Source organism: Anabas testudineus, chromosome 5, assembly GCF_900324465.2.
Source record: "Anabas testudineus chromosome 5, fAnaTes1.2, whole genome shotgun sequence".
Lineage (NCBI taxonomy): Eukaryota > Metazoa > Chordata > Actinopteri > Anabantiformes > Anabantidae > Anabas > Anabas testudineus.
The window spans coordinates 21998625-22137515 of record NC_046614.1 but is presented as its reverse complement, the minus strand read 5'-3'; the positions used below and the strand labels follow the sequence as shown (position 1 = coordinate 22137515).

The following is a 138891-nucleotide window of genomic DNA, read 5'->3' as shown; positions in this document are numbered from 1 at the left end:
CACGCCTGTCTGGACAGGGGGACTGGGCCCTCCAGGTGCTGCCACTTTGGTCTGGGGCTTCCCACAAGCTGGCACAGGTGCCAGTCTGATGGGGGGCTACCACAACCCTGCAGGTCAGGGAAACAGCAGGTACAGAGGGGGGCAACGAGGAGGGGGCTTTAACGGGATGTAGAGAGCAAGTTTATGTACATCAGCTGACCAGCCCAGGTAACCTGCTCCAGTAACCTCCACACACCTGTTAAAGATTAATTACCAAACTAATTACTAACCAGGGCGTCCAGAGTCTGACTGCACCTAGATCTCAAATAACCAACGACGCTCTGAAGAAAGCAGGAAGTGAGAACAGTCTGCATGCAGCTCCCAAACTCAGGGTGTTGTCTAAACCTGAACCACAACCGTCCTGGATCATTATCTCCCTCAGTCACGCGGGTTTGTTAAATTGGTTAAATGAAAAATGATGAAATGTTCAGAGCAGTTTTGTTGCTTTTGTTATTGACATTTTTGCTTTTGATAGTTCCAGTAGAAATACTGTCAGAGAGAGGGAGAGAGAGAGAGAGAGAGAGAGAGGAGAACATGATTTACTTTGACACTTTGACAAAAAATGTCTTCTGCTAATTTAATTACAAATGATATAAAATCCAAACACTCCAAGGTTTCAAGCGATTAATAATTTATGGCTCTAGAAGCGACTAGTAGATGATGTTTTTTATTTACTTTGCATCACCAGATGTTGATGTGTTTTCCCACCTTTTTAATGAAGGAGAATAAACATCATTTATTCTCCCGTGATGTCTCTGTATTGTCAACATTTCTCTTTAGTCGATCATATAAATGTCTCTGTGACTGAAGTGTCCAGGATAATAATCATCCAGGACTGGATCAGGGCCGAGCCATATAACTTGTTTTCACCTCTGAAAGCCTCAGAAGTTTCTGATTTCTGATCATCTATGTGAATAGATGGTAACTTTTGTAGTAGTGTGCAGACTGTGAACCTGCTCACACTCTGCTCTTTATGACCTCCACCTGTTGGTGTGTTAGTACTGAGTAACACATAAAACACTGGAGAAAAGGCCATACCTCACAGTTTGGACTAGTCTGTGAGAGATTCAGTCTCTTTCCAAAGTTTAATCACTTCTAACTCAGACTAATACCCGTCATGTACGTAAGTCCGCTTTTGAAAGAGCTTTTCAAATCTGCTGGTTCTGTCTAAACGAGTGTTCGGAGGTCTTATCAGGTCCAGCTGACTTTTTGTTAAACCTTTTTTGTTTCTGTGACTAAAATGTTATCAGCCTCTAGCTGAATCTGAGTTCCTCACTTTCTTGAATGCACCACCACCTCAGCGGTTTCTGACTGAAGGCGTGTCCAGCACTTTGAGGACGTTTTTCTACCGTGAGGAGACCTGAGCTGCTTATCTGGTCCTCTTTGCATCATAGAGAAGACTTGGATCCACACTGATCTGAAATTAGAAGCTAAGGAGATGTGAGAACTTTAAAACTGTAAATGAATAAAAGGGTCAGACTGCCTCACACGTCTTCCAGAGGACACTTATGTCTTGTAAAATAGTTCTATGTACCTTTGTACTGAATGTTTGGTTTGTTGTCCTGGAGCTGTTTGTTCAGTTGTTGTTGTATGTAGAAAGTGTAAAAGACTGGTTTTAACTTAAAAATCTTTTTATATTGTTTTTGTTTTGTTTGTTTTTTACATGATTTGTATTAAAATTGCCTGCGACACCAGCGAATTTGACTCGAGATTTTTCCACTGACCTGCACCCTAGACCTCAACAGTAACGAGGTCATGGTACAAGCAGCTCACAGTGGGCATGAAACGTTTATCATATAACGGCCGATTCGAATTTAGTGTTAACATAGTTTGCAAGTTGGAGTTCAGTTCACAACTCTCGTCTTCAGTCTGCATCAAAAATACGCCAAGCTTCAACAGTCCTGAAAGATATTTCAGATGTTCATATCTTGCAAACTGTCCACACGAGATAAAAAAAATAATTTAAAATGTTTATTATCTTCTCAGAGGTCCACTAAAAATAATTTTAGCAAAATGACATTTTCCAAATCAGCTTCTATTTGTCTGTTTCCTCTCTGTGAAGTACAGTTTTGAGGTACTTCTACTCAAGTAAACTACAGATCAGAGGAAAACGATGTACTTTTGTTCCACAAAAGTTACTAATTACTTTTTACAGCCTTAGATTCTTATAAAAATGCTGATGCATCTTTTCTGGATTAACCTACAGTCACTAGGTGGTTAAAATCAGCTTCACCTTTACTGACTGCTGTTTTTGTTCTTCAGGTAGGTAGTTAAGGTAACAACACTTTTTAGTGATCATTTTCACAAACAGCATCAAATTCAGTTTTGTTTTTTATGTTTTACAACCCTATGACCCTAAAACAGGAAGTGACCCGAATCGGCTTCATCCATCCGTCTTCTCCCACTTCTCTGACGTCGCGTCCTGAGGCTTCTCTCCAGAGCGACGTTTTCCAGCTGCTGTGTCTGAAAACACCTGAAGACAGAAGATGGTTTTCTAAACCCTTCAACCAGGTCAGTTAATACTTCATATGAAAAATTACCACAAAGATGAGATGAGAAGTTATGTTGAACATCAGAGAATTTTAGTCTGATAAATGCAGATTTCGTATCATTTCATTGAAATGTTGAATAAAACAAAGAAATACAAATCTAAGCTATAATAAACAAACATTAAACAAGAAGTGTTTCAACATCAACTGGATGAAATTCAGTACAGTTTATTTATTACAGTTAAAATAAATTAAAAACACATTGAAACTGAAAAAAATCACACAAACATAAAAGGAAACAAGCCCCTCGACCAGCAGGAAGCTGAAGAAACAAAACATAATATTTTAATTCATTTAAATAGGTCGACTGCTTCTGCTTCCAGTGTGATACTTTCTAATCTTCAAGAAGGAAACAAACTAAACGTAATACCTGTTTGGTACGGTGTCATTCTTTAAGAAAGTGCATTAAAAAGTGAATTTTAAAATACAACCCTGACATAAAAAACATGTTGCTCATCCATTTACATTCAGTTCATGAGCTGGAGAAAACATGAGCAGTAGTTAGTTTGAAAAGGAGCCGCGAGGTAGAAACGATGAATCAGGTTTATAGAAAATACGAGATGTTTAAAAGCTCAGTCAAGTGCTGATGTTGAGTTTTGTCCACATTCATCTCCAGGTTTTAAACTGGTGGGATGTGTTTTTATCTGTGCGGTTCTATTAATGTAACTGGATGTTCACTGGATGAAACTGTTGCTGACACATTTCCCAAACATCAAGTCTGAACAGAGTTAAAGAGGTCATATTATAGGTGATTCTGGGGGGGCTCTGCAGAAATACTATAGATTCCATTTATTTTTTATGATGGACCTTTATGCTGTAGCTCTTCTGACTTGTAGTTTCAGAATTGGATCCAAAATATGACAAAGCCAACAAAGGAAACTACTTTACTGTTACCAACTGCTCTGCTAGTTTGTATGCAACAAATCATTATAGTAGGAAAACCATTACATCTGCAGCACTACTGAAGTCGACAGTAAACTAATCAATAGGTTGTAAAACCATCATCATGGAGTCAAGACTGTTTCTGTACCAAAAAAAAACTGTATGAACAGATGTTTACATTTTCTTCTCCACACAACATGTGACCGCTCTCTAAACACACAATGAACGGCTAAAACTAAGCACCAAAGCCGATGGCTCCAGGGAAAGTCTTGTGACAGTCGACAAAGACCTGAGTTTTTTAAAGTTGATGTTCAAGTCTGAACTTGTCTAACCAGGTCTGTGGGTTCGGAGCGATACACCCAAAGAGACAGAAACAATCCCTCAGGATCCTCGTGTCCAGCACCCTCGCCACGGCAACAAGCATCACCACAACCAACTGACCCCAAGGAGGAGCCCCCCCCGTCTCCTCAAGCCCAGTCCGCCTCCCATCACCCTCGCCCTTCCAGTTGCCCATCCTGAGCCTACCCTCCTCCCTCCCCCTCACAATGCCCATCACCTGACCCCAGCCCTGCCCTTCACCTCCAATGTGCCCCCCAACCCATCTCCAGAGCCCAGTCTCCAGCGATCACAATCCCTCGGCCTGTCCCCCCGTGTTCCAGGTCCTCAGAACCGCTCCCCTCCCAGTGCCCATCTCAAAGCCCGTCGCCACTTCTCCTTCCCAATAGCGACGATCGCTCTCCCCCTGCCCCCTTCCCATTTGCCAGTCCCCGAAGCCTATGAGCTCAACACTTAACAAGACAACAGTGGTGCTAACGAGGAGCGGTTAGCTCCACAGTCTCCAGGGAGTTCTAGTAACATCTGACCTCTGCCAGCCTGATTTTTGATTTTAGATCTAATTGGTGTGTTTGTTTCAAGTTTGTCAGGCATGTACAGTTGAGATATTGACCATTGTACTATTTCCACTCTTAATGTAAAGATCAGGCAAAATGTATTCCCTGTCGTGTTTATTAAAACCAGCACTCACAGAAAGTAGACTTAACTGGAAGGTCTGTGATTTTTGGCCTCGAAATGATGAACGTTAATAAGCTGAGTATTTAATTAAGCTCACTTATTTGGCCACATGTTGCATTCTGGAATATGAAAATTTTAAAAATAATGCGAAGTTGAGACTTTTTATGCTTTAGTCAGTTCGTAAGAGAATACGCTGTTACACGTCCCGCTCTACAATTACGTTGAACGCCTTGAGCTTGATTACAGAATGCAGCTCAGTGGCATCGACGATTTAATAAGCTTCTGTAAGGGGTAACACTATGGACGCTGTAGTGGGCCAATCTATGTGTGAAAGTGAGGTGTTGTGCTCGCCTGAACCACAGTTGACAAAGTGGGGGGGGGGGGGGCTCCATGAATCCTGAACATTGTCATCTTGGACATATTCAGGTCCTTGTCAGCAAGGGAATAAAAATCATTGATTGAATAACTGGTCATTCAGTATATTCAGGTAGGTACGCTAACTTAGTTAAATCGAGGTGGTGACGTTTTTTCGTTTTGGACCGTGCAAGTGTATTCCCCCTGTCTGACTTGGTCTTGTCCTGCTGCCAGTGTCCATGGACAGAAAAGGGAAAACATCGAAGAATGACGAGCCATGTGTTTCCTTCCTGCAGCTCCAGAGAGGAAGACGTGCCCCTCACCACCAGACCCTGACGAGGGAGGAGAATGCTTTGGGTGAACGAGGGTTGGTGAAGGATGTACAACAGAGATTTGCGGAAGTTAAACCAAGTGAAATTCAAAGATGTTAATCAAAATAGGAAGCCAGTGGTAGCCACGATACACAGGTAGCCAGTGAAAGGAACAAAAGGGACAAGCAAGGAGCTGGCCAGGTGATCAATGTGTTTCCTTCATCTTATCCCTCTCTCCTGCGTTTTTCTGTCAGAGATATAGAACACATCGTGGACAAACCATCTAGATAGACGACTTCTCTTCAGAGATACAACTCCGTCTGCAGGAGCAGATTGTTCATGAACAGCTTCCCCCACAGTCCCCTCACTCCACCTCAAACACGAAAACCTGAACTTCCACACTGCATCCAAACACACTCAATATCACAGTTTTCAACAGTATGTGGTCTTTCTATACAACCCCTGTCCTCCGGTCCATGACTACGTTCACTCATAAAGGACCAGCAGTAACAGCATGCTAACAGAGTTTAGAGATGGCCGAGTCGGCAATGCTGACAACCACCGAGACGGAAGCCGATGCCACGTTGGCGAGCCTGTTAGTGCTTTTGTGCCGGTATTGCGGCAGGTAAGGCGACAACAGCGAAGACGAGGTTCTGCAGCAGTGAACGCACGACTGAAGAGGTCAGCGCTTCGGGGAGTCCAGTCTCCTGAGGCTACAAACCAGCAGGATCCCCCACTTCTCACCCACTTTTCTGTTTCCTACTCTGTTCAGGTTCCGCCTGCAGCACTGCCCAACACCATCCGCCTCAGATCAGCAAGTCCCTGCGTCCTCAGTGCAAACAAACCACAGCAAGCACCGTTAGAGATCATAGGACAGTTGACTCAGATGTCCAGACAAACACAGGACACAGCCCATAAGGACTGGTGGAGAAACGGGGAGCATTAACTAAGCGTCAAACTGTGACAGGACTTTTTGCTGGGATTTGGTGGCACTTTTCTAAGCAATTAGCAGAGCCGGTCTCCAGCTCGTCTCTGTGTCGGTTTTCTGGGACTGGCCTGAGGCCACGCTCCCCCACCTACGACCTGATCTCCCTGAGCAGTCAGCTGCAGCAGAAGTGTTTCAGCAACCTGGTGGAGATCCAAAGACGTCAAGAGAAACTCTCTGCTGTTCTACCCTGCCACCACACATAGCCGAGGACCAGTTCTATCAAGATGTAAAGTACATCATGGGCTAATAATAATAATATTATATTATTCAAATTATTATTAATAGTAGTATTAGTATGACAGGCCGCAATGCCCCATGTCATCCACATGCAACATTTTGTATTTGTGTGTGTGTGTCTTTTATTTTGTAGCAACACCTGTTGAACAGGGGAACACGAGCAGGATCCTGTGGCTGGTTTGAACAAGAAAACTCTGAAAACAGACTGCTGGTCATAATTAAGACAAGACATGCGGGACACATTCACAGGTGCTTTTCTTGATAGTTTGAAGAACTAGTCTGTTCCTCTGTGTCTTGACTACCAGTCTTTAGATTTGTTTGTTCATAACTGTGTCTATGCAGGTTAACTACTCGACATCCCATGTTGTTCGTGTTTTGTCAGCCTAATCTGGACTTTACTGTGGATTGAGAGCTGACAGTGGTCTGTTTATAGCAGCTCTTTCTTTGTGCTGCTGAGTGGTCTCACTACCTGTTGTGTCATTACTTCTTATTTGCCCGAAGTTACAGTTTGTCTGCAACTGTCGGTGCCAGATAGCTTCATTCAACGTCACAAACCATGTCCATTAGAGGTGGCGCCACTGTCCCTCCACAGTGGGGTGGAGGTGAGACCCTGCCAGATGTTTAGACTAAGGGCCGTGACCCCTCGGGACGGGCATTAACAACTCATCTCGGTAATATGTGGCCGATCAGCCCAGTATAAAGTCTGTATTAAGTGTGTAGAAAATGAGAGGCAACGACCCATTGAAGAGGTGTCTCCCCCGGCTGATAAGCTTTTTTTGTGCAAAACACCCTCCTGTTGAGCACACCACTGTCCTGGAGAGAATCCCTCAGATCAAAACCGTCCCATGTCTTAAAATACTTGTATTGTGAACGAAGCAGTTTTATTCACCCGGGCTATTGCTGGCACTGCAGAATTATAATCTGTAATTTTTAAATTAAATTGAAGTAACCACAGTCAATGTGGAAACTATTTATTATTGCTAATGCTTAATAACTATTTTTTTTCTCATTAGCATCTAGGGGCAGATCTTTATTTAAATAGGCAACTTGTGACTATGTGCGAGATTTGTTTACGTGTTAGTGTGCAAATCCCTTCAGATCCCGCCTTGGTGTCCCCTCTGAAGCGCCACCCCTCTGTGTTTGTTTGGGAATCGATACCCTGACGACAGCAGGAAACAGCTACATCGAGCTCTTTGTATCTGGAGGCTGTATCAGATCATCTCGAGGAGTGAGTCCGCAGCCCAGACTTCATCACTCATGTAAATGCCAGAATTTTGCATCCAGAGGAACCAGACTTGTGTTTAAACCAGGTAATAGAACTGTTTTGACACTACACAGTCCTACAGAAAAATATTGAGAACCTATTTTTTCAGGAAATAAAATTAAATAAATATTGCATGAAGCTAGAAATGTTTTGGAATATTTCTTAGTCTGTGTTGTTAAATGAGACCAGTGGCCTGACTGATTGCGATTTAACTGTGGTGCTGACTAATGAGAATGTCACCATGCAGATCGACTAGGTGCACGGCTGATGTTCCTATCAGCATAGTTCTCCAGAAGTGTTTGGAAGTGGAAGGTCCACTGCAAAACCCACCAAGAAATTAAAAGAACACCGGGACGGATGTGTCTGCGTTTGGTTATACCCTACAGGATATATGGTTAATACCTATATAAGTTACAGCCCTACTTTTAATTTCTATCCTTAGAAGTCGACTTTGTTTTTTGATAGATTGTTTCTCTCGATACATATCGTATTCAATTATAATAAGTGTATTAGCGTCTCTACGATATAGCCTTTGTCAGCAACAGCCTTCTCCTTCAGACCCTCGGCATTTGTATGTAAAATTCCCGACAGTATGGATGAGGTAATATTATGCCCATAAATGGGAGATTGGTTTAGTTTCTGTTGTACTTTCAGTATTGTTAGCTTCTGGTTTATCGGTTGCAGAGGCATAAAAGTGTAATCATCCTTTGTTGTTATACAGAAACGACACCTGTGCCACTTGTTACTTAAGATGCTACAACATACCTGCGCTTGAGTCCAGATCAGATGGGATTCAGACTTTGCCTGGAAGTACGACAGATGAGCTCTGAAGTACAGACAGGAAGATCTTTTATGTGCCCTGTGGTATGTTTGTGTGGATGTTAGGTTCAGGAGAGATGCAGCCAACCTACTGGATGTAATGGGTCAGCCTTAAGAAAGCGGCAGATAGTTGAGTTCCTCCAATCTCACTGCGACATGATGAACAGCACTCGCCTGACCTGAACTGTCTGATTGAGCGCCAGGGCCGAGACACACAGTACCGTCACACAACTGTTCCTGACTGGTATTGTCAGAAGTACGTAGAGTCCAGGTTGCTGAGCCGCTACCATGGACCTCAATCATCACCTAATTAAGCTGCTAAACTTAATTGATCACTGAACTGTGTTGTTTCTTCTTTTATCAGAGGGCAAAACGGTTCGAGAAGCTAGCTCCTATTCCGATAGCGGCTTCCATTGTGCTGGGATTGAGAAATTCTGCACGACGTCACCAGACTTGGTTTGTTACCATACATCAAGGACAAGCAGCATCATGGACCGACCTTCTGGCCCAAAAGGGCAGTTGAGAAAAGACATTTGGCTGAACACTCTAGCAATGGGAGCTCTTAGGCTCACCCACAAAAATAGCCTTACCTACCCATTTAAATAGTGGAAGCTTTCTCTGGCTCGTGATGGTACAGAATCATACAACTCACATAGAAGCCACTTGTCGTGTTTGTGCATTGACTTTTGCCCCTCTAGCTGCACTAACCCTGAATCCTACGTTGAACCGTCACAGAGTGCAACGTTAAGTAAGCTGGGAATCAGCAACCGTTGTTTAACAGTAAAGGAATCAAGCTTCCTCTGATGTGTTTGAAACTAGCAGGTTGGAAAGGCCGTGGGGGCTAGCCGTCATCTTTCATTCATATAATTCTTTGGTCTTTGATTATATTTCCAAAGTTACTGGACTGCCCACTTGTATCTGCACATATGTTTCTTTCTTGTCAAATCTTGTGCCTCCTGTTACTGTCTCCATGTCGGTGGTTTCTCTCCTCTTGTTGTTTAATGACGGCTCTCCTCGTTCTCAGGTCTCGGCAGGCAGCTGAGTCACAGTGATCTGGTAGGGCCTCTGAAACGCTCTCCGTCTATCTTCCCAGAAACAAATACAACCCCTGTCTCCTGCGACCACCTCACAGCCTGGATCAAGACTTCCCTCTCTCCCCATCTGCTGACCAGCTTGTCCCAGACGACTCTTGTAAGGAGTCGTCACAACATTCAAACACAGGACTATATACGAGTGCTGCGACAGGCCATCTCACAGTTCCGGGCTGAGCGTCAAGGCGCAGAAAGAAGCAGAAACAGCTGTTAGACTCCCAAGTGGATGGAGCGTCAACCCCCGCCTTCAAAATCTACTTTCAATTCTGTTGGGGTGGGGTAGTGGTTCTCGTCACGCCCTCCCCCCACACCTTAGTTCAGGAGGTCCCAATGAAGTCAGCCAGCTCACTCCGGGCAGGAAAGCAGTGGCAGCCACTCTGGAGCTGGAATTCATCACACGCAGCGCTTCAGCCAGAACTAGGGGACCAGGAGAGAAGGGAGGACAGAGGGCGCTTCCTACTAGCAAGACAAGAGGAAGCAGGAGGGGGAGGAGCAGAGACTGGAGATCAGAGAGGTGGTACGCCTGTAAAAGTGGTGGGGTTTGTTTGAGAGGACTCTGGCACAAGCATTAGGGAGACATCTCCTCCTTTTTCCAATCGAACACAGCTGGAGTGACTGGACCAGTAACCAACCAGACTCAATCAACCGCGACGGAACAGAGAAAGTAGATCACATGGAGAACCAGCATTTCCCGCACACTGTAAATCAGGGTGCAGCCGCCCGCCAGTACTCCACCGTCCTATAGGGGGCACGATCAATGTTGTAAAGTAAGCTATGTTGTTTGTCTTCAGTTTAGTTTAAAAGCTCGTGGGCGGACGTGTTTCCCTTTCACTCCGTGAAACAAACTCTGAACTTAGTGAGCATTAATATTCTGTAATGTGGTTGGTGCAGGTAGAGTGTTCTGCTCTTCAGCAGTAGCTCAGGATCAAGGTGTCAGTCCCATACAAAAAAAGGTCTTTATCTGAAAAAATGCAGCTTGACAAGAGCGTGGGATTGAGAAAGTCGGTCAGAAACTGTCTGATCAGAAAAAGAAGTCAACCAGTGATAAACGTGTGTGTTTTCTTCCTCAGAGACCACAATTCAGGTCAGGAACAGCTAAGAACCAGAGGGAGCACCACCTGGAACAGCAACAGCCAGCAGCACCACGCTCAATGGTTGCATCAACCCACGTAAAGATCAGGATGACAACCCAAATCGTGCTCTGCCCCGACTGCCAACCAAGGCTCAACAACAAACAACACGTGCAGCACTCAACAACCAGCATCAGCATCGCCCGCCGAGACTTTCACATCCTCAGCAGCCACCGCAGCAGCAGGGAGGACAGTGGCAGGAGCAGAAGTCAGGACCAAACAGGAGAAGCAGCAAAAGGGCAGCACAGGGTCAGGCAAGGCAGGGAGGCAGGCAAGTAAGGATTCAGTTGGTGCAAAGGGTGCATGCAGGCAGGGGGATAAACATGGCATTCAGCAACACTAATTAATTGGGTTGCAAAAGATAAAATGCCAAGGCAGGTGGGGGGGGGCGTCGCATCCTGCAGCCCCCACATCTGCTCGACGCCCCAGCCAGCCCTTCCTCCTCGTGCCACAGCTGGTTCACCCTGACTACCCTGGGAGGATAATGAGCATCCTTTCCCCACGCCTGTCTGGGACGTGTTACTGGGCCCTCCCAGTGCTGCCACTTGGTCTGGGGCTTCCCACAAGCTGGCACAGGTGCCAGTCTGATGGGGGGCCTACCACAACCCTGCAGGTCGGGAAACAGCAGTACAGAGGGGGGCAAACGAGGAGGGGTCTTTACGGGTGTAGAGAGCAAGTTTATGTACATCAGCTGACCGCCCAGGTAAACTGCTCCAGTACCTCCCGACAACCTGTAAAGTTAATTACCGAAACTATGACTAACCAGGGCGTCCAGAAGTCTGACTGACCCTCGAGAATCTCAATAACCAACGACATCTGAAGAAGCAGGAAGTGAGAACAGTCTGCATGCAGCTCCCAAACTCAAACTCAGGGTGTTGTCAAACCTGAACACACAACCGTCCTGGGATCATTTATCTCCTCAGTCACGCAGGGGGCGCGGGTTTTTGTTAAATTGGTTAAATGGAAAAATTGAATGAAAGGGTCAGAGCAGTTTTGTTGCTTTTTGTTATTGACATTTTTGCTTTTGATAGTTCCAGTAGAATACGGTCAGAGAGAGGGAGAGAGAGAGAGAGGAGAGAGAGGAGAACATGATTTCTTTGACCTTTGACAAAAAAATGTCTTCTGCTAATTTTATTACAATGATATAAAATCCAAACACTCCCAAGTTTTGCAAAGCGATTAATATTAATGCTCTAGAAGCGACTAGTAGATGATGTTTTTTTATTCTTGGCATCACCAGATGTTGATGTGTTTCCCCACCGTTTTAATGAAGGAGAAGAAACAGCATTTATTCCCCGTGATGTCTCTGGTATTGGCAACATTCTCTTTAGAGTCGGATCATATAAATGTCTCTGTGACTCTGAAGTGTCCAGGATAAGATCATCCGGACTGGAATCAGGCAGAGCCATAATAACTTGTTTTCGACCTCTGAAAGCCTCAGAAGTTTCTGATTTCTGACACTATGGTGAATAGATGGTAAAACTTTTGTAGTAGTGTGAAGACTGTGAACCGCCACACTCGTCTCTTTATGACCTCCAACCTGTTGGGGTGTTAGTACTGAGTAACACAGAAAACACTGGAGAAAGGCCATACGCACAGTTTGGACTAGTCTGTGAGAATTCAGTCTCTTTCCAAAAGTTTAATCACTTCGACTCAACGAATACCCTCATGTAACGTAAGTCCGCTTTTGAAGAGCTTTTCAATCGGCTGGTTCTGTCTAAACCGAGTGTTCGGAGGTCTTATCATTCCAGCTGACTTTTTGTTAACCCTTTTGGTTTCTGTGAACACTCAAAAGGTGAAAGCTGACATCTGTATCACTATGACTACCACTTCAAAGCATAAAGATTTGGTTAAAGGCTTCTGTCAAATTATATGTGAATATTAAGTTCTCCATAGTGAAATCACATATGTGTTATTTTGTTTAGATGCAGCAGCTGATAGACCTTGTTTTGACGTGTAAGAGGAATGCAGAAAATGAGGTGAGGAGGGAAGAAGGAGATGGATGGCTTAAGACACCAGGGAGGAAGAGGAGGCTGGAACAGGAGACGGCAGAGAGGACTCTGAAATACCTGAAGGCATCACAAGAACCTGGAAGACATGACAAGATTCCAGGTGAGAAGACATGAATTTGTCTTAAAACAAAAATTTTTATGTCAGAATAACTTTTAATAAATGACTCAAGCTGAAAGTTAAATTAGGGATCATATGGTCTTTGCATAAAAATGACTCAAAACATTACTGAAACTGTATTCTTAGTTCCTTCTCCACAGCAGTTGTCACAGCTAAATTTAAGACAGAACAGGAGCATCTGGAGGAAAAGATGTCATCTCACATAGCCTGTTGCCATAGAAATTGGTGAAGAGTTGTGATAACATCAAGGACAATTAGAAAAAAAATTAACAGCTTAAAGAACAAATCATGTGGATTCATACAATTATAATATTATATTATATAATTAGTGAATATTATTCTACATTGATTGATCATGCATGTTGCTAATTTTCTGACTTATTTCATAAAATGTATTTATTTATTTTGTCTAAACTTTTTGTGAATTAGATTTTCCTCTGGGTCATTAAATCTAAAAACATCAACATTTTCTTTTACACTGTCAAAGCTATTGTGCATCTTATATGATTGGTGTGCTGTTTACTGATATGTTTTACTTCTGCTTTTTATTTTTAGTTGAAGGAAGCCAGGTCTCTGCCCCTTCCGACTCTCTTGCATCTTTGATTGGCTCAGTGGGTTTGAAGGACATTGATCTGAGTGAAGATGGATCCGATCTAGCTGCCAGACTCCTCAGCCTGCTGACAGGTGACTGGCTGAGAGGGGGCAGCTGTGGATCAGCTGATTAAGCAGTTGACTCCCAGTTCCTTGCCCCTGCACAAGACCCTGAACTCTTGGCTCTTAAATATAGCTGCCTGTCCACTGGGAATAATAATATATTATTATATTATTATTATTATTATTATTATTATTATTATTATTATTATATTATTATTATTATTATTATTATTACTACTACTACTAAAATAAGTGCTTCATTTTGATGCCAAACAAATATTTGAAGTCAAGTGTTACTATTGTTCTCACAGGCCTTAGCCAGGCTGCCCGTGGAACAGCCAGTCAGAGCCCGAGTGAGGGACAAGAAGATGGACAGAGGGAGATGTCTCCGTTTGATAAGCTGGCCACCAAACTGGGCCTGCCCACTAACTGTGACATCGACTTAAGAAAGCAGGAGGAGTTGGAGGTAACGGACGAATATTTGTGTTTGGACGACATTTTAATTTGCTTCTTGTTTGAGTGCTGGTGGTCAAAATCCCAAGTCATCCTGTGTAAAAAGGTATTAAAAAATATGTGAAGAATCTATATGGCTTCAACTTGTTACTGAGACTAAGGAGATGCAAAGAATCCATTTTGAAATCATATACAGTCAACATCTAGAGTTGACAGTGCTGATTATCATTACATGTTGTTATAAAAATAGATTTAATCTTGATCTCCACTTCAGTTCCTTTTTTTTTTCTTATACTCACAAATTGTTTATGTAAAAAACTTGCTCTTGGTTCACGAAGTGTGTGGCCTTGTGTGTGTTTAGGAACAAACAGCAGGCAGCATGAGTAGTTTAGAGGGATTCAGTCCCAGCTCCCACAGCGGTGAGACAAATCACCATGGAGCAGTACGGGGTGGAGGAGGAAGAGCAGGACCGGGGAGGAGAACAGGAGGATACGAAGAGGAGGGGGAAGAAGAGTGGCAGATCCCATGGGTCCTCATCCCTATAACAGGTCTGTCTGTCCAGTCAGCATGTACATAACAAAGGCAGAACATATCCATTATTATTGAGGTATTTTATGTGAACAATCTGACAGAGACATCAACACTAGTCTGCATCTGTCCTGTGCATAAATACTGTACACACTCTATTCTACTTTATCATTCAAGGTGAATTCAGATATGATGTTTTACTGTATTGTTTGAATGGTAGTCTGAATAAAAACAGAGAGGAGGATCTGTGAAGTAAGAAAGCAAGTAAACAGAGCAGATACACAATAGTATGTTTCACACAGTTTAAGGATGAACATCATCCTTTTACATCAGGACACAGGATCACAAATTGCATTATGGTACTTAGCAGATAAGTAAGACACCAAGCCTTTATTTCCTGTCCTTGATCCCACAAGGAATTATACAATATGATGCAACAGCTGAAAGAGAAAATGCAATGATGCTGAAACTTCAGTCATGAAAAATTAAAGTTGATGTTCAAGTCTGAACTCTGTCTACAGGTCTGTGTTCGGAGCGATACACCCACAGAGACAGAACATCCCTCAGGATCCTCGTTTCCAGCACCTCGCCACGGCAACAAGCATCACCACAACAACTGAAACCCCCAGGAGGAGCCCCACCCCGTCTCCTCAGCCCAGTCCGCCTCCCTCCCCCTCTCCCTTCCAGTGCCCATCCCCTGAGCCTAGCCCTCCTCCCTCCCCCTCACAATGCCCCATCACCTGACCCCAGCCCTTCCCCTTCACCCTCCCAATGCCCATCTCCAGAGCCCAGTCTCCCAGCTTCACCATCTCGGTGCCTGTCCCCCGGTTTCCAGTCCTCAGACCTCTCCCTCCCAGTGCCCATCTCCACAGCCCAGTCCTCCAACTTCTCCTTCCCAATGCCCGTCTCCCCCTTCCCCTTCCATTGCCAGTCCCCGAAGCCTAATGAGCTCAACGCACTTAACAAGGACCACAGTGGTGCTAACGAGGAGCGGTTAGCTCCCACAGTCTCCAGGGAGTTCTCAGGTAACCTCTGCCAGCCTGAGTTGATTTTAGATCTAATTGGTGTGTTTGTTTCAAGTTTCAGGCTGTACAGTTTAGATATTGACCATTTTACTATTTCCAACTCTTAATGTGAAAGTCAGGCAAAATGTATTCCCTGTCATTGTTTATTAAAAACCAGCAGCTCACAGAAAGTAGACTTGAAGCTTGAAGGTCTGTGATTTTTGGCCTCTAATGAAGAACTTTAATAATCTGAGTATTTAAATTAAGCTCACTTAATTTGCCACATGTTGCATCTGAATATAAAATTTTAAAAATAATGCAGAAGTTGAGACTTTTTATGTCTTTAGTCAGTTTCGTAAGATAATACGCTGTCCGTCCGCTCTAAACATTACGTTGAACTGCCTTTAGCTTTGATTACAGAATGCATTCTCAGTGGCATCGATTTAATAAGCTTCTGTAATGTTAACACTTATGGACTCTGTAGTGGCCAATCTATGTGTGAAAGTGAGGTGTTGTGCTCCCTGAACCACAGTTGACAAATGGAGCTCCATGAATCCTGACATTGTCATCTTGGACATATTCATGTCCGTGTCATCAGGGAATAAAAATCAATTGATTGAATAACCTGGTCATTCAGTATATTCAGGTAGTCAGCTCACTTAGTTAAATCGAGGTGGTGACTTTTTTTTCGTTTTGGACGTGCAGTGTATTTCCCCTGTCTGACTTGGTCTGTGTCCTGCTGCAGTGTCCATGGACAGAAAAGGGAAACCTCAGAAGAATGAAGAGCCATGTGTTCCTGCAGCTCCAGAGAGGAAGACGTGCCCCTCACCACCAGACCCTGAACGAGGGAAGGAGAATGCTTTGGGTGAACCAGGGTTGGTGAAGGATGTAACACAGAACTTTTGCGGAAGTTTAAAACCAAGTGAAGATTCAAAAGATGTTAATCAAAATAGGAAGCAGGTGGTAGCCACGATACACAAGGTAGCCAGTGAAAAGGAACAAAAGGGGACAAGCAAAGGAGCTGGCAGGTGAATCTGTGTTTCCTTCATCTGTATCCTCTCCTCCTGCTTTTTCTGTCAGAGATATAGACAGCATCGTGGACAAACATCTAGACGACTTCTCTTCAGAGATACAACTCCTTCTGCAGGAGCAGAGTGTTCATTACAGCTTCCCACAGTCCCCACACTCCACCTCAAACACAGAAACCACTGAACTTCAACACGTGCATCCACACAACTCAATATCACAGTTTTCACAGTATGTGTCTTTCTACAACCCCTGTCCTCCGGTCCAGGACTACGTTCACTCACTAAAGACCAGCATTAACAGCATGCTAACAGAGTTTGAGAGATGGCCGAGTCGCAATGCTGACACCAGCCAGACTGAAGCCGATGCCACGTTGGCGAGCACTGTTAGTGCTTTTGTGGCCGGTATTCGAGCAGGTAATGCTACAACAGACGAAGACGAGGTTTCTGCGAGCAGTGAACTCACGACTGCAGATGTCAGCGCTTCGGGGAGTCAGTCTCCTGATGCTACAAACAGCAGGAATCCCCCAACTTCTCACGCCACTTTATCTGTTCCTACCTCTGTATCAGGTTCCGCCTGCAGCACTGCCCAACCCCATCCGCCTCATATCAAGTCCCTGCAGTCTCAGTGGCAACCACAGCAAAGCCACACTTTAGAGATCAATAGGACAGTGACTCAGAATGTCAGACAAACACAGGACAACAGCACCATCAGGACTGGTGTAGAAACTGGGAGCATTACTGCAGCGTCAAACTGTGACAGGACTTTGCTGGGATTTGGTGTCACTTCTAAGCACTTAGCAGAGCCGGTCTCCAGCTCGGTCTCTGTGTCTGTTTCTGGGACTGGCTTAGGCCACGCTCCCCCACCTACAGACCTGAGCTCCCTGATCAGTCAGCTGCAGCCAGAAGTGTTCAGCAACCTGGTGGAGATCATCAAAGACGTCAAGAGAAACTCTCTGCTGTTCTACCTCCACCACACAGAGCCAGAGGACCAGTTCTATCAAGATGTCAAAGTAACATCATGGGCATAATAATAATAATAATTATTATTATTCACATTATTATTAATAGTAGTATTAGTATTACAGGCCTCAATGCCCATTTCATCCACATGCAACATTTTGTATTTGTGTGTGTGTGTGCTTTTATTTTGTAGCAACACCTGTTGAAGCAGGGGAACACCGAGCAGGATCCTGTGGCTTTTTTGAACCAAGAAAACTCTGAAAACAGACTGCTGGTCATCATTAAGAACAAAGACATAGCGGGACACATTCACAAGGTGCTTCTTGATAAGTTGAAGAACTAGTTCTGTTCCTCTGTGTCTTGACTACCAGTCTTTAGTATTTGTTTGTTCATACTGTGATCTATGCAGGTTAACTACTCTGACATCCCATGTTGTTCAGTGTTTGTCAGCCCTAATCTGACTTTACTGTGGATGAGAGCTGACAGTGTCTTTTTTATAGCATCTCTTCTTTGTGCTGCTGAGTTGGTCTTCACTACCTGTTGTGTCATTACTTCTATTTGCCGAAGTTACAGTTGTCTGCAACTGTCGGTGCCAGATAGCTTTCACCGTCACAAACCATGTAACATTAGAGGTGGCGCCAACTGTCTCACAGTGGGTGGAGGTGAGACCCTGCCAGATGTTTAGACTAATTGACGTGAGCCCCTCGGGACGGGCATTAACCAGTCATCTCTGTATATGTGCAGATCAGCCCAGTATAGTCTGTAGTAAGTGTGGTAGAAAATGAGAGCACTACCAACATTGAAGAGGTGTCTCCCCCTAGCTGATAAAGCTGTTTTGTGCAAAACACCTCCTGTGAGCAGCACCACTGTCCCTGGAGAGAATCCCTCAGATCAAACACGTCCCATGTCTTAAAATACTGTTATTGTGAACGAAGCAGTTTATTCACCAGGGCATGAAATCTGCTGGCACTGCAGAATTATATCTGTATTTTTAAATTAAATTTAAGTAACCACAGTCAAATGTGGAACTATTTATTATTGCTAATGCTTAATACTATTTTTTTTCTCATTAGCATCTATTGCAGATGCATTTATTTAAATAGGCAACTTGTGACTAATGTGCGAGATTTGTTTACGTGTTCGTGTGCAAATCCTTCAGATCCCAGGCTTGGTGTCTCTGAAGCGACACCCCTCTGTGGTGTTTGTGGGAATCGATACCCTGGACGACATCAGGAACAACAGCTACATCGAGCTCTTTGTATCTGGAGGCTGTATCATCTCGGATGAGTTAGTCCTCAGTCCAGACTTCATCACTCATGGTATGCCAGAAATTTGCATCCAGAGGAACCAAAGACTTGTTTTTAAACCATTGTAATAGAACTTTTTACACTTACACAAGTCCTACAAGAGAAATATTGAGAAACCTATTTTCAGGAAATAAAATTAAATAAATATTTGCATGAGCTAGAAATGTTTTGGGAATATTTGCATTAGTCTTGTTGTAAATGAGACCAGTGCCTGACTGATTGCGGATTTAACTGTGTGCTGACTAATGAGATGTCACCCTGCAGATCGACTAGGTGCACTGCTGATGTTCCTGGATCAGCATAGTTCTCCAGAGAGTGTTTGGAAGTGGAAGGTCCACTGCAAAACCCACAAGAAATTAAAAGAACAAGCCAGGTACTGATGCTGTCTGCAGTGTGTTATACCCTACATGATAATATGTTTAATACCTTATAAGTTACAGCCCTACTTTTATTTCTAATCCTTAGAAGTCTACTTTGTTTTTGATAGATTGTTCTCTCGATACATATCGTATCAATATATAAGTGTATTAGCTTCTTCTACGATATAGCCTTTGTCAGCAACAGCCTTCTCCTTCAGACCCTCGTCATTTTTATGTTAAAATTCCCGACAGTATGTATGTAATATTTGCCATAAATGGGAGATTGTTTTAGTTTCTGTTGTACTTTCAGTAATTTTAGCTCTGGTTATCGTTGTGCAGAGGCATAAAAGTGTAATCACTCCTTGTTTTTAATACAGAAACGACACCTGTGCCACTTGTTACTTAAGATGCTACAACATCCTGCAGCTTGAGTCCAGATCAGATGGATTCTTACTTTGCCTGGAAGTACTGACAGAGTGAGCTCTGAAGTACAGACAGGAAGATCTTTTAATGTGCCTGTGTATGTTTGTTTGGATGTTAGGTTCAGGAGAGATGCAGCCAACCTACTGGATGTACTGTCAGCCTATCAGAAGCGGCAGATAGTTGAGTTCCTCCCATATCATCACTGCGACATGATGAACCAGCACTCGCCTGACCTGAACTGTCTGATTGAGCTCCAGGGCCGATACACACAGTACCGTCACACACTGTTCCTGACTGGTATGTGTCAGCAGTACGTAGAGTCCAGGTTGCTGATCGCTACCATGGACTCAATCATCACCTAATTAGCTGCTAAACTTAATTGATCACATGAACTGTTGTTTCTTTTAATCAGAGCAACGGTTCGAGAAGCTCGCTGCCTATTCCGATAGCGGCTTCATTGTGGCTGGGATTGAAGAAATTCTGCACGACTTCACCAGACTGGTTGGTTACCATGACATCAAGGACAAGCAGCCAATCATGGACGACCTTCTGGCACCCAAAGGTCAGTTGAGAAAGACATTTGTCTGAACATCTCTAGCAATTTGAGGAGCTCTTAGCTCACCCAAACAAAAATAGCCTTACCCATTTAAATAGTGGAAGCTTTCTCTGGCTCAGTGATGGTACAGAATCATAAACTCACAGTAGAGCCACTTGTCGTGTTGTTGCATTGACTTTGCCCCTCTAGCTGCCACTACACCTGAATCCTAACTTTGACCGTCACAGGATTGCACGTTAATATAAGCTGGGAATCAGCACCGTTGTTTAACAGTAAAGGAATCAAGCTTTCCTCTGATGTGTGTTAAACTAGCAGGTTTGAAAGGCGTGGGGGCTAGCCGTCATCTTTCATATAATTCTTGTGGTCTTTGAATTATATTTCCTCAAAGTTACTGTGACTGCCACTTTATTCCACATATTTTTCTTTCTTGTCAAATCCTTGTGCCTCTGTTACTGTCTCCATGTCTGTGGTTTCTCTCTTGTTGTTTAATGACTGCTCTCCTCTGTTCTCAGGTCTCGGCAGGCAGCTGAGTCACAGTGACTCTGTGTCGGGCTCTGAACGCTCTCCTTCTATCTTCCCAGAACACATCCATCCCCTGTCCTCCTGCGACCAGCCTCAACAGCCTGGCTCCAGACTCCCCTCTCTCCCCCATCTCTCTGACCAGCTTGTCCCAGACGACTCTTGTAAGGAGTCGTCACAACATTCAAACACAGACTACGAAGTGCTGCGACAGGCCATCTCACAGTTCCGGGCTGAGCGTCAGGCGCAGAAAGAGCAGAAACAGCTGTTAGACTCCCAAGTGGATTGTAGCATCAACCCCCTCCTTCAAAATCTACTTTCAAATTCTGTTGGGGTGGGTAGTGGTCTCGTCACGCCCCCTTTAGTTCAGGGAGGTCCCAATGAGTCAGCCCAGCTCACTCCTGGCAGGAAAGCAGTGGCAGCCACTCTGGAGCTGATTCACTCAGCGCTTCAGCCAGAACTAGGGGACCAGGAGAGAAGGGAGGACAGAGTGACGCCTCCTACTCAGAGACAGAGGAAAGCAGGAGGGGGAGGAGCAGAGACTGGAGATCAGAGAGGTGGTACGCCTGTAAAAGTGGTGGGGTTGTTGAGAGGAAGCTCTGGCACCAGCATTAGGGAGACATCTCCTCCTTTTTCCAATCAGAACACAGCTGTAGTGACTGGACCAAGTAACCAACCAGACTCAACCAGCGACGGAACAGAGAAAGTAGATCCACATGGAGAACCAGCATTTCCCAACACTGTAAATCATGGTGCAGCCGCCTCCAGTACCTCCACCTGTCCTATAGGGGGCGACAGATCAAGGTTGGTAAAGTAAGCTATGTTGTTTGTCTTCAGTTTAGTTAAAAGGCTCGTGGGCGGACGTGTTTCCCTTTCACTCTGAAACAAACTCTGAACTTAGTGAGCATTAATATTCTGTATGTGGTTGGTGCAGGTAGAGTGTGTCTGCATCTTCAGCAGGTAGCTCAGGATCAAAGGTGTCAGTCATACAAAACAAGTCTTTATCTGAACAAATGCAGCTTTACAAGAGCGTTTGGATTGATAAGTCTGTCAGAAACTGTCTGATCAGAAAAAGAAGTCAACCAGATGATAAACGTGTGTGTTTTCTCCTCAGAGACACACATTCAGGTCAGGAACAGCCTAAGAAACCAGAGGGAGCACCACCTGGAAACAGCACAGCCAGCAGCACCACGCTCACTGGTTGCATCACCACGGTAACAGATCAGGATGACAACCCAAATCGTGCTCTGCCCCGACTGCAACAGGCTCAACAACAACAACACGTGCAGCACATCAACAACCAGCATCAGCATCTCCCGCCGAGACTTTCACATCCTCAGCATCCACCGCAGCAGCAGTGGGGCGTCGGCATCCTGCAGCCCCCACATCTGGCTCGACTCCCCAGCCAGCCCTTCTCCTCGGGCCACATGCTGGGGCCCCTGACTACCCTGGGAGGAATAAGGAGCATCCTGGGCCCCACGCCTGTCTGGACAGGGGGACTGGGCCCTCCAGGTGCTGCCACTTTGGTCTGGGGCTTCCCACAAGCTGGCACAGGTGCCAGTCTGATGGGGGGCTACCACAACCCTGCAGGTCAGGGAAACAGCAGGTACAGAGGGGGGCAACGAGGAGGGGGCTTTAACGGGATGTAGAGAGCAAGTTTATGTACATCAGCTGACCAGCCCAGGTAACCTGCTCCAGTAACCTCCACACACCTGTTAAAGATTAATTACCAAACTAATTACTAACCAGGGCGTCCAGAGTCTGACTGCACCCTAGATCTCAAATAACCAACGACGCTCTGAAGAAAGCAGGAAGTGAGAACAGTCTGCATGCAGCTCCCAAACTCAGGGTGTTGTCTAAACCTGAACCACAACCGTCCTGGATCATTATCTCCCTCAGTCACGCGGGTTTGTTAAATTGGTTAAATGAAAAATGATGAAATGTTCAGAGCAGTTTTGTTGCTTTTGTTATTGACATTTTTGCTTTTGATAGTTCCAGTAGAAATACTGTCAGAGAGAGGGAGAGAGAGAGAGAGAGAGAGAGAGGAGAACATGATTTACTTTGACACTTTGACAAAAAATGTCTTCTGCTAATTTAATTACAAATGATATAAAATCCAAACACTCCAAGGTTTCAAGCGATTAATAATTTATGGCTCTAGAAGCGACTAGTAGATGATGTTTTTTATTTACTTTGCATCACCAGATGTTGATGTGTTTTCCCACCTTTTTAATGAAGGAGAATAAACATCATTTATTCTCCCGTGATGTCTCTGTATTGTCAACATTTCTCTTTAGTCGATCATATAAATGTCTCTGTGACTGAAGTGTCCAGGATAATAATCATCCAGGACTGGATCAGGGCCGAGCCATATAACTTGTTTTCACCTCTGAAAGCCTCAGAAGTTTCTGATTTCTGATCATCTATGTGAATAGATGGTAACTTTTGTAGTAGTGTGCAGACTGTGAACCTGCTCACACTCTGCTCTTTATGACCTCCACCTGTTGGTGTGTTAGTACTGAGTAACACATAAAACACTGGAGAAAAGGCCATACCTCACAGTTTGGACTAGTCTGTGAGAGATTCAGTCTCTTTCCAAAGTTTAATCACTTCTAACTCAGACTAATACCCGTCATGTACGTAAGTCCGCTTTTGAAAGAGCTTTTCAAATCTGCTGGTTCTGTCTAAACGAGTGTTCGGAGGTCTTATCAGTTCCAGCTGACTTTTTGTTAAACCTGTTTTGTTTCTGTGACTAAAATGTTATCAGCCTCTAGCTGAATCTGAGTTCCTCACTTTCTTGAATGCACCACCACCTCAGCGGTTTCTGACTGAAGGCGTGTCCAGCACTTTGAGGACGTTTTCTACCGTGAGGAGACCTGAGCTGCTTATCTGTCCTCTTTGCATCATAGAGAAGACTTGGATCCACACTGGATCTGAAATTAGAAGCTAAGGAGATGTGAGAACTTTAAAACTGTAAATGAATAAAAGGGTCAGACTGCCTCACACGTCTTCCAGAGGACACTTATGTCTTGTAAAATAGTTCTATGTACCTTTGTACTGAATGTTTGGTTTGTTGTCCTGGGAGCTGTTTGTTCAGTTGTTGTTGTATGTAGAAAGTGTAAAAGACTGGTTTTAACTTAAAAATCTTTTTTATATTGTTTTTGTTTGTTTGTTTTTTACATGATTTGTATTAAAATTGCCTGCGACACCAGCGAATTTGACTCGAGATTTTTCCACTGACTGCACCCTAGACCTCAACAGTAACGAGGTCATGGTACAAGCAGCTCACAGTGGGCATGAAACGTTTATCATATAACGGCCGATTCGAATTTAGTGTTAACATAGTTTGCAAGTTGGAGTTCAGTTCACAACTCTCGTCTTCAGTCTGCATCAAAAATACGCCAAGCTTCAACAGTCCTGAAAGATATTTCAGATGTTCATATCTTGCAAACTGTCCACACGAGATAAAAAAAATAATTTAAAATGTTTATTATCTTCTCAGAGGTCCACTAAAAATAATTTTAGCAAAATGACATTTTCCAAATCAGCTTCTATTTGTCTGTTTCCTCTCTGTGAAGTACAGTTTTGAGGTACTTCTACTCAAGTAAACTACAGATCAGAGGAAAACGATGTACTTTTGTTCCACAAAAGTTACTAATTACTTTTTACAGCCTTAGATTCTTATAAAAATGCTGATGCATCTTTTCTGGATTAACCTACAGTCACTAGGTGGTTAAAATCAGCTTCACCTTTACTGACTGCTGTTTTTGTTCTTCAGGTAGGTAGTTAAGGTAACAACACTTTTTAGTGATCATTTTCACAAACAGCATCAAATTCAGTTTTGTTTTTTATGTTTTACAACCCTATGACCCTAAAACAGGAAGTGACCCGAATCGGCTTCATCCATCCGTCTTCTCCCACTTCTCTGACGTCGCGTCCTGAGGCTTCTCTCCAGAGCGACGTTTTCCAGCTGCTGTGTCTGAAAACACCTGAAGACAGAAGATGGTTTTCTAAACCCTTCAACCAGGTCAGTTAATACTTCATATGAAAAATTACCACAAAGATGAGATGAGAAGTTATGTTGAACATCAGAGAATTTTAGTCTGATAAATGCAGATTTCGTATCATTTCATTGAAATGTTGAATAAAACAAAGAAATACAAATCTAAGCTATAATAAACAAACATTAAACAAGAAGTGTTTCAACATCAACTGGATGAAATTCAGTACAGTTTATTTATTACAGTTAAAATAAATTAAAAACACATTGAAACTGAAAAAAATCACACAAACATAAAAGGAAACAAGCCCCTCGACCAGCAGGAAGCTGAAGAAACAAAACATAATATTTTAATTCATTTAAATAGGTCGACTGCTTCTGCTTCCAGTGTGATACTTTCTAATCTTCAAGAAGGAAACAAACTAAACGTAATACCTGTTTGGTACGGTGTCATTCTTTAAGAAAGTGCATTAAAAAGTGAATTTTAAAATACAACCCTGACATAAAAAACATGTTGCTCATCCATTTACATTCAGTTCATGAGCTGGAGAAAACATGAGCAGTAGTTAGTTTGAAAAGGAGCCGCGAGGTAGAAACGATGAATCAGGTTTATAGAAAATACGAGATGTTTAAAAGCTCAGTCAAGTGCTGATGTTGAGTTTTGTCCACATTCATCTCCAGGTTTTAAACTGGTGGGATGTGTTTTTATCTGTGCGGTTCTATTAATGTAACTGGATGTTCACTGGATGAAACTGTTGCTGACACATTTCCCAAACATCAAGTCTGAACAGAGTTAAAGAGGTCATATTATAGGTGATTCTGGGTGGGGCTCTGCAGAAATACTATAGATTCCATTTATTTTTTTATGATGGACCTTTATGCTGTAGCTCTTCTGACTTGTAGTTTCAGAATTGGATCCAAAATATGACAAAGCCAACAAAGGAAACTACTTTACTGTTACCAACTGCTCTGCTAGTTTGTATGCAACAAATCATTATAGTAGGAAAACCATTACATCTGCAGCACTACTGAAGTCGACAGTAAACTAATCAATAGGTTGTAAAACCATCATCATGGAGTCAAGACTGTTTCTGTACCAAAAAAAAACTGTATGAACAGATGTTTACATTTTCTTCTCCACACAACATGTGACCGCTCTCTAAACACACAATGAACGGCTAAAACTAAGCACCAAAGCCGATGGCTCCAGGGAAAGTCTTGTGACAGTCGACAAAGACCTGAGTTTTTGTTTTGATCCGACTTCTTCTAGAATTTTGTTTTCAAATCTTCTGTTTCTTCATATTTAAGTAAAATGTAAACATAAAGGTTTTCAAGTCTGTCTTAAAAATCAAAGTCAGGTGCCCTTATGACGACTGAAACAGGTTTTGTTGGCTGTAAACCCTTCTCCTGGTACAAGATCCAGAAGATGTGATGGGGACAAACTACACAAACCTCCATCTGTGCCAAAGTGTATTAAAATGTCCCTGGCACTAAAACAATATGTTGATACACTGAATAGAACAAGGACTCGTACCCTTTAGGAACAGAGGAAGTTTACAGTTTAAACCCCAAGCAGACTTGAAACCTCAATCCTTCGCTCCTGCATGTTGTGGCACATTAAACATCCAGATCCAGAGTGTTGGATGACCGAATGAGATGTCGTGGTTCCTCAGAGAACACAGTCTGAGGTCACATGCGGTGTGTGGCAGAGGACGGCCGGAGCTCGTTGTCATGGCGCTTCAGCAGAGGATTCAGGTCCGTCTCCAACTCTTTCTGCTTCTGTAATAAACCCTGAAAACACAAAAACACAGGTTTGTACACCTACACTTGTTAAATATTAAAGTCTGGGTTTAGTCGGCCCCTCGTCAATTAAGTAGATTAAAGCATCTTGTTAGCGTGTGTTGTGTTACCTGCCGTAGCTGAGCCAGGCCTCTCAGGATCTCCTGCTGTCGGTGGGTGTGGGTGTTACGAAGCAGTTCCGGGTGGAGGAGGGCGTCTCGATGAGAGGGAGCAGGAACAGACGCTGAGCTCTTAGGAGGATCTTCTGACAAAGACAAAGTAAGTTTAAATACAGCAGACCTTAGTGGCAACTCAGGCAGCAACAAGCGATCATTTTATTATCCATTGATTTGTGTATTTACTAATATAACCTGGAGAAAATCATGACATTTTAAATTTGGTTGTTTTTATCCAATGAACCGACCAAAAATCAGGATTTTCCAATAACTTTCCAGGAAGTAAGGCGCACTTTATGGACAACTGGTCATGTGAAATAAAACTTAATTATTCTCAGTCTTAGGAATTTCAGATGGATATAAATCTCTTCATGAACAATATTTACTTTTACTACTACCCCATTAACTGTGTATGCTTTTCATGGAAAATGTCTTAGTAAAAATCCCACAAATATAAATATATAAAATCAAATACAATGTTTAGGATATGACAAGAAACTTTTCCAGGATATTATCTAGAAAATAAAGGACCTGTAAAATGAAGCATTACCATCACTAATAAATATGAACGGTTCATTCTGTGCCTCCTTTTTATCACATCACCCTCTTATTTGTAGAACAGAGACTATATGTAATGATCTCTGACCTGTGTATGTGTCAGGTAGGGGGGTGTCAGCAGGCTCCAGTGGGTCCAGGTTGAAGACTTCGTCAGTGCGGACATAGGGAATGAACTCCAGGACTGAAGGAGAAGGACTGGAGGCCTGACGACTTTGCACTCTGTGTCTGACGGCAGGGACAGGAGGAGAGCGGCCCCTGAGGAAATGTGTTAATTAAAGTCACCACTTCATCTTAAATATCAATTCCAATTTTATTTATACATCAATTATAATAAAACTTACAACATCCTCTGTCTTTACACATTTTAAATTGAACAAATCTCCCCATCTTATAAAATAAAAAAGAGCCACAGGAGAAATCGCTTCTCCAGGACAGATAGACAAGCAAAGTTTTGTTTTGTCTGACAGAATCGTATATTATCTTAACCTTCCAGGACGAACCTCTTCCTCTGTCAGCTTTATTTATTTTAAGGTGTTCTTTTGGAGTCGGGGGTTTACTGTAATGAGAACTGCTCACCTTTCAGTGTGGACGGCTGCAGAGATGTTCTGTCCATTGGAGACACACTCCACCTGAAAAGTCAACTGTCATTAACACACATCCACCAAAAGCTTCAGGGACATAAATCATCACCTGAAAGCAGAGAGAAGAATTCAGTGGTACCTTCCTGTTGGGACTGGTTCTCGTCTGTGTGGGGTTGGAGCAGAGACGTGGCTCCTGGTTCTGAGGAGCAGGCTCAGTCCTGGACAGACAGGCCCTCTCCTGCAAGGCGAGGAGCTCCGCCTGCCTCTTCAGTCGACTCTCCTGTCTGTTCCTCTGCAGAGAAGCAGGGTAACGCTCGGAGGCTGGAACAAACCGACGGCTGGGTCTGAAAAGGTTGAGTTCTTTAAACCCTGAAGAACTAAAGAGTAATTTAACCTGAAATATACCAGACTGTTAAAGTGTAACTACATTAATCTAAATGTTTCTACCTCTGTGTGTTCCACTCTGGTCTCCTCTTGTCTCTCCTGCTCCTGTCTGTCCTGGCAAACGCCTCGTATGGGTCTCCTCCTCCTCCTCCTCCTACTTGCAGGCAGATGTTCTCCTTGCCTGTTGTCATTGCTCGGCTCCTGCTGTGTGGAGGAGCGGGCGTCCGGTACTGTGCAGAGACACCTTCTGAGGGGGCTGCTTCTACACAGAGAGAGGAGGAAAATAAGCTTGAATATAGTAATAGAAATATAGAAATCTGTCAGTAATGTTTATTGTACTCTGTTTTATAAAAATCATGCAGCAGCAGTAGCTATAAAAGTAATATGAGGTAGTGATAGATCAAGTACCTGTCTGTACAGCGGTGTCTTTGTATATGACCGCATCCTCCAAACACTCACCCTGTCTTGTAACTGCTGAACACACACACACACACACACACACACACACACACACACACACACACACACACTCAGGATAAATGATATAAAAACACCGTCTCTTTACAGCAATTTAAGAGTGTTTTATGTTAAAGAGTAAGGTATGTAAGCATGTATGAAATGCATTGACAACTATGAAAAGGTTTGTCCTGCAGAAAGACTCTGCTGCATCTCTACCATCTCAACATGGTACTGGCCAATCACAAGACCCTTTTAGGGGAACTACAGCAGGTTCAATTCATTCATGGTTCTGACAACGTTGCTCCTATTTAACAAATCTACTTTTTAATAAATACACTCGTACCCAGAGGAGAACGCAGCGTTAACAGAACCAGCTGAGGAGAATCAGTGTTAGGCTCAGTGAAGTCAGATAACTCCATGATCAAGTTGAAATCACTTGGTCAGTAAAGCACAGTAAACCAAGGGGTACTGGGGTCAGCTTTGCAGTAATATTGCAGTAGGCGCTACTCACCACCGGGCTCTAGTGTCTCCTGTAATCTTTCCACACTGTGAACTTTCTTTGACAGCTCTGCCTGATGTTTCGTCTGCTCCTGGGGGACAAACACATACAGTCAAACACCAATACAACAGAAACTACAGACAGAACTGTATTTTGCTCACATACTGTACATGACACATAAAAATAGTTCGATGCCATGTGGAAATATCGTGCAGTGTGTACCTGTTGCTCCCCGACCTTTTGCCGTTCCCTCAGTGAGTCCAGCTCGTACTGTCTCTGCAGCATCTCCCTCTCCAGTGACACCCTCCTCTCATCCTCTTCTTCCTCCTCTCTCCTCCTTGCCTCCTCCTGCTCCCTCTGCCGCCGCCGCTCCTCCACCTGTGCCTCAATCGCTCGCTGGAACCATACAGGAGGAGAGACAGTAAAAGTTTAAAGGAAGCTAAAGCGATAAAACCTTAGTGTCCCTCCACCTTGTCCTCATCCTCCTCCTACCTGCTGCTCCAGCTGTTTGAGCCGTCTCCTCTCTCTCTCCTCTATCTGGGTGGGGTCCAGCAGGGCAGTCATAGTCCTCACATAGCTGAATAAAGGAAAACAAAGAATAATAAACATTTACTTTCATTACAATAAAAACAACTTTAACATAATTGTTCAACAGACATTTCCTCAAAAACTGTTTGGTCCAGACTCCAACAAGAAACTGCAGAAGTGAGATGCTAAACAGCCACATGATTTCTGATCTGACTGCTCTGAGAGTGACCGCACTGTCAGAGATCAGATATGAATCAGGCCATGAAATTGGTCCAGATCTTATTAAAAAATGGTTTGTTTGATTTGCACTTCTGAGAAAAAAAAGACACATCAGTCACTTTAGCCTTTTCAGCTGTACAGTGGCCACAGCCAGGGTTAGGGTTAGGGTTACCATGACCCTAACCCGGCCATGAAGCCGTTGATCCATTCATACCTGGCTTTGTTCTGGTACCCGCTGGTTATATCCACACTGACTGCTCCAACGCTCTCTGCGCCACAGCTACTTGTGTCCCAGACCAGGGACAGGCTGGAAGAGGGCTCCCACTCCCCCCGCTCAGAGCCATTAGATGGAGCAGGAGGTGGAGCTGACGGAGCTGACGGAGCCACAGTCTGGACAGGAGGTCTCCTCTGCAGGGAGTCAAAGTGTGTGGCCCAGAGCTCGTGGTCTTCCGTCTGCAGACACCAACACGTTCAAAAACAGTAAAGCCACAAACATAAAAGACAGACCATCACAGAGTAGAATCATTAACCTCAGTTAATCTGTTTCTGTTTGGTTTCTACTCTGTTTCTGCTGCACTGGTCTGGTTTTTATAAAAAAGACTCAAGATTCTTATTAGGTTTCTACTTTGTGACTACTACCTGCTGGGTTTCTATTCTGTCTCTGTTATACCTGTCTGATATCTACTATGTTGCTGTATGTGTTTCTACTGTGTTTCCATTGCACCTGTCTGGTTTTTACTCCATCTCTGCAGTACCTGTAGGGTTTATACAATCTCTTTATTTCTCTGTGTCAGCTGCACCATTCCTGTACCTATCTCTACTCAACTCTATTTCTTCTGTACTTGGATTCTACTCTGTGTCTATTGTAACTGTCTGGCTTCTACTGTTTTTACTGCACCTGGCTCTGTAGCAGTTTCTCTCGTCTCCTGCGCTCGGTCATCTCCTCCCTCTGTCGGTCCAGTTCGTCCAGCCAGCGTCTCCTCTGCTCCTCTCTCCTCTCCACACTCAGCACCTCCTCCATCGGCATGACGTCCTACAGACAAATCACAGTTCACACAATAACTTTAATGACTTTAAAAAGCATTTTTTAAATGTTATAATGTGGATTTTCATGAAGCACTTTGCATGATTCATGTGCAAAATTATTTATTATTATTATTATTATTATTATTATTATTATTATTATTATTATTATTATTTTCCCGAATTGTTTGTTACAAGCTGCTGTGTATAGATATGCTGCCCCATAAAACAACAAACTTTAATAACAGGTCAGTTTTACCCCAAGTTTGAGGCTGGATTTGATGGCTGCAGGTTGTTCTCTGTGGCTGATGGAGCTCTGGACTGATAACACACTGTCCCTGTCTTCCTCAGCCTGAGATAAACACACAGAAATATATGAAATATTAGAATATTGCATAAAAAAGAAGTGGGTTTCCAAGCTTTGTCAACATTTAATAAATCTGTAAAATGTTATATTAAAAAAAACATAAATAATACAAATTCAAAGCATTTCAATCAGTATGAGATGAACACACTTACTGTACGTTTACAGATGTATTATTTATATAACAGGTGAAACTATCAGCACCTCAGTTCAGTTTGTTGTCAGAGGTGTTTGGTTCTTGAATGTAAATAAAACTGCGGTCGTCTCATATGCTGTAAAATGTCTTGAAGTACATTTGTGATTTGTGAAACTGGGCTGATATATATATATTTATTTGTCCCCACCTACACACAAAGTGAAACTAAATAAATAAAAATAAGTGGTGAAATATGTGTCATACCTGGAGCCTGCCAGGGGCTGAACGCTGCTGCTGTTTCAATGCCACTTGCTCATCTAACACAGAGACACACACTTGTCAGAACTAATTAATAAAACCATACTAAACCAATGTTTTATTCAGCTGTATGTTCTGATAGTTTTTAAATCAATAATTTAGGGTATTAAATGTCTAACTAATGCAGTGAGACTTTTCACAGTTTTACACTCTGCTAAAAATTGGACAAAAACACACAGAGCTGGAGAAACGGTCAGAATGTCTGTGGGTTTGTTATTATACAGTAATAACTCAAGTTTTAAAATGGATGCGTGTGTGTTTACCTAGCTCTCTCCTCCACTGTGCCCTTTTGGCATCGATTGCTGCTCTGCTGTCCGACTGCTCCTCCAGCCAGCTGAACAAACATCCAGACAACCTGGACAATAGCAACAACATTCTGTTTTTAACCACTATTTTAGAAATACTGATTTGCACACTATGATCCTTAATTTGATCTGACCTGACTAGTACTGCTGGCATGTCCTGAATTGTAGAATCACTTATTGTGTAAGTACCTATTAAAGAATAACTTTTAGATCCCTGTACATTAGATGTTGTCGTCTTTATCCTGAAGACCTCTCTTCGACCAGCAGAATAAACATCATATTCAAACGTCTGCTGGGGGGAGTTCCTCACCTATTGTCTTTATCCTGTGAGCTTCTAGTTGTGTCAGTTACCCCTCCTTCTCCTTCATTCTTTATGTCTTCTCCTCCTCCGCTGTCTTCCTGCTTCGTGTGTCCTCCTCTTCCATTCACTGAGGAGCAGGATTTTGAGTGTGTTTGAAAACATTAGAGTTGGATTGGATTATACTGATAAGAAGTATATTGTCACAAATGGGTACAAGTAATAAATTGACTAATTGCTTCTCAGAAGCATGCCTTATTTATATTTTTATTTTTGAGTATTTTGCTACTGTTGACTCAGTTTGTCCAGGATTTCCCTGTTTACTCATGCCACTATCATTGTTAAGACCATCCCTACACACACCTTCAGTTCTGTGGTTCTCTAAAAGGTGATGGCCATTGTTGGAGGTCTCCACAGTGTTGAGGATCTGCTGGAGTTGCTCACTTGTCAGACACACCACGCTGTCCTTCGATCCTGTGTTCCCACTGGCCAGTGTGTCCTTTCGGCTACCTAGTGTCATAACTTTCTGAGGCTGTCCTGTTTTCTTGTTGGATCTCAGGGCACCACCAGCAGAACTGTGTTTATGTCCCTCTGACTTCACCTTTAGCACACCCACACACAGAGAAAGAGCAGGTGAATGTGCATTAGAAGAATGAAGGGTCAAGAGTGAAGCAAACAAATAAGACGGAGTATGACGCTTACCTTGGCCACAGCTTTGACATCGCCTCCTTTGATCTCATTTGTTTTGGATGATGTCAGATTAGTGCTCCTCTCTGCAGTCTTGGCGGTATTGGAGGTGAAAGAAGTAGCTGCTCCTTCAACCTTGCTCCTGCCTGCTCTGTGCCTCGCTGCCTGGTGACGGACTGGACGCTCCTCTTCAACTTCTTCCACATAGGAAGGCTGTCTGGAGCTAAGGATGTTAGCCGCTCTGGGCCTGAAGGACGGCTGCTGAGAATTAAACTAGATTAGCTAAAACTATAAAAAGTATAACTATGCAACTATAGAGTTGTGCTGTTTACTGCAATATGTCATCAAAGTGGATTCACCGGTGCAGTTGTATAAAAATGTAAAGATCGGGCTAAAAAAATATTCTTACCTTTTTTGGATTCTTCTCCACACCTGCAGTGGAAAAATATATGACATATTTCCTGTTAGAATGCGTGAACCTTACAGCTCTTAAACTATTAGTCATCAGTCCTATCCTAATAAATTTACCATTTTAGCATAGACCATATGCAAACAACTTGGGGGTTGATTAGGATCTAATCAGAAGACCAGATACATGAGTGAATGTTCCATGGAAACTAACAATCATAAAAGCTGAAATGTCTCACCATGACTGAGTAAAATCAGCTTGGGTTTTCCATTTTCAAGTTCAAACAGCAGGCCATCTCTGTTCACAAAAACAGGAGATATCAAGCTTAACAACAAAAACACAATAGCATAAAAGAGTTGACTAGAACAACTACTGTATTGTGTACTGTCTGTAAAGCGCCAGCTCCTGTTTCCAAAGTGTTTTTTGATTGTCATAGTGCACACAGCCTGTAGTATTTGTTTTAATTGTGGGACAATGATGAGCTAAACTGAACAGACAGGTCTGAGGGTTACTGTATCCTGTAAGTTAGAGACTAGTTAAGAATAGAGTGTCACTGTTGGAATATATATTAATTTAAAATATCTCAGTCTGTTCGGCCTCTGGTATAACACCAAAACTTTTTCTTATTTTCAGATGAGCAGATACACATACAAATAGTATTTTAAGTATATTCCTGTCCACCTCAGTCATACTGTTATTAACACGCCACACTTTCACCATAAAGTTTAACAGCATAGCACAGGTTCATTTTGTTTCACAGTTCTACGTCTTTATTAGAGCCCTGACGTGTAATTTATTGTTCTTTTTTTTTCTCTTGTGGACCAATTACAACGAGACTAGATTACAGAAAGCAACGATGCTGCATCAAAGCTACAACACGTTGTCTATGAAGCTACATGCTTCTTATTTGTGTTATCTGAACTGTGTATGTACGACAAATCATGTTGCATGTTTTGGTAAAAGCTTTTTGTGGAATTTGCAAAGGTTGGCTGCGAACAACACGATACTGCCCGTCTAAGTAATTTCACTGCGACACATTCGGACAATAAGATGTTAGCCTAGCTAGCTAATGTTAATTTGAAAATAAAAAGACTCACCCGAGATTCATACCGACAGGAGATGTTTACCGAGACTGCCGCGCGTTTACTGAAAACTTTATAAAAACTCAAAATACAAGGTTACTGTAGATTATGTAATTTAATAAAGGTGTTTATTGTCCCGTTGTTTTTTGGATTTGCCGAACTGCAAGACACGCCACTTCCTGGATGTCATGTTGTGTACGTTGGTTGCTGACAACGACCAAGAAAAGCGTGAATGATTGGCTGATTCTTTCCTCGATCTAAAAGTAACAGCCAATCAGCGTCTTCGTTTGGACGTTTACGTTAGAATGTGTTGCATTTAAGGTGACTGGGAATTTAATAAAACGATAGGCACAATAATCTAAAGTATAACATATACGCAAATACCTGTTTGCTTATCACTCCTACCACCAGTACTGCTAATACTTACAGTACAATCATAACTCACATAGAGATTAGCCGAGTGCAAATACAAATTTATTATCATATACAAAGCCTATCAATTATGTATTTAACATTTCACACAGCGTGTGAAGACTTAAAGGCAACCTCTAGCTCTGAATATAAACTATAAGATAATAGAGCTATAAATAAATAGAAACATGTACTACTTTGAAACAAAAAGGTGCCTACAATAGGATCATTTTCATTCACACTGTATGCATCATTTTGTAATCGTTTTTTCTGACATTAAGAAAATGTCTGTAGGAGGTACGGTTAAATAACTCATGTATTTTCTCCTGTGATGGATTAATAATACCATACCATGGCATTTGTCTGTATTAATTACTTGAAAAACACAAAAAAGTAATTTGGTTTAAAAATAAATACCAAGTGAGTTCATTCTAAACTAAAATAAAACAAGATTTTTAAACAGAGTTCCTCTTAAAGGTCTAGCTATCAATACTTCAAAGATGGTAGTCAGTTGTGATTAATGTAATGTAATTAATGATGTGTGATTAATCAAATTATATAAATCCAAATGATATGGAGTAAGCTGGGCTTTTGGGGCCCCTGGCTGTCTGGGTCTTATGTGAATACAACACAGCAGTGGTGGAAAGTAAATAAGTACATTTAATCAAGTACTACTTAAGTACAGTGTCGAGGCACTTCAATTTTACTTGCGTATTTTGCTACCACACTGTAATTGTATTCTACTCCACTACATTTATTTGACTTCTTTAGTTACTAGTTATTTAATACATGTAGTTTCCCAGTGCAAAATAAAATAAGCTTATTAAATACAAGCGTGTTGCTACAACCCTAAACTGAAGTCTGAGAATTTAGAGACACTGTGAATTTCCACATTTCCATCTGCTTAAACCTTATTAACAGGGAGCATGTGAAACAAATCAGGACAAGATGATATATAATAGTTATCTTTTAAAGCATTAATACTTGGGCACAGATTTGAGAGTGTACTTCTGAAGTACCTTTTAAGGTAAGCACTTGTATTTTTACTTAAGTATTTACCTCTGACACCTGTAAATATGAGCAAACATGTGGTCAAGTCGCTGAAACGTGGATGACAGTGTCCAAGCTGGAGGAGGAGCAGCTGCCTGCTGAAGGTCCGGCCGCGGCCTGTAGGTGGCGTCAAAGCGCCGCAGTCGTGCTAATGAAGGGTAAAAGCCAAACAGGCTGCGTTAGCTTCACTGTAATGACGTTAGCATCCTGGATGTTTTTTTCCACCGTTAATGAGTTTGGATACCGGGGAGCCGACATCCACGAAGCTCTCCGGTCGCTGAAGCACATCCACTGTGACCTCGGCGGAGACAGCTCGGTGCCCGCCCGATGATCCTGAAGGTTTGTTGTTACCGTGACAGCTCGGTGCCTCTAACCGGAGAGACTGCGTAACGTCCAACCGTGATGTGGTAGCTAGTTAGCTAGCTACCGTTACCACGCAAAGCTACATTAACGGTGGATTACGGAAGAGTCAAACAGTGTCTTCAGTCGGGACACAGATCGGCAGTTAGCTAAACAATAGTTTTAAAGCGATATGTTTTATTTTTATTCAAATCTGATTCAAATTAAGTCTAGCTAGTTAGCGTGTTGTCAGGCTAAGGTCAAGGAGCTGGCCAGTCTGACAGCTAACGCTAACTAATATGGTACCCGGGAGTCTATAAATGTGTTATAAGATTGTAAGTCCTACTACTTCTATTTAAGCAGCACTGGTTGTGATCGAGTGAACGCTGGAAGCTGGGCTGCTGTTTTTAAGATTAAGAGGTTTGCACGTAAAACTTTGATTGGCTTAACTCGGTGTAAATATAAGTAAGGTCTTAATGGAGGTGGATGCACCGTGGATTGATGTGCTACCAAGTGAAATGTACGGTGACAGGTGATCAGTGTTGTTACCACTGAAGGACAGGTTGACAGTGGAGCCTTGGGTTTGATAGCTTCAGTTGCACTGGGTGTGATGGTGACCATGCTGCTGGTCGTGTTTATTTGTTGTCATAGCCCCAGTTTGTGCCTTTATCTCTTTTTTTAAGCCTCATAACTCCTGGTCCACCTGTATATATACTTATTGTATGCTCTGCACAAAATCTAGCCTATGCTCACGTTGCAGATCTGTTTAATAATACAGACAAATGTGACAGCTGAAGATGACACATCCCTACTAAATGTGCAAAGTATAAATCAGCAGTGAAAGGGTTTATTATCCATTCAATTTAGCTATGATAGCTATGAGCAGAGCCGCTGCCAATGTATAAGCAAGAAATTAGTGTTCTTTCAGCTCCATCAAATTAGCTGCATACTTTTAAATTTGAGACTGTGCCTCTAAGAAGTGCTTTCTAATTTTTTAGATTACAGCACACTCCAAAAATCTTATGAATCGTGCAGTGGGCAGTATTTGTCAAAGACATGGTAAAGGCTCAAATAAAACACTCTTGACACAGCAGATTCAGTGGAAAGCACTTTAAGGTTTAATTACTTTATACAGACTAATACAGGTTCTGAGAAGCCAGAATCATTGTCGGGATCTGGTTTGGGTCAAAAACAGGCTAGCAGTGTAAAAAACAGTCTAAGAGGGCGGGGTATCATTAGGTGATCATGATACCCCATCATGAATCAAAGCTAACTAGCAGAGATCAAATAGATCAGACAGATAAACTGGGTAACAAACAGCTGGAAAGTTATAACACTAAGCACAGTAGACCGAAGGCAAAAGGTTAGAGTGAATAGGCTGGTATAAATACTACAGGGGTGTAATCAGGGGAATGCCTAGCAGGTGCACGGTACGGTGAAGCTTGGACAAGTGATATGACTAGTTCAAATTAGGACAGGGTCTGAACTGGTCTAATAACAAACAGCTGCACAAAACAACAGTGTGAGAATATGCATCTCACAACTCGACAGACACATAATGGTCTCACAGAATATGGTGCTTTGCCAAAGATTAAGCTAGTAGTAGTAGCAGTAATATTAAGTACTTAAAATCTGTGTAAAAAAATGCTAAATCCCTATTTATGCAAAACTAATTTCATTCTAAAATATATACGTACTGTAGTAAAACACAGGGACCTGTCTACTTTCACTTTTGCTACTATATATATATTTCAAGGTGAATTTTGAATGCAGGGCCTTTACTTGGAAGTGTGCTGTACTTCTTAAACTTCTGGTAAATACAATAAACAGACTACCATTCATTTTACACTCATACAATATTGGATTGATGATAATTTAGCCTCTATCAATGCCAAAAAATGCAAAATGCTAAAAAAGAATTGCTGATGATGAAGTCACAGTTAAAAGGTTTATTACTCTCTATCTACCTGACTTATCTGAGCTTCAGTTGTGTCCATGCTCAAATGTTTGAGACTCGTAATTTCTTCTGCATATAAAATGCTGGCATTCTCTGCAGCATCTCATACCATCCATACACAAACATGACAACTGGAAATGACATATATTCCCACTAAATCAGCCTGAGATTTGCCAAAATTAAAAATGTTTTGCTATCAGTTCCAGTGCTCTCCATAATGTTTAAGTCGGAGACTCATCAGGCCTGTCAGAGCATTACCAGAGAACACACCCATGAACTAAAGATGTCTATGAATCACAGACTTGAAGCAGTCACTGCACACAAACAATATACAACAAAGGAGTAAACATGGCTGCTTTCATTTACATAACATTTCTGTGTACTAAACATTATGGAGCCTTGAAATGGGAGGATGCTGTAATAAACACTTCTGTAGTTTCAAAATGTATAAAAATACCCATAACAAAAACCTGGATATGGATGTGCATTTTAGCCACATTAATTAAACTCTCTGATTGTGGAGTACAGTGGCAGATGAATAAATGACAAGTCTTTGTTCTAAACATTATGGAGAGCACTGTATATTTGGCTACATCAGTATTTACAATTATAAAACTTTATACATGTACAAAATGGGCAAGAAGAAAAGAAGGTAATTTCCAGTTACCTAAACTGGAAAACATAGTCACAACATAAGTAATCATCTAAAGATGTTTGTTACTGTGCTGAGGTCTGAATTATATTTGCATCCACGCGGTAAAATAGTGTTTTGAGGATTCTGGATCTCACTTCAGGACAACGGTTAGTGCTGTTCAACAACTTTCTCAATATTAAAGTACAAAAGTATAGTTATTTGCTTCCCTCACAGCCAGAAATTCAACCATTCAAACATAGTTGTGGAAATTAAAGATACTAAATGTACCCTTTTTGAATATTATTTAGTAGAAATATGCCCCAAAACATATCTTATTGCTGAAAGCTTCTGTCTGATTTTTTTATTGTCATTTAATAATGACTAATACCTGAAGGATATTGTGGAGTGTGGTGAGTGTAGCATAGAGTAGCAGAGCGGAGCGGAGCAGGGAGTGGAAGGATCGGCCAGAGAACAGTTGACTGATGTGGAGTCACATGCTAGTGCCAGATTAAGTTGCATATTGTAGCTTTAAGTTGCTGAAATAAGTTAATTAAAAATAATCAGTTCTTGGTTGTGTTTTATTGGTAAGTCTAGTGACTTGAATGATCTGTGTGGAACTGAACATACAGATCTGGGTTTTTGTGATCAGGCCTCTGAGAGTGTTGCTGTTGTTTGAAACGAAACCATGACAAACAACTGACTGAGTGTGTCAAACAGGGTTCGAACCTGAGCTCATTATCCCATATCAACGTCAGCAACTCTGGTGTTTGTGTGTGGAAACAAGTGTTGTCTGACATGTTTTGAGACATGAATTTGACAGTTTTGACATCAGGTGTTGACAGCACATGTTATGTCCCCGCTTTAATTTTTTTTCTTTAGTGGAAAGTTACAGACACTATAACAACCATGTGTAATTAGTACCAGTAACTATCAATGTGTAGATTTAATATCATTAATAAAGACAGAAACCTATTTGGCAAGTTTATTACTCCTCAAAGATAAACAGTTCGTTTTGCATCCAACCCAAATGCTAAACACCTACATTTATTGTAAATTATTCATCAGTTTATCAGTTTTGTATTTCTGATAATTACTGAGTTTATTTTATTGGCCAACCCTGTAAGCGATCGTATACAGATACAGTATTAGTATCTGTACTCCTATGTAATGTTATAAAGATGTACCCTTACAGTTATATATAACAACAACAATATTTATTATAATTATTTAGAATTTGGATTTCAGCATCGGTGCCAGTGTTGATGCTGTGTTTTAGCAGATATGTTGAGGTAAATCTTATTTGCATTTTAATTTCATCTCCACTGTTACACTCAAGGGATATTTCTGTATTTTCTGTTTCTTTCTGTCCAGCACAGCTGCATGATTCATTTCTTGCCTGTGGACAAACCTAAGTCTGGCGTCTGTTGTGAAATGAGCATATACTGTCACCAAATTATAAACTATAAATTAAAAAACAGATGCGTGATGAAGTTCTGTCCACTTGCTGAAGTATAATTTAGCACTCAGACAAGATAATTTGGCCTTTTCTAGGTGACTAACCAGCATCTGGAGCATTTCCACTCTAAACATCGAGTACTTGTTTCATTCTAAAGCGGCGACTTGGGAAAATCTTGCATGTGCTCTTGGAGCGAATTGGGTTTTCTTGAGCTATTGGAAACCATGAAAAGCATTTTTTCCTTCATTTTGGAGATTTTATAGATGGAACAACTCTATTAATTTTCAAATAATCAATAAATAAAATAATCGTTAGTTACAGTCTGGTACAGGGTGAACACATTAGAAAAGTATTCAAACTGCTGCTTTAACCAAAATCGTCAGATTTGATTTAAATGTTCCTCTTTGACATTAAGGTCATATCAGCTGACTGACATGTTGGGAGTCGTGGTGGTTGTGATGACTCCAGACTTTCAGTCTTGTGGTGAGAAAGGAGCCCAGATGGCAGACACGTGTGGTCTTGGTGGTTGTTTTGACTGATTTGGGCTCTTGTCTCACCCAGACGATTGTTGATAGGACGAATTGTTCGTGTGTGTGTGTCTGTGTGACTCAGCAGCTGTTGAGTTCTATCAGGGGACGTGGACAGCAGCTGTGTGTGTGTTTTTATGTTTTTCCCAGTCGTAGTTTGTGATTTTTGAGCCTGACAGATGTGTTTGGGGTTTGTCTCCCATGAGGCTGCATGATACAGCAAAGGAGGAAGGACCTCTTTTCCTTTTAAACATTTAAATCTTCTTCAAAGAGTAGATACATATTAAAGTATAGTTTTACCCATCCATCAGTTCAAAATCCAGTCCAGATTTAAAAGTCATATTAATAAACAATTGTAGTTCATATCATCTCTACTTACTTTCATACTTAGACCATAGAACTTGGTTTGAATTCATTTCATTCAGTATTTAAGAAAAATGCAACCTCTTGCAGAAAGTATTTCATTTTAAGATCTGCTCAGTCTACTGAGCAAATTCATTGGCAACTAATTTGAACAACTCATCATTTAAATACATTTTGAGGAAATGTCCCCCCCCCAAAAAAATTTAATAGCTTTGTTTGCAGCTTTGTGGTTTTCTGAAATGTGATCTGATCTTCACACACACACCAAAATTGATGAACTGATGAAACAAGGCTGTTTTGGTTGCAGCAGTATACATTGTGGTTCAATTAGGGACTGTTGCCATTATTTTTCCACCATCACTCTCTATTCAATGTTTATGTTCAGTAAAGACATGACTGAAGATTGTGACTCTGTTTTAGCAGCTAAGAAATATTGTGTTTGCAGATATTTTTAACTTTGGTAAAGATCAGATCACATTTTATGACCAGTTCATGCAGGAAAAACTTTTTCTTGCAACTTTAATTTCAGTTGATCAAAGATATTATTTTGGACTTCTTATGTTAATTTTTCACAATTTTACAGACTAAACAACTACTTAGTCAAGTTGACAATAGAAATAATTACTTGCACGCTTTTCTTCACGACCTTTTATTTTTACATTTCTCTACTACCTATTTTCTGTCCTTCCTTTCGTCCCCTTCTTGTCCAGTATCATCTGTTCCACTGAAGTGTGGATCTATGTTTTCTTCTACTTCACCTGGACCATGCTTGAAACTTATGTTGTTGTTTGTGAGTGTGTGAGTGTGTGATCCCAGGATAATCTTGTGTGTCAACAGTGGTTACCTCCTCCATTTAGCATCTTTTAGCCTGGTTATGCAACGGTTCACTAATGTACTAACTCACACAGAAAAGCTGCTGAGTTAGGCCTTTGTAATGAGGAATGATGATGATGATGATGATTATGATGATGATGACTACGTGTTGCCTCTTGCCCCTGGTTATATATTGAATTTGAGGATTTAAGCACAATGCTGACAGTGACAGCACAAGGTAAAGATTATAGATAGAGAACAATACCACCAAGAGATCAAGGCACAGTGTTGCAGTGGTAAATAACAACTGAATAAATCTAAGTAAGAAATAGTTAAATCTAGACTGAGTTGTTAGACTGGAGGGTGTATCTTTGGTCTAGAGTTTTCAAAAGTAGTTTGAAACCATCTCTCTGATCCGCCCGATTTTGGCACTGCGTTTTATGCGATGTAATTACTGACGTTTGTTATGTCTTGACATCGGTTGTTTTACTTTCTTAAACAACTTTTTTTTTTTCTTTTTGCAGAATGATCCCACTAAAGTTTGCTGGGTGTGTTTTGACTGTTGTCTGTTCTGTTGAGAGGTTTGTTAGCTTACGCTGGACATTTCTCATTAGTTTGATGTTTCATTGACTAAAATATTAATTTATACAAGAAAAATAATTGATATTAATATAATTCAAAAGACTTTTGCTTTGACGTCATGTCTTTATTGGACAGCTTGACCAGAGTGATGAGAAACATAGGGAGGGAGCGTTTAAACCTGGGGTTAACATTTTTGTCTTGACAAACCAAAGGTGTTTTGAACACCAACTAAACTGTCTGATGTAGTCCAAGCACTGTTTCGGGAAAAGTCTTTGTTGACTTAGTTTTTTTCTGATGTTAACTCAGACTGCAGTAAGTACCTGCAGCTCTTAACCTCGCCACTTCACTGTGTAACTAAAATAAATAAACTAAAATAGAGACAAAGTGGTCGGGGGCAGTTGAATGCAGTCTGACTGCAGCAGGTAACAGCTGAAGCCAAGAGATGATGATATAAGAAGTGAGACAAAAACATATGATAATAATCTTAAATGAAGGGTTTCCAAAAAATCCAATAAAGATTTAGAAGTAGTTACCTCTTGTTTTTTTAATTTAGGATTATTTTGTTTAAAAACAAGTTATGATTAGGGTCATTTTTCTGTTTTCATGCCCTCTTAGGGTCTTTGGGCTTCTGCAGGATGTTCTCAGAGTCCTCTGACAAACCAGTGGGAGACAGTGTCCCACAGAAATCACAAATGTGCAGCTGACCCTCGGTAAACTCTTAGTGTTGAACACAGATTCAACACAGAGCCAAACTACACACTCTTAAATATTCCTGGAAGTCCTTAATTGGCTCTGTCTGTGACTTAACGAAGGAAAGCAGAATTCCCTCACACACACACACACACACACACACACACACACACACACACACACACACACAGAGTCAGTCAGTCGGAATTAGCAGCTAAATCAGCCTGTCAGTGTCGTGAAGCAGTCGTGAGACCGCAGCTTTGTCCCAGAGATGGCTGATGATGTAAGATATGCTCACTCAGATCCTTTAAGCTGATTGGCTGATTGCTCGGGTTATTCAGCACAACTGGCAGGACACAGAAGGGCGATTGGAGATTGTTTTGTTTGTCTGTTTATTTCTATCGTGAACTCCTTCTCTAGTTCCAGTCAAACTGCCCTTACAGCTGATAGACACAGTGCACTGTATGCTTATCACAATCGTATGATTTATAACATCACTGTGTACTTACTCATGCCTTCACACCTGCCTTCTTTGCACTTCTGGTTTTTTGATTGTTTGTCACACAGAAAAGCAGACAAATTGAATATCTAACCCTCTAGTATAGTTTAAAGGTGTTTTTCACAGTTTTAAGTTTTAAGGACGTTTGTCAATAATCTGCAGATTCATTAACGATGAAAATTATCATTAATTACATGCACAAAACAGCTACCAGTTATACAAGGACTGTAAAACAACTTGCATGTGTAATATAATGTTTTTAGATGCAGTGTGATTTACACTTTCCGAGGTTGTTATTATCTCATGTCCATCAAGCAAACCTCCCATGCACATGCTTCCTGTACTAGTTAGACAAAAGGAACCATTTTTAATCTGAATTTCTCTGGTACTAATGCCCTTTGATAAACACTGAATGTATTTTAAACATGTTGGTGTCTTTAAATCAAGTCTACATTTTGTACACCCACTTGTCCACCCTCCTCCACAATCACTCGTATTCCAACTTTATAAAATGATATACTACGTCCTGCTGGGCTACGGAATATAGACATACGTCAGCCTTACTGGTCCTTTCAGCAGACCTATGGTTTTTCTACAGCTGCACAAATCACATGTCCAGCTGTGTGTGAGTGTGAATATCTGATATGAAAATAAGTTTTAATGTTTATTAGTAAGCTCACAGATTACTGAATCCTAATTACTGATGAAAAAGGAATGATTAAAACAAAACATATGAAACTTAAAATATCACCTATTCAGAACAGGAAGTTGATATTGATTAATCATCTCTCGTCCCATACTGAATATGTATTTCTGATTAACAAATTGCCTTTTTGGGAGCGTTTGTTCAGTTTGCGAGCTCTCTGTTGTGGAGATTGGTACAATGTGTTGGGATGTGCACACAAGCAGTAGTCAGTATAACAGTGTATTAAATGACAATTTGAAAATGCAATGTGTTGACAGTGTGAAAGTGATCGCTCAAACAGTGAATACAGAGAACAGCGCAGAGCTTCATAAAGATTTTCAGCTTATTGTTTAACTGGGCCATCTGTACATTGACTGTTCTTCTGAGGTTGTTTTTATTATTCAGCTCCTAGAGAAAAAACAGCAGACAGACACAGTTAGCAGGGCACAGACCTCACAGAGACAGTGGACGTGTCTATATTGTGTGTGCATGCTCGTCACGGATGATCAGGGTTATTTCACTGATCCCAGAACAGGACAGATGTGGCCTGATGTTTACTGTTTGTTTCTAACTTTAGAATTCATTGCTCATGGGAAACACTGTTTATGTTCTGTCTAAGTGTGTGTGTGTGTGTGTGTGTGTATATACATGATGCCATCTGCATCTGGGGCTCATGCTTGGTCAAACTTGGATCATGACTTGAGATTGGTTGTTGGATTTCTATCGTGGCTGAATATGTGCACTGTGCTGTGAGCAGTCGTGACCTGAGCCTGTGATGTGGGCCCAGTGCGAGTGTGTTTTTGTACAACAGGAACTGTGTAGTTATAGGCATTTCTTACCTTGATGACATGTTGGAGGTTTGTGGTTTTCAAGGTTTTTACGTAAGCATCTGGTGCTGGCAGGTCCTTATTTGAGTAGTTCACTTGTAGATTTTCTGTGCTTTTATCTTTTCCTATGAAGTGTTTACTAGACAAACACAGAAAAATGTCAGAAAACATCCAAATTAATTAGAGAATTAACATTCAACCAGCAGTAAGTTGTCAACTTCAATGACAAAAGTCACAATAAAATGTTCCACTGGTATAAACACAAAAGTCACAATAAAACTTTCCACTGGTACAACTGATAAACACTTGAAATTGATACTGGGCACTAAATATTTAAAATCTTCATGGTGGTTATAAACAAGGTTGTAAAGCAGCATGCTTTGGCTCTGTGAGGCAATTTATCTGTTCATGTTATTTGACATACAGTATTGTTGCTGCTTAGTCCACATTTCCTTATTGGAATACATTGCATTCAGTTGTCTATCCATACTTAGTTTCTCAAGTAGTCGATCATTTAAAAAACTATTTTTTTTAAATGTAAGCATTTTATCATATACAGAGCATTGGATGATGAATTAGGTGGCAGACATCACATAATTATTATTATTACTAAATACATAAAGCAATGAATCCACCCAGCTTCATTAGCCGTTTTTATACATTATGAGAGCCTCCCAAATTTCCCACATTAACACGTTGATCAAACGAACAGTAGCTGCTGAAGATGTCATTTCATACACACCATTTTATAGTCAAGCACTCCAGCTCACCTGAAATAATCAGCACTTAATTTTTAGACATATACTGTTTATATAAATATGAATAAATGGGTGGGTGGGTCTGTACGTCCACAGTATAGAGACTGTTTGGTGGCTTGGCTCTTACTTTGAGCCAACATCAGGATATCATCAGCTAGCGTTGTGCGTCACTACAGCCCTGACACTAACCAGATGAAGCCTTCAAAAGCACACATACACTAGCTGTGATATCTTTAATGGGTCTTCCTCTCTCTTCCAATCACCATCATCATCCTCTTCATTTATTTCTACCAGTCTCATATCTTTTCTCATCCCACTGTATGGTCTTGTCTGGAGGCAGGCAATGATGAGTCATTTAGGGGGAAGCTTTAAGGTGGATGATGGGGCAGAAGGATTGGGAGGGTGGTAGTAGGAGGAGGAGTTGAGCTAAACCATATCATCTTTTTTTATTCAGGAACCTTCAGTCAACTAATTTGGACGGTTTTGTTGAGTTGACCATCATCTCTTGCGTACATGGAATAATTAACCTCAAATAAATATTTACATCATCTTCAAAATTCACACGATTTTAGAAACGAGCTCTATTACATTTGTGTATTATCTGTATCTGTTTGATGTGGTAATTGGAAAAAAAATCTGGTGTTGTTGTCTATTGAAAATGTCTCCAGTGTCATTATTTCAAATGCTAATCCCTTGTAATAGTGGTTTGTATATTAGATGTTACTCAGCAACAGATACGCTTTGATTTCAGTGTATTTGTTGAAATGTGCTTATTGGAAAATTCATATTAAAGCACAACATATCCTCCCAGGTTACTGGTGATGGTTGATAGCTCTCTTTTCATGCATAGTCATATTCCAGATTGTTTAGGTTCCCAATTGAGAAAATGTTTGTTTTCTTACTATTTTAAGTCCACCTTATCCTGCTCATTGAGCTACATAGAGCTGTGTGTGTGCGTGTGTGTGTGTGAGAGAGAGAAACAGTCTGTGTGGAAGCAAATGTGCTGAAACAGTTGATGTCAACTGTGGCGACATGCCCAGAAAACCGTGTGTGTGTGTTATTTTTAAAAAAGCGACAAACTTGCCTGGTTCAGAATCTGTTTAATTTTAAATGTAGTTCTGTGCTGAATGATCAAATACTGTAACATAATGTATCACACTGTTCGTTCAGTCGTGGTTTCTTACACTAAGTAGTAATTTACTGTACTCTGAAATCTATTCATCTCACTTTAGATGCAAATTCAATTATTAAATGTGCACGTTTCCTTCCCTTTCTTTACAGGAAGTGGTGACCCTGCCTATCTGACACCCTGCTTCTCCTGCCTTCCCCCCAACTCTGCTCCCCCATCCCCTGTACTGTTTGGGTCTCTGTACTGCCAGCGGTGGATTGGAGCACTCTAATAGAAGGCTTTGCGAGGTGGTTTTTCGGTCTGGCGCCGCCTCCCCCAGCGGCCGGCGTGCGCTCCCAGCAGCCCGTGGTGCCCTGTGCCCCCCCCTCCCCGTCACTGCACACCAGAGCCCATGCCCAGGGTAAGACCAGAGCCATGATGATGTACAGCTCTGTGCAAAGGTTTTAGGCACTAAAAAGTAAAGAGAGGATGCTTTCAGAAAAATGCAGTTAATACATATTTTTTATGACGTCATTCAAAGTGCTGTAAACAGAAAAGACTAAATCAGATCAGTGCATGGTTTAACCACACATTACAGTACTCTTCTGTTCACTTGCACACAGTTTTCCATGTGTTCGGCAGGTAGATTGTTTCAAGCATCCTGGAGAACTTCTCTTGTGGATTGGATGTGGAGTTTACTTTAAATTTCTGTCTAATGTGTCTAATCTACAAGGTACTGTGTACCCTACGTAAAAATAAATTTGTAGATTTAATGCAGAAACACAAAACAAACTTAAGATTGAGTTAAATCTTAATCTTAAACATCTTCTGTCTCTTCACGTAATCCCAGATTGATGAGTGATGTTGCTCTGTGTGGGCCAAACCGCTTGTTCTTCCTTTCTAGTTCTTCTTGTCCCTCAAAATACTTCTTTACTACCCTTTGAGGTTTGAGGTTGTTGTAATGCCTCAGAACGAATGTGGCACCAGTCAGACGCCTCCCTGATAGTTGGGAATCAAAACATCTGAAGTACCTCTGCACAGCCCTGTATTACAGTGGCGAATCTGCAGATGTTGTTTTGTTTGACTATTTGGGCGACTTGATACATTTAATAACTGTTCCATTACTTTTGAAAACAGAATAATTTTAAAATATGATATCAACAGTACCATTATAGAAACCAGAGTATTGTATCAACGACAGCACTAACACATTTTAAACAGCAGAGCTGCTGCCTGAACAGAGCTGTGCACCGGCTCCACTGTGAAGCAGAAACTCCAGTCCAGAGGCGTTGTCGTTGTCGCCGTCTTGTTAAATCATCCTCTCCTGTGTAGGAGGAGGTGCGGTGCGTCCGCCAGGAGCCATGTGCCTCCCTCACACCCTCAACATGGACAGCAAGCTGCAGGGGACGGGGCCGGGGGGAGGGGGTTCACTTCGACCGCGAGGAGGAGTTCCACTGGAGCCCTTCATACACCAGGTGGGTTTTTCAATGTTAATTTTAAGAAGCGTTTTCATTTTGTTATTCTGGAAACTGAGTTTTCAAAGCTGGTAGCACTTTAATTACTGCAGTTATTGGTCGTGTGTAAACATTTAATTAGGGTTCATTTAACCATAAATCTATAACACATGATGAAAACTGTGATACTGTATCATTATTGACATAATTTAAATATTGCTTACGTCTATACTGCTGTGTGTTACGGTTTGAACCATTTAGTAGGTTTTTCCCAAATCTACCTCAAGAACTGAATTTGTGTTAATGTTTCAAAAGACCTCTCTAGATTTTTCATGGATATCTGAGTGCATGTGTGTTTGTGTTCGTAGGTGGGGGGTCACACCAGTATGATGCGTTATGATGACCACACAGTATGTAAGCCTCTGATCAGCAGAGAACAGCGCTTCTACGAGTCTTTGCCTCCAGAGATGAAGGAGTTCACTCCTGAGTATAAAGGTCAGTTTCAATCTAGTTGACTCAGTGATGTTTTATTATTTGTTTAGCTGGATTTGTGGATTTGTTGGTGAACTCCCAGTATCAGCCCCTCCCAACTCTCTTTGTCTTCATAATCACATGGGTTTGTATGTCTGTGTTCAGGCTTGTTCTTTTTTAGGTGGTATTACATTAATCATGCTCGTACCTGTAGTCTGAAGGTGATTTTATTGGGGATTTTTATTCCACCACAACATGAACTTAACAGGTGATAAATGTCAAGTCAGTTTTTTTTAAGCAGCAGCTTTCATACACAATGGCAATGCAAAATGATTCACATGGGCATTAAAAGAGGTTAACCAGTATGGTAAGATTAAATCAACATCATTTAACTTCACAAAATGTCAAATGGGAAGTTTGCCTCAGTGGAGCTGATCCACAACAACACTTTGTGTCCTTAGACTCGTGAATCAGTATAAGATATAACTCCCATAAAAACTTTAATAGTAAAAAAAAAAACATACTGAACATCAGCTGATGATGACAAAGAGTTTGATGTATTTGTGATTAAAAAATTGCCTCTTTAGGAGCATTTGTTCAGTTTGCGAGCTCTCTGTTGTTGAGATTGTTGCAGCTGACGTAGCTTACAATGTGTTGGGATGTGCACACGAGCAGTAGACAATATAACAGTCTATTAAATGACAATGTGAAAATGCTCTGTGATGACAGTGTGAAAGTGGTCTCTCAAATACAGAAATACATGTATTCAATACAGAGAACTGTGCAGAGCTTCATAAAGATTTTCAGCTCATTGTTTAACTGTACATTGATTGTTGTTATGATGTTTTTATTATTCAGCTCCTAAAGAAAAACAGCAGACAGACACAGTTAGCAGCTAGCTGGTGAAGCTAAACCAGGTATTTTGCTTTAGGAGTTGGTAGGTTCAGGAGTGGTTTCTTATAGTCATGTGATGATAGAAATTCATATAGATATGTTTTTCAAATAACAAACATGAGATATGAAAAATATACTTTTTAACTTAAAATTGTGTGTTTTGTGTTTAAATAACTTATTTTCAACAAAGTAGACACTTTTACACACTGTGCAGCCCTAAATAAATAAATGACAACAACTGCACTAATATTTAATGAAGATGTATGTTGGCTGAGAACCGGCAAAAACACAGACTGACCTCTGAGTTGTAAGAATTGATATTGCATTTTCAAATAGAAATCATAGTTAATTGAAATATCTTGTTTTTTTTCCCCCTAATGTCAGAGTTGTCTTCACAACTTTGCAGCTGTCTTGTTGTGGCCAGTTCACCACAACCACAGAGCAAGATTACAGATGAGTCTGCTCCCGGTAAATCCATCTAATTTGACAGAGCCGCACAGTAATTACACATAAGCACAGAACAATACATTATAAAAGCTGCCTAAAGTCATAATAGCTAAAAACACACCCTGGCTACGTTTATTATCTTAAGACAGATGATATAGAGCTGCACAAACTATTCCACTTACAGGACATTGGATCTTTACTTGATTTATTTTTATCATGTAATTTATTGACGAAATGCTTTGAATAGAAGCAACTCATGAAAAACGTGTCACCTACTGCTGGACTGAATTGTTTAGACTGAACTGTTGTATTGAATATGACATTTTTCTGTGTGTTACAAGTGTCAAATTCCAAAGTTGCTCATACAGTATTTAGAGAGTTGGTCAGTAAAAACACTGGAAACTGTTTCTTTATGAATTTGTCACATACATAATGTGGAACATTTACTATTTATTTAGGATTCCTGCACAGCAGCTCACAATCTTGTTCACCTGTACAGCTTTACACATCCACCTTTTCAGCTTTTAACAGTGTAAGAAGAAGGAAATAGTGGAGGGATCTGTTCATTTTAAAACCGACTAATGATTCCAACTCACAATAACAGGAGGAGAGTATGTGATGATGATCTTTTATCAGACAAAGTATCTACACACGGTTCTGTATTTCCCATGATTATAAACGAGTGTACAAATGAGATTAGCCTCTCCGCTATAGCAGAAGAAACAAAAATGATTTTTATCTTTTATGTGCATCATTCACATCTTCAGAATAGTTTCTCCATCAGACAACTAAATCTCTAAGACCATTATAATAAATTACCCTGTGCTAATTTACAGTATATTCTGAAGTGTACTTTGAATATTTGAAAATTATTTTAAATGTTTTTTTACAGCTTCTTATTCTATTATTGTTACGTATCATATTATTGACACTTATCACATTTTTACATTTCACACTGTAAACCTTCCCCTCATGCATCGTTTCATCTCATGTTATATAAAGTTAAGTTAAAAAGTTAAAAACTGCCTCTTTCACATGAACATACTTGTAGCCAGGTAGGAAACCCAGGCTGCACAGAGCTTGTTGATAACCTGCTTCATGATGCCGATTATCCAGGATGGTCAATGTTAGGCTGTTAGGATGTAAAGCCAGATCATTCTCAAAACTCTCTCTACTTTACATTTGGTGGTGGAGGACAGTCAGGTAGAATAGAAGGAAAGAAGTACGGATGTTTAATGGAAGTGAAGTGATTTAGCAGCTCTGCTTCTCATCACCAGACACTGTAGCTGTTTCCACTTGACAGCCAGTATAAACAGACGCACAACTCTCTATACACATGTATGACATATTTAGCATTTTAATAAATGATGTAAGAGCGGAGACAATGACAAAAATGAAGAGATATTTTGATTGTGGAAATCCCTGGTGTAACTAACAACATTAAGGATGACTCTCATCTGTTTGTCTTTTGTCTTGTTTTGTTTTTGTTCTTTGTGCTTCTGAGTCACAACAGTGAGCTGCACTGAAATACACCTCATTAGTTTCATCTGTCTGTGATGTTTAAATGTCTCCAAAATGAGAAAAGTCTGGCGGGAAAACACTACAAGACATGAGCTGTGTCCCCATTCAATACCACATGCTGACGATACAAAATTTCAAAATAAAATGTTATTTCTGCTACTGAACTCATAACTGCAAAATAGCAGATGATGGTGAGTAAGCTCTGGAAAGACAGAGAAGCAAGTGTTAAATCTCCTGTAGACCCACAGTGCACCCCCACACGTGAATTCACTCCCTATGTGCGATTATTAGTATTGTAAGGAGTGTGTGGGTGAGCTTAGACTGCACTGAATAGACATTTCCTTTACTGGTTCTGTTGCACCTGTCAGGGTGGGGCAGCATTTTTTAAACATTATATAATCCCAACACCTCAACATGAACCACAGCGAAACACCAATCATGCAGAAGATGTGAAAACACCACTGAGGGTCTTTTAAAGTTATGCTTTATTTGGCAACTTCCTGGTGGTTAGACACTAAAGGAAAGTCATTCCTGCTCATTGAGCAGCTGCCTTGTCAGAAATACATCTGAAGAGCAACTGAGGTATCTGTGTGCATAATGTGAGTAGTTTTCCACACAAAGTAGGGCACAGTAATGGCTGCTCTCTCATTACACTGCTCCGAAAACATCAAAAGCAATCAGACAATGGAAAAAGTACATTCGTTCACACCATGTCATAATCCTATTTTTGCCAATAAAATTTTTTTTCTTTTAAATGTCATCGACAAACTTATTCAGACATTTACTTTATTACTTTATGGAAGCTTCAAGTCTTCCTGGGGGAGTCTCTGCAAGTTTCTTACACCTTGATGTGGACAGTTTATCGTATTCTTCTTGGCAGACCCTCTCAAGCTGGGGACTGCCATCTTCAGGTCTCTCTACACATGTTCTCTGGCATTTTAGTCTGGCTCTGGCTTCTTATACAAAATTCACCACTATGTGGAACTCCAGACTGATGAAACTAAAACGTTTCACCTCATGGCATTTTGCTTTGAATGTTTTGTCCCTGACTTAGCTTTTCTGTTTGCTTTGTAACTCAGTTGTGAGTTGCTTAGGATAGAAGTGTCTGACACTAAAGGACAATCAGATACTTGTCCTAAAGCCACTGACATGTTGACAGATGAACCATCAGTCTGGTGACTATGTTGAGAACCCTCCCTTAGCATGATCCCGCCATCATGTTTCAACATTGCCAATGTATTAGCAGGTGATGAGCCGTGCCTGGTGTTAGTTTTGGAGTTCTGCCCTAATATTTCGATTTTGTCCCACCAGACCAGAAAATCTTTTTGCACATGCTTCCAGCCCTTTAAATGCCACATGGGCTCCAAGTGGGCTCTCTTCTGCCTTTTACTCTGGAGTGCTTCTCTCTGACCACTCTACCGTAAAGGCCTAATTGAGTGTTGCCAAGATGGCCGTTCTTCCAAGGTTAACTGAATTTACCACAGGTGGACTCCAATCAAGATCCAGGAACATCGCAAGGATAATTACATTAAACAGGATGATAATTCACAATGGCTCATAGGGTATAATTCAGTAAAAAATTAAAAACACATTTTCACTTTATGGATTATTGAGTGTATATTAGTGAAAAGACATGCTGATTTTACCCTTTTTAAAAAAGTGAAGGTACTCTGTACTAAAGCCACAGATTTCCAGTAGAGTGACCTGCAGTTACCTGCAGTATGTCTGTATTCCTACCTGTCCACCCTGCTGGTATTGTGGGTCCCAGTGCCATGACAACAACAGTATATAAAGCGTCTATATTTAGCCCTGGATCTGTGCCCACTACCATTGTCCGGCTGATTAAATAACAGCACACAGACAGACAGCTGCCCAGGGGCGACTTTCTGAATCTGTCAAGGTTGTTTCATCCAGAAACGGTTTGACATTATCGAATTGAATTTCTCCTTGTGTTGTGGGTGTGGAGGTGGTGAAGAAGTTCAGCTTCTTCAGTAGACTGTGTGCTCACTCTGTGTTGTTTATGGTGAGAACTGACTGAGTTGATGTTTGGAGAGAGATGAACCAAATAGATGTGAGAATACAGTAATTAGACCTGATTCAAACTGATGAACAGACGATGTAATGAGAGAGAACAGCAGCATTGGCTGCAACATAATACCCCACCAATGAAAGAGCAATTGGTGGGACACATTTATCTCCTTTGATGCAGAATTTGCACAATAGCAAACCTGATTAGCCTGAACATACTAAAACTAACCTCTGCTGTTTCACATGGAGCAAACATTACGTCTGTGTGTTTTAGAAGATCTGTTTCTCTGTCTGTCTGTAATATGTCTGATATTTCTAAACCTCCCGTCCGATTCACTTTGTCCTTTCAGGTGTGGTGCTGGTTTGTTTCGAGGGCGACTCTGATGGCTACATCAACCTGGTGGCCTACCCCTACGTGGAGAGCAACATGGAGGGAGGAACAACAGAGCACGAGGAGCGTGAACCACCCGAGAGGGAGCAGCCAAGGAGGAAACACTCCCGCCGCAGCCTCCATCGCTCCTCCTCCTCTGACCACAAGGAGGATCGGCCTGACAGGCGGGAGGCTCATGACACGGACAACTCTGATAAGTAAGAATTTTTAAAGGTAGAAACTTGTTTCTCTGGAAGAAATCTGAATAAAATAGAGAAATGTCAGTGTTGGTCTGCCTCTGTGGTTCAGATATCTCAGATTTTAATTAATCTAAATTGTGAAAAGCTTTTTATCTGTGTTTTATCACATTTATTACTTTGGGCTGTTGACTTCAGAGTCCAGCATTCAGACTCCTGTGAATAAAAAAATGATAATATATTAATTAATTATAAATTATATGGCTGGCAGGTGTAGTGGTAAGATCCTTACTCTTGTACTTGTATCTCACTGGTAAGTTGCTTTGGATAAAAGTGTCAAATTACTAAATTTAATGTAAATTTAAGCATCTTCTCTCCTTTTCCATCCAGTGTTGCAGAGCTGAAGAGTCCCAGGCTCGACACAAAAATCCACTCAGATGTTCCCTTCCAGATGTTGGACTGGAACAGCGGTGTGACATCAGAGAAGATCAGTCACAACCCCTGGAGCCTCCGCTGCCACAAACAGCAGCTCAGCCGCATGAGGTCTGAGTCCAAGGACCGCAAACTCTTCAGTATCCTTCCTCAGTCAGTCACATTCCCAGTTTTCACTTTACTTCCTGGGTAGTATGACATCTGCCCTGGAGTTTTGTTAGTCATGTTTATGTACTCAGAACACGCTTTACTAACTTTATATTATGTTACCATGGCAACATGGAAAAGGAGGTGTGGTTTTCATGCAGTTATTAGCATTAACATGAAAACCACTCATTCTGAGGAGGGCTGTTACAGACAGGGATAGAAGGGGGCTGTGGTTCATCATCTTTGTATATTTTATGTGTATATGTCGCACATACTGGTTAGAACCCCAGGGAAACAATTTGTATTACTGAAAAGATAATATGGGACCTTTAAACCAGCTGAAAATCTTAAATCAAGTTTTTAAAACTATTTCCATCCACAAAAAAAGAAGGTGGGATGCGATTTAAAACTCTGGGAAAATAAGTCAAAAATGCCATGTCACTGAACTTGAACAAATTTAATAATAATAATTATAATAATGACATAGTTTATTAATCCCCTTGGGGAAATTGTTGTTTGGACAGCTGCACTAGATGACGGTGCTAATGTGGGGTTTCGGTGTCTTGTCTAAAGAAACTTTGACATGTAGCCAGGAGGAACCGAGAGTCGAACCACTGACTCTGGGGTTTAAAGATAGACACAGCTCCACCAACTGAGCTACATTAGCAGCATAAATTATGTAAATACATACATTCAGCATATACAGAGTAACTGTTTCTGTAACTGTTCAGTAGTGCAGTACAGAACAGGTACGGTAAGAGGTACTGATCATAAGTGTGCGTGAGTGTGTGAGGCAGTGTTGGAGATGTCTGAGGTTATCAGGTTAAAGGTTGTGTTTTGATCTTCAACTTCAAAGATTTTAGACTCCAGCTGCCTGGAAAACACAGCTGAGGAAAGAGAATAATCAACACACGCACTCTGTTCTGAACATGGTCTATCTGTCTTTTGTCCAAACAGATTGAACAGGGCCCCTGTCAGTTCTGATTGTCAGGGAAGGCTCTCCATATTAGCTCTACAGACATTGGTACAGATTATTAAAGCTACCAGAGTCCAGCGATCATCATTGAGGGTGACAGGGTTTTCTTTTTTAGATCTTCAGAGGGAATCAAGTATTTAATTTCTACTGGAGGTAAAAAAAAAAAACCCTGTAACTCCTGAAGAGTAACAGACAGTAGAAAAAGGAAGGGGTGTTTTATATGTGACATAAAATATAGTAATAATATGACAAATGGAAGAATAGCAGCTTAACTGTTAGTATTTAACAGTCTTTTAAAGATTATATAAAGGAAAAAATCCAGGAAGCTGTGTTCCCCTGTTAACCTGACTTGGGTTTCCTTTACAATGACACAATGAAATATCTACCTTATTGTTTTTGGAATTTCAAACAATTAAAGAGGAAAATGTGCAAAAGGCTGAATTCAGTAAAAAAGTTCTGTTCCTTAAGGGGTTCTTACAGTATAAATGTGGGTCAACAAAACAATTAAAGTCAGTACAATTAAACAGCACCACAAACTATATCTACATCCATTGTGGCCTCACTGTACAGCTGAATAAACACTTCTCTGAAACAGATTCAACAAAACCTTTCATGAAGTGTGGATCTATTGCAGGGCTGCTAAATAGACTGCAATAGATTTAGCTGTGTGTACTCTACCCAATAAACTTTCAACTCTTTTCCGTACATTAGCATTTTTTGGCTGAAACAATACATTTCCTGTAGACATGTAACATTAAAAGTGTTACAGCAGCTCAGAGAAAACCCTTTGCTTTGTTCCGTGGCAAGATTTTAATGTGAAACACAGGCTGTGTTGAAATCTGACAATTTACTATGGGTTGAAAAAATTTATTTTGTATCAGCAGTCCATTTCTTTTCTACAGCTTCACTTAGGTTTGTGTACATTGTGTTCTTTGTGAATTCGTAAATCAAAATTCCGTTAATGTAGCATAAGAAATAATTAAATGAGGAATAATGTATGGAATATAAACTCTCATAAGGACAACTTAACATTTTTGCTCCTTAACGTCAGCGTTTTAACCAGAGTTCCTGTTGTTGGAGAATGTGGTTCACCACTTCTCTTACCCCTGCATCCTGGACCTGAAGATGGGCACCAGACAGCACGGCGATGACGCATCTGAGGAGAAGGCGGCCAGACAGATGAAGAAATGTGAACTGAGCACTTCAGCAACACTGGGAGTCAGAGTGTGTGGCATGCAGGTAAAATGATGACTCCTGCTGAATACCACAGAGTTTCAGTCTCTGATGGCTCAGCATGATTCGTCTTCTTTTCCCATCAAGTTTTATATGTACACTGGCAAAGCCGCTGGTGTCCAGCATTCATATACCCACCAAGAATTAAGAGGCAGTCAGCAGCCGTCCCACTCTACCAGCAAACATGATGATTGCCTGATTCCTAATGTATTTTTAGAAAAATGTCCACCCACTTCTTAAAAATAATTGTTGCGTTGATCTGGATTCTTCTCCTCTGATTCTAACTAGATTTTATTTTGGAAATCCTCTCTGCAGGTGTACCAGCTCAGCACCGGTCACTACCTGTGCAGGAACAAGTACTACGGCCGTGGGCTGTCAATCGAAGGCTTCCGCCAGGCCCTCCACCAGTACCTGCACAATGGAAAGGGCCTGAGGCAGGACCTTTTCGAGCCAATCCTGAATAAGCTTCGCAGCCTGAAGGCGGTGCTGGAGAAGCAGGCGTCCTATCGTTTCTACTCATCTTCACTTCTTATCATCTATGAGGGAAAGGTGATGAAAACACAGAAGATATATAACTTATATGCTAATGCTACTTTATTCTTCAGTGAACACCTGTCAGATGATTTAATTTGATCATTTTCTGTATTTATAGCTCAGAACTTTCATAATAGATGTGACAGATGAAGCTTAAATCAAGTTAAAGTCGTGTTAAAACAGTAATATCTGTTCTAAGTTTGTCACATTACAGGAGAATGTGTTATAAGCCACCCTCAAATTTGAATGATTAATAAACCCATAGGTTTCAAAAAGGACTCGCCTTTTCTGTAATGAGCCTGCAAACAACTGCTACTCATGGGAAGGTGTGTTCTTTAAAGGCTGTGACAAAACTAATTACTGTATAAACAACATAATAATGAAAGAAAAAAAAACTACTGTACTAGTCTTAGCACAACATGCTGTTGAAAAAAGCTTTTAGTTATTAGTGATGTAGAACTCTCAATAGGTTTTTAAATGATCTGGATTCATTTTAGTGCTGTCAGTGCATCTTGAAGTTTCCTTACTGAACTGGCCAAAAAGCCCTGACCACAGAAATAAGGAAAAAACTGTTTAACGGTCTAGCCGATTATTCAGTACTACATAACTCAGACTTTTCACATGTCTAAAGACGTGGAACCCAAAAAAATAAACTGTAGCCAAAGTTGGAACATTGCAAAGTACACAAATGCAGAAGGAAGCTAAAGAATAAGGTGATGTATGCAACAAGAGCTCTGCAGCTCCCAGCTCACTCTTAGTATTCAAATCCATAGCATTTTGGATTGCGTCTGATCATCCTTAGCTCTGTTTCAGGGCAGGTTGGACTGTTCTCAGATCTTCCACAAATCAGGTCTGATTTCTAAAAAGTAATGCATTTATTGTGATTTTACACAATTCCTGAACAAACTTGTTTCAAACTGGTATTGAAGATCTGCTCTGCTGGTTACAAAGATGAAAACCATCTTCTCAGGCTTTGTGCTGATGTTCTGTCCAGTTACCACCTTTCAGTTTTGTGTCTGTCTGTGTCTTGTAGGAACCTGAGGGCCCTTCAGGCCTCAGCTCTGGGCAGCATGCAGCATGGCAACAGACGACTCCTGTGGTCACTGCTGAGCCGCACTGTGGCCCCGCTCCTGTGGCCCCCAATGCTCCCTGTGAAACGGACATAAGCCAGAACCCAGACATGGGGTCACTGTCCTCTCAGGGACCTGGACTGATGGCTCCGCCGCCCCTCTGCCCTTATCCTCCCTCACAGGCCCCAGCCGCCAAATCAGACTGCTACTCCTTCCTCCCTCCTCCCCCCGCACCTCACCCGCAGCCAGACTCCTCGTCTCCTATTCCCAATTTAATTTCCTTCCCGTCTCCTCCCGCGCCCCAGCAACCGCCCTTGGTGGACGTTCGTATGATCGACTTTGCCCACTCTACCTTTAAGGGGTTCCGCGGCGATACAGCGGTGCACGATGGCCCAGATCGAGGCTACGTGTTCGGGCTGGAGAACCTGGTCCAGATCCTTGAGAGCCTGCGGGACGACAACCTGCCGTAGCTCTGAGCACACACAGAGCTTGTTATAGGTTAGTTCAGGTCGTACAGTCAGTACAGACTCGGCTGTAAATATGGAACTGGGTTCTCCAGGACGTCACCATGGCAACATGCGGATCCTACAGTCGGGTAGTTACTATAGCAACAGCAAGGAGGCGGGACAGCGAAGCTGAAATGTCTGCAACTTGGATCTGATATGGAGACCCTCTGTGTTGGAGGCTCTGCAAGGCATACAGAGTTTGTACTTCTATATTTGTGAGGACCCTCATTAATATAATGTCATCTCTAGTCACTAGCCTCAACTGTAAGACTTCTACCCCTCACCATGTAGCCCTGCTCCGGTCCAAAATATGTCTGAAGCTCCATTTGGACAAGATTAAGATTACAGTGGAAGGAGGAGAATAAAATAATTACTGTAACTCATTGTTAAGATTTTAGAGTTTTTAAAAGACATGGATCTGTAATAATCTACTAATCAGCCCATTGGATCAGATTTTGGGGGTTTGGGGTTTCCAGGTTCCAACAACTATTCTTAAGTTCAAACTTAGCCCAGTTTTATTGTTTAGTATGTGGAGTAAAACTAGTCCTTACATGGTGTAACTGTTCAAAATGTCCAAAACTTAACTTGGTCCTCACAAAGATAGATAAACAAGACTGCACACACACACACACACATCCTGGGAACCGTTTTCTTTGTTTGACAGCATCATTGGACAGAGCAATCAGCTGGATCCCAGGGACCACCACTGAAGTTCACCCCGTGACTCACCTTCACTCCTCTTTCAAACCAAACCTGGACAGGTGAACGGACTCTCGTAGCGTTGACTTAAAAACGCTCTCAGAAACAGAACCAAGCATCTGCTAAAGCAATAGATGGTGATGAAAGACTCCGGCAGTGCAGAGGGCAGCGTTGCCCACAGGGATAATGGTGATAAAGTGATAAACAGAGATTTCCACAGTAGAAGTAGGTATAAGGACGGAAAAATAGGTTATTTTTAAAACGTTACATGTCTGTTTTGGGGGTTACTTCAGAAATGTTCTTAGTCGGTGTTCTGTAAAATCATCCTCTGGGTTATCATGTAATATCAAGAGTATATGTGTCAGTTTGCCAACTCTGATCTGGTGATATTTTATGTTTTTTAGCATCTTGTCCACGAATCCAATGAAAAACCCAATTTTTCCTACTAATTAATAGAGCCTGATGTATCTTATTCCCCTGTGCCATAGATCTCCATTGTCCATGAATGAGCCACTCTGTTGCACTAGGTGGCCTGTTCCCTCATTACTCAAAACATACTGTAGTTTGTTTTCACTCAGTCCCACACACACAGCGTCCTGCTGCTTCAGATGCTCAGTAGAGCAGCAAATGTTTATTACTACGCTGCTGAATATAGTCCCCAGTTTTCTCCAGTTCGCTCAGTGCCCAGAGTGAATCTGTAAGATTTAATACATATAAAACTATTTAAAGACAATCAGAAGTGAAATCACTGGCTGGACTCTGTCTCCGTGTGTTCATCTAGTAGCTGCTCTGGGGAGTCACAAGGTTAAAAGTGTTAAAATATCCATTTTTTAAAATGCTTTAAAAGCTTCACCAAAGTTGTTTTTTCCAAGATAACACACTTCACAACGACTTCTAACTGAAACTTAATGGTCACGTTGTTTTTTAGTGTCACAAATGAACTGTCTTAACCTTTATGCCGCGATGAGACGCAAAGTCCTGCAAATGCTCAGAAAACAGTCAAAGTGTATTGAGATACTCACAAACACGTTGTGTACTCTTTTCATGAGGTTTGTTGACAGTAACAAACATATAGACTTAAATAAGCCTTCTTCTTTTGATGAGGACTGGGTGATGTGGTTAAATAATAATAACATTTAATAACAATATGTTTCTGATATATGTCACATACATATATATATATATATATATATGTATGTATGTGTGCTTTAAATCGAATAATTTGCTCAGAATCTTTAAGTTCACCTGATGCTACTAAATCTGGAATTTGACAAATACAGTAATAATGTAGTTATTACCCAGCCCTGCCTCAGATGTGTCAAATAAATATACAAATCATCATCCTGTCGGTATAGTTGGCCTCAGTGTCTCTTCTGAAGATGTCACCGTTTATCCGATTACATCAGCTAATCACAGGGAGTTTCAGAGACCAGCCGTGATGCAGCACCATCCCCTGCTGGACAGCAACAGAAACCACCCCATGAGCTGGAATAAGAGAGAGCATATATGAATATTTTATTTTTGGTTTATTGAGGTAGTAATTTATTTTTTTATTGCACCTTTGCCCCCATGTAAATGTAAATGGATTATGTCTCTCCTCCAACTGTATAAAATGTGTAAAACAAATTAACTGCATCAGAGACACAGTGTGTGAAATATCAGGAGAATGAGCAGTATTATTTAAGCTAACTCAAGACTGTTGGATTTGCTGCTGACTCAGCTTCGATTGGGTGATAACGCAGAAAACCAGGTAGCGTTTCATGCAGAAGCTGCTGCAGCAACTCCAGACTTGAGTCAACACCTCTGCCTGCTGTGGAGTTGTTGCTCTGCTGGGAAGCTTTTCTGAATGTGTGTATGTGTATGTTAGCGCAGACGCCATCTTTATCTTTTGTTTGTATTTCACTTCACGTTTAAGGACTTGGTAAGGAACTGCATGCATATTACGTCCTCCTGTTTGAGTCCGTTTTCAGCACAGTGTCAAAAACATTCTTGTTACAGTCGTCACAGAGACTAAAGCAGCAGCAATGGTCCTGTGAGATATTTATTCATGGACATTAGCCTCAATGATTGTTCAGAGTTATTTAGCAGCATTTTCTGCATCCGACATCGTCCTTACTGTTTGTTAGAACAGTGGAAGGAAATGAGATTAAATATTTCCAGAAGCTTTTGGGCTCGTGTTGTAATTAATGACAAGGCTGATGCATTCAGTCCCATCTGACAGGTGGAGAGGGTTGAAAAGAGTCATATGGAAATGGTTTATGTACAGATTCAAGGAGAGAACAGCTTGATTTCTGAGGGTTTCATTTGAAAAATCACCCAACGTTAATTTAAATGTCCCCTTTATTTAGTATTGTAGCTACTTTATTTTAAACTTCCATGTGCTGTAAACACAATTTTATAGGTGAAAAAGATGATTTTACCTTTTAATCCAAATACATGATGAGTTGATTCTATTTTTGTACAAGGAACAAAGGACACAAAGACATAATGCAGTAAAATCTCTGAAATTTCCCTCTGTAATTGTAGTGGAGTAAATATAATAAATACTCAAGTACCTTGAAACTGTAAACCAAATACTTGAATATGTGTACTAGCTGTCACCCTAAACCTACTGGTTGTTTCTAGTCACTGGTAGATAAGTGTGTACTTAAAGTACTGGATTGTACGGAAGTCCACTGCTGCCAGTATAAAAAAAGAAAAAGAATTTGTCATGATAAAAAACTAGTGCCAATGGTAAGTCAAAGTTAGTACAAATTCTCACTTAAAAATCTAAACTATGAGAGAAAACTTCAAATTTTTCAAACTTCAAACTTTTTATTTCATAATTTAGAAGAAAAAATACAATCCAATACAGAAAGCATTGTTTAATTATGATTTTGTTCATTTCACAGATTATTTTTTAGGGTGTCATGAACCAACAACAATCACATAACAAATAAAACCAAGAAAATAAAATAATGACAAACGTGAGCTGAAAAAAACAGTATGTATAAACTAATGCACATTTCTGTTATAACAATAATATAATTATAATATATTTAAATGGAAATTCCCTTTTAAAATAAAATGTTTGGTTCACAATAGATTGTATCTCCTTTCTCTACTTAAAGATACTTAAGACAGTTCAGTACATTTTGTAAATAAAATACAATAAATTAAAAAACAAAACATCAAATGTATTTAGGTTTCTATGTTGTGTGAAGACAGTAAATAAATTTAAAAGGTATCTGTGACTTTCAGAGTTGTGTCCTCTGCCAGCCGTCCAGGTCGTACTCCTGGTACAGGATGAAGTTCTTCAGTTTACCCGGTAACGGCAGGAAGCTCATGAAGACGGGTGAACGGAGACGAAGTCGACCGAGACAACGACGGATACGCAGACGACAGAGATGCTGCAGGCTGCGAACATTTTCTGGAGAGGAGGAAGAAACGTACAGATTAAGAAAAACAAAAAGCACTAATGGTTTCTCTCAGTGTGCCTCTGTCCTCACTGTTAATGATGTAATTCACCTTGCAGCCTGCAGATGTCCGGCCACTGCTGCTGTTCCATCACAGCCGCCTTCAGCTTGGAGCACAAGGTCACATGATCTACGTAGTCCAGCAGGATGCGAACAACGTGACCCGAGAGGTGTCTCAGCCAGGTTACAGTGATCACCTCGCAGAACTGCACTGACACACAGATAGGCTCAATCAATAAGTCTATTAAAGTCCATTTCTGTCACTACAAGAAAACATGAAGAAAAGTTGGTTATGATTAAAGAAAGCAACAATAAATATAATTTATAAGATAAAAAGTAAAAAATGTTTTAGCTACAAATCCTTTGTAATCGCATAAAAGATGTTTTATCTCGTAATTTCAACCAAAAATAATTTTTTTCTTAGTATTTCAACTAAATGCAAAAAAAATAATCTCATTATTTTATCACTATTTTTTTGGTACACACTATTTTTTTAAGTGTGTACCAAACGTTTCTTCTTATGTTTTTTTTATTGGCAACAATTGTCTTCCATATATCATCCTTATATCCCAAATTGATGTGGTTACCAGGGCTAAAACAAAAACTAATCCAAAAACTGTTCATTTTCACATACAACGAAAAGAAAATGTATCTAAAGAAAATGGTAAATAGGCCGTATTAATAATAATAATAATAATAATAATAATATTAATAATAATAATAATAATAATAATCTGGGGTTTTTATTTTTTATTCTGGAGCTGTACTTAAACAGATCATCATCTGGCCTTCTATCTGAAATGGTTGCCTTTAGCTCCCTTCCTCACTGCTGGTGGGCTGAGCTATGGTGGAAACACACAGTGACTGAGAACCACCCAGTTCTTCCACTTCATATACACTAATCTAATATTTTGTTGGACCGTCTTTAGCTTTGATTACGGCACACATTAACCGTATCGATAAGCTTCTGCAATGTCACTACATTTATTCCCATCCAGAGATTAATTCATTTTATTAAGATGAAAGGCTTGTACAGTAGGCACTAGGCATGATGGGTAGATCACTTCACCTTCACCCATCACTCTGGAACAGGGTAAATCTGGACTCATCAGACTACGTGACCTTCTTCCATTGGACAGTTCTTAACCCAGTTTTAGTAGTTTCATCAGTCTCCTTAGATGTTTCCTTTGCTTCATTCATGCCAATAATTTGACCTTTCCGAAACAGTTACCATTTTATTACCATAGTGTCTTTAATCACAGTGGAGCTCCATCCTTCGTAATCTTCAGGGATGTGAGAACCGTTGCCATAGGGACAGTCAAAGCAGCGCTCTACATCGTAACCATAGTTACACAGCATCCTGAGAACCACCTAACACACACCGCCCAGATGAAATAATAAAAGTTAGATTATAAAAGTGACTCCTGTGCTTTAACGTGAGGTTTTCTGGATTATAACAGTTTACCTCGTCTTTGAGAGCGTACTGCAGAGCAGAGGGGAAGTGTGTTGTGTTTATTCTGCAGTAATAGTTGACGTTGGCTCCATACCTCAGCAACAGGTTGATCAACTCATAATTGCCAAGACGTAGAGCAACCTAAAAGACACATTCACTGGATGAACAACAGGGCTCTAACTTTCTCCCTCTATAACATCAATGGTGTTAGTTCTTTATGAAGAGTATTAATCAGCCCAGTACTTCTGTGCAGCAACTCCTACTTGATTTTATTATCCTGAAGGAAAACTGAGTTGGAGACACAGTATAAAATTAAAAGTATCCACTACAATGTAAGTTTTTACCTTTTGTTATGTACAGCAATCAATGAAGGTCAATTAAATTTGACTTTTTTTTTACACTGAACGTGTCAAAGTAAAAAACAGGTCTCCTCAAATATTAAAAACTAAAACTTAAAAACTAAACTAAAGTTAAACTATACAACTGAAAATAAGTGATTACAGACTCTCTTTAATCATGTCAGGTCATTAGTTAAATAGCGAGCGCCTGAGTGTTGTGCATATGTTTTTGTGTTTTAGTATAAATACACCTGTATCTCGTAGGTCATGTTACTGGTAAATCTGTATCAGTGTGGTAAACCTACACTATTAAGACCCTTCAACCATCTCCGCAAAATAGATACTTAAAAGCACAAGTCCATCCTCGTCTGAGATAAGATCTTCTAGTTTTTGGTTGATTCAACACACCTGACCAGGTAATCAGTAGTGGGTATGGCAGGAATAGTTGGAAAAAACAAACAGAGCAGTGATCTTTAAGGACCAGGATTTGGAAACCCTGCTGTTGATACCTGCAGACATTTGACTGGGTCTTGGTTGGCCATGGCTCCAGCCTCCAGCAGCAGTTTTGCTGACGGCACGTCGCTGTTGGAGACAGCAAAGAAAAGTGCTGACTTCCTCTCGTCGTCGTAGTTGCGGCGAACCCACGGATCGAGCATGTAATTGGGGTCATAACCTGCATCCAGTAAGACCTGATGGGAGCAGAGAAAGGGAGTTTTCTTTTAGTTTTTTTCATGCTCAACATCTGGCCCACAACACCATAATTTAACAACACATATATATATAAACACAAAGACAAACAATTATTACAAAATTAATTTTCTACAAATTGTCACTTGTAGATAAGAAGAATGATCAAAGTGTTTTTCATTTCTCCTCCACAATAACAAGCTGCCCAGGACGAGAGGCAGCCCCAAATCATGATGCTGCTACCACCACTGGCACAATGTTGTCATGATGGTTTATGGTTTTGTTTGTACATTTTAGACCAATTTGTGCAGAAAAATAAATTAATAGCAAATTGTTCACTTACTTTTTCTTGCCACTATATGCTATTAGTGACAGGTGAGGTGAAGCGATTCCTACTGCTGTTCCACAGGAAGTTACTACCAAACTACTGAATACACTCTGTAATGTACTCTACATTAATCTGTCATAGAAACCGAATGGTCTAGAGACAGCAGCAAATAAACACACACACACACCTTGATGCAGTGTGTGTGTCCTCCTGCAGCTGCAGAGTGTAGAGGACTCATCCCGCTTTTGTTTACCTCATGCATAGAAGTTACTGGAATCAGCAGCTTCAAAGCTCTGAGCAACACACACAGACACAAATACACATGATCTGATGACGACAACACATACATTTACTGCTATACTGTAAGTAACAAAGTCTTCTGCTGATATAATGTGGGACACTTCAGAACAATGGATCTTACAGTTCCCATAATGCAACTTGTGCATTAGTTACTGTATATAATCTCTGCCTGGTAAAAGACCAAACTGATGCTGTTTTTAATTACTTTGCATCTACTAACAATTATAAAGAAAGTAATAAATAATAATAATGATAAAATAATGTTTACTGCAGGTGTCCTCTGTGTGCCACGCGGTGGATTGGCATTTGTGCTGCATGTTTTTTGACGTTGGCATCAGCGCCGTACTCCAGCAGCAGGCTGATGATGGCTGGATCTCCGGATGCAGACGCCTCGTGCAAGATGGAAGCCTCGTCCTGCGCCTGGGACAGGACGTTCGCCCCTGCAGAACACACAACATGAGTTGTAATCCTGATAGCACACTGAACACTGCTCCACATTAGGTTAATAGTGGAGAGAACGGTACACATACAGTACACATTTTTGAAGATACCAATTTGATTTAATCTATTCAGCCTATTTATTTTATTTTAAAAGTGAGTGACCTCCTTTTCCCTCGCTCACCTCTCTTCAGTAGAATCTCCACTACCTCCAGGTGTCCTGCCTGAGCAGCGAGTGCCAGTGGAGTGAGGCCATAGTGGCTGCAGGGATCTACCCGGGCTCCAGCATCCAGCAGGAGACTCACCAGAGCTGCTTTGCCCAGCTGTGAGGCCTCATGGAGGGGCCGGCGGCCATTGCAGCCCTCCTGGTTCACCCTGGACCCCTGTATGAGCAGCAGCCTCACCAAGTCAGTGTGGTCTGAACGGATCGCTGCAGAGGAACAGAGACGATACAGGCGCTGGAGAAAGTATTCAGACCCTTTCACTTTCCTACACGATATTGTGCTGTAGACTTTAAATTGACAAAAATACATTTTCTTCCATCAGTCCAGAGTTAAAAACCCATAATGATAAAGGGAAAACATGTTTTTGGAAACAAGACCAAACCTGTTTGCTTCAGTTTTCGTTAGGATGTGTCTATAACCTAGTTTGAGTCCAAGAAATGTTTAGATCTGGTTTAGAAAGGCCCACACCTGTTTATGCATAAGGTTCCTTAATTCACACTGCATGTCAGGACAAAAACCAAGATGTAGAAGACAAAGAACTCTCTGCTGACCTCCACATTAGATCAGGAGAAGGGTATAAAAGTATTTCTAAAGCGCTGAGTGTTCCCAGGTGCACAGTGGCCTTAATAATTGTAGTTCCTGGAACCACCAGGAACTAGACTTGACTGTTTGACCACACTGAGTGACTAGACAAGAAGGACACTTCATGTCTGTCCTGATCCAGGTGGGAGAAAGTTCTGCCAAAAAGGATTCTACAAAGTACTGAATAAAGGGTTAGAATAAAATACGTGCTGCTACTTAATTAATTAATAATTAAATGTTGGGAACAGATTGAAGCATAAAAAATTCCTGAAACTGCTTAAGGCAGCCAAATGTTCTGCGTACCTACAAGCAGTGGAGAGTCCTGGTTGTGGTCCTGGCTGTCCGGCTCGGCTCCACGTTTGAGGAAGAAAGTGACGTTTTCTATCAGACCCCGTTCTACAGCCAGGAAGAGAGGAGTCTGACCACAGAGAGTACGGCACTCCAGAGAGTCCGGGCCTGAAGCTGGAGGACGGGACACTCGGTTCTGATTTGTCACATGTAGAACTGAACAGAATCAGTGTAAAGCAGACACAAACCTTTGTACGTGAGCTCCAGGATGTTGTGGTTGGTCTGAGCTGCTGCTTCGTGCAGAGGAATCCAACCTCTGCTGTCTGTCTGTAAAAACCTGTCTCTCTGTCTGAAACACAGGTTCTTCAAGAGCTTCTCATCACCTGGAGGAATGACAGACGATGCTATGGTACGTGGTTGTATTTGATTTGTACACAAATGTGTTTACTTTTCTTTGATTATTTGTTATACACTTAATAATATTAACTAATCATTGAGCTCTGCTGGTCGGTAACTTAGTAAACACAGCTGCTACTTACATAATAAATATCCAGTAACTGTTTCATAGTTAAAAACAAATTTCAACTAATTAGAGCTAAAGAAGTGGTAAATGTTATAAATACAAGTTTAATTAAATGACAGCATATGAAATAGGTTTCAATATAGTTTCATGGACATTTGTGCAACATTAATACAAATATACAATTTGACACCAAAAACATTTAATGTTTGACTGAAAATAAAGATGGAAATGTCATTACTTAATACTCATAATACTCATTATTAAGTTTGGTGAATATTTGGGTGAAATATAATTTCACATTAATTGGATGCAATTTCAGTAATTATCTTTCACTGTAACCAACATTAAATCTATAAAGTAAATCATAGGAAAGATGTAACTGAAAAAAAAGTCTCATGTCCTCCTCTGTCACCTTGTCTTATAGCGGTGAAGATCGTGTTCTTGTTTGCACAATCAGATCCAGAGCTGTGAGAGGAGACACTGAAAAAACAACAAACTGAAGTCATCAGAACTGATCAAGGTAAAATTACCGTAATAAAAAATGAAAGTTTTCTTTTCAAAGCTGTAAAAAATCATATTTAAACTAAATAGTTTTTGAATATTAACTTCAACAACAAGAAGAACAAAGCCAACAGGTCTTTTGACCACACCAACCTCCTGCTGTCTCGTACTGTGGGGTCTTTGTGAGTTTCTGTCTTCTGTTTGTTGTTCTCCAGCAAACTCTGCTCAATCATGTACTGAAAGTCTGCATCTTCTTCATCATCACAATCCTGAATCCCAAAGCACTGAACCTCCATGTTGTCCACAATAAGGGTCCCAGCCCTGTTCAAAATGGGAAAAGTGATCAAACTGGATGTTCCAGCAGTGCATCATCTGTCCTACATGGTTATAAATATGTAGATTATAGTATAATTAGATTTAAATACTGTACAACTGCTTGAAGAAAGTGTCCACCAGGAGTCTGTGGAGTTTTAATCCATCTGTCACTCACAGACTGTCTCATTTGATTGTGCCCTTGACCTAGTGTGTAATTGCGAAACCTCTGGTTTGGTTCCAGCTGGTGACCTTAGAGTCATTTGATCTATGTCTACTGTCAAATGAAACGAATCTTCTTGATCTTTCTAAGTTTATATTCGGCTGTTTCCATTTATTTTTATTTGTTATCTTCTTCCTGTAAAACATTTTCTTTTATCCAAAGTGACTTACAAGTGAGGTATAAAACATGCAAAATATATACGTGAAGTAGAAAAACATTAAAGTGCTAATGGGAGAAATGTTCAAGTTACAGGAGATGCAAGTGCAAGACAAGATTTATTTTATTTAAGAAAGAGTTGTAGTTTAAGAAAGTTTGACTTGATTTGAACTAAGAAATAATAACTAAGAAAATATGTTGGTACAGTCCTCAGTGAACTAAAAGGTGACATTAGTAGAGGTCAAGAAGGGAAGTGAGTGATTAATGTGACAGGACACAAGTTCACATCCTGTTGACTGTTCTTAATATTAAACAATAACTATTTAATAACTAAACTGTACTTGAAATCCACAAAAGCACACAAACACTTCAATAAGCAAAAATAATTATATTTAAGAAGTTGATATACAAATTGTAAAAACTGAGAATAATAACTCATCTAAAGTTTCTGTGCTGGGAGATGGGTTTCTATTTTTTTTCTCCTTGTGGTTTTGTTTTGTGTTCTTGTTTTGATTCCCTCTACTCGCCTGTGGAGCTCCTGCAGATTAAAATAGCATGTGTTGTAGCAGTAGGTGTCTCTGACCTGTGACGGAAACCAGAGCTGTAGAACCCCACAGGTTCCATCAACACACGGTGTTTAAACAGCAGAGGCTGCAAATCCAAAGGTGACTTACCTGCAAGATTGACTCACCTGGAACTCACCTGTCTCAGAAAGGTTTCCTAATATTGCTGCAGGACAGAGTGATGGTTCACGTATAGCTGTTGTTGATGTTTCAGCTTTAGGCTGCACGGCTCTGGCTGTGCGGACAGGATCGGACTCCTGTTGCTATATTTACCCCTCCTGTTTTATGCAGTGAAGTCAACAGTGACACTGCACGTTGGACTGTCGCCTGATTCGGGTGCTGGGAGGTGAAAACTGAAGGATGGCCCCTCACGACCTCACACCTGACTTTTTACTGTCTGTATCTTGTTCTTTACCATTCTCATTAAACAGAGCCAGAGATGGGAGAAGTACAAACTCCAGTTAAAGTTCTCCACTGTAAGTAGTAGATACAAGAACTCCACTAAGAATGAGTTAAAAAATGAAATAATTTTAATTTAAACGAAGAAAAATATTTCACATTAGTGATGTGAACAAACTTTAAAATCATGTCTTTATGTATTTAAATTACTAATGCATTTAACTATGTTGTGTCACCAATGGGATAAACTGTAATTAGATGGTCAATAAAGTAGTAGTAGAGTATTTCACTCTTAAGTAACAGTTAAAGTGATAAAGAGACCAGTATTGTGGTTTCCAGTTAAGGTAGTTAAACAAAACTACATCTAGAAATATGCATCTTCAAGAACCGGGAACCTTAATAAAGTCTTAAAAGTATGCGATGGTGAACAAACTCCCCTTTTAAAATGTATTTTTGGTACAGATTCTCCAGAATCAGACTTGTGGGTCAGTTACTTGTTTTTAGTCAGTTTAAAGTTTGATGGAAACCCACTTCTATAAATAAAACTCAGTACTGTTAAGCACTAGTACACTCGTCCTTGTTTATCACCCAAACAAGGATATTATTTCATGTCCCAACCAAACAAAACTTGGCTGCTGAGGTTCAGACTGTTTTGAACGCTCCCAGATGTATTAATTGCAGTCATCACGTTAGTCTGAAAGGCCTTATTAAAATTAAAACTCTGTCATGTGCATGAGATGCACAATTTTGGAAATGTGCTAAAAGTTCACAGATGACGTGGAGCTGGAAACAATCTTTCTAAAATTTGAGAAAATGTTCAATGAAAACACAAAACAACCAGACTGTAATTAAATGTGTTTATTTTATTATTTTGCCTCGACTGTTTATGACCTTGGTCTCTCCTTCTTGCCTTTGTAGAGAGCCAGCAGGGACACGTTGGCCACCTTCACCACCTTGAAACGAACACCAGGAATGTCACCCACGGCGTGACCTTTACGTCCAAAACCTGCCACCAGAACCTCGTCGTTCTCCTAAAGGATGCAGACAGTGAAAACAAATTCCGTCAAGCTGAAGTAATAATTTATGTCTCACATGTTTTATAGCTACGTTTAACATTTAGGACACTTTAATGAAGCGGGTTTATAAATAACTGCAGAATGGTTTCAGTTAACAAAGTCTATCTATAACACCACAATTCATTCATACTTCAGATTCAGCTTCTCAGACTGATCAGGATCAGGTCCCACCACATAAATTTTGACTTTTTTTTTCTGCTGGAGACTCTTTAAACATCCTCCATGTCACCGGTTGTTAATCATGCACACAGTGAAGGAATTTACCTCGATGAAGTTGAGGCAACCGTCATTAGGGACGAAGGCGGTGATTTTCTTGCCGTTCTTGATGAGCTGAACTCTCACACACTTCCTGATAGCAGAGTTGGGCTGCTTAGCCTCCACACCTCTGCAGAAGGGAAACAACAGTCTTTAACAAAACTGAACTTAGCTTAGTTTCCTAAGGCAAATGTCAAAGGACATAGACAACTGATGCAAGTACAACATGTAGTGTTTCATATCGACCCAGTGGTAACTTTATACACCTGTGTGAACTCTAATCCAATGACATAAAGCTGCTATGAATACAGCAACATCTGAAAAACTCCAACCACTACAACACTTTCAATGACATCAACACACTAAATTTCTAACATTGTGACTAAAAAAAAACAAACAAACAAACAAACAAAAAACCATTATGAACTTTTTAAAGGTAAGATTTATGGAAAACTATCTATTCACCTGGACAAGTGTACCTAATAAAGTGGCCAGAGTGTCATTGCTGTAATTGGCAGCGGTTTTCATTCAGTGTTTGATGACAACGTTAAATTAAAACTACAAGATCTAATAAAAGCATTTTGTGTCTACTCTGCTCTGCTATAATCTTCTATCTCTGCCCAGCACAGAAGTGTAAGCTTTGTTCAATTAAAAGCAAATATCTCGCTGTAGAATGAGTCTGCATCACAGGAGGCTTCAACAACATCTCTCCACACAGCTGTCAAGCAAAGCAGGTTAAACAAAGTTCTCTAGTTTTAACCTGCTTTAGTTTATATGAAACCAAAACTGTTAAGAAAATGGCAACAGTCTACATAAGTCATAAAAAACATACTTTACACTGCTTACAAATGGTTGGTGGGTTCTGTATGAGAGAATTGAACATTCTGATGTCTGTGGTTCAGCAGGTATCATTGTACTCACACTTTCTCAAGGACGATTCCTTTGGCGTGAGAGGCTCCTCCGAAGGGGTTAGCCTTGAGGGCAGTGCCCAGATGGGCCTTCTTGTACTGTTTATCGTGCCATTTCTGCTCACGACGGTGGTTACGGAGCTTCCTGGCGGTACGCAGACCACGACACTTTCCTGGAAAACACAGACCCACCAAAAATAAGCTTGGAGGCAGAGTGCAGTTTGTCATTCTATCACATCATGAAATTTAGTCAAGTCCTACATCTTTAAACTACACAACACCGCAACAGAACAAAGAAATAAACATGACTGTATGAGAATAAAAACTAACAGGTGCTTCACTCTGTGTTTTTACATTTCCACAGACTTTGAAAACATTTAACTGAAACACATCTGTGTAAACAGTGTTAAAACCTTAACAATTATCTAAAGGTTTAACTTTCAAACATTTTTGTAAAGCTCTGACTAGACCGCATTTAGAAATACGGAGCACAAGCGAATATCACAGTTCACACAAATCTTACAATGATTTCACATTACTAAACTGACAAAAAGGTAAAAAGCCCATAAAATAAATCCAGTAAAACTTAATTAAGACGCACTCAGTACAATGTGACGGCCTGTCAATGTATCCACATTTACTCTACCTGATTTTAGTCTAGTTAAATCACTACAATTTACAGTGTTTAGTTTTATAAATAATAAAGTCGGCCTTGTACTTTAGGACACATATCGCAGTGTTTCTCCTAAAAACACAGCATTTATGACAAACGTACCGATTCACATGAGCTTAGATTCACTGCGAGGCGCAAAAGCAAGGCTAACAAAACGTACTACCAATCATAATCTGAGACGTTACACACGATAATGAACATAAGTGCATTACGTTATCCAGGCATAATTAAATACTAGAAATACTGACTAACCTACAGCGGATTAAATTTATTATAAAAGGTAGATCCTGCTAAGCTAACTTTGCTAATGCTAACACGCCGCCTCTGTTTCAGACATGTTATGGCCGCTCCACGTTGCGGGTAAAAAGAACCATAAAACGGTGAGTTTTTACATCGACTGAGAAGTATTTGCAATGAAGTACACATCGAGAGTAGTTTATAAGGTATTCATATACAACATCGATGTGAAAAAACAGGGCAACCACCACAATAATTCACCATTTTAGATAAAGTTTAAGACGTACCCATGATTGCAGAAGCGAGCCTGGGATGGAAAGGAAAGACCCAGGATGCACCGCGGCAATCTGTACTCTGAGGACCCCGGGCGGGCGTGGCTACGGAATGTGCCTGACTGAAAATATTAAATTAATTTAAAATGCTTGGTTTCCTTGACCACAATAATTAAAATAAACAATATTAAGATTTTATGGATTTATTGCATTTTTGTTGTTGTACTTCATCATGTATGCACAATATATCTGAATTTAACATCTTAATAAAGATTGAAAAACGTGCTCTTCACAGTAAATCAGTGTTTAACTTGTTTATATGGTATATACTGCATTATTATCATATGGAGATATAAAGGTAATCCCATGAACATAATTTTATATTTTAGGTTTTTGGCATGTGTGACATTTTAATTTGATTATATAGCATTTTGTCATGATCAATTAAATATTTTATTAAAGTTATTTGTTTTAGATTTTCTCAGTATAGGATTCACAATAGGAGTTTTGATGCCACTACACTACTGCTGATGATAAAGGAGAACTCAAGTTTTACACAGGTGTTTTGTCAACTGTATTGAACCTGTCATGTTTAAATGTTTACCTAGGCCCGAATGGCCAGGTCAGTTACCTGACCTAAAGCCACCTGAGGATTTATTAAATTACTTTGTTTTTTCTAATGTTTTCTAATTATATTACATTTATTTCAACTGACCTGAAAATGGGAAAATATGTGAACAGTAAATGTCTTTAACCAGTGGGTGGGTCTCTCACGACCCCGTCTGTCTCTGCTCCATCCTAGTTGGTCGATTCACGAGTCTGTCAGGGGGCTTAAAGACAGTGGGCTGATTAAAGTAGATTATGAGGGGTAGAGACTGTGTGCTGGCATCACAGTCTGGTCACCACAGCGATGGCTTCACCGTGGAAACGCTGCTGCATCCTCCACCTCTCTCTCCTCCCCCTGCTTCTCCATCTGCAGTCGTCTACCGGCCTTCACCAACGACCTGCTGACAGGTAGGTGAAGAGACAAAGAGACAGAGATGTGAAGTAGTTTTAACTTCAATAATTGTTTTTTACTTCTCCTGACTATCTTAGCTTTCACTCTTGACACAGTCAGTTCAAAGATTACTGATGTGTTTCCATGTTACTGCAGTGTGTGTGTGAATGTGTGTGTGTCATTTGGGGACGGTACACGCTGAACATCCAACTAGAGCTGAAATGATTGATAAACTGATTAATCAACAAGGCAATTGAAATTTAATTGGCAACTATTCTCAAATTGAACAATTAAACAGTAAAATATAATTTTTTTTTGCATTATCCAGAATTATATTGTCATTGACAACATATTACTACTTTCTAAAAGCTGACCACTTCCACATGCAGCATGCAGTACCTATGTATAGCACTTGAGTAAATGTATTTAGTTACCAAGGACTACAGGATCTAATAACAAACCAGTATCCAAGTTAATGCCAATCCACAATTCACCATTTATCCAGTTCCTACAGACATTATGTTTTTATTGTCATTACCACGATTTTCTCATAACGTATCACAGTTTTACAGAATTGTTCAACGTCAGTGTCCCTGTCTGACATTTACGTTGGTATGAACTCTCATAAGATGATAATGTTGCTGTGTCTGCTCAGTGTGTAAATCGTTTTCAGTGTGGGACAAGGGGAAATGCTGCAAAAGCTCCTCTTGGCTGAGAGCCACCTCATCATTCATGATGTGTGTGTGTGTATGTGTGTGTGTGTGTGTGTGTGTGTGCGTGTGTGTGTGTGAGCTCATGATGGTATGATTATGTAATCCCACAATCCACAGTCCTTTGCTCTGACCCAGTACACAGATGAGCTAAATCTCTTTTTTGGCCTGAGAGTCTCAGAGAATCAGGGAGGATTTGGCAGCTCTATGTCTGTTGTTCCCAACAATGAAATAGAAATTTTATTATAAAATTCTGAAACACATTTTATTCTACATCTAAAGAGGTTTATTTACCCTCAGAGTCAGAACGTCCATAGACAGACATGCAGTGTGCACTGGGCTCATTTAGATTAGATTATCTGGGACCAGACAGCGCCGCAGCCCAACAAAGGAGAGCAGACACAACACAGACAAACATACTTAACTCCAAACTGGGAGAGACATAAACACTATTTTAAAATTGTTTATTAAAAATTCTGTTGGATTATGACTCCAAAATTACTGTACATGTAGTTTCCCCTAAGATACTAAGATGCCCATTCAGGGTATAAAAATTGACATTTGGAAGATTTTAAAATATAAATTTAAGACAAAATATGTTTTTAGTATACATTTATCTTAAAACAAATAATATTGTGTTGATAATAAATATAAATAAACATCCACACCACTTTAACGTAACACAGATTTACTCTGTTAAGGTTCACAATCAGATTGTTGTCAGTGGTTTTCACTCAGAGAGATTTGTAATCTGCACTAAAAGGCTGTGTAGCCACTTTCCCCTGTTTTAACGTTCACCCTAAATCTTCTGTGCTATGTAATATTATAATATATTAAAACTTATTGCAGAGTTGAAAGTTCATTGTGTGAAACAGAAAATCTCACCGGCAGATCTGAAAGCATTAATCTAACCTGTGATTTTTTTGTTCCAGGACGTACAGAACTGATGCTCAGATAGAAACATGTATGTTTGTATAGAAAGGGATCCGAGCTGCTGTTTGGTGTTAAGATGATGGTGATCAGACTCTTATTTTATTCTGGCTGTTATCTGGGTCAGAGTGGCTCCTCTCAGTAACAAGGACAGACTCAGTCGGTCTGGTGCAGCATGAGTGCAGCAAAGAACAGTGAGGCCATATCACTGTTAGACAATTAATGTCTTGTTGTTGGAAATATATTGACAACAGTATCAGAGTGATCAAATAAGTTGAACACCATTCAAACCCCAAACAATTCATATGTTTCACATAATACACTGTTCAACCATGAGAAGTGAAGCATTGAATGTGAGACTTTCTGAAAAAAACATGTAAAATTAAGAAATGTTTTTTTATGCCTTGAGAAAAACAAAAAACATTTTGAGTCAGTTAAATTAATTTATCAAATGGTTATAATAAAGTTTAAATTGGGTTGTTAGATTTTTTAAATATCCAGTCGTCCTCATATTTTAATTATTATAAAGTGAATTTGACCCTTTTCCTGCGGTGGAAACACTGTACAAAAAATATTATATAAAAAGCCACATATTGGTTGATAGAATTTGATTACAGAATAATTAATGTGAGATCTTAATAATTGATCTTTTAAACTGATACCTGATGTTACATACACGGTAATTTATTTAATTTAGATATAAATAATTAACAAAACAAAAAGTACAAATGTAAAATGAACACAAAATGATATATATTGTTTATTGATGCTTCTTTTCTTGTGTTTACAGTGCCCCTGTCTCTAAAGTCCAATGTAAGTATCCATCTGAAACCTGCACACTGCCTCCACCTTTCCCAACTTGTCACTTCCATATTGAAATTTAACTATAAATGATATATTATAGTGTAGAACTATTAATTAGGTAGAATGACTCATTTTATAATAATATTAATAATAATAAAAACAATAATAATAATATATTGTAACATGTAATTGTAAAATAAAATACTGTATAACATATTATTGCAACATAATTATTGCTGCGTGACTTTATTGTTGTCCTGGACAATTACTGCATGCATAAAACATAATCATCAATCCAGTAATTATCCAGTGGGAGGCTCTTACCTATTTGCTTAGTTAAATCCAGGCAGATATAGTATATAATAAAAAGCACAACATTTCCCCTGAAATTTATTAAAATCATAAAATGGAAATATTATACTTCCATGCAGTGCATAAATAAATGTACTTTCCACCACTGCATATAGCAGCACAAACTAAACGGCTGCTCAGCAACACCCACTGTTTGCAGGAAGTAAGACAAGAAATTTTACCTTTCTGTGAGAAGCCAAAAGTGACATGTAGTATATGAATGATTTTATGAAAAGGGAATTAACTCTGTTATTGATTCTCTCTGCAGATGAGGAGATGGCAAGGAGTGACGGAGGAATGAGGATAGACGGGAGTTTGGTTCCTGTAGACTCAATGTTCAATCAACTGCAGGTAAACTGTGAGTTGAGTTTACAGTCGCTGTGGAAAAATAATTTTATTATTTCAGATAATTTAAAGAGGAAAAGAAACAAGAAAGACAGAGAAGGAAGGAAGAAATGACTTAATGTATCTTATTTATTTTATTTTTATATGGATGTTCATTGAATGGGCTGAATTATTCAGGCGTTTCTCGTGAATAACATGTACACTCAGAAAACTACACCTCTCTCCTTGTGTATTCACAACATATAAACACACTACAGTGAAAATAAACAGCACCTGAAATGATATTTCACTCTCTGACTCTCATCTCGTCTCTCTGCAGGCTCCAGATGTGACCCGGAGGAAGTTACTGCAGACACCAGGAGCTGCAGTTCCCTTCCCTCCTCTCAAGGTGACTCAGTCTCCAGATGTCAACAGATACTGGAAAACATCAACTCATATTTTAATCAGTTCAAGTGGAATTTCTGTCGTCCCTTAGACATCATGCTCAAGAGAATAAGATGGACACACTAGACATAAACAAACTGTAATAAAAATCACTTACTTCACTTTTAGACTAAAGTATCATTTACGCAAACACAATCCACAGGTTGGGGTCTTGCAATGTATTAATAATTAATGTATTAATTTCAAATGACATTTATTAAAGTGTGCAAAAAATGAAGATATCTGAAAATGTTCAGAAGCTACTGGAGCTTTACTGTTCTCACCTGAGTCTGGAAATGATGCAGACTAAAAGTATTTCATGAAATTTCCGTTAGAAAATCATTAATTTAATTTAAAAAATATCCAGGTGTTGTCAAAGAGAATCTGTAATATTAATATCTATGCCAAACAGGTGCTGTCCAATGGGAAGCCTTGTGTCCTGTTCCAGGCCAGGAAGCTGTCGGTCCGCTATGAGAAGCAGAAGCAGCTGGACCTGACAGAACGAGCCTTCTCTCCTCAGATGCCTGTGGACACCAGCTACTCTGTCTGCCACCAGGACAAGGCAATGTATGCACACCTGTCCGTTGACCTGCACGACTGATGTACAAAAACCTTCAATAGCATCAGAAAACATGAACAATTTACGATTAGCTGCCAAATATTGGACAAACATGATGTTCTTCTGTTTGTCTATCGTCACCAGGCTCATAATGAGGTTCGGAGATGTGGATGATTTAAGAGGTCTGTCAATCAGGTAAAGAAAATAAAGAAATTCCTCTTTACTGAGAAAATGTTAAAGGAAAATGTTGTTTAACTTGAAATATACTTAACTCAGACGTTACATTTACAGCAGGGGAACTTAAAATCTTACAATGATTTATAGAGCTGCACTTTTAAAACTAAACCAGCATCTCTGTTATCTCCACCTGGAAACTGAAAAGATCATTTCACACCCAGAAAAAAGCTGACTGGATAAATTAAAAGTGGAAAGTTGATGTTGAAATAGCAAAAAAACTAAAATTTGGACTGACGTTCTCCTCTTGTCCCAGACTGCAGCTGTCCAACACCTTCTATGAGTCTTCAGGTGAGTGGTGGTTTTCGGTCGACAGTGTCTCTCTGCTTTACAACTCCTCCGAAGAGGCCGTGTTCAACGTCAGTGAAGTGTACGCTCCGGCCTCCTCCTCCTACCACTGCCTCCACGTCAGCAACCTGCAGCGTTTTAGCGCCTTGTTGCTGCCCAGCACGGAGCACGCCCACCGCTGGGCCGTCACCTTCACAGACTTCCAGGTACAAGCTTGTTCTACATGTATCATGTTGTTGTTGTACGTTTCAATGGCCAGCACCAAGTTCTGAAGGTTTATCAATATAAAACTGTATATTAACATACACTCACACAATAACCTGCATGCAGACATACAATAAACAATATATTCCTAAATGTATAGTAGTATATATATTAAAAAACACACTGTGCTCTCATGCATCTAACTACATGCTGTATAACTGTACTACTTTACCACCACCCATCATTTACTAATGTTTAATTCTTAATTATTTTTCTCTCTCTCTCTTTTTCCTCAGATCCAGGCGTTCAACATCACCTCTGGTAAGTTTTCTCCTGCGAGCAGCTGCACCACCTTCCTGACACCGGCCATCATGATGGGCCTCATCACTTCCCTCATCCTGCTGCTGGTCCTGGCCTACGCCCTGCACATGGTCATCCACCTCAAACACATTGAGCACGACGACGAACACAAATCCGACGTCTACTTCCCCCAAAACCCAGAACAGTGCTGTGTGGAAAATGTCACGGAGAAAAATATTCGATAGCTTACACAGATGCACCAAACCTCTGGTGTTGTGGTGCTTTCATCTTGGGATTTCATTTTTTAATAGATATTTATAGTGTTTTGTAATTTCCCTAACAAATTTAATAAAATCATAACTAAAAGACACCAAATTTGTAGCTGTTGGTATTTTTTATAGTTTATATATTTTACAGTAAAACACGTTTATAGATCCCCAGTCTTTTTAAGACTGTTTCACACCTTGTTTTACATATCTTTATGATTGTTCTTTGTTTCTTTCAGTGATAGAAGTACTCTGGTACTTTAGTAAAAGTACAATAATGTAGGAATATTCTAATTCAAAGACAGGTCCTGTTTTCCAATTCTTAGTAAAATTACAAAATCTGCTAACATAAAATGAACTAAAAGTACTAAAAATACTCATGATGCTAGTCCAGTTAAGATGTATTTATTTATAACATATGTTCATCACTTTTAAATAACTAAATAACTGTATATAAATACTACTGAGTAGTCTGTGACAGAACTGAACTATCAACTTTTCATCTTACTATTCTATAATAATACACTATAATTTATTGGTTGATAACATCTTGAAGAAGTAATCTGAAACAGCAAAGTAACAGCAAAAAACTGAAAGCGCTAACTGAGGGACCAATACCTCAAAACCGTTTTTTTTTTGTTTGTTTTTGTTTTGTTTGTTTATTTGTTTTTGTCTTTTATCAGAACAAACGGTGACCGCCACTGGGTGTAATGTTTGTTCTGTCCGCTGGGGGCAGTAATCCGTGTAGAGGCGCTCGAGCAACCAAAGAATCTAATAGACGAAGAAGACGTAGCTCCCTGCAGGAGTGTTGACAGCTAATGGGCTAATGTACCAACTACTACTAAAGCACTAAAGTTAGACGTTGTTATACGTAAAGTTGGGGTTTAATTTCTAAATCTCGTGTGTACTTTTATATGTTTATGTCATAGTAGTTTTATTTTCAAACCAGGCTGCTGGAGGCAGAATTAAACCCACCATTTAGACGGTTTTCTGCCTGTTAGCATAGTGGCTAACCGGTGGGACGAACCAGGTCGTGCACCGTTGACCGTCGTGTTGCTAGTTTTACGCCGCTGTCGCCGGAGACTTCATGTTTCACCATCTCTGCGCTGGTCTCACGCTGTCTCGCCGCTGCTTGTTGTCTTCCTCAACGAGGAGTTTGACGAGAGCCTGCCGGGTCCTCAGCAGGATGGAGCCGGCTGTGGTGAGGTGCCTCCCGGGGGAGCCCAAACTCACCATCTCCTTCTCTCTGGACGGCAGCCACAAGCACATGCAGCGGGACCAGGACGAACCTCTGGGCAAGGTCCTGGCTCGGATCTCCAATGGCATCGTCAAGAGTCAAAGAAAGGGGAAGAAGAATCGGGTGCAGCAGCCGAGTGAAGCCGCGGAGCTCCCCGCGGTGAAGCTGTACTTCGACGGGGGCGAGGTGCCCGACACGATGCTGAACTCGGAGGCGTGGCAGGACGGAGCCGTGCTGCAGGTGGGACACGTTAAATACTCGGTGCGGAGAAACGCTCCTACCTTCATCACCGCTGAGCTCCCGGTGTCTCTGCTGGCCGGGTTCCCTGTTTGTCCCAAACTGGAGATTGAGTTTGGCAACCTCCAAGACTGCGAGTTCATGTGGTACAAAGAAAATGAGCCAAATACAAGGTAACCACTTATAATAAGCAGGTATCATTTACATTTAGTCATTTAGGAGATGCTTTGATCCAAAACTACACACAGAGAAAAAAGTATCTACACAAAAGCTAAGATACCTGTCTTCATCAGAAGGTAGAAATAAATAAATAAGGAAGCATACATGTGCAGCAGCTGAGACAATCAAGCTTGAAGCAAGAAAATTATTTAATAATTTGTATTAAGAAGTTATGTCATATCTAGCACTTAATTTTCTCTACTTCCTTCCTTCAGTCAAGATGTAGGCTGGACTCATGTAGGATGTGGGAGAGTCCACGTCCCATCCAACCAGGACATTGGCTGTAAGCTCAAACTTTGCTGCACACCTAAAGATGGGAGTCGTAGTGGTGTGTCCAAGGAGCTGGTGTCTGTAGGAACCGTGGAGGCTGGACCAGGCGTGTGCACGTTCGACAACAGACACATGTATACTGTAAAAGAGGTGGACTGGCCGGTTTTGAGGGTGGTGTCCTATAACATCCTCGCTGATGTCTACGCACAGACAGAATTGTCCAAGACGGTGCTGTACCCCTACTGCGCCCCCTATGCCCTGCAGCTGGACTACAGGCAAAACCTGATCAAGAAGGAGCTGACTGGATACAACGCGGACATCATCTGTCTGCAGGAGGTCGACAAAGGTATCCACTGCCAAAACATCCAGAATATATGCAGATTTTCAGGATTTTTTTCAAAATTGCTGCTATATATATATATACTCAAATAAATAAAATGTAAGGGAATGTAATAAAGGTAAACAGGAAAACTTTCTGACATAAAGTGATTCATTCGAATTAACCCTTGGCTAAATTAACAAATCAGATTCTTAATCCTGTCTAAACCTAAACTATCTTACATAACATGTCTTTTCAAGAGTTACAATTATTGTATTGCATGTTTAAAAAGTGAAGCATCTTTTCTGTTAAGTACCATCATCTGATCGATATGTGACTCATGTTCTCTGGACTCCTCAGGAGTGTTTGTGGATAGTCTCACTCCAGCTCTTGATGCTTTTGGTCTGGATGGTGTTTTCAAGATGAAAGAGAAGCAGCATGAAGGACTGGCAACTTTCTACCGCAGGTCAGGTCTGCAAGTAGCCAGAACGTCTCTGTCACGTTGTGGTTGAGTCAGGTAAATTAAATGTGACGTACTGTCTTTTTAGGTCCAAGTTTCGACTGTTGAGCCATCATGACATCCTTCTGAGTGAAGCATTGACCTCTGACCCCATCCATTCTCAGCTGCTGGAGAGGGTTTCTGCCAACAGCGCCCTGAAAGACAAGATACTGCGGAGGTCCACTTCCCTGCAGGTACTGCTGCTGTCATAAGTGAGAATTATTATTAAACAACTAATATCTATCTAATCTCTGCTGCTCTACTACTTCTCCTGCCAGCTGCCTTTTTTTCATGCACATGCACTTCTGAAAAGCTGTTTATAAATCTGGCTTCACATACATGTAGTAAAGAAATCATCTGTAAACAAGGCCATGGATACAATATCTGAAAAACTGGGAGGATTTAATTACATTAAAATTAGATTACATTCTATGATCACATGTATAATTTCAATATTAGCAAAAGATTTACACCAAGATTCCAGATTTACAGTTTTATTGAATATGAAAATAGTTGTTGCCTCAGTTTTGTGAACCATCAGCTTCTGATCTCTCATTTCTCTGCAGGTCAGTGTGCTGGAAGACCTGAATAAACCAGGCAGGAAGGTCTGTGTGGCTAACACTCACCTGTACTTTCACCCAAAAGGTAAAACAACTCTTCCCTCTGTGTAAACACACCTGAGTCACTGATGTCAGAGAGCACTGTCATGACCTGTTTCCATGAGTTTTAAAAACAGAATGAATTACCTTTTGAAGGAGGGAATGTTCGCTTGGTCCAGATGGGCGTGGCTCTCCAACACCTGAGTCATGTCATCAGGGAGGTTGCACCTGGAGCCCCTCTCATCTTTTGTGGTGATTTCAACTCCATCCCTAACTCAGGTAACAGATCGCAGCACACCTGCATGTTCAGCCAGAGGGATCTGAATAGTTTTGATGCATGTTTAAAAATGGGCCACTTGTTTATTCGTCTCCTCCTCCTCTTCTCTCAGGTGTGTTACAGCTGGTCTGTGAGGCTGTGGTTCCTCAGCAGCATGCAGACTGGAGCAGCTCCGGGCCAGAGGAGTCCTGCAGCATGGAGCTTCTCTCTGCCTTCCCTCCTCTGCTGAGCGCCTGCGGACAGCCGGCCTACACTAACTATGTGGGAGGATTTCATGGCTGCCTGGACTACATCTTCATACAGCCAGAAAGCATGCAGGTGCTGATACAGATACTGGTGCTCCTAATAGTTGTTACTACAGATACTGACAGTCATACTTCTCTATATACATACATACAGTACTACGCAAAAGTGTTTATGTGTGTCTCTGTGCAGGTGGAGCAGGTGATTCCTCTGCCCAGCCACCAGGAGGTCACCACATATGAGGGTTTACCCAGCGTAGCTCACCCATCTGACCACATCGCCCTTGCTTGTGACCTCCGCTGGAGCCCCTGACCTCTGAACCTCTGACCACCTAAACTGACAATTGGAGAACTTCTGCAAATTAATCCAGAATTTGTGTTTCTTTATACTGAAGTCAGAGCATGAAAACCTGTTCCTGCAGGTTTACATGAATGAGACAAACCAACTCAAACCGGAGGAGACCTCAAAATGTTCAGACTGTATCATTTACAGCTTTAATATACAAAAATGAATCATCATCACTGATATTCAGTGTTGATTTGTTTCCTTAAGAAGCAATGATTTGCACATTGCTTGTTGTTTAAGAGTTTACTTTGTTTATTTCCCAACACCACAGAAAAAGAAAGAAAGTAAGTTGGATTTCTGCATCAGGTTAATAATTATTTTCATATTACTGATAGAAGTCATGTAACTCTTGGTGTTTTTTTCCTCACAATCTGCAGCAGATATTTTAATATGGGTATTTATTACTATTGTCTGGCTAAAGAAGTTTCCCAATGGTAGTTTAGGTTTTTAAATAAAATATGAAAAGGTTTATCTAAGTAGCCCAAACTTTGATTAATTTAATTTCAAATGTTTGGTTTACCTTTTTAGAAAGTTTTAAATTATTTGATTCATGTCAGTCACACAATATCAAAGACGTATTTAATATATCCCAAATTAATTCTACAGCATGACATCGATAATAAACATAGAGGCTTAAATAATGGAACAAAGACACCTTAGTTCTTGTTGTTATCGTCCTCTCAAATTTAAATACGCCATTGTGCGTAATTACGGTAACGACAACATGTCGTCGCCACGCTGTTTTTCTCTGATTGGTCAGAAGTCGTAAGAAGGCGGGGCGCATGGTGTGGGCCATACCATTATGTCTAATGCTTGGGGCGCTTAGAAAATGTGAAAATAAAGATCACGGAATAGGTGTGGCGACCGTGACAGTTTGAATTTTTGTTCGTTATGTAAATAATAGAGCATCCCTGACATTAATTTCTAAATTATCTTGTAACATGTATGTTTCTGGATTAAGGCTCTGGTTAATTTTAACACCCCCCACTCATTGACAGCTGTGAGAGGCGGATCATCAAGTTCACAAGAGTTAAACAGCTAAACCGGAAACCGGGATGTTTGCTAGACAAAATAAAAGCATTACGTCTTAATTTTCTTCTAAAGGTTATAAAGATATAAAATCTTGGAATGTGATGCAGAAAGTCAAATAAAATAAATTTTGAAAAATACGTTTGGTATGTTTTTATCATCAGGGAGTTTTTAAATGAGGTTTTTCTACTTAGATGTCGGAGGGAAGATGTTGATATTAAATTAGTTGAATGTTTGTTGGCATGTTGTTCTACAAATTAGATTTTTTTATGCTTTGTTTCTGGGTAAATTTGTTCTAAAAGTACGTTTGGGTATGATTTTATGCCTAATATGTGACTTAGTGTATATTTCATGTATTGTGTAAAATGTATGAAAATGTGTTAATGTTTCTGTTGCTAATTATCTGTTTGACTCCTACAATGACAATTTGACAAATTACAAGTTTTATTTTAAGAGGCTTCCAAGTCAGTAACATAATACACCTTCTTTCCATAAACCCTGGAAATTTACAAAAAGAGTTTAATTATACAGCTTTTTATTTCACTGACAGTAAAAAAAAAGTTCATCATCAAACTAGTTTTGATGTTTTATTGTGAAAGTCCCGTACCGGATGTTTTGTGACGTGTTGTCCGACTTGACGCAGAGCAGCTGAACAGGAAGCTAAACAACAAACTCGGATTTGAACGGTCTTACGTGTCATTAGAGTTTCAGTGATTCAAACATCTCCTGAGGATTTGCTGAACAAATTCTTGTAAGTTTTCACTTTTTAATTCACTTTCACACAGACTGAAGACACGAACGCGGTGCTAACTAGTCTGTAGGCGGCTGGTGGTTAAACAACTGTTATTTAACTTAGCAGTTAGTTAGCTAGCTTAGCTAAAAGGAGCTAACTACAGCCACTGTGAGTTATTTTGTACCAAAACTAAAAACTTGAACTATGTCTGTGTTAATTTATGGATCCATCACTCACATGTCTGATTTAATAATGCGACACAAATTGTCTCTAATGTTATTTTACTGCAAAGGGAGAATTGTATAATTGCGATGCTAATAAGTTAGCTGCTGGTGTTGTGCTCCACCTCTGTGTCCTTATTTTAATGTCTCACTGTGTTGTTGTTTTGATCAAATACACAGAAACTAATTTAAAACCAGCACATAACTGTGGGTGTACAGCCAGACCTCTATTACTAATGAATGAACTCTAGTAATCTGAGGCGACACCTTGACTAACAACCTGATTAAGGACACTGTTTCTTCCTGTCATGGGATCATGACAGGTTTTAATTTTACATTTTACATTGAATCAGTCCAAATCTGCTCCAAGACAATAAATCTGTCAAGCTATTTAACAGACTTTAAAGGGTCAGTTCACAGTCTTCACATTTGTCTTAAAACAAAGGTCAGATGCCCGCACGTAGACTCAAACAGGTTTGACTTGATGTAATTATTTCTGCTGTTAACATGTATATTTATGACATCATTACAGGAAAGCTAATGGAGAATACAGTCTATGGTGTTTTATTGGTGAGCAGTAAATGCTCCAAGCACCAGGATGTGATCTAGTATATGTTATAGGATTTCCTATTGATACTTTAGGGAATGATCCAGTCTGTGTTTTTGTAACCATGTCCTGAACATCTACAGACTCCTCCAGTCTGCTGTTCTTAAAACAAAAGTCAGTGTACAATATAATACACTTTTACAAGATGTCCATTCTTCTCCATCTATCCATGCAGGGTCTCCACCTTTGTTTAGGTCCACTCAGAAGTGCCCGGTCTGGAGTTCTGTATCATTGCCATCATTTGCCTCTCTTTGTTGCTCTCCTTAGCTTAACAGGACTACAAATTTACATGTAAATGTGGGAAAACATCTTCCTCCTCTGCCCTGTTCAGGATTGCTGTGGTGTCATTATTAATGAGCTGTGGTCTCCCTGCTAACAGTTACTAACAGAAAAACCATGAAAGCTTTGATCCTGGTTGGAGGGTACGGGACCCGGCTGCGACCGCTCACCCTGAGTGTCCCCAAACCATTGGTGGAGTTCTGCAACAAACCCATTCTGCTGCACCAGGTGGAGGCACTCGTCAAGGTAAGCAGGAAACAGTCATGTGGAGTTAACTGCACTGTTAACTTCAGTCATCTTTAATAAAATGAATCTGTCTCTGTGTGTGTGCAGGCTGGCGTGGACCATGTGGTTCTGGCAGTTAGCTACATGTCAGACCTGCTGGAAAGAGAGATGCGAGTCCAGGAGCAGAGAGTACGTACAATAAGAAATAAATCCACAGCACAAGCTCTGAACTTTACTGAGTATATTTAACCGATTTTAAAACGGGAATCTGGAAGGCAGTGGTTTTCAGGTCTTGGCAGGTGAATGTTGAAGAACATTTAATGTGTACTAACAGTGTGATGACCATTTTACTGTTTTACTTGCCAGCTTGGGATTCGTATCTCTCTGTCCCATGAGAAAGAGCCTCTTGGAACAGGTGAGTTTCTCCTAACTACAGACAGATCTGAACAGACAGCTACCAAGTTCAAAATGAAAATAGTGAGGACATGTTAAGTTATATGGATAAAAAAAACTTTTAAATCTTTTGATTTATTTTTTTTGTTTTTCTTTTTGGAAATTCAAATGATATAATTTATTTAATTAGTTGATAATTTTGTCACAGTGATGGAAAGATAATGTAAAACGGTATTTCTATAAATTAAAATATTGCATAAACTAAACTAAAAAGATCAAAATTCTAACTATTTCCCAATATCCTGTATGTATATTGTTAATCACCTAACTCTTATTGTTATTAATATACCTGCCAAAACATTTGCTGTTCTTCCTGGGGTTCACCACACATACAACCATACAGTGGCAAGAAAAAGTATGTGAACCCTTTGGGATTATGTGAAGGTTTGCAGGGTTTGCATGTTTCCACCCTGCACTGTGAATGTTTACATGTTATGTTCCATAAAAACATGTATACATTTAATGTTTGTGTACTATTATTTTCAGCAGACTGTGTTTTTGTATTGTTTTGAGTTAGATGAAGATCGGAGCACATTTTATGACCAATTCATGCAAAACTCCACATAATCCCAAAGGGTTCACATACTTTTTCTTGCCACTGTACATACATATGAAATTCATAACAAATATAAAAATTAACAACGTTAGTGTAGCTGCTCACTGAGGAAGTGTGACTGGACAACGTATGTCTCTTTTTGGTTGCTTATTTTAATATAAGATCCATTAGGTAGTGACATTTATAAATAATGGAATATTAATTGTGTTGTGCAGCGGGTCCTCTGGCACTGGCTCGAGAGCTGCTAAACGTCGACAATGAGCCGTTCTTTGTCCTCAACTCGGACGTCATCTGCGATTTTCCTTTTAAAGACCTGCTGCAGTTCCACTGCAACCACGGCAAGGAGGGAACCATCGTGGTGAGTGCCTCTTTTATTTATTTTTAATCTGTCTATGTGTTATTTTTATTTGCTAAGATGCAGGCTGCAACAAAATCTCCAGTCAGTTTTTGGTGATTTCGATCTAGATCACTTCAACTAAATCTTTAGCATAAACACAAGTTAATATGTGATTGATAGATTTGTTTAGACAAGTTGATTGTTATATAGGTGTAGCGATGTAATGCCGTCGGACACCTTACAAAGGTGCAAAAGAACAAAAACATTGTAAATTAAGAAATTAAAAATAAATAAAAAATTAAGAACTCTTCCTAAAACCAGAGTGTGTTGGCAGAGTGTTAGAATCTATGAATAACAGAGGATAACTGTATCCATTCTGGACATTAAAATGAAAATAAATACATGTTAAAAAGTGACAAAAACAAATATTTTATATTACTCAGATCATCAGGACATGATCATATTTGGTAAGGAAAAAAAAAGTACAAATAAATTAAATGTTTGAATCACTAATTGGTGAAATGTTCATTTGAAACTGGGAAGCGAAAATATTCCAACTCTTTACAGCCTTGATGCCATCTTGTGGATTAATTATGTACTGTTGTACATTTTTCCTCTAAATTTAATGAGAATAAAACAAATAACTAAAATTGGTTTCTGCTTATTTTAGTAGAATGTGAACTGAATTTGATGAGATTTAATTGTTCTTTTTTAAGATGTTAGTTATTTTTTTGTTTAATTATTGAATTCTTTGTTTTGGTTTCTGCTGCTGTTAATTCCACTTGTCATTAAGATAAGGATGGTGGCGTCTACTGAAATAGACCCTAAGCTTCCGCAGTTTAAGAAAACTAACAAATTACGTGTGCGTGTGTGCGCGTGTGTGCGCGTGTGTGCACGTGTGTGCGCGTGTGTGCGCGTGTGCGCGTGTGTGTGTGTGTGTGTGTGTGTGTGTGTGTGTGTGTGTGTGTGTGTGTGTGTGTGTGTGTGTGTGTGTGTGTGTGAAGGTGACACGGGTGGAGGAACCCTCCAAGTACGGCGTGGTCGTGTTTGAAACGGACAGTGGGAGGATTCATCGCTTCGTTGAGAAACCGCAGGTCTTCGTCTCCAACAAGATCAACGCCGGCATGTACATCTTCAATCCCAGCATGCTCAGCAGGATCCAGGTCCTTCACAAACACACAGACAACTCATGTATAGATTATTTATTTATGTATTTATTTTTGTATATGGTGATAATTTGATTTTCCTTCATGTTTGTGCAGCTGAGACCAACATCCATAGAGAAAGAGATCTTTCCTGTCATGGCAGAGGAGGGACACCTGTACGCCATGGAGCTACAGGGTAACTATTACTACTACTGTAGTACTACTTTGCTATACTTTAATATCCTGGAGATGTAATAGCACATATATTTATCCTAAGCTGTTCACCACAGGCATATATATCAGGAATCCGTTATCTTGGAATTTTTTGGACTCTCTAAGGGATTTGTTGAAAATGACAAACATATTGAAACTGAACGGCTGTTTTAATGATCAGTGAGCTCTCATCAAGGTAGCACTTTGCCCAAACCTAATGAGTGTATAAACAGTGTGAGTGTTACTGTGCAGTAATTAATTGAAATCATAAAACATGAATTTAAGCCATAAAAAACTGAAACAGATCTCATAAAAATGTAACTTTGACTAGAAAACTTACAGAGATTTAGGATTTAAATCTTGGAAATGAGATTTTATGGAAAATAGGCTTGTGGATTCTCCCTGTGTTTTTTCAAAGGGGAAACTTTTTGTTGTCAGTGGAATAATGGCGACTTGTTTATTAGTCTGAAGCTGGGTGTAGAGAGTGTGTCTCCAGCCACAGTTAAAGTGTATTTGTTCAGATGTGTAACTGTCTCACCTGTAGTATGGACTGTGGATATAGGAAACACTGTGATTACAATAATAGAATATAGTGTCTGAAAGTTGACCCGTGTGCTCGCTCTGGTCTCTGCAGCTCACAGCCCCACTAGACGTAAGTGTTTGCCCTCTTTTTATCTCTCGTAGTTCTGGAGAGGAATCACTTATAGAGAAGCACAAATAATGACATGTGAATAAGGATGTGGATCACAGAGCTTCCTCAGCCAAAAAGGCTTCCACATTGTTTAATTTGTGAGTTAAATGTATCTAGTAGATCAGAAGTAACTGTAATCCAATTCAGCAGGAGAAATCTGACATCAGTGCTGCTCTAGGTCCTCATCCCTCTCCAGCAGCCATCAGATTGATGTGAAACAGTGGAACCATGTAGCCAAACAGATTTCCCTCCTGTCCTGTAGTCCAGACGAACAGACTAGTCCGAGTCATGTAAAATAAAAAATTGTTTGTAGTCACCTGATGGAATATAAAAAATGTAAAAATCAAAAAGGTATTACATCCTTGTTTTCATGGTAACTAACTCTCACATTTGCGTGTGTTCTGTTTTCGTGTCTGTCTGCAGGTTTCTGGATGGACATCGGTCAACCTAAAGATTTCCTGACAGGGATGTGTATGTACCTTCAATCGCTAAGACAACACGCTCCCGAGAGGCTACACACGGGGCCTGGTTTTCTTGGCAACGTTCTGGTGGTGAGTGCCGCTCGTTGCTGCTACAGGTCAAAAAAAGAACTGCACTCGATGATGGTGTGTCCTGACTCTGTTCCGCTGCAGGACCCGACAGCTCAGATTGGAGAGAACTGCACGATTGGCCCAAACGTGATTATCGGCGCCGGCGTTGTTGTGGAAGACGGTGTGAGGATAAAACGCTGCACGGTGCTGAAAGGAGCACGGGTTCGATCGCACTCCTGGTTGGAGAGCTGCATTGTGGGGTGGAGCTCCTCAGTTGGCCAGTGGGTGAGTAGAGAAGAAGTCCACTAACTCCAGGTGCTTTCCCCTCCCTCAACAAATCTAATTTTATTAATAGACATCAATATTACATATTTGTTCAAATTATCTTTACAACACCCTCTGTCCTTAGACCCTCAAATCAGATCAGGTAGGGTGAGCAATAAATGCTTCATGTACAGAAGAGTGCAACAAATAAGATATTCAATAATGGGCAATCAGAATGATAACATTATAACTCTATAAATAAATATATATGAAGAAATAAGAGACAATCTCAAGCAACTTCCAGCTGCCACCAACAGACAGGACGAAGGTCACACAGCCTTCTGTCCATGGTGGCGGCATGGAAAGAGGTCAGACTTCCCGCAAAAGGGAAACCCCAAACAAACACACAGAAGGTGAAAGACAGAGGACAAAAGAAATGAGAGCAAAAAACAGAAAGAACTTGAGACTTCTGTAGGACAATGGCCTCTATCCAAGACGTGGAATGAGGGATTGACAGTCAGGAGAGACAGAGAGGTGCAAGAGAAAGCCTGGATGCTCATGTGCCAGAAAAAAATAACCTCATATCAGGGTTAATAACCACTAATTGAACTTCAGAAAAATACCACTGTGATGCTCTTGAACAAAATCCATAACTTCAGCTGCTCAGACGGCAGCACATCAGACTGGTTGTCAGGTCTCAGAAGAGAGGCTGCCTTGTTCTCCCGCTTCAGCAAATCGTCTTTGTTCTGGTTCATATTTGATATTTAGATATTTATAATGTGTGTTATTCGGTAGGTTTAGGACTTACCGCTTTTAATCTGTCCTCAGGTCCGTATGGAGAATGTGACGGTGTTGGGAGAAGATGTGATCGTGAATGACGAGCTTTACCTGAATGGCGCCAACGTCCTGCCTCACAAATCCATCAACGAGTCGGTGCCAGAGCCACGAATCATCATGTAGCATCAAGTGGAGGAGAAAAGCTCAGCGCCTTTTTATATGAACTCAACTTAACGCCCAAACTGTGCCAGAGCGAGACAGACAGACAGAAGAGTGGAGGGAGGGAGGGAGGGAGAAGAGAAAACCGAACAAAAGAAGGTTTTTTTTTCCTTTTTAAATTTAATTTGGACTCATTTTTAGCCCTGCTTGGCTGCATCTTCAATGAATCAGAAATGATTACATGAGCATATGTCTGTCAAAAGGCACACTGGCCCATCAGGAAGGTTTAAACTTCTGTCAGGTAAAATATCACACGCTAATTTCCTGAATGTGCCAGGTGACAAATGTGTTGTGTGAAGACTGCATTTGTTGAGAAAAGGTGAGGGAGGGGGTTGATGTACCTGGTTATCAGTCAAATGGTGGAGGGACTGAGTGTATTTAAGGAGAAGGAGGTTAGAGAGCGACATGAACACTGCCGTTTAGCTTCACTATGCTTTTCCTGGACAGCTGCAGAGAGGAGGTAGTGAAGTATGTAAAGCCACCAAGCTCAGTGAGCATAAGTGTAAACGTGTAGTAAATCTTTGATCCTCTAACAAATTGACTACTAGATATTAGACCACTACTGCAGTAATATAAAGTGAAATCAGGAAAGCCGTCAAAGTTTGACGCTAAGAGAATCACTTTAATAACTGAAAGAACAATCTTACCCTAAATCGTAAATGGTTGGTTATGTATTGGCACATACACAACACATCATGACATGAGGCTCAAGATTCAATGTGTTTCAGTGTGTTGTGATACTGTAAGCAAGATGATATGTTGTGTTTTTGTTTGTTTTGTTTTTTATAGGACTGTCATAGTATAAAGAACACACCATCGTCTGCATGAAATTGGAGTTGAAAAAGTTTACATGATATCATGCTAGTGAAGTTTGTCAATACGTTCTTACAGCACTATTGGTAAATTGGGTGCTTGTAGTTGTAAATGTGTTAAAGATGTTATGAATAACACGACTTGTTAACACGTATTTGTTTACACACATGCCTGCTGCGCTTGGTGGCTTGCATAGTAAAGGGTCTTTTTTTTCTACTGCAGCAGAGACGAATTATCACTGATGACACTGAGATTTATGAACTGAGATATATAAATATACATTAAAATGCAGTATTAGTTGTAGGTAAAGCTTGCCATTTTTTTAGTCTCTTGGCTGCAGCAGAACAAGCGATAAACAACATCTTATTAAGGTGAATGGTGAAGAGAAGAGCTTATTTACACCTCCAACACATACAGAACAACACGGACATGTTCGTGTCCGTTCTGATGAACGTTAGTTCAATAATCAAATTCTTTAGCTCAGTTTTTGGCCTCAACTCCTGAAAAATATGGTACTTGGCTTTTTAATCGCTGCATGTTCCACTTATTTAAACAGTTGTTTATTTGGTGCTAGGTAGTGTACAGCCAGACCTATTGCTGTAAATAGCTTCCTGCTGTTGCTGCTAGAAATAAGACAAACAAACCAAGTTTGTAAACTGTAAAATCAAAACGAGTTGGTAAAGGCTAAAAATGTAGAGCTGCAGAGTTGGTGAGTGGTTTCAGAACGTGACACATTTTACAAGACAATTAGGAAGCTGATCCTTTTTCATATAGATGATTAGTGCAGCTTTAATCCGTTTCAGTTTGGCCTTGTTGAGTTTGAATTTGATTTTTGCTCTTATTGTTTTTATTATGGCAACTGTGCGCTGCAATGCCAAACCAGTAAAAAGTGGCTCGTTAACATGCTAACATACTAATTCCAGTATGTTTCCCTCCTTCAACAGAGACACTAGAGGGTTTAACCAGCTCCAGCTTTGATATTTTCCTAAATCACACTAAATCACTTGAATTGTAACCAAATCAGTTTTACCACAAAGTCTATAACCAGGTTAGCTGGAGCGTCAACCAATGATTGATGATCTCAAGGTCGTGAATAAATTTGAAATGTGAAAAAAGTCCTGAAGGTTCTGAGAAAATGTAAATCTGGACTTGCAGAACTCAAAGAAACAGCTGCTAACAGACATTGTGGTGAGTGTGGCTGTGTTCGTGTCCTTGTTGCTGCACAGTTGACTCCTACCTGCACACTGGGTGGATCGCCTGAACCTCACGTTAGCTTTTTATTGTTTCATCCATTAGTAGTTCACTCACCACCCAAGTGTTGAATCAACAGACAGACAGTTAAATCTAACATCATACTTTTTGAATGAGGTATATTAATAAACATAAAGGGAATCGGTGTGGGACAGATTTCACTCTTCACAGTCAAACAAAGGGGATTAATGAACCTCACCTCTGGATTTGTGTCATTCGAATATAAATAAGGAGCTTGTGGTAAAACTCTGTAAATCATTGAACCTCTGGAGCGTCCATGTTTATGTCAACCCAGCTGCACAGATTTCAGCATCGATGTGTCTTCTACAGTTGACTTACTGCTAAATGTGACTGTTAATCAGCAGGTGACGTCGGGTGATTCGGGCCCTCGGCACTGATCTCTGAACAAAAGGCAGTGGCTCTGTGGTTGTTATGCAGTTACTGATAAACACTATGACACTGAACATGTAAGGTCTGAATGAATGAAGTCAATACTTGTAATGAAGTCTTTTTTAAAGAAGAGAATAATATAAATCTATTGACCACATTCATCTCGTCTTATCTTTTTTTTTTATGTTGACATGTCACTCCACTTAAGTTGTCTTAAGTTGCATTGTGGGAAATGTAGGATCAAGACTTTCTGAAACTTGACCCATAACAAAAAAAAAACAAAACAAAAGAAACAAACAAAATAAGACAAATATTGTTTTCTCTGAGATAAGATTTATGATTTATTTTATTTTTTCACTTGAGATGAGTAAATAATGTAGAAACTGACTAAAAATATTCTGACTGTAGTACACACACAATCCCATGACATACGTGACATATACTGATATTTAAATTTTAATCTTGAAGAATCATGAAGTATTTTAAAAGTGAAATACAAAGATAACCCAACAACAAGTGTCTGCTTTGTCATGTAATAAGTTTCTAAAGTAATGTAAAGTAAACATTATAAGAATAATCAAATCAAACAAGTAAATCAACAAGTTAATTGTAAAAAGTGCTATACAAATAAAATTGAATTGAATTAAATCAAGTATGTCATATATATCATACTGTCTTCAGCACATCATTGTCACAATCATTGTAGATATTTGTTTCATGAAATTAAATAACGTGACATTGATGCTAATCTAGAACCTAAACGAAAACCCTCTAGATACAGGGTCTGTGAGTTCTTCCACCCTGACAGAAACTGGTACTGGTAAAATCTTCAGTGACAGTTTGTCAGTGTTGCCAAAATGTGGAAACAGCTTCTCAGTGTGTTTGAAGGTGTGTATGTGTGTGTTAGTATCAAGATCATAGAAAGACAGTTTTCCTCTGTCAAAGTCCAGATGAACTCTGACCCTCTGCAGCTTCTTCACTGAGAGAACTTTGTCTGGTAGTGGTGGTGCCATTGCTTTATATTTTCCTTCAAAGTTGAAGATTTCCCAGTATCCAGTCTTAATTGGCCCCTTCCTTTGAACACACTCTTTTATCACACCTACACCCCACGTTTTATCATGTTTAACCTCAATGTCCCAGCTGTGAGTCCCTGAGCTAAAACACTCTGATCCCAGCACACAGGGGTGCATTTCAACCCTCTCTGGGTTTTCAGGAAGCTTCTGTGTCTCTCCACATCTCAGAGTGGTCAGATCTTCAGACAGAATGAGTTCTGGATGACCAGTGTTTGGATCCAGAATCACAGGACTGTAACAGACCATCTCCTTCATCTTGTTCCAGATGTTGAAGGTCAGGTTACCCAGATGTTTGGCCTCATCTATCAGAACTCCTGAGACCAACTGTGGATCATCCTTTAGGGGGCGCTGTTGGACTCTTTTCACTGCAGCTTTGTATTTCTGCAGGAATGAGACGTCTTCAGCTCTCAGCTCCTCCTCTGTGACTCTGACTGTTTCTGAAAGAGCTGATATCTCTCTGCTCAGAGCCTCAATCTTCTCCTTCATCTCTTTACTCTTCTGCTCCTCTTCCTCTCTCAGAGCATTGATCCTGGCCTCCTCTTCCTCTTGTAGAAACTGGTGAAGCTTCTTAAACTGCTCCTTAATCTGCTGCTCTGTGTGTCGGGTCTGGACTTTAATGTGTTCTGCAGTTTGATCAAATTTCCCTTTAGTTTGTTCAAACACCTTCAGTTTCTCCTGTAACGACTCCAGGGATTTCTGAAGTGTTCTCCTGTGATCCTGAGCAGCTTCATTGACAGGACTGAATCTGTGACCAGTGTGTGTTTTTGAATCTCGACAGACGACACACACCGGCTGCTGATGGTCCAGACAGAAGAGTTTCAGCTTTTCAGAGTGCAGACTGCAGAGATCCTCAGATACTGCTGAATCACTTCTTTCTCTTTCCAGTAAAAAAGCCTCACACAAGTTCTTCAGCACTAAATTACATGGTGGATCACTCGAGAAATCAGTTTTCTTACAAAGTGGACACTCGTGAATTACTTTCTCTCTCCACCACTGGTGTAGACAGTCTTTACAGAAGCTGTGGCTGCATGACAGAACAACCGGGTCTTTAAAAATATCATGGCAGACCGGGCAACAGAGGTCTTTTTCAGATTGAGAAGACATTTAAAGAAGCTGAAAACACAGCAGACAGAACAATGAGGAAGAGGGTAATACCTGTAGAGTCTCTGTCACTTTGAGCAGTGGTTCTTACAAAACTCCTGTTTAAATGTAAATTAATTAGCAGGTTGAGTTTCAGTGTCCCAGTGTTCCCAGTGTTCCCAGTGTTCCCAGTGTTCCCAGTGTTCTCAGTGTTCCCAGTGTTCCCAGTGTTCCCAGTGTTCCTCCACAGTGAATGTAATTCCTGAGTTTGCTCTGGCAATTAACCTTGATCACAGGACTCAGAAAGTGAAACTGCGAAACACATGATCGGTGTTATGCAGGTTTGGCAAGTTGAACATATGTACCATACATCTACGGAAGTCTGAATGTGCCAAAATTCACTTGCCTTTGACTGTAAATTTTGCTGTCTATTGCTGTAAATAGCTTCCTGCTGTTGCTGCTAGAAATGAGACAAACAAACCAAGTTTGTAAACTGTAAAATCAAAACGAGTTGGTAAAGGCTAAAAATGTAGAGCTGCAGAGTTGGTGAGTGGTTTCAGAACGTGACACATTTTACAAGACAATTAGGAAGCTGATCCTTTTTCATATAGATGATTAGTGCAGCTTTAATCCGTTTCAGTTTGGCCTTGTGGTTTATTGAGTTTGAATTTGGTTTTTGCTCTTATTGTTTTTATTATGGCAACTGTGCGCTGCAATGCCAAACCAGTAAAAAGTGGCTCGTTAACATGCTAACATACTAATTCCAGTATGTTTCCCTCCTTCAACAGAGACACTAGAGGGTTTAACCAGCTCCAGCATTGATATTTTCCTAAATCACACAAAATCACTTAAATTGTAACCAAATCAGTTTTACCACAAAGTCTATAACCAGGTTAGCTGGAACTTCAACCAATGATTGATGATCTCAAGGTCATGAATAAATTTGAAATGTGAAAAAAGTCCTGAAGGTTCTGAGAAAATGTAAATCTGGACTTGCAGAACTCAAAGAAACAGCTGCTAACAGACATTGTGGTGAGTGTGGCTGTGTTCGTGTCCTTGTTGCTGCACAGTTGACTCCTACCTGCACACTGGGTGGATCGCCTGAACCTCACGTTAGCTTTTTATTGTTTCATCCATTAGTAGTTCACTCACCACCCAAGTGTTGAATCAACAGACAGACAGTTAAATCTAACATCATACTTTTTGAATGAGGTATATTAATAAACATAAAGGAATCGGTGTGGGACAGATTTCACTCTTTACAGTCAAACAAAGGGGATTAATGAACCTCACCTCTGAATTTGTGTCATTCGAATTCAAATGAGGAGCTTGTGGTAAAACTCTGTAAATCATTGAACCTCTGGAGTGTCCATGTTTATGTCAACCCAGCTGCACAGATTTCAGCATCGATGTGTCTTCTACAGTTGACTTACTGCTAAATGTGACTGTTAATCAGCAGGTGACATCGGGTGATTCGGGCCCTCGGCACTGATCTCTGAACAAAAGGCAGTGGCTCTGTGGTTGTTATGCAGTTACTGATAAACACTATGACACTGAACATGTAAGGTCTGAATGAATGAAGAAAATACTTGTAATGAAGTCTTTTTTAAAGAAGAGAATAATATAAATCTATTGACCACATTCATCTCGTCTTATCTTTTTTTTTTATGTTGACACGTCACTCCACTTAAGTTGTCTTAAGTTGCATTGTGGGAAATGTAGGATCAAGAGTTTCTGAAACTTGACCCATAACAAAAAAAACAAAAACAAAAGAAACAAACAAAACAAGACAAATATTGTTTTCTCTGAGATAAGATTTATGATTTATTTTATTTTTTCACTTGAGATGAGTAAATAATGTAGAAACTGACTAAAAATATTCTGACTGTAGTACACACACAATCTCCTGACATACGTGACATATACTGATATTTAAATTTTAATCTTGAAGAATCATGAAGTATTTTAAAAGTGAAATACAAAGATAACCCAACAACAAGTGTCTGCTTTGTCATGTAATAAGTTTCTAAAGTAATGTAAAGTAAACATTATAAGAATAATCAAATCAAACAAGTAAATCAACAAGTTAGTTGTAGAAAGTGCTATACAAATAAAATTGAATTGAATTAAATCAAGTATGTTATATATATCATACTGTCTTCAGCACATCATTGTCACAATCTTTGTAGACATTTGTTTCATGAAATTAAATAACGTGACATTGATGCTAATCTACAACCTAAACCAAAAACCTCTAGATACAGGGTCTGTGAGTTCTTCCACCCTGACAGAAACTGGTACTGGTAAAATCTTCAGTGACAGTTTGTCAGTGTTGCCAAAATGTGGAAACAGCTTCTCAGTGAAAGTGTGTTTGAAGGTGTGTATATGTGTGTTAGTATCAAGATCATAGAAAGACAGTTTTCCTCTGTCAAAGTCCAGATGAACTCTGACCCTCTGCAGCTTCTTCACTGAGAGAACTTTGTCTGGTAGTGGTGGTGCGACTGCTGTATATTTTCCATCAAGGTTACAAATTTCCCAGTATCCAGTCTTAATTGGCCCCTTCCTTTGAACACACTCTTTTACCACACCTACACCCCACGTTTTATCATGTTTAACCTCAACGTCCCAGCTGTGAGTCCCTGAGTTAAAACACTCTGATCCCAGCACACAGGGGTGCATTTCAACCCTCTCTGGGTTTTCAGGAAGCTTCTGTGTCTCTCCACATCTCAGAGTGGTCAGATCTTCAGACAGGATGAGTTCTGGATGAGCAGTGTTTGGATCCAGAATCACAGGACTGTAACAAACCATCTTCTTCATCTTGTTCCAGATGTTGAAGTTCAGGTTACCCAGATGTTTGGCCTCATCTATCAGAGCTCCTGAGACCAGCTGTGGATCATCCATCAGAGGGCGCTGTTGGACTCTTTTCACTGCAGCTTTGTATTTCTGCAGGAATGAGACGTCTTCAGCTCTCAGCTCCTCCTCTGTGACTCTGACTGTTTCTGAAAGAGCTGATATCTCTCTGCTCAGAGCCTCAATCTTCTCCTTCATCTCTTTACTCTTCTGCTCCTCTTCCTCCCTCAGAGCAGTGATCCTGGCCTCCTCTTCCTTATGTAGAAACTGGTGAAGCTTCTTAAACTGCTCCTTAATCTGCTTCTCTGTGTGTCGGGTCTGGACTTTGATGTGTTCTGCAGTTTGATCAAATTTCCCTTTAGTTTGTTCAAACACCTTCAGTTTCTCCTGTAACGACTTCAGGGACTTCTGAAGTGTTCTCCTGTGATCCTGTGCAGCTTCATTGACAGGACTGAATCTGTGACCAGTGTGTGTTTTTGAATCCCTGCAGACGACACACACCGGCTGCTGATGGTCCAAACAGAAGAGTTTCAGCTTCTCAGAGTGCAGACTGCAGAGATCCTCAGATACTGCTGAATCACTTCTTTCTCTTTCCAGTAAAAAGGCCTCACACAAGTTCTTCAGCACTAAATTACATGGTGGATCACTCGAGAAATCAGTTTTCTTACAAAGTGGACACTCGTGAATTACTTTCTCTCTCCACCACAGGTGTAGACAGTCTTTACAGAAGCTGTGGCTGCATGACAGAACAACCGGGTCTTTAAAAATGTCATGGCAGACCGGACAACAGAGGTCTTTTTCAGATTGAGAAGACATTTAAAGAAGCTGAAAACACAGCAGACAGAACAATGAGGAAGTACCTGTAGAGTCTCTGTCACTTTGAGCAGTGGTTCTTACAAAACTCCTGTTTAAATGTAAATTAATTAGCAGGTTGAGTTTCAGTCTCCCAGTGTTCCCAGTGATCCCAGTGTTCCCAGTGATCCCAGTGTTCCTTCACAGTGAATGTAATTTCTGAGTTTGCTCTGGCAATTAATCTCGAACACAGGACTCAGAAAGTGAAACTGTAAAACACATGCTCGGTTTTATGCTGGTTTGGCAAGTGGAACATTTGTACCACACATCTACGGAAGTCTGAATGTGCCAAAATTCACTTGCCTTTGAGTGGAGGATTGCTGTTTTTGTTTATTTGTTTGTTTTTGTCAAACTAATCATTTTAGTAATCAGCAGTTTTTACTGTTGGAAAACACAGAGCATATCTATGAAACGTTTTATTTTATCTTTATCTCTTTGTCTCTCTTTTGGACCTGAACAGGTGTGTGTGTCTCCATTGGAAGCTTCTGGTTTAAGCACCACTTGGTCCTAAGTGGACCTGCAAAGCCCTGGTATCCATCCTGGCTCTATTCAGTCCAGTTTGGCCCTACTCGGCTCTGCGGTCTACATTCTTCTGAACCAGAAGGCTGTAGAATGAGAGGAGGGGGAATCTCGGACGTCCTATTGGTGGAGTCGTTTTTCAGGCTCACTGTGATTGGTTGGCAGAGTGTGAGCAGGGAATCCCTCAGGGCTTTCTCTGTCTTTGTCTGGGATTAAAAACACAAACAGTCCAGTCAGTCCTCGCTGCACCAGGTAGTCCCAGAGTCCTCTTAGAACCAGGACTTAACTAACAATGTGATCCACTGTTCTGCAGCAGAGACCAGGAATCATCGCCCACAGAACAGCTGCTGTTTTTTAAGACCACAAATGTCTCTAACACTGTCCGATTGTTGATACGTGGTCTACAGCTGCAATATCGCAGGTAGCTGTAATATTTAGAAAGGAAATGTGAATTCACTGCTCAACAGCAGAAGTGAATGAGGAAGCTGCTGTTTTGCAGCGAAGCAGAAAGTTCTGGGAGAGAAATCCGCTGCCCTTCAGCGGCGTGTTGGAGCAAAATCAGGAGGTGAAGAAACCTGCACAGTTCAAGTTGCAGAGGGTGGAGAAGGAGAGCTGGCAACTGGCCGAATCAGGAAGGGAAGGAGTGAGGAAAGAAAGCAGCAGAAGAGGAGAAAGGAAGAAAGAGAAAGGAAATGAAAAGGGAGGAAAAATGAGAAGAGGGAAGTTTGAAAGTGAAAAGAGAAAAAGACTTTCTGATGAGAGTTGACAGTAAAGTAGTGAGTCGATGTTGCTCAGTGCAAATGAGATGAAAGTCTAGACGGTTAAATTGCAGTGGGCTGTGGAGCAGAGCAGCGGCAGGAGCGACTGTGGGCGGAGAGAGAGGAAGTGTGGTCAACGGGAGAGGAATTTAAAGTCTCATTGTTCTGGAAGAGCAGAGGCAGAGAGGAGCTGAAGAGCTGACGAGTCGAACCACAGACAGAAGCTGAACAGCATGGATGTGAGCTCAGCCATGGAGAAGGTAGGACAGAAACACTTATATTAACACAGCAGAACTTCTTATTTATACACACATGAACAGGAACAGTCACTCAGTCTGATGTGATGTGGAGAAACACTTTTCTTCCATTATAAAAAAATAATAATAATGAAATGTCAAAGTCAGTTCTGAGTTTGTAAGAGACATAAAATGAATCACACTTATTCAGGTTTTTCAGTTTGACTTCATTACTGAGTTGGTATTATATTAATTCACTGGTTTGAGCAGGGGGTTACTTTATTTATCTGTCAACACAGAAGCAGTTAACCTAATGTAGTAATGTCATTTTGGACAATATGTTTATATCTATATGTTGATTCATAACATATAGATATAACAACTCTCACTCACTCAAAAAGAAAGACACTTTAAATTAAAACTGAAGAGTGGATTCAAAGTGATTTCATCTGTTTCTGTGAGTTACTTTTATGTAGCCAGGGAAAATTAGTTGACATAAAAGATTTAGAAATTGGATATATATTTATTACTATATGATTAGTTTACACAACAGCTTTTATTACAAGTTTTTCCTCCCAATGCTCCAGTATCTTCACACCAACACAGGTAGAAACTAGCAGTGTCTTGGCAGAATAACCACATCTTACTTATTGCTGCCACCATATAATGAAATTTTGTAATGGCATGTGAACCTCTGGCAGCACTTTTTACAGCATAGACAAAATAAAAACACATCTTACATTCACAAAGTAATGAAAAAGAACTTTGAGAGTGTAAATATATATTCTATTAAATTTACCCCCTGCTTCATGCACATTTATGCTCTATAGTTAAATATATTTAAACCCACTTTGGATGAAACTCCCAGACTTGTTCACATCAAAAACATTTGAGCTGGATTTTTTAATCTGCCAGTGAATGTAACTATGACCATGAGGACCTGATCCCTGTGCTGGGTCTGATCCAACAGATCTCCTGGTCAGGAGATAAATAACCTGACAGATCAGTGTCACCTGTCACAGGGGTTTATTGTCCTGGTCCCACTTTATACCCTGGAGCTGGAAAAACTGCCATCACCAGGATGGAAATAACCCACAACACAAAACAAAAACACACGAGGACACAATGGGTTCAGGATTATGGGATTACATCCTTGTGTATTATAAAAATGAGTTTCATTGTAGGATGTGAACTGTGATATGACATTTATTTACATTTTCATTAACAGTAATAGGGACTAGATGTTCCCTCAAAGTTTGTTTAAAATAGAAAACAGCAGGAAATATCCAGAATGTAATGAGCTCAATCTGCAGCAGGTCGACGTGCCCCTCTGTGACCTCCAGCCTCTTATCTCACAGTGTTTCCTGCAGTTTACCCTTCACATAACCGACATGTTTAAAATTACTCCGCACAGTGGGCAACTCTGATCCACCTACAACATACTTGTCTTATCTGACTCTTGAATATAGAGCTGACACAGAAGAAATGTGCATCTAGTTTTGCTCTTTTAACACTCTTATTCATGGCAATAATACTGTACTGTTCAGTATACGTGGATCCAAAAGAAACAGAACTTAACTATTTATAACAATTAACATTCCCCGTTGAGCACTTTCTGAATGTGATGCTTGGACACCTGACATGAAGGCAGCTGGCTGAAGTTTATCTTGTAAATTATTCCAAGCCCAGGCTGCATGGTACGATTAATTCTGAGATTTAGCGCTGACCAGTTCCTTTGACTTCAAGATAGCTAAAGATTGACCATCTAAAGTATAAGTAAGAAACATTAGAAAGCATTTTGAAGATAAAATGGATTTGTTCCATCAATAAGTTTATAAATTACAGCAGCTTTTGATATTGAAAGAGTTTAAAGTTACAGTATGTAACTATTTAAAGTAGATTTAGTAGAAATAAGATTCAAAACACATCTTACTGTGAAGAGGTGACCTGCAAAACCCCATAAACTGCTAATTTAAAGTGGGATCATAAGGTACAATAATGGTATGGGGGGATAATTGTTGACCATTCTTTGTGCCGCCATGAGAGGTCGTCGAACCATTCTGCTTCAGTGTCTGTAGATAAGGGGCAGGGGAGGTGAAGGGGTGTGAAGTTTTAATTTAAAGATCATCCACCAGGGTTGTTTATGCTGGGAGAGTCTCCCCCATCTACCAGAGGAGACACAGCATTAATGGCATGTTAATGATCACAGTTAAATTCTCATTTGTTCGAGTGGTCAGACATGACCACTACACTGGACGACCTCGACAACGTGCAGTGGTTGGATGAAGGTGGTCTGTTATTTTTTTGTTAACATGTTTAAACTGACTCCAGGTTTAGTCCAACTGTAACCTCAACGGACTTCTGTGCTGCACAGGAGTCCGCAAAGCAAATCAAAAGGCTGTTCAGCTGCCTTAGTTTGGAAAGCGAGATCTAGTCTTATTTACATTTTGAGTCAAATTCAATAATTGACTCAGTTCCCAAGAAAATATCAGCTGTGTCACATCTGGTTTCAGCCTGAGTAACAGGAGGATTTCTTATTTGGAGAAACCTTTGAGTCATGTCTGGTCTTTAAGTGACTCAGAGCGAGTCAGGTATTAAATATAGATGACATCACTGTAGCAGACATAAATTCATTTCGTCGTAATATTGTTAAGTTTGTGAATTTTGTTATTCCCCTGCTGAAGGCTCATACAAGAGATGATCAGTGTTTTACCGAGATCTGTGACATAAAAACCTGCAATTTATTCAGACTAATTTCATTTAATTTATTAAGTAATGAAGCCCACAGCAGAAATTTAGTGGACTGTTCCTTTAAAGCTGGTTTGACCTGACTTCATCAAGGTATTTTTCTCCTGATGTATCTGTCACCTGTCGACTGTTAACTGGTGTTTGCTCAGTAACATAATAATAAACACATAGTCTCTAACAGCCAGTGTATTCCAGAGCGGTGAAGTGTTGTCTTTCTCCAGCTGTTTCTATTCCAGCCGTCATCGTTGTGACCTTTTCAACACGGGCCGATCAACTGCTCTGTCACACACACTTCACACCTCTGAACACACTCATCTGTCCTCCGCTAATGACGGCTCGTATCTCTCTGTTATGTCATGCTCGCTCACCCTCTGAAAACTAATCCCTATTACCAACAGAAGAAATGTAGGCAACAAGACAACAGTGTGTTTGTGTGAAATACAAATGTACTTTTAGTCTGGATCAGTTTTTCCTGGTTTGGTTTCTTTAGTTTTAATTAAGGAAGGAGTTCAATATTTCGGGAGCTTGCCCTGTTAATAGTAAAATAAAAAAATTAGTAAAATTTGCCCCCCAGTATTTGTAATGCTCCATAATTAATGTCTTATATATTGTTAGTCTGATCTGTACAAAAAGCAAAAACTTTACTTTGTCCATGTACAGTGTAAAACGTTAATTAATGTGCTTTAACCTCTGTAAGTGGATTTTATTACCTTTTTATTACCTTTGCACAGAGTCAAGTTAACAGTTTGTCTTTGTTTTAAGTTTTTTGTAACTGTACCGCAGAGAAATGCAGGTTCAGGTGCTTAAAAATGCAAATGCTGTAAATCTAAAGCATAAATATACAGTGCAGATATCTGGTCCATTAATAGCTAAAGAGCTAAAGAACATGCTAAACATAAGAAAAGATAAGAAAATTAGCAAATTGCAGACATGAGTGTTTTGACCTCATTGATTTCTGCTGCAGAAAGGTTCAAACATTTTTAGGAAAAGTCTGAAGAGTGGAGGTTGTGACACGATGTTATTTTGTAGTTCATCGTTTTGTAAGTGTTTGTGTGTCTGTCTATAAATATCGTGGACAGTATTTCACATGTAAGATCTCTCTCAGGAGAGACGAGCTTGTGGATACCTGTTGACAGATAGACAGTTCGTCTGTCTGACAAATATTAGCAGGTTGTTTTATCAGAACAGTCGTCAGGTTTCCTGCCAGAGGCTCGAAAAACAGTGTCATCTCGGAGAGTGTTGTTTCCTGCACACACACAGTTATGTTTCATGGTCGGTTCACCGTGTGGCTGGTTCCCATGTAAAGAGCATGGAAGAGGATTTGTTGTTTTAATTTTCAATGAAAGGAAAAAGGAAACGATAGCTGAGGCGCAGTGAGGACAGGAAGAGAAATAAGGGAGGGGAATGAATTAAATACAGAGTGGAACAAATGAAACAGCAGCTAGACACCACAGGACAGCTTTAGACGTTTTGTGGAGCTCAGGCCTCTATTAGGCCGGAGGTATTATCGTTGTGGCAGATCAGTGTACAGCTGAAGTGGCTGAATCATAGACACTGGATCGTTATCCGTGTCTGGTTATGGTCAGCTTCAATTTTCCTGTGGTCATTTTGCGTCTTTCTCGTTGGCCGTTGTTGTTTTTGTCACTTCTGGTTTATTTTGTGGCTATTTTTGGTCATTTTTAACTGAGCTCTGTGACTTTGAAACAATAAATACTCATAGCAGAAACGCTCACTTCATGCAGAGACTCCGGCCAAGGGCCCTTCAGACTTGTGACGTCCCTGAGGCCTGTTCAGTAATCCATACATGGCTAAGAATGATGTGCTTGTAAGATGAGTGAGTGTGCCTTGAGAGGTTTTTAACAGAGTGAATGATTGTAATTAAGTTTGTGGGTATTTTCTGAATCGCAGGCCAGTGTCTGCACTAATTTTCTTTGATTTATTGTGATAGTAGTGATGCCTTAGTGTAGAGTGCAGCAATTCCTTTTAATAAAAGACATGTTTTTCTTATAGATCATAGAAAATTAAACTGTATGATTGCATTTAGTGACCTTGAACCACGACAGATGTCTAAAGGAAACTTTAAAAGCTCCATCAGTGGGTAGGTTGGATGTCTATTTTCTGAGTAAATAATCATGTGTGTTGAAAATCTAATGAAAAGACTGTAGAGCTGAAGAGGAGGAGATGAAAGATGAAGTGTTGAGACAACAGATAAGACTCTGGAGGGTTTGTTAGTACAGATGATGTCAGTGGGTGGACCAGTGAGATCATTCACCCATTTCTCTGTGTGTCTCTCTTTAGTTGTGTGAATATATTTTAGTTTATGACTATCTTTGTGCAGATATTGCCACAGGATATAGTCCTCATATCCTCAAAGGGCTGTTTGTGGGTTTGGACTTGGTTTAAGAGTTAAGTTTAGATGAAGGTTAAAGTTTGGGAGTAGACATTACTGTAGATGTGATAGTTGGGGGGGGCGAGGGAATGTAGTATGTCACACATGTGAATTACATTTTGATGTTCACTCCCTTCTCTTCCTCGCAAATTTGCTGAGAAATGTTCAAAACAAGTTTTTCCCCCTAAATGTTGTGATCATCGTCACTTCAGGAAACTCTGGATTATTTTTTCCTCCCAGCATCTTCTCTATTAAATCAGTGTTGTTTGCTTTTGGTTTAATTTTTTGAGGTTGTGTTTTGAGTTTAGTTAACTTCAGATCACACATACTAGAGTCTTCATCAGCTGCTTGAGTTGGTTCAAATCAATGTTTGGGACTAACGATTACTTTAGTAGCAGATCAATCCACACGTGATGCTCTAGTAAGCAGAAAGATGGTTTATGTGGGATTGAAATAAAATAAACTACAGTGTTTATTTGTCAGCCAGTGGAAGACTGTGACCTTCACTTGTACTTTTAATAGTTTTTAGACACAAATGGAGCTCTATGGGACAGATAAGATAGACAGGTGTCAGGCTGTGGATATACATGATCCCTTAAAATGTGAATAAAAGTTACAACTTGATGTTTGATTTTATTGTTGTGTTTTGCTGTAATTCTTTTGTGTCTCCTCTCAGATGTCTGTAAAGCAGAAAGCAGGAGGGAAAGGAGGTGCAGCAGCGTGCCTCACATGTAAGCAGAGCTGCTCTGGATACCAGCCACATTCTTGGAGGTACATCTTTTCCCTGTTTATACTTTAAATTTAAATCAGTCTCTCACTTTAAGTGTTCAAAATTCTCAACAAGCTGTCCACGAGACATGATTTTGTTTTCTGTAACAGTTCTATATCCTCTCCTGCACAGGAAAGCCTGCGTAGCCTGTGGCTGCAGCATGGTCGACCACACTCTCGGAGGGGATCTCGAAGACGACCAGCGAATGGGACGCCTGCTCGCAGCTTCACCCTGCTCACATTTGACAGCCAAGGTTAAAGGAGGCGGAGGTCTTCGCATGTACAAGAGAAACCGTATGATTGTGACCAATCCGGTGGTGTCACGCAAAGATCCGACCTTCAACACCACCACATATGACTGGGCACCAGCTGGCCTGAACCAGAAACTGGTGAGAGGCTGGTTGTTTGTATGAAGCCTCAGTTTGTTTGTCTGTTTGTAAAGTCAACACCAATGTTGCTGAGATCTGAGTACAAAGAGCTAAACAAAGGGAAACCCCCTTAACAAGATGTGACCTCCATTACACAAAGACAAAGTCACACAACTCTAATAATTAGCAGAGGGCTAAGTGTTGGGAAAAAGCCAAATTACATGAAGGCAAACTGAAAATGTTGAACATGATGCAAACAAATGTTATTTATCAACAGCGGCATTAACGATCCAAGAGTTTCTCAGTATTGAGGAACGTGTGTGTTGTTTCAACTCACACTTATCCGAATGCAAAATCAGGAAAAAAAGATTTGTTGTCAACATGAGAAACTTCATTGCTGTTTAAGGCTGTGTTGTTAGTTTCTGCATCTCTGCACGTCAAACAGCTTAGACTGTCTGGTTTCCATTAAATACAAGCTCAAGTATGTTTCAGATCTTACAGCCTATAATTATGATGATGACAGTGATTATTCAGCAGTATTGAGCACTGCAGAGCAGCAGAGGACCTTTCTGTGGTTGACTTGTAGAGACGGATATGAGACTGGGACTGCTCTGTGAAGATCTGTTACTAAACATCTTGAGTATGTTGTTTGTTTCACCCAGTACTTTTGTATTCTGCTGTGGAATAAACATACAGTGTGTAAAGTCTCCTGCTCCAGAACGTGCACTCACAGATGACCTGGACAGTGTGACAACAGCTGAAAGACACAGAGAAAGTTTTCTAAGCTGAAGTTTTGCATCCAGTAATGTTAGTTAGAACAGGGGGATTGTAATGCGTCTACTGTCCCTGTTTTCTAATGCATTTACTTTACAGTGTGTGATTGACTTTCAGTGGAAGGAAACGAAGAGACTGGAATGTACTTGTGAATTCTGTAATATTGTGGTTAAACAACGATAAATTACAAACAGTCAGAGACCAAACTCATCATCAATCAATTTGCTGTTAAACACAAAACTTATGTTCAAAACAACTCTAAACAACTAGAAATGTGTCTGTTGAAGACAGTGACAAGTGCTGCAAAAAAAAAAAAAAAAAAAAAAAAAAAAAAACGCTTCAGAAACATCTAGAACATGACAGAACCACATCCAGTGGATACACCAACCCAGGCTTAGTGTAGGATAACAAATCGGTGACGGTACAACAACTAGCTTGTTGTTAGTTAGTATAACAACTCAGCCTGAGTCTCAGGGGAAGTTTCTGCACACCAGTACATGCTGATGTGTTTTGTGTAGTGTGAATTTAGTATTATACACTTCATAAACTAGAGCTATGTCCTCTCAGGCCATGCAGTACATGGAGCTCATCCCAGAGAGTCAACGTCCAGTCTTGGGGACAAATGGAGCGTTGGAGCGACGTAGGCAGCTCCTCACCCAGCTCCCTATCTACGACCAGGACCCTATGAAATGTCAGAGCCTGGCCAGTGAGGAGGAGGTGCAGTAATCCACCATAATAAAACAAATAGTCATAGTTGTAAAGCATACGTCACGTGATGGAGAAGTTTAGTTTTGACAGTCTTGTTACAGGTTGCTCTGTTACTTTTGCAGATTTCCTCCATGCTGCTGTTTGTGCAGCACTACAAACAGGAGGTGCTGGGAGTTGGGGAGGTGGCTTTACCTGGTGAGGGTGGAGCTCTGAGAGAAGCAGCCATTCAGAGGGCAGTGAAGGAGGCTAAGGATCGCAGCAACAGTGACAAGAAGGATGCTCAGGAGCATGTGGACCGTAGCTCCAGCAACGCCGTCTCTGCTGCTGGTTCCACTAACGGAACAGATAACACTAAGGCTGAATACGTGAGTATACAGGGTGTTTGATATATTTGGAGTTTATATTCTGGTAATGCTGTTTAAAAAAAAACAATTGTTTAACGTTGCTGACACACTAGTTGTTGCTTTCCTTTAAGTTTATGGTTAGACACTAAAATACCAACCAGCCTCAACAAATAACATGTTTACCGAAGCACAAAACAAATGGGAAATATCTGTGTGACTTTGTGCCACATATTTTTTTATCATTTAAATGTTTGCATAGCCTCATCAGTAGCAGTGCTTGACAATCCATCCTCTCTCTGTCCTGTAGCAATGTACTGGTTGCCATGGAGAGGTTGCCAGTGACAGTCCAGCTGTTTATGCTGAGCGTGCAGGTTACCATAGCGCCCTGTGGCATCCCACCTGCTTTGTATGTTCAGAGTGTGGCCAAGGATTGGTGGACCTGGTCTACTTTTGGTCCAATAAGAAGCTGTTCTGTGGAAGACACTACTGTCAGACGGTTTGGCCTCGATGCTCCGGTTGTGACGAGGTGAGACGACGTCATTCCTGTGGACACGACTAATGTCAGACAGAGGAACTTAGTGACGTATTAGGGAAATCAGCTGTGAGGGAATCTGGCAGGTTGTGCAGACATTCATGTTCCCCAGAGGATGCAACCTAATGATTTTGGTGATCCTTAGTAATTAGCAAGTATTAGCATGCTAACATGCTAAATTAAAATGGTGAACATCGCAATCGGATTCACATACGTTTGATTTAGCATTGTGAGCATGTAAGAATGCTATTGTTAGCATCTCAGTACATTTTCAGGCAAGTCACACTCCAGATACTGTACAGGAGTCCATGTGTCTACATGTGACTCCAGTGACTAGATTACAAGATGGTGTGCCATTCAGTCGCTCAGTGGACCATACTACAAAAATGTTCTTCTGGAAAATGTCTGATACTTTGTCATTAAATTAATAATTTCCTCTCTTCCTTCTCTGCTGTGCTTCCTCAGCTGATCTTCTGCCAGTCTTTTCACACAGCCAAAGATGGACGGACATGGCATCATCTTCATTCCTGCTGCTGGAAGTGTGGGCAAAACCTGGATACACCATGTCAACACTGAGACACACACAGTAGACACATACAGGAGTTCACTTTTAAGAAGTTTTAGCACTGGTCAAACATCATAAAGAATATACACTAAATCCCATTTTGACTGCGGCTGCTTGTTTTCTATAAAACAAACAAAACAGCAGCAGAGATGGGAAAACAATGTTGAATAGGCAGGACTGAAAGTCTAGATATATATTTAGTTGACATATTAGTGTTCTATAAAGAAAATAAGTCCAGCTGATATATTTGTGTTTGAAAGACAGTTAGCTGACAATGAAGTATTCAATGAGTTGTTCAGCTAAGCCTACTGGTGTTTCAAGTACTTAAGGAAATATTTAGTTAACACAAATGTGTTTAAAGTACTTAATGAAACATTGTGTTGATTTATTAGCACTTAAAGTACTGACAGTGACTGGAGCCAGATGTGCTGCAGCCTTTCAGATGAAAACAAAAACCAGAGCTGACCTGACATTTTAAGAAATACATGAATGAATGACCAAAGGAAATGTAGCAATTAAATCACTTAAAGTAAGTTAGAGAGTTTGTTTCTAACTTTTCACTCAATCCTGTGTTCTTCAATCACTGAAAAAGTCCAGTGATTTATCAAACATTAAATACGATTTTTGTTTTCTATATATATTTTTTTAAATAATAATAAATCCCACATTGGGCCACTTGATTAAAATGTAAAATTATTTTTATATGATGTATAGGTTCCAGGACTATAAAAACTTGCTTTATTAATCGTTTTTGGCCTGAAATTTAAGTTTTATTTCCTTAAAACAAGTAAAAAAAATCCTCTTGTTTTGCGAATTTGCTTTTATCAAGCGTCATTTTTGTATTTCTTGTTTGGAAAGATGTCTTTTTAAATAAAACTGTCAGAAATATTTTACTCCTCTAGATGCTGTTTTATAACTGACCCTCTATTCATCACTCTGTGTATGAACAGTGGTGAGAGTATTTTTATTTCCAGACAGAGTCACAACTTGTAATTAAACTTAAAATTATCTTGTGAAATATTTATTAATTCCTAAAATGTCAGGTTTGGCAAATATGTATTTAGATGCTTACAATGAATCTGATTTATTGACATAAATAACTGGACAGACACAAAGCTGGAAAAGGCATATTGCTAATTAGGAATTAATAGTAGCCTGCAGCTCTGCTGGATTTTATTTAAATAGAATTTTTTTTATTGTTTTTTGTTTTGTTTTGTTTTTTCTTAGCCTTTACCCACATCTGAAGTTATACTTACAGTAAATTACATTAGATTATTTACTCACAGTAATACTGTTCTTCTGGCTGTGAAGTTAGTCCCTTTGTTGTTGTTGTTGTTGCAATGTGCTAAATATTCAGTTTAATAAACTAGCCAGAAATAAAACTGTGCTAGTGAGATGTTAACTTAATTGATTCTTTGTTTTCATAAAATATATTACTACAATCGGCTAAGATAACATCAGCTTTTATGACATATAGACAACAATATTCTGTTCAGTACTTTATCTGTAGACATAATGCAGTAGACTTTAGCAAATCCAAATTGAATATTGATAGTAATTCAATTGCTGTGTGTCCAGTATGATGTGTTTAGTTTAGCTTTGCACAAAAACTGGAAGGAGGAAACTGCTAGCTTAGCTCTTTAACTCAGTAACAAGGATTTATAGAAAATCTGCTGTGAAGGAATTTAAGTTTTTGTTAATGTTTGCAGAAACTGATAGATCAGATTCATGGTATTGTTTTAGCATGACATAAAACTAAACTGTAGCTCATGTTTTAAAGAAGTTTGTTATGTTCAAAATCATTTACTATAGGCTACCGTTAATAAGTGTAACCATAGTCTTGTTTCCAGTAAACAATATTGGACATTAACTGTGTAAATCTTCACTCACGTCACATTGGATGGATGTTAATGACAGTATCCTCATACACCTTTGATGTAAGGTTTACAAAACAGACATTTCAGTTTCAGTTTTAAGTTTTTCAGTTGTGATTGTGGCTTTAATGTTGATATGAAGCCTGTTTATAAGTGGAAAACAGTAATTCTGATATGAACGCTAAAACATTACAACACTACAAAATTACAACTAAATTCCACAGTGAATAGTGAATAAAGTTACTTCTGATTATTGAACTTCCTGTTGTGAATTGTCTTTTTGGACATCACTCAACAAAGAGTCAGATTTCCTGAAAATGTAAATATATCTGTATTGTTCATTTAATTAATCATGAGTTTATCACATCACTGACGTCATTTACAGAGAGTATGTTTTAAATATTCATCAAAGTGTTGCCAAAATCATCTTTATTTTCAAAAGGTTAGGGACAGTCTACTATAAGAAACTTTGCAATGATAGTTTGTTTAAAAAGCTCTAATTAAATGCATGTAAAAAAAAAAAAAAAACCCAACCTTTTATAGCCCACACGCACGTTGTTATTATTCACGTTTTAGACAAGTCGCACTTTACTGAGAAACTGAGCTTTGCTAAAGGAAAGTCTTAGCTGATTACATTTTATTTTTTACAACCAAGTTGCACTATAAACGTGTATGTTGGCTACAGATCAAGATTTAAGAGGTTTCAGAAACAGAAATTAGGTAATCCTGTACTGAATCCATCCAGCTGGAGTAAAATGTTTTTTTAAGCAGAACTCTGGTTTGAAGTCAGGAAAATTAGAACACTGTTTTAGAAAGCGGATCACAAACCTTTATTGATATGTGTGTGTCTGTGTGCTGACCTACTCTGTGCAGGAATGTGAAGTATTCCTGAGTTTCCCGGCCAGCATTCCTGGGTAGTTGTGTCATCCAGCTGACTGTCTGACAGCTGCTTCCTGAAGCATGAAAGAAAAGCCAGAAAAGGATATTTTTAGTCCCAAGTAAAAACAGATTTATTTGGTTTGCTAAGTGTTATGGCCTTTAATAGCACCCGGCGTCATCTGCGAGGATTTATAGAGGATCTGTAACAGCAATTCACCACTTCCTCTGAGTCAATACACAGATTATCCAATTATTCCATAATACAAGCTTTTTTCCAAAGAGGCTGAGACATCGTGTAACATTTAATGATTTCCAAATCATATAAATCCCAAGTCTGATGGAATAATACAAAGATAATATATCAAATTTGATTGTTTTTTTTTTTATATGTGCTCATTCTGAATATGATGTCAGCAACATGTTTTAAAAAAGTTGGGAAAGAGGTACATTTATCACTGTAGTTCTTCACCTCTGGGGGGAAAAAAACATTATTTCCTTTGCTGCTTGACAATTTCAGCTGCTCGTGTGCCCCCTTTATCATATTCCTTGCTACATAATGTGCTAAATGCATCAAATACAAGACATATAGGACAGGTAAATAAAGTGAGTACTGTGGTTTATTTAAGTACACACAGGTGATGGAGTATTTGGCAATGACAGAGTCTTCAATACTAGCTTTTAATAAGGCTGGGTGAGTCATTGCTGAACAATAAATCCACAGCAAGGACTGGCAGAGTGAATGTTCAAATAATATTTCCAAATTGTTTTCAAACTATTAGATAAAAATATAAAACAAACAGGAACGTCTGGCATGAGCTTGGATGCAAGCATCTTCGGCAAATGGGATGGGATGAAGAGCATTTAATGGAAAGTAAATGAGTAAGGAATTTACAAGTAACAAAATAATGAAAGAGAAGAATCATGACAAATGTTTTCAATAGGTGACAGATCTGGAATTGTATGCTGTTGTAATACATATAGTTTGATACTGTCTTGCTGAAATAAGTCTTCCCTGAGTGAGACAGTATATGTCGCCCCAAAATCTGCACATAATCTATGAATGAGCAAAAGAACAATGTGTAGCACTGACGCCAAGTGTTTAAAAGTAATACTGCAGTCCAAATATCTCTTCTCCACAAACTTTATTTAGTCCTATCCTCCTTTATGTTAGGTTGTTCAGCTAATCTATATAATGTAATGTTTGAAAATCATAAACCAGCATGTTATAGCATCGGTCCAGTGTTAGCTTTATTCATTACTGGCTATTTGAAACACAACCAAAGCTGAGCCTGTTATTCTGAAACCAAACAGGCACTGCTGTGAAAATACACACTGTGGAGTTAGAGTTACTTCTTTCCGTGTCCCAACTGAACCGTACCTCCACAGATCCCAGCTCATTCTTTTAATGGAAAACAACTCAAGTTGCACTTCAATCAGTTTTTTCCTAAATGTTGCTGGATTCATTTTAGCCTCTACACTTACAAGATTTCCAGGGTCTGTTGCTCAGAAACATCTGCACATCATGATTCTGCACCAACATGCTTCACAGCTGGCTGTAGGAAGATTGAAGCGTGTGCCATATTCCTTCTATTTCCTACTAATGGATTTAAAAGTATCTAAAGAGATATTCAGTCATGTGGAAATGTTTCTATCTGCTGACTTATGCTTTTCATTAAACTTTTCATAGCACTGCCTGTGTTTTGTCTGTACAGTGTCATTTTTGGCCAGGATACTGATTCACCTGTAACTGGACTCTGCAGGTTCACTGCATTCAGGTAACCTCCATTTAATTTATTGTGACTTCTAAAACAAATTGGCTGCATCAGTGATTATTTAGGTAAGTCGCTTTGCAGACAGTGTATACTGAAATAAATTATTTTCTTTTTACTATTTGTAACTAATTTATATAGGGATCTGGTTTCATTTTGACATAAAAAAGTACTTTATATTTAAATTTTAACTATTTCCTGGGGTTTCAAGATAAAAAGAGGCTGCTTAGATAAAATTATTCAGCTATAAAGAGAAACACTTTGCGTAAGTGTGGGAGCAAGCTTGAGTCAGGTGAATATATTTTAAATTAAAGCACAGGTAAATCCACCTCATCTGGCAGGGAAATAACTTCAGGGAAGTGCAGCCACACAACACAGGAGACACCAGGTCGGGTCACTTGGTGAACTGCACCAGAGGTTAACAGGTGAATGAACGTGTGGAAACTAGTGGAAAACAAAGTAAACAAGGCCAGAACAGGGACTTTGTGATCATAATAATAATAAAAATGCAATAATAATCTATCTATCTGCAGACTCTCCGTCAGTACCTGGATGCAGTACAGTCCTTGTACTTTCTCTTTAAGTGTAAATAAAAGAATGTTACGTAATCTGGGTGAAAGAGGAGGAAGAGAGTGGACAGGCTGCAGGTCAAAGGGATCTCAGACAGGTGCCGCACCTATCCTGTGCATGTGATAATAAACATATTATAATAAAGAGTTAAGTTGTCTTCACTGTTCACCGTCAGGTTTGAACCTTGAAAAGAGACAGTAATAATCAGGATGTGTAATAATGTAAACTCCAGTTTTACACACTTCAAAGTTGTAACTCTGTGTAACTTTACAGTGATTTATTTTGTTACTCAAAGGCCAATCACAGTTTCCAGAGCTACAGCTGCTACTTTTGCAATTAATCTCTGTGGGAAAAGTGCTTTTTGACTCAGTGTGCATGACGAAACCAATGCAGAAGTTGCAATAAAAAGATTTGGCCACTCAGCCAAAATAGCTTTGAAGGCAGAAATCACAGCAAGGCCGTCCCATTTTGAAGGCTTATTCAAATTCTCCTTTCCCTGGACACCCTCGGTGGGTGGATCCTTTATGGCCCAACCTGTCCGAAGAACCTTTGCACGCCAGTGATGAAAACAAGGAGTGCAACAATGCTACTTCAGCTGTCAGTGGTTTTAATGCACTTGACCCACAGAGAGTCTAAGGTCAGGACAGGGATCTCGGGAACTAGTTTTACCTTGCAAGACTTCTCATTGCATTTTGAACAACACTGTCTATTAAACATAATGCCTAATAATATGTTGGTTGCATTATTAATTTACTGTTTTTCATCAGTAGCACGTTTGTAATATAGTATAATAATTCACGGATCTCCAAAGTATCTCACGACTTCATATGCAAATATATATATTTTTGTACTCTAAACACATATAAGGGCAAATAATAGATTTACTTTACACCTGTTTTATTTTACACAAGGGCAGTCTACATATTATCCAGTTTGCTTTTTATGTAATTAATAAAGTTTTGATTTGCCTCATCTATCTATCTCTCTATCTAGTTGTAAACTTTCCGACAGCTCCTGAATGCAGCACATTGTACTTCCTCTTTAAGTGCACATGAAAGCCTGTTGTGTAATTCGTGGGTGAAAGAGGAGGAAGAGGAGGAGGAGGAAGAGGAGGAGGAGGAAGAGGAGCGGACTGTTTGGAGGACAGCTGCACCGGCAGTGACAGGTACCGTACAGGTCTCATTTACAGGTGATAATAAACATCTTATAATAAAAAGGTTAACGTTTCTTCACCGCAGCATCTCTCAGTGTGTGTGTGTGTGTGTGTGTGTGTGTGTAGTTAACCTGCAGAGTCCGTGTTGTGTTCAGGTTTAAAATGAAACGTTTTCAGGACTCAGTCAGAAACAGGACACTCGTTTATCACAAACCTTACATTTGTATCTGCGGCCTTAAATCTCTTCTCTGTTCCTGAAATTTCAGAATAAAACGTGTAAGAAAAATTCTACAGTTTACAGGAAACTCGTTAAGAAATGGGAAGTTGCTTCTTTACTGTAAACTCCAGTTTCTACTGTTTCATTCTGACGCTCATTTTCTGTAACTTTGTGTAATATTTAAATAAATTTTCCGACACAGTCACAGACCCATAGTTTCAGACGGTCATTGAATGGAGCACTCGTCTGTACCTGAGTTTAGTCATGATCTTATTAAAAATTAATAAACGTCAGCTTTTCTCAGTTAGAGTTATTTAATGTGAAATAAATAAATTTTTTGTGTTTTGTATATGTTCAGTAAAAGTTGGACAGGTTATTATTAAATAATTAGTTGTATTAGGCGGGGAGGGGGCACCTTGCATGTTTAAAGTTTTAATATTTTAATTGATTTGGGTCACAAACTCTGTTAAACTGTATTTTTTGTTTCTTTAAAAAATCACTATTGTGATATTTTGGAATATTTGGGTCATATTAACCTGATTCCATTTTCATTTTCATTCAACTGGTTTTAGGACTTAAAGCTTCAGTAGCTGTCGGTCTGATGTGAACTGAGTCAGTTTCCACATTTCAGAGACTGAGCTGAGTTTAAACTACGACTTGTTTGTGTGTTTTATTTTTAAAGGAGTGTGCAGCGATGGAGCTCGATGTTGGCAAAACGATCATGTTAGCAGGCGGCGTTCTGGTCGCCCCCATCCTCGCCTTCATCACCTCCTTTATGTTTTGGCCTGGAGCACTTCTTAAAGCCTACAACTGGTAAAAACACAAACACAACACACAAAAATAACAGACTGGTTAGACTGGGAGTGGATTAGTGTTTACTGGTATTGAAACTCCTGTTAACCTGGTGGTTTTCAGTGAGTTTGTGTTTATTGTTCACATTAATGTTTTCTCTAAAGCTGAATTTATCACTTGTGAAGGCTCTGAAGTTAAAATAACAATGAACGACAGTGGAAAAAGTGCTCAGATCCTAAACTTAAATGAAGGCACCAGTATAAATATGTAAAAAATAATTGGTGGTGTTTTTTTATTACTATATTATACAGACATGTCAATGTGTGTATTGAATATGTGTTTATAAGTGTATATGTTTAGTTTGTGTGTGAATATTTGACTTTGAACCAAGTATAGTAAAGTAAAAATAGCTAAGTTTGGCTGCTGCTGTGCTGTACAGGTATATAAACCTTTATTTTACTAGGTAATAAGTGATGTGAGTTAGTGTGACCTCACCTACTGGACTTTGTCTAAGCTGTAAAAAAAATAATTAATTATGGCTGCTACAGTAATTCCTTCTGTCTCCTTCACAGAGACTCACACATACTTTACTGAGTCACTTTCATTTGCCAGTTTTATCAGCAGTTGTTCTGTCACTACTCAAATACCCGTCTGAACACACGGGTCTTGAGCTGCTCTGTAAAGGTTTCCACAGGGTTCACAAGTCCAACAGTAGAGAGTCCAGAGTTTAGGAGCCACAAGTTCAAAAGAAAAGTCTCTTTCAGGAGGTGAAGCGACATGAAAACAGGAAAAAATGCTTGCATGCTAATTTACGTAAGTAAAATATCTGAGTACTTGAGTGGCTGCAGCACAGGAGGTCGAGCTGTCGTGGACTCAAAGTGTCCCAAACCCCAGGCTAGAGAAAGATAGGTCAGGACAGCTCCTTGTACATCATCAGTGTGACTGTGTGAATGAATGAGTAGCAAACTGTGAAGGACTTTGAAAACTGATAAGGTAAAAAAGGACTTTTAATTGTCTCCAGGTATATTCGTCGCAGTTTGGGGCTGGTGATCCGCTATTCCTACAGTGGAAGTTACCGTTTCTGTTATTCCAGTCGTGGGACACCAGGTGGGCCCACACCATCACTGCTGCTGCTGCACGGCTTCTCCGCCAGCAAGGACATGTGGCTGCCTGTCGTCAGGGTAAACCTACAGACTTTATACTGTATATATGTTTATACACAGTGTGTGGGTAAAACATAAATACACACAGTGAGCATCTTTATCGAAGACCAGTAATAGGAAAGACAGAGGAGATGGTTTCACTATATTGTGTTAATAATTAAGTCTTTAATTCAGTATTAATCCCTTTGTTTGTTTTCTATTCAGCACCTCCCCAGAAACCAGCATGTGGTGTGTGTGGACATGCCAGGGCACGAGGGGACAAGTCGCACAGATGCTAAAGACTACAGCATCCAGGGGCAGGTGGCCCGAATCCACCAGGTTTGTATGAGACAGTCAGGTTGTGGTTAGCGTGAACAGACAGCCTGATGTTCACATCTGTGTGCTTCATCTCTACCATCAGGCTACACAGAACCACTGGAAACTGTTATTCCTCTTGACTGAGATAGTCTCTGTTGCTCTCTTCCTCTCTCTGTGCAGTTTGTGCAGAGTATCGGTCTGGATAAAAGACCCTTCCACCTGGTCGGGACATCTATGGGTGGGAACGTTGCAGGACTGTTTGCTGCTACTTACCCCTCTTATCTGTGCAGCGTCACCTTGGTGTGCCCGGCAGGTAAAACCAGAAGATGTCTGGTGTTCAAACTGTTTGCTGGAGCAAGTTTAAACACTCTCCTGCTGATTCTCTTTGTCCTCCAGGTCTAGTTTATCCCAAAGACTCCGAGTTTGTGAAGCGTCTGAGGGAGCTGGAGAAAACTAAGGAGGAAGATGCGATCCCTCTGATCCCCACCAATATCCAGCAGCTGGACTACATGCTGAGACTCTGCTGTCACAACCCCCTCAACCTCCACCGGCAGGTACAGAGGAAAATGTTATGCTGACTGAGAATCAATAGGGGTTAGAAAGCTCAGTGTTATGTATCGACCATAAGGTGGAGTTAATGTTGTAGCTGATTAGTTTAATTAATAGTGTTATTAATTAATTATTCTACTATTTAGAGATATTTCTGTGTTTATGTGTTGTGTTGTGTCGTCAGATCATGCGGGGTCTCTTGGACAACAGGATCCCCAACAATGATTTCTACAAAGAAGGTCAGTCCTGAATTATGGATCAGTAGCCCTGCAGTGAGACTAAATAATTAAATTTATTCATTCATTTATTCATCAGAGACAACGCATTTCAATTAACGACAACTGATGCCAAGAGGAGAGTAGAAGAAATTAACTACTTAAGAAATTATTTTTCATTAATTTAAATTACCTTTAGATTTAATTTAGACTTTCAATTTTATGGGTTTCAAGAAAGTAAGTACTGCAGCATGTCCTGTCTCATGTCGTGTGTCTGTTTTCAGTGTTCATGGAAATTGTCAAAGATAAGTCTCGTGAAGCGCTTCAGGAAAACATGCATCTGATCACATCACCGCTGCAGGTCATCTGGGGAAAGGAAGACCGGGTAATTAATTCACAGCAATGGAGAGATGGTCATTTAAAAACTAGTTATGTTAAAAGAAAACAGCATCTGCACATTAAATATTTAAAATAAGCTGTCTTTCAGTATGAAATGTTCCAAACTAGAAGCAAAACTTAAAATATCAAATTACTCACTGTACAAACAGTTGGTCAGTGGTGCAGATGCAAAGACACATGAGCTATACTTTAATTTAATAGTTATTTGGGCTGAAGCAAATTTTAACCAATTTATGGACGTTTAGTTTAAATTATGTGTCCTTTATATAAATAGCATCTGTAAATGTCTAATAAATGTTGTGAAGTAAAGGTTCAGGAGGTAGAGTGGAAATTGTTGGTTGGTCATTGTAAATAGAGATGTGTATTTTTATTTTACCTGTTCTCTCTCAGGTGCTGGATGTGTCGGGGGCGGCTGTGCTTCAAACAGCTGTGCCAAGCGCCAGGGTGGAACTGCTGGACAGCTGTGGTCACTCTGTGTCGCTGGAGCGGCCGAGGAAAGCCGCCAAACTCATCATGGACTTTGTGTCTGAACAGGGAGACGATGCTAAAAAACATTCCTGAAGGAAACGTTATAACTGTGCTTCTCAGGATGGAGAGATAGAAGGTATTGATGAAGAAAATAAGGCAATCATGATGATGAATGTTTCTAATTTACTGTAATGACAGCGTTTAAAGCTGTGAAGATTAAAATTTAACTAAATATTCCTGAAGTTTTTACCAGTTCCTGCTTAATACAGCACCATGCAGAAAGCTGCAAAGTTGAACAAGTTTATAACAAAATGTTGAATAAAAATGTTGAATAAAAATGTATCACAATGAGATTTTTCTGTTTCACAGAAAACAGTTTTTCAGTTTCTCTTTTCATTTGAATACAGGTGTTATTGTGTGTAAAGTCTCCTACTGTGTTCTGACTAAATATTTAACTCATAAAAGCTCAGTGAATTCATACATAACAGCTTTAGATTATAAAGTATAAATGTGTCATCTTAACACTTGTACAGCTCTGAGGAAGACGGAAATAAATCTTTACTCAATTAATTGACTATTTGAACTTGAGATTTCTATTCTTAATCGTTGTTAAAGCATCCTCACTGTATTTTTTTTAAATAAAACTAAACTTAACTTAAAACTTTAAATGTGCCTAAACATTTTGCACACTAATTAATGAATCTGCAGATTTAGCAAGTATTTTTGATAGTTAAAGTACATTTTGAGCTAATAGGGTTTTAATGCATGACTTATAACAGACTGCTTCTACACTATTGTATTTTACGTATGTATTGTTACTTTTACTGATGCAATTTTTCTGATTACTTCTTATATTTTTGTTGTGGTATTTTTACTCTAAGGATCTGAGTATTTCTTCCACCACTATACAGAAACAATCTTGAGCAATATATATATTGATATATGATATTTGTGACAGAGTGATGCATCACACTATTGGACACATCTTTGACGTGACGCGCATGCGCTGTACTAAGGTGAACTAGCACACGCTGGTCCGTTCGGATGTTGATCGGTTCTTTATCAACCAGCTGTTTTTGTTAATGTTGATGTAGCTGCTGTGACAGGTCAGTAAAATGGGACTTTATGTTGAATAGTGCATGTTTTTCTGAACTGTTTACTGTTTAGCTGACAGCGAAGCAGCGACGATCTAGCATACCTTAGTTAGCTTTAGCTCCTGTTAGCTTGTTTGGCTAAAGGTGAACTCATGTCAAGTTACTTCATTCTTAGTTCAGTTTCCAGTTTATTAGTTGCACTAATCATGTTCTTTATATATATTGTATGTGGTGTTTATTTTAATAATGTTTATTTGTTGTTTAAACTGTTTAAGAGAGTTGTGGATTCAGCTTTTATATCATTTGGAGACTGTGTTTTGTGATGCTGTGTTGAGTTGAGTCATAATCAAAATAAATGAGATGAATAAACAAATAAAAATAGCTAAAATTAAGTTATAGTGAATTCAGACTAAATAACAGAAACCTTTTTATTAATACAGCACACAGGTTTCCTGCTTCAGAATTGATAGATTTGTGTACAAATGCACTCCTGGCAATAATATTATTTAAAATGATGTGGAACTTAGTTCATGTCTGTTAAACATGTAGTTATTGTTGTTGTTTTTTAGTGTGAACTAATTTACCTGCTGCTCAACACCTGATAGAGACCAAGTCACGGATGCTTAAATAGGATGAGAGGAGACGACAAAAAGGACAAATCTGCTGGTTATCAACGGGTTGTGTTGAAGAACGCCTCTCCGTACCACTACATGAAGGTCTGCCTGTAAGTCAGAGTGACACGTTTAGTTTAATTCATCCAATACGCAGTATCAGTATTGGATAGTTATTTATATTATTTTATAAATATATACTCTGTATATATATATTTCTGTGTGTGTTCAGTGTGCTGGAGGATGAGTCCACCAAACTGAGTGCAGTTGAACTAAAGCAGTTCATCATCACAGGCCTGAAGACTTTGTATGGAGAGGTGAGATAATTAACACGTCACATGTTTGATTCTTTCTACTGCAGAATTATAACCAAAAGCTGGATAGTGGAGTCGTGTTTTAAATGTCTCCAAGGAATTGTTTTGTGGTTATATAAGTTATATGTTAATTAATGAGGTGTAAAATGTAATGATAGGCAGATTCTGTAACTGTTGGACACAGCCAGGTTGATTCTTTAGTCTTTATTCTCAACTAAGAGGGACCCCCTGCTGGCTCTATTTGTTTAGATGCCTTCACTTTTTGCACAATTGCACAATTTCTGTTTGAATAGTAAGTGAAAATATGTTTCTTTATCTATGAAACTGGCTGTGCAGAAAACTCAAGAAGCTCCGTGTACAAAGATATACTGTATGTTTGCAGTTTGTCAGTTATCACTTCAGAACAACACCCTGTTAGGATGCAGTAGTGAGCACAAAATTAGGAAATTTGATTGGTAGAAAATGTAATGATAGGCAGATTCTGTAACTGTTGGACACAGCCAGGTCGATTCTTTAGTCTTTATTCTCAACTAAGAGAGACCCCCTGCTGGCTCTATTTGTTTAGATGCCTTCACTTTTTGCACAATTGCACAATTTCTGTTTGAATAGTAAGTTTAGAAGCTTCTTATTTATTGTAATTTGATGATTAGTAACATTTTGAGTAACATGCTAGCACTAGCTTAATTTGAATATCACAGCAGATTTCCAGGATATTCTATTCAATTTGAATTTTGGTCAGTTCCAGACACTTTTTTTATGCATTTGTCTTCAGGTAGGAGCAGCTTTGAACTTTGACCTGTTAAAGTACGATGAAGACACTCGCACTGCTTTTCTGCGTGTTTGCAGCAGGTAAGTGCTGCAGGAGCAGGATTGACGGAGATGGAGGAGTGATTTTTCTTATTTAAAAACATATTTGCTTTTTAATGTAACTGTCTGTGTGTTTGTCTTCAGGGGTTTGGTGAAGCTGTGGAGTTCCCTGACTCTGCTGGGCTTCTACCAGAACCAGGCCTGTGCCTTCAGGGTTCTACAGGTCAGCAGACATTAATCTTACGTACAAGACCTGCTTGTGCAAATATGTATATTCCTTGGCGGAGTGTAGTGAGTAACAAGTGATTTGAAAGAATTTTTGGCTTTGTCTAAATTTCATTTTTCATACCTTAGATTGTTTTAAATGAATTAAATTTGAGTACATATGAATGATTTAATAGAAACCTAATGCTAAATTTTGTTTGCACACTGTAGAATAATTTTTATATTGTGCCCTTTTAATGTTATGTGATGACTCAGCTAAACCCTAAAGTGAAAATATGTTTCTTTATCTATGAAACTGGCTGTGCAGAAAACTCAAGAAGCTCCGTGTACAAAGATATACTGTATGTTTGCAGTTTGTCAGTTATCACTTCAGAACAACACCCTGTTACGATGCAGTAGTGAGCACAAAATTAGGAAATTTGATTGGCAGAAATCTGTTTACGCCCTTAAGCACACATAGAAAAGAAGCGTGTGATTTGAGACTTAGGTTCAGAATATTTTTATCAAGCCGAAGTGAAGAGTGAACACTTCTATGTTGCTCAGGATGACGGGTTCCTCTCATGTCTTCTTCAGGTGTCTCCGTTCCTGTTGGCGTTGACAGGAAACAGTCGAGAGCTGCAGCTTGACTGAAGCAGGACACAAAGCGTCATCATCTTCAGGATGAGTTTTTTATGGAGGAGCATCATAAACAAACCGCGGTTGTGCCTGTCCTCCATCACAACTGCTCTTCCCTCCTGCCGGCTGCTCCATGTCGGACAACAAGCCTCCATCACGAAAGCATTCTCTACCCGCGATGTGGAGCTGTTCGCCGAGCTGACAGGTGACAATAACCCCCTCCACCTGGACCCAGACTACGCCCGCACCACCTCATTCGAGGCACCGATTGTTCATGGCGTCCTCATCAACGGCCTTATATCGGCCGTGCTTGGCACCAGAATGCCCGGCCATGGATGCGTCTTCCTGTACCAGGAGATTCGCTTTCCGGCGCCACTGTACGTTGGAGAGGAGGTTCTGGCTGAAGCAGAGATCCGTAAGATCAAGATGTCATTTGCCTTTATTGCTGTTAAATGCTCGGTCAAGGACAAGGTGGTGATGGAGGGGGAGGTGATGGTGATGATGCCCGAGGAGCAACAGCAACAGAAGAGTTGAGAGGAGGTCAGAGGTCACAGCACCTGCAGTTCGCATGATGTAGGTCTGCAACTTTTCTGCACCATGGAATTTATTAACTTGATGCCATAGTTTTAGTTGTGTTGATAACAAAGTCTTCGAGGACACACATAGTCATGTCAGACGACTTGCAATTTATTGTTTTACATGTTTAGTTTATCGGCTCTGTGTATGTGGAATAAAAGTCCTGAGTTATATTTTAATTTCAGTTCTTTTTTTATTGCCTTTGCTCTGTCATTTTACACCATTTTTTTTATCTCGTGCCGGGATATCCTACATCAAATAATCTGCCACATATTTAGTCTATTCATTAATTTTTAAAGCCTAAGGTCTTCTTCTCTGTGTTAATTTGACAGGAATTGTATAGATAAAATAGTGCAACAGGTGTATTTAGATTGTCTATTTGAAGCTAAACTGCAGCTCTTGTTCACAGTTGGACTATAAATTGAGGCTTAAACTGTCAAACACTTAACTTTTATTTTTTGTTTTTTTAATGAATGAGGATTTTGCCACGTTATGTTTTAAGAACAGTGATGTCATTTCAGAGTTCTAGACCCCACTACCTTCAAGGCTTGCTTGTATACCACAGTATAGTTTGGATATAGGTATAAAATTATTGATTTTGGTAAAAGAAAAACAGCAAATCAGAATTATTAAATGAGAAATAGGGGGTGTTTGTTTTTTCTGGAATATTTACTTCAGTGGTGATTTGTATATCAGGTGTATCAGCAGGTTTTCTGTTAATTGATTCTCTTCCTCTACTATTCACCTGAACTTCGATGAGCAGTTGCGTCTCCCCACCAGCAGGAGGCAGTGACGCCCTTTGACGTGGCCTTTACGTCGACAGAGCAGCGTGATGACGTCTGCGTTTTCTGGTTACGGCACAGCTAAGCTATGCTAAGCTAACAGTTCGCCCGTCTCCGGTTGTTGGTGTTCCTCCTCCTCCTCCTCCTCCTCCGCTCAGCGGGGCGCCGCCTCAGTGTCCTCTCGGTGGCTTCAGTCGGTGACAGACCGACGCTCAGATCCGAGTTTCACTGTTGGTCCTCCGGGATGTCGTTCCTAGAGAAGCCGAGCCCCGGCAGGCTGCTGCTGGACGACACCGTCCCCCTGACTGCGGTGATCGAAGCCAGTCAGAACCTGCAGTCCCACACGGTGAGTGTTCACTGGAGCTAAACGTTAGTGGAGCCGGAGCAGGCTGTCCGAATAACCGCAAGACAACCACCAGAGCCTCGCTGTAGCCTCACGGAAGCCTCGCTGGTGATGGTGGCGTGTAACGTAGCTTCACGTTGTAAGAAGGAGGCGTTTAAATGTGTCGCTGCGTCACCGGTTCCATTATCGGACACAGTTATTTATTATTAGTCATGTTCCTCACATCGAGTTTTTACGATCAGAGTCGGTTTATCTGCAGAAAATCCACCTGGATGTCAGGTGGAGAGGTGGCTTCCTGACCAGGTGCACCCTAAGCCCTTTATCGGACAGGCGGGCAGCCGACCCGTGGCTCCGTGGAGCTGTCACTGATTAATTTCCTGGAAGCTGTTCAGCCCCGAGCAAACTGCTGAGACACCGGGATCTATACTGAAGCACCGACACCGACCGGCTGGAGGCCTGGGGGCTGAAACTGTACCTATAAAACCCAGAGTATTGTTAATTTACTGCGTAAAGAACATTATCAGGGAACACTGCGGTGTTTTGCGCCTGTTTCATTCATCTTATTACTGGAGGACGTTTAAAGAAAGACTTGTAGCTGTAAAGCTGTAAATTTACAGCATTTTGTGGCTCCCTGTGAATTATTTATGTCGAATAGAAGAAACAGGCGGTTGTCTATAGAGAGGATTGATGTGTGGGTTTTAACAGTCGGCTTCAGTCAGACTCAGACAATAAATAACCGGATATTTAGCTGGACTTTGGTTTGGTAGCTCTCCTAAACAGTTCAGCTAAGTTAACCAGGTTTTAGCAAACGTCCCGTTTACAATAAGAAGCGACGTTTGAACTGTGTCATTGTCAAACACCAATAAATTAAATAGGAAAAATAAAAGCGGACAGCTGGATCCTGTCCGATAATGGACGCACCGGCGGAGGGTTTGTTGTTGACAATCCAGTAGTGTTCACCTGCATCACACAGTTAGCTTAGCATGCTAATGTCAGGCATCCTTCTAAAACACAACTGACTAATACTCATGAGCATAATTATTAGTGCTTAATATTCATAGGTTTCCGTATTTTTATTAACACATTACTATTTTTCTTACTTCTCTGACAGCAGCTTTTGTCTGCAATTCAGAAACACGTTTTGCATATTTGCTTGAGGCCAAATGTGTCAGGAAACTTTCCAGAATTTGCAGCATGTAAACAGCTTCAACATGAATACAATACTGCACGATCAGACCTCTACATACTATTGTACTGCAGTTTGGACTTGTATTCACAGAATAATAATAATTACTGTGCCCTCCAGGTACAAGTCACAGACTGTAAGGAAGGAAAAAAAGGTCTAATAGATTCAACTTTTTGCTTTCATAGTGAAATTAATTAAACATAATGCAGTCTTAATGCAGCCAGTAGTACAATTAATTAGCATACATACCAGACAAAGACAAAACCTCATTTCAATCCCTGTTTATTCTGTTTGTTATGTGGTTCACTTATTTTATATAAATACATCATAAACACGTTACAGCATTGTTTATTTAATAGAGTCATTTTAACTAACATAGAGCTAAGGAGCACAATGACACTAAAAGACTCAGTCGGTAGCCTGCAGTGACTGAATTAACACAACAAAACACCAAATTATATGATGTTTACTGTGAAAACACACCATGTCTGACTGTTACCGACTCTGCTTATCGAGGTCAGTACTGGTGCATCCTATTGCTGCATCGCTTTAGTTGAATCCTTAAATGAAGACACTGTTATGATGATTTATACACAATAACACAACTCTTTAAAATCACTTTCACTCCTTTCACTCCTACTTTATTTCTTTACAGGAAGTAATGTCAGGACTTGAGTTGTGTACACCCTGAGTCCCGGCTGTTTGTGATACTGCACAGCTCTTGGATTATAGCAGGAACCAGGAATTAGACTGAGAGGGTTAGATTAAAGTCCATGTTTACACTGTGGTTCTTGTTTTCAGAATAGCCTCCATCTTTATTGTTGATTATAAAAACATTTTACTCTCATTGTACTGATGCATAAAGATTAGAAACAGTATTATAAACCAGTACTTTGGACACACCTCAAATGTAAACTCTTTAAACCTCTGGAATCACCATCAAACAAACATTTTTACTTTCTAGTGGTAATGATCTGTTATTTAACTGAGTATTGCTGCTTTATTGAACATTACAGCTGGTTGAAGAACATTTTAAAAAGGGATTCCTTGTTAATTTTGACTGAACTGGGCTCAGATTGTGAAGGACGGAGGGGCCACCAATGCTGAGTCATTTTTATCAAGACAATTTGGAGATTAATTTACAGAAAAACAACAACATAATGGAAATAAATGGGTTGACACCTATTTGTTTATATTGCAACATTATGCATTTAAAAGTAATGTCTTTTTTCATAAAATAGTTTTACTACTTAGTTATTACTATTATCATATTATGACCTTACCCTCAAAATTATCCCTTTATTTCCCATATTTTCCTTACAGTCTTTTGACTTTATATTTAAACTATAGTAACACACAGTGTCAGCAGTTTTAAGGTTATTCCGCCATATTAAATATCTATTTCTCTGCGTGTCTGTGTATTCTTCATCCTTGTTTTTCTGTGTTTCAATCATTTCTATTTACTATTACTGGTACTTGTATCTTATTAATATTCAACAGCAGTAAATCTAGTGGCTGATGGCCGTGTATTTCTCTCCTCTCTCTTAGGAGTACATCATCCGAGTCCAGAGGGGCGTGTCTTCAGAAAACAGCTGGCAGGTAAATAAAACAATGACAGCCTCAGGTGTCAGATAGGCGACCAATTAGAATTCACCTAGAAGAGAAGAAGACCAATGACTGGGCCGGCGGGGAAAGAGGCAAAGGATTTTAAATACAGTAGAGAGTAGATCAGATTAGTGATTTAAAGAAGTGTTTCCAAACAGAAACTACAGCACAGATCACAGCCTGAAAAAGTATAAAAAACTGAGCAGTGTGACTTTAATGGAAATAGATTTTAATGCAGGTAGTTGTATTAGATGTAATTAAAACAGAGATGTCACTTGTCAATTTGTGTGTTGCAGGTGATTCGACGTTACAGTGACTTCGATGTGCTCAACAGCAGCCTGATGGTGAGTCACACGCAAAAACGTACTGAGATGGTGAGAACAAAAAGGAAGGCTGCAGCAATTAGTTAAATAATCTGTTAACAGGAAGTCCACTATTTTAATAGCCAAATAATTCCTTCAGGCATTTTTCAAGAAAAGACGTGTGATTCGTGGAAGTTTATTGTTTTTCTTACATTCTTACTTCACTGTAAATGTCACTGTTGGATATCTGAGGCATTTTGTGCTGTTGATTAGAAGCTTCTTGGCATTTCTGAGATAAAGCGTTGACCAGAATGGAACATACTAGACGTCATGACGAACCGTGACCACCAAAAGTTAATCAGTCCAAAAATCCCTCAAGGTGTTCTTGGGATATCATGTTCAGAAGAATCAGAGTACAAATTAAGTTTCTTAACAAGACTCCAGGTATGCCAACACCTGACTCCAGCACTATCAGGTTTTTATGGTTGATCTCAATAAAGACATAAAAGATCTCTTTTTTGGTGTTAATATTTTAGGCACAATATATTTTGTTAATACTCTTCACTTATGATCAGATCATGTTTTAAGACAAATGAATGCAGAAAACTACGAAATTCCAAAAGGTTCACATACTTTTTCTTGCCACTGTAAGTGAATTGTAGATATTTGCTTTCACATATCATAAAAGCAGCAGCTGAGTAACTTAAAGGGAAAAGTCTGAGTCTTGTGACATACACATGAATGGGAGCTATTACACACATAACAACCCAGTGTCACACAAACCCACGTAGTCTGAGCCAATCTCCTTCCTGTTTCAGACACACTGATGGTTTGTTAGACTATCAAGGTTTTCCTGCTGTGTCATCAGTGGTGCTGTGAGAGGGCACGCTGATAACTGTCCGCCTACTGTTTTTCCTCACAGCCTCTCTCCCAGTGTCTTAACGACAATTTTTCAGCTCCTCATGAACAGGTACAACAGGTTTGTGCAGATAAGAGAAACTGTGGCTAAAAATGACTTTGGCCATGTATCAGTTGTATATAGGATAACAAATCACCTCTTCATTAATTTTTTTATCTTCCAAAGTGTACACATTTAAAATAAAGCTGAAGACAAGCAAACTTGTTAAACTCAAAGAGTTCAACATGGAAAACCGTAACCTCTGAGCTTATTGCTGACATTAAAGTCTGTAGTAAAACAGCCTGAACTAGTTTTGTCATACTGTATGTGTTAACCATTCATCAGTCATGTGTAGCCAGTTTCCTACATGTAAATGATCTTCTCAGGTATATTAGCAAAAAGATTATGTTAATATGTAGTAAAATCTGCTACCATGTTGAGTAAAAGTGTGAGCGACCTCTATTTCTCACCCACCGAAAGTGATTTTCCCACTAAGTGACAAATGAATTAAAAACAAAGTACAGTTCTAATTTCTCTGAGGGTTTTATTGTTACAATTATTTGAGACGGTGTTATCTAGATAAAGATTCTCTCACTCACTGTGAGAGGAGACACCCACACCTCCGCTGTTTTATATTCTTACACATTTCTTTAATAAAAATCAGTTTAGATTGTCTCAGTTAAAGTGTGTTCGGTGGAGCTGCACAGTACAAGACTGGTGGAAATGTGGCTTTGAGGTTTATGTTAGATTATCCTAGTAGTCGGTTCACTCGTCTTACGGTCAGGTCACATTACTCCTGGATAACAGGAAGTTAACTGCTTTTCTGCTGAGGTCTTGTCTGTTCATTTCCTGTCTTACTCTGACCCTGACCTTCTCTCAGCCCCCGATTTTCAGTCAACATGCAGCAGAACTGGGAGAAAATCTGCAGAGACGGGAAAATGGATTTAACGGAGATCAGAAAACTAAATAAATGTGAATAAAAGTAACTCTCTCTTTGTCCCCAGGTGTGTGGCATCAGTCTGCCTCTTCCACCTAAGAAGCTGATAGGAAACATGGACAGGGAGTTCATAGCAGAGAGGCAGAGAGGACTGCAGACCTATCTGGACTCCATTACCCAGCATCCCCTGCTTTGCAGTTCCCTGCCTGTCAAAAAGTTCCTAGACCCCAACAACTACTCTGCCAACTACACAGGTTAGTTCCCTCTTTTATTTTGTCTCACTTGTACTGTGCTTTAGTACAATTTTAGTTGTGTGCTGTAATCTTACTGTTGGCAGATACAGATTTTAAATGTAAAATATATGATTAGTCTGTAAAATAGGATGCAGAGCTACAGATTCTAGTTTTTGGTGTTTTCCTGTGGTAGTTTTAAATGTGTTTTTAAACATTACTGTAGGAATCATGTCAGAGCCCCTGTTTTAAATCTGACATGATGAAGTGTTTGGATGGATGTAAATGTCCACTCAATGTGCAATCAGTAGACAAAAACAACATGACCACTCATTGTTATTTGTCTTTGCTTCAAAGGGAAAAAAATGTCTTGATTTCTAAGTTTATTGAATTGTTCTCTGTCTGTCTGTGTCTCAGAGATCGCCCTGCAGCAGGTCTCTATGTTCTTCAGGTCTGACCCAAAGTGGGAGGTCCTGGAGCCTCTCAGAGACATGGGTAAGACTCCAATTAAAAGTCTGAAGACTGTTTTAGTCACTCTAACTATGATCTTGCCCTGAAAAAGCTGCAATTCAGTACTGATTTATGTTTAAAAGATGATGATGAGTGCGAGGTAAGTTTATTTAGATTAAAATCTCCCTGGTAAAATCATGTGGTGCAGTATTAACCTCTGACACTCGTCCCCTCTGCTACTTGTATTATTTCACCTGAAGCTTTAAAAGAAGGAACAATCATTATTATTTCCTAAAGCAGCGGTGAATCTCACCTCCTCTCTCAAAGTTGCATTTCAGAGGGAAGGAAGTCTGTGTCTCATCCTGTTTCAAATAAACGTGTGACTGCACCTTAATACAGAATTAGAAACAGTGTATTGTGTGAAACTAGCTACTTTCATTTTTTTATTATCTTTGAACCAACAATCTTATCAACTTCAGTTTGTTTAACCTGCAACAAAAGAAAACTAAACATTTACTCTTTATTTTCTCTTGAGCAGATAAACCTTAAATAAATAATCTAAGATTAACATTTTAACGTGGTCGTCTTTAACACAATAGAATATTTAAATAAATGCTACAACACTGTTGTTCATTTTTTTTTGAGAGAAGTAAACTTCTCTTTGTTTTTCAGGCTGGAGAATCCGGAAGAAATATTTTTTAATCAAAAACAAAGAGCAGACCAAAGAGAGGTATCTGCTGAGCTGGGTGAGTACAATACAAACGTAGTATATCATATTAGTTTAGATTCACAGTCATCCATGTGAAATTATTTGTTTTAAAGTTGAACCATGGGAACTGCACTTCGTTCTTGTTAGCTTGAACATTTCACTACCCATCACATTTAAAGTCCTAAAACAAAATTACTCTTTTAATTTCCCTCAACAATGTTCAGTTGTTTCCAGAAATGCGTCTCTTTCTAAGTACAGACCAGGATTGAATTTAACTTTATTTAAATTCAGTAAAACATAACGAACAATGTGAAAGTATTGTCTAAGTCAAAAGCAACAGAAAAATTAGAGGATGTCAGTGACTTAAAGCACATGACTCTAGATAAAAACTAAAGAGAGAACTTCAATTATGAAAATGCCAATTTCCTTTTTTGTCTTTCTGTGTACATTTATTGTAGGTGGACCTGGGTCCTGATAAGTTCCTGTCAGACAAAGACCTGCAGTCAGCCATGAAGCTGCTAACCAGCCTCTCTGTAAGTACACAACACTGTCCGTCTGTGTTAAACTGCAGTATCATGATAAAATACACAACTAATGGCATCATTTCTTAAATTACTATTACAAACTCTAAAGCCAAATATAACTTCCATATCTCAGCTTCTGATTGGAGTGGAAGTTGTGTGGTTGAAGTTGTTCACTTTATGTCAATTAATTAAATTGATGTCAGTATGAGTAAGTAAATAATCCAGCTCCCCTACCTTCCAGATTCCATACCTCTGTCCATTGTTGTTCTCCAGCACCAGTGAGTCTTCAGCGTTGCTCATCCGACCATTTAGTGAGAAAGGATCTCTGAAAGACCACATCTGTAAGGTACAGTGAGTTTAGGCTTAAAGCCGTCAGTTCTACCGTGTTTATCAGAGAATTAAACAGCAACACACCTTCCACTCACCAGGTTGAGCAGATGTAATCAAGATAAACAACCACAGGAATAACCTAGTTTCCTCTTCCATGTTGTAGTATTTCTATACTCATATTTCAAATGTATTTATTTGTTTGATGAGAGTATCAATTGAAGTAGTTAGAAAAAAGGCTCAACTTCATCTGTAATCGTTGAGCATGTATAAAGAACAGTTTGTACAGTTTCTCTGTCCCTCCCTCCCTCTCTCCAGGTAAAGCCCCGAGAGATTTACCTGAAGAAGTACTGTAACCCGAAGAAGAGTCAGGGCCTTGAACTCTCACAAATTAAACTGTACGGTCGTCAGATCCTGGAGGTATATTGATACACACACATTCACAAATAAACAAGTAAATAAACAAGTGCACACACCACAAAGTGTTAATAACTGTGTGTGTGTCTGTGTTTGCAGGGCTTGAAACTCCTCCATGATGGGGGTGTATTTCATGGTCATCTGCACACGTCCAACGTCATTGTGGAAGATGGCGTGTGTCGACTCACGGATGTGGAGAATGGCATGCTGGGAGTTCCTTCAACTCTGCGACCAGTCTTCACTCAGTTTAGGAAGATTAATGTACGTAAACACTGACATGAATTAAATTAGCTAGGATTCTTCTGGGCCTTGATTTGATGATCTGCAATTATAAAAACGTTGTTATTTAATGGTCTTTGAGGATACATATGTTTTTGCAGACCACAGAAAGCATCGACGTCTTCTGCTTTGGACATTTATTGTACGAGATGACATATGGCCGTCCACCAGACAGCGTCCCTGTCGATCAACACCCCACTGTCCCCTACACAGCTGTCGGTACGTACACACACACAAACACACTGTCATGTGTGGTGTTTGAGCCTTAAGATGTTCTGATATGTTGACCTAAAACAACCACTGAGACTTTTTCCCAGTGTGGGTCTGTTGATTTATTGGGGGTCTGTGTGTTTTCAGTGTCAGTGCTGCAGTCCATTCTGTCCACAGAAGCCTGCAAGAGTGGGATGCCCAAAGTTTCAGAGCTCATGCAGACACCGTGAGTTCATCTATTTTAACGTCTACCCTGTTGTTTTAAATGATACATGTACAGTTTCCAGTTGTCATCATTTCATCTTTAGATGACTGTACAAATAATACAAATGTGGAGGGAACCTCGAAATGACTAGAACACTAAACATAATGAAAGGAAATCCTCTAAAGGCTGTGCAACAACAATTAGGTTAAGTGTACCATTGTTTTTAAAAAAATAAAAACCAACAAATTTGTCCACATTTGTTTATGTTGTGGTTTCAATAAAAATCGTTGTTTTCTTCTTGTTGGGTTTATAATTATGAGAAATATTACATCTGTAATACAAACCAGTGTCTTTGAAAAACATAACCAGAAACCAAAATATCTGCTTAGATGCAGCTGAGTCAAAGTTTGTGTTTTGCAGGCTGTTCAGTGACGTCCAACTACAACACTCAGAAAAACTCCAGATCAAGGTAAGAGGAGCGCTGTGATATTACAGGGCCTATTTGAGATTATTTAGTCTGATATAAACTAAATACATCAAATATGAAGAATAACATCAGACATGTGAACCTCCGTGCTCTCCTCTAGGTTCCCAGCAGGTTAAAAGAGGCACTGAAGACGGCAAAGGAGAGTCTGGAGAAGAGGCTGCAAGAGGAGCAGAGAGTGGTGCGTCATTACTCTCCACATCTAATTAATCTTTTTCTTCCTTTTACATTTATACTGCTGAGCTGCTCTGCTGGTGAAATTAAGGGGTTAAGTCCCTTTTCCAAGGTTAAATAAACACATTTTACAGACTTTCTAGATAAAATGGGCATAATACTGGCAGCAGAGAGGGAATTTTGACAAAGTTCCTGTGACGTAAAACCTTGCAACACCGTTTTCCCACAACATTTTAATGTTGCAACATCTTGTAATGACCACTAGATTCCGATTCTGAGAAAGTGGATGAACTGCAATGAACTGCATTTCTCTAGAAATATAAAGTAAATGGAACGTGACCCTCATCATACTTTCACAAATGTTTATGTGAAACGTGCCCCACTTGTTTTCTTTCCATTATTCCTGACTAGCCGCTCACCTTGTTTTTCTTCTGTCCTTGAGGACCAGGTTTGGGAACCCCTGTTCTAATGTCTCTGTGGTCATCTTAATTACCTCTGAGGTGGACAGGGAAGAATCATAAGACTGAAAATGAAAGAAAAATAAGACAGAGGGCATCACGTGACTGGAGTGAGAGTGCAGAAGACAGGAAGCAACACCAAAAACCAGGGTTGAGACAGGAATTGTGACCTTTATTCAGCATTTTTGTGGGGAAACTGTTAATTTAAACAAGCCGAAAAATACTGGAAAATTGTTAAATTATGATTTTAACGAGCAGCAAATGCAGCTTATAATGCTAATGTTTTTTTCTTTTGTACTCATTACCCATTCTTTAAGCTTTATATAACTCTGATATTGCTGTCTTCATGAGGGCTTCACTAATATGGTCTTAAATCCTTGGCGTGACTGTGTTGAGAGGCATCGTGTCTTTCCCCAGTAAACTCGGCTAGCGCTCCAGTGGTATACTGATGACGTTATGATTCACACTTATATGAAATTATGCTCTAACACGTCAGCTAGAGATGCCTGCAGCTCAGTTTGAGTTGTCAGCTCTTTGATTATAATATAGTTCTGTTAAATTGTGATATCAATTTGAAAGCGGTTTATTGTTCAGCTTTTGTTTGGTACACTGTTTCAGTAAAAGTCTCCATTTCAAAAGATGTGACCACGGGAGAGCGTTGTGTCAGGCGCTTTGGAATTTGCTATTTGTGAAGATGATAATGTTGTGTGTCCATGTTTGATTGAAGATCCACCAGCACAAGAGGCTGACAAGGGCTCAGTCTCACCACGGCTCAGAAGAGGAGAAGAAGAGGAGGAAGATTCTAGCGAGGAAGGTACACAACACAGAGACTCTCTTTAAACTGGTGACTCTGTCACATGTTTATCTCAACTTAGCATAATAATAATACATATAATGTATATTTTTTTGATAATACATCATCATAATACTTCAGATTAGACTATATAGATAGTGGTACTTCTACTTGTAATGGAGTACCAGCTGTTTTGAGTAATGGTTTTGTTTACCCTCTACTACCACTGGACCTTATATACCGCACATTGGAATTGTATGTCGGCTACAGTGAATCTGTGTTTGTGCCTTTGCAGAAGTCCAGACAGTCGACATGTGAAAACGAGGAAGACGTGTCCGTCAGAAACAACAATAACTCTGGTAGGTCGCCTCTGTAGATCAGAAGAACCATTAGTAGGTGGACATGTTAACTTGTACTGTATGTAAACATATAGTTTAACTAGTCTAACTATCACATTACATGTTAATTTGTTTTTCTGTCTGTCTTCAGGTTCTGGAGCCAGTTCGCCTCCAACCTGTCCCTCCTCCCCCACCCCCCCATCCACCACAGGTATGCCTGTCTGTCTAGCTGTGTGTGTGTGCATGTTAAAATGTCTGTCTGTCTGTCTGTCTGTCTGTCTGTCTCTTTGTTTTGCACAGGATTGACTGTGCAGCACCAGCACATTGCTCGTGTCAATAACATCTTTATTATTAACTCTAATTTTGAAATTTGCATGTGTGATTATGAAGACTAAATATTGACTTAACCTGTGTGTCTCTTCACTACTCT

At 39.9% G+C, this 138891-nt stretch overlaps 15 protein-coding genes across 26 annotated transcripts in view; 11 read left to right on the top strand and 4 right to left on the bottom strand.

Annotated features, from left to right (window-relative positions):
- LOC113154306 (protein TASOR-like) overlaps window positions 1-295 on the top strand; it is a 17926-nt gene extending 17631 nt beyond the window's left edge. For both annotated transcript variants that reach the window (XM_026348414.1, XM_026348416.1), the window contains exon 28: window positions 1-295. This exon is cut by the window's left edge and continues 363 nt beyond it. In XM_026348414.1, coding sequence (XP_026204199.1) covers window positions 1-172 — 172 coding nt within the window. In that variant the 3' untranslated portion in view covers window positions 173-295.
- A 12169-nt stretch (window positions 296-12464) lies between these two features.
- LOC113153501 lies at window positions 12465-23804 on the top strand. The gene is given in 17 exon segments (XM_026347158.1): window positions 12465-12470; window positions 12601-12787; window positions 13361-13489; window positions 13771-13925; window positions 14274-14460; window positions 14962-14994; window positions 14997-15172; window positions 15174-15465; window positions 16190-16332; window positions 16430-17482; window positions 17626-17748; window positions 18592-18751; window positions 19004-19112; window positions 19640-19818; window positions 19934-20083; window positions 20590-21400; window positions 21711-23804. Coding segments are annotated over 16 exon segments (4422 nt in total). The 5' UTR covers window positions 12465-12470; the 3' UTR covers window positions 22246-23804.
- A 972-nt stretch (window positions 23805-24776) lies between these two features.
- Window positions 24777-34577, bottom strand: ccdc66 (coiled-coil domain containing 66). 5 transcript variants are annotated; one of them, XM_026348428.1, is made up of 21 exons: window positions 34417-34577; window positions 33558-33616; window positions 33320-33342; window positions 32926-33171; window positions 32587-32824; window positions 32236-32353; window positions 31884-31975; window positions 31567-31619; window positions 31062-31154; window positions 30678-30812; window positions 29994-30232; window positions 29525-29609; window positions 29255-29428; window positions 29045-29123; window positions 28483-28545; window positions 28138-28336; window positions 27830-28034; window positions 27686-27738; window positions 27198-27364; window positions 26507-26640; window positions 24777-26387 (listed from the first exon to the last, which is right to left on the bottom strand). In XM_026348428.1, the coding sequence occupies exons 1-21, from the start codon at window positions 34425-34427 to the stop codon at window positions 26286-26288; spliced, it is 2568 nt and encodes an 855-aa protein (XP_026204213.1). In that variant the 5' UTR covers window positions 34428-34577; the 3' UTR covers window positions 24777-26285. The 5 variants fall into 5 exon arrangements, with proteins under 5 accessions (XP_026204213.1, XP_026204214.1, XP_026204209.1 ...); XM_026348429.1 differs by having other exon boundaries at window positions 28483-28548; window positions 29270-29428; XM_026348424.1 differs by having other exon boundaries at window positions 24778-26387; window positions 28483-28548.
- Window positions 34578-35962: 1385 nt separating this feature from the next.
- ip6k1 (inositol hexakisphosphate kinase 1) lies at window positions 35963-62243 on the top strand. Its single transcript, XM_026348446.1, has 9 exons — window positions 35963-36201; window positions 47274-47521; window positions 48433-48575; window positions 48923-49049; window positions 54266-54503; window positions 54873-55054; window positions 57101-57276; window positions 57586-57819; window positions 58838-62243. Exons 3-9 carry the CDS (start codon window positions 48462-48464, stop codon window positions 59342-59344), a joined length of 1578 nt encoding a protein of 525 aa, XP_026204231.1. The 5' UTR covers window positions 35963-36201; window positions 47274-47521; window positions 48433-48461; the 3' UTR covers window positions 59345-62243.
- Window positions 62244-62835: 592 nt separating this feature from the next.
- On the bottom strand, window positions 62836-70920 carry LOC113154313 (dynein heavy chain 12, axonemal). Of its 3 annotated transcripts, none has more exons than XM_026348437.1 (13): window positions 70590-70920; window positions 69350-69517; window positions 69108-69175; window positions 68421-68555; window positions 68188-68346; window positions 67263-67508; window positions 66909-67080; window positions 66528-66633; window positions 65835-66014; window positions 65000-65128; window positions 64777-64905; window positions 63587-63740; window positions 62836-63488 (listed from the first exon to the last, which is right to left on the bottom strand). In XM_026348437.1, exons 2-13 carry the CDS (start codon window positions 69490-69492, stop codon window positions 63316-63318), a joined length of 1794 nt encoding a protein of 597 aa, XP_026204222.1. In that variant the 5' UTR covers window positions 69493-69517; window positions 70590-70920; the 3' UTR covers window positions 62836-63315. The 3 variants fall into 3 exon arrangements, with proteins under 3 accessions (XP_026204222.1, XP_026204221.1, XP_026204223.1); XM_026348436.1 differs by lacking the exon at window positions 70590-70920 and adding an exon at window positions 69622-70524; XM_026348438.1 differs by lacking the exons at window positions 62836-63488; window positions 70590-70920 and adding an exon at window positions 69622-70524 and having other exon boundaries at window positions 63639-63797.
- A 772-nt stretch (window positions 70921-71692) lies between these two features.
- On the bottom strand, window positions 71693-74358 carry rps23 (ribosomal protein S23). The gene is made up of 4 exons (XM_026348459.1): window positions 74286-74358; window positions 73102-73261; window positions 72190-72310; window positions 71693-71880 (listed from the first exon to the last, which is right to left on the bottom strand). The coding sequence occupies exons 1-4, from the start codon at window positions 74287-74289 to the stop codon at window positions 71734-71736; spliced, it is 432 nt and encodes a 143-aa protein (XP_026204244.1). The 5' UTR covers window positions 74290-74358; the 3' UTR covers window positions 71693-71733.
- Window positions 74359-74884: 526 nt separating this feature from the next.
- Window positions 74885-80660, top strand: atp6ap1la (ATPase H+ transporting accessory protein 1 like a). Its single transcript, XM_026347157.1, has 8 exons — window positions 74885-74892; window positions 75250-75284; window positions 78331-78413; window positions 78727-78795; window positions 79243-79397; window positions 79534-79584; window positions 79811-80117; window positions 80412-80660. The coding sequence occupies exons 1-8, from the start codon at window positions 74885-74887 to the stop codon at window positions 80658-80660; spliced, it is 957 nt and encodes a 318-aa protein (XP_026202942.1).
- Window positions 80661-81284: 624 nt separating this feature from the next.
- pde12 (phosphodiesterase 12) lies at window positions 81285-86150 on the top strand. The gene is made up of 8 exons (XM_026348442.1): window positions 81285-82328; window positions 82590-82990; window positions 83324-83429; window positions 83512-83656; window positions 84029-84107; window positions 84218-84340; window positions 84451-84656; window positions 84774-86150. Exons 1-8 carry the CDS (start codon window positions 81769-81771, stop codon window positions 84891-84893), a joined length of 1740 nt encoding a protein of 579 aa, XP_026204227.1. The 5' UTR covers window positions 81285-81768; the 3' UTR covers window positions 84894-86150.
- Window positions 86151-86606: 456 nt separating this feature from the next.
- gmppb (GDP-mannose pyrophosphorylase B) lies at window positions 86607-93287 on the top strand. The gene is made up of 10 exons (XM_026348452.1): window positions 86607-86706; window positions 87896-88041; window positions 88129-88209; window positions 88387-88435; window positions 89245-89387; window positions 90371-90529; window positions 90629-90707; window positions 91839-91966; window positions 92048-92230; window positions 93038-93287. Exons 2-10 carry the CDS (start codon window positions 87913-87915, stop codon window positions 93167-93169), a joined length of 1083 nt encoding a protein of 360 aa, XP_026204237.1. The 5' UTR covers window positions 86607-86706; window positions 87896-87912; the 3' UTR covers window positions 93170-93287.
- Window positions 93288-93290: 3 nt separating this feature from the next.
- Window positions 93291-101740, bottom strand: LOC113154319 (tripartite motif-containing protein 35-like). The gene is made up of 2 exons (XM_026348447.1): window positions 100155-101740; window positions 93291-96518 (listed from the first exon to the last, which is right to left on the bottom strand). The coding sequence occupies exons 1-2, from the start codon at window positions 101476-101478 to the stop codon at window positions 96409-96411; spliced, it is 1434 nt and encodes a 477-aa protein (XP_026204232.1). The 5' UTR covers window positions 101479-101740; the 3' UTR covers window positions 93291-96408.
- A 543-nt stretch (window positions 101741-102283) lies between these two features.
- Window positions 102284-114355, top strand: lmcd1 (LIM and cysteine-rich domains 1). Its single transcript, XM_026348448.2, has 7 exons — window positions 102284-103051; window positions 108841-108935; window positions 109066-109321; window positions 110642-110791; window positions 110905-111147; window positions 111434-111652; window positions 112124-114355. The coding sequence occupies exons 1-7, from the start codon at window positions 103025-103027 to the stop codon at window positions 112232-112234; spliced, it is 1101 nt and encodes a 366-aa protein (XP_026204233.1). The 5' UTR covers window positions 102284-103024; the 3' UTR covers window positions 112235-114355.
- Window positions 114356-118379: 4024 nt separating this feature from the next.
- On the top strand, window positions 118380-122912 carry LOC113154326 (abhydrolase domain containing 6, acylglycerol lipase). Of its 2 annotated transcripts, none has more exons than XM_026348454.1 (9): window positions 118380-118480; window positions 119368-119498; window positions 120499-120658; window positions 120845-120958; window positions 121118-121250; window positions 121334-121491; window positions 121671-121725; window positions 121986-122086; window positions 122491-122911. In XM_026348454.1, exons 2-9 carry the CDS (start codon window positions 119380-119382, stop codon window positions 122659-122661), a joined length of 1011 nt encoding a protein of 336 aa, XP_026204239.1. In that variant the 5' UTR covers window positions 118380-118480; window positions 119368-119379; the 3' UTR covers window positions 122662-122911. The 2 variants fall into 2 exon arrangements, with proteins under 2 accessions (XP_026204239.1, XP_026204240.1); XM_026348455.1 differs by having other exon boundaries at window positions 118423-118504; window positions 122491-122912.
- A 620-nt stretch (window positions 122913-123532) lies between these two features.
- Window positions 123533-126322, top strand: rpp14 (ribonuclease P/MRP 14 subunit). 2 transcript variants are annotated; one of them, XM_026348460.1, is made up of 6 exons: window positions 123533-123674; window positions 124232-124386; window positions 124506-124590; window positions 125360-125436; window positions 125539-125617; window positions 126193-126322. In XM_026348460.1, exons 2-6 carry the CDS (start codon window positions 124295-124297, stop codon window positions 126247-126249), a joined length of 390 nt encoding a protein of 129 aa, XP_026204245.1. In that variant the 5' UTR covers window positions 123533-123674; window positions 124232-124294; the 3' UTR covers window positions 126250-126322. The 2 variants fall into 2 exon arrangements, with proteins under 2 accessions (XP_026204245.1, XP_026204246.1); XM_026348461.1 differs by having other exon boundaries at window positions 123535-123674; window positions 124268-124386.
- LOC113154329 (hydroxyacyl-thioester dehydratase type 2, mitochondrial) lies at window positions 126247-126989 on the top strand. The gene has a single exon (XM_026348458.1). The coding sequence runs from the start codon at window positions 126280-126282 to the stop codon at window positions 126766-126768; it is 489 nt and encodes a 162-aa protein (XP_026204243.1). The 5' UTR covers window positions 126247-126279; the 3' UTR covers window positions 126769-126989.
- A 556-nt stretch (window positions 126990-127545) lies between these two features.
- The window catches only part of pxk (PX domain containing serine/threonine kinase), a 19016-nt gene continuing 7670 nt past the window's right edge, over window positions 127546-138891 (top strand). For 2 of the 3 annotated variants that reach the window (XM_026348444.1, XM_026348445.1), the window contains exons 1-17: window positions 127548-127938; window positions 130670-130720; window positions 131023-131070; window positions 132931-133117; window positions 133511-133588; window positions 134216-134289; window positions 134711-134785; window positions 135018-135122; window positions 135422-135523; window positions 135620-135781; window positions 135901-136018; window positions 136157-136235; window positions 136635-136683; window positions 136802-136879; window positions 138058-138144; window positions 138419-138482; window positions 138613-138672. In XM_026348444.1, coding sequence (XP_026204229.1) covers window positions 127837-127938; window positions 130670-130720; window positions 131023-131070; window positions 132931-133117; window positions 133511-133588; window positions 134216-134289; window positions 134711-134785; window positions 135018-135122; window positions 135422-135523; window positions 135620-135781; window positions 135901-136018; window positions 136157-136235; window positions 136635-136683; window positions 136802-136879; window positions 138058-138144; window positions 138419-138482; window positions 138613-138672 — 1519 coding nt within the window. In that variant the 5' untranslated portion in view covers window positions 127548-127836. Of the gene's footprint in view, window positions 127939-130669; window positions 130721-131022; window positions 131071-132930; window positions 133118-133510; window positions 133589-134215; window positions 134290-134710; window positions 134786-135017; window positions 135123-135421; window positions 135524-135619; window positions 135782-135900; window positions 136019-136156; window positions 136236-136634; window positions 136684-136801; window positions 136880-138057; window positions 138145-138418; window positions 138483-138612; window positions 138673-138891 lie in introns of all 3 variants that reach the window. The other variant, XM_026348443.1, reaches the window with a different exon arrangement.

What these genes read in the sequence shown, in the direction of transcription:
- LOC113154313 (XM_026348436.1), bottom strand. Translation starts at nt 69,698, where the DNA reads ATGAGACAGTCTGTGAGTGACAGATGGATTAAAACTCCACAGACTCCT. An exon ending in CCTGGAGCTCACGTACAAAG is followed by an intron (nt 68,347 to 68,420) that starts GTTTGTGTCTGC and finishes CCCGTCCTCCAG; the next exon opens with CTTCAGGCCCGGACTCTCTG. An exon ending in GCACACAGAGGACACCTGCA is followed by an intron (nt 66,634 to 66,908) that starts GTAAACATTATT and finishes TGTGTTGCTCAG; the next exon opens with AGCTTTGAAGCTGCTGATTC.
- rps23 (XM_026348459.1), bottom strand. An exon ending in GGAATCGTCCTTGAGAAAGT is followed by an intron (nt 72,311 to 73,101) that starts GTGAGTACAATG and finishes TCCCTTCTGCAG; the next exon opens with AGGTGTGGAGGCTAAGCAGC. An exon ending in GTTGCCTCAACTTCATCGAG is followed by an intron (nt 71,881 to 72,189) that starts GTAAATTCCTTC and finishes TGCATCCTTTAG; the next exon opens with GAGAACGACGAGGTTCTGGT.
- rpp14 (XM_026348460.1), top strand. Translation starts at nt 124,295, where the DNA reads ATGAGAGGAGACGACAAAAAGGACAAATCTGCTGGTTATCAACGGGTT. An exon ending in TGAAGACTTTGTATGGAGAG is followed by an intron (nt 124,591 to 125,359) that starts GTGAGATAATTA and finishes ATTTGTCTTCAG; the next exon opens with GTAGGAGCAGCTTTGAACTT. An exon ending in TTTCTGCGTGTTTGCAGCAG is followed by an intron (nt 125,437 to 125,538) that starts GTAAGTGCTGCA and finishes GTTTGTCTTCAG; the next exon opens with GGGTTTGGTGAAGCTGTGGA.
- LOC113154326 (XM_026348455.1), top strand. Translation starts at nt 119,380, where the DNA reads ATGGAGCTCGATGTTGGCAAAACGATCATGTTAGCAGGCGGCGTTCTG. An exon ending in CTTCTTAAAGCCTACAACTG is followed by an intron (nt 119,499 to 120,498) that starts GTAAAAACACAA and finishes AATTGTCTCCAG; the next exon opens with GTATATTCGTCGCAGTTTGG. An exon ending in AGGTGGCCCGAATCCACCAG is followed by an intron (nt 120,959 to 121,117) that starts GTTTGTATGAGA and finishes CTCTCTGTGCAG; the next exon opens with TTTGTGCAGAGTATCGGTCT.
- atp6ap1la (XM_026347157.1), top strand. An exon ending in CACCAACGACCTGCTGACAG is followed by an intron (nt 75,285 to 78,330) that starts GTAGGTGAAGAG and finishes TTCTCTCTGCAG; the next exon opens with ATGAGGAGATGGCAAGGAGT. An exon ending in TGCCACCAGGACAAGGCAAT is followed by an intron (nt 79,398 to 79,533) that starts GTATGCACACCT and finishes TATCGTCACCAG; the next exon opens with GCTCATAATGAGGTTCGGAG.
- LOC113154329 (XM_026348458.1), top strand. Translation starts at nt 126,280, where the DNA reads ATGAGTTTTTTATGGAGGAGCATCATAAACAAACCGCGGTTGTGCCTG.
- pde12 (XM_026348442.1), top strand. Translation starts at nt 81,769, where the DNA reads ATGTTTCACCATCTCTGCGCTGGTCTCACGCTGTCTCGCCGCTGCTTG. An exon ending in CCTGTACTTTCACCCAAAAG is followed by an intron (nt 84,108 to 84,217) that starts GTAAAACAACTC and finishes TACCTTTTGAAG; the next exon opens with GAGGGAATGTTCGCTTGGTC. An exon ending in TACAGCCAGAAAGCATGCAG is followed by an intron (nt 84,657 to 84,773) that starts GTGCTGATACAG and finishes GTCTCTGTGCAG; the next exon opens with GTGGAGCAGGTGATTCCTCT.
- LOC113154319 (XM_026348447.1), bottom strand. Translation starts at nt 101,478, where the DNA reads ATGTCTTCTCAATCTGAAAAAGACCTCTGTTGTCCGGTCTGCCATGAC. An exon ending in CACTGAGAAGCTGTTTCCAC is followed by an intron (nt 96,519 to 100,154) that starts ATTTTGGCAACA and finishes AGCTGTTTCCAC; the next exon opens with ATTTTGGCAACACTGACAAA.
- lmcd1 (XM_026348448.2), top strand. Translation starts at nt 103,025, where the DNA reads ATGGATGTGAGCTCAGCCATGGAGAAG. An exon ending in CTGGCCTGAACCAGAAACTG is followed by an intron (nt 109,322 to 110,641) that starts GTGAGAGGCTGG and finishes ATGTCCTCTCAG; the next exon opens with GCCATGCAGTACATGGAGCT. An exon ending in GATGCTCCGGTTGTGACGAG is followed by an intron (nt 111,653 to 112,123) that starts GTGAGACGACGT and finishes GTGCTTCCTCAG; the next exon opens with CTGATCTTCTGCCAGTCTTT.
- gmppb (XM_026348452.1), top strand. Translation starts at nt 87,913, where the DNA reads ATGAAAGCTTTGATCCTGGTTGGAGGGTACGGGACCCGGCTGCGACCG. An exon ending in GTACGCCATGGAGCTACAGG is followed by an intron (nt 90,708 to 91,838) that starts GTAACTATTACT and finishes GTCTGTCTGCAG; the next exon opens with GTTTCTGGATGGACATCGGT. An exon ending in TTCTTGGCAACGTTCTGGTG is followed by an intron (nt 91,967 to 92,047) that starts GTGAGTGCCGCT and finishes GTTCCGCTGCAG; the next exon opens with GACCCGACAGCTCAGATTGG.
- ccdc66 (XM_026348424.1), bottom strand. An exon ending in GGGTACCAGAACAAAGCCAG is followed by an intron (nt 29,610 to 29,993) that starts GTATGAATGGAT and finishes TCCTTTATTCAG; the next exon opens with CTATGTGAGGACTATGACTG. An exon ending in AAAAGGTCGGGGAGCAACAG is followed by an intron (nt 29,124 to 29,254) that starts GTACACACTGCA and finishes TTTGTCCCCCAG; the next exon opens with GAGCAGACGAAACATCAGGC.
- ip6k1 (XM_026348446.1), top strand. Translation starts at nt 48,462, where the DNA reads ATGTGCCTCCCTCACACCCTCAACATGGACAGCAAGCTGCAGGGGACG. An exon ending in TCAGAGTGTGTGGCATGCAG is followed by an intron (nt 57,277 to 57,585) that starts GTAAAATGATGA and finishes TCCTCTCTGCAG; the next exon opens with GTGTACCAGCTCAGCACCGG. An exon ending in TTATCATCTATGAGGGAAAG is followed by an intron (nt 57,820 to 58,837) that starts GTGATGAAAACA and finishes TGTGTCTTGTAG; the next exon opens with GAACCTGAGGGCCCTTCAGG.